Below are 144179 nucleotides of genomic sequence, written 5' to 3'. Positions count from 1 at the left end.
GGGCCCCAAGCATAGCAATGCAGCTATTAAGAAATACCAGACACCAGAAAAATGAAGAAGCCCCTGGCAGCAGCCCATTGAAACCTGTGATTTCTGTCCTTGCAGAGGGACTTAATTGTCCTGGCCCCTGTGATAAGTGTGCCACCCACATCTATAAGTGATCAGGGGAATGAGCGATGTCAGATTGAAACCCCTGGCTAGGAGTGCAGACACCCTGAGCTAACGGTTCACTGCATGACTGTAGGTCTGACCTAGATACCATTGGTGATGGCCAGAGGATTTTGTGGGCAGGAGTCCAGGTGACTAGACTTGAAGATGAGACGCTAGTGCTGAGACTCAGGACTGCTACCTGTGTGCCGCTGACAGAGTGAAAGGCACAAGATAGTGGCAGCAGAGGCATAGCAGCCTCTGACCTGGATGTGAGCCTGGGGTTAGTGGCCTTGAGAACCACCAAGGTGCACACGCGTTGGCTCTCCTTGAATGATCGATGCAGGGCGGAAGCAACACAACACCTGTAAAAGCTTGTCTGACAGGAAGGCAAGTTGCACTTAAAGCGGTGTGGCTTGCTCAAGCTCCCTTGCATCTCAGTAATATCGGGAGGATGGCAGGGCCCTCGCTGAGCACCAGCTGCACTGTACAAAAGATGACTGTGGGCCTGGGTAGGCCTTGATGGACACCTGGAGAGCACCTGTGGTCTGTGGCCGGGTTCTCGGGCCCCAAGCATAGCAATGCAGCTATTAAGAAATACCAGACACCAGAAAAATGAAGAAGCCCCTGGCAGCAGCCCATTGAAACCTGTGATTTCTGTCCTTGCAGAGGGACTTAATTGTCCTGGCCCCTGTGATAAGTGTGCCACCCACATCTATAAGTGATCATGGGAATGAGCGATGTCAGATTGAAACCCCTGGCTAGGAGTGCAGACACCCTGAGCTAACGGTTCACTGCATGACTGTAGGTCTGACCTAGATACCATTGGTGATGGCCAGAGGATTTTGTGGGCAGATACTGGCCTGTGCATCTCATTTAGCGGTGCAATAGGGGTTGCCGATTCCAGAAAATCATTGGGACTGATGAGATCATTTATGCGGGAGGATTTTGGCCACAGTTCTGTCCAGCAGATCCTGGTCATTTGAGTGCTTCTTCTGGAAGATGACACAACTTAAATATTGATCTGACTGGCCCTCCCACAGCACAACTGTTTGTGATGATCAAGCTCAATCCTATGGTAGGGATTGCCACTACACCCCAGCACTGGCATTGGCAAAGGAGATCACAAGCCAGCCAAGGTGGACTTCAAGGAGAAGCGGACAAAGCACATCTCAACTTCTGAATAAGTGAATGCCCAGTTAGCAGCCTCAGAGGAGATGGAGGATTTAGATGTAAAAAAAAACTCCAGCCTCATATGAAACAAATCCTCTCTTCCATAGACAGTAAACTTGATATGTTCACTGCAAGGGTGGATATAATCACTACCAGGCTTGACAAACAGGAAAAATGAATATCTACTGCAGAGACACTATTTTGACTCTCAATGATGATGCTGCCAACACCCATGAAAAGCTGCTAAATAAGGCCAAAGTGCAAAAATGTCACCAAAGCCAGGAATAAGCACCTGGAGGCTGCATTTAAACAAAACAATCTGCACTTGGTGGGCATACTTGAATCCACTAACACTGGCAATATGATGGGCTATGTGGAAGCACTGTTCAAATCTCTGTTTGGGCACACAATGTTTCCATGCTCTTTGCAGTGGAACAGGCGCAATACTCGCTGGGCCCTGACCTCTGCCGGGAGCTCGCAGTGCCCCATTATATTTTGATTACTGAACTTCAGAGACCATGATAAAGTGCTCTGTCTGACAAGGGATAAACATACCCTAACACACAAAGACACACCCATCTCTATTTTTCCAAACTTTACCTTCACTATGCAGAAATTGCAATGCAACTATCTACGTTTGAAATAAACATTGACAAGCCAGCATCCAATATGCAATGCTCTACCCTCCATGCCTTAAGAAAACTCCCCAAAATAAACCATATGCATTTCACACTTCAGGCTGCAGCTGCAAGTAGATTGTTGTGACAAAGAGTGGACACTCATACACAGACCCAAACACTCTAGGCCCGGACCTTCTTGCCACTGTCAGTCAACTAAACTATAATTCCCTGGTGCTTACTTACTGTGATTATCTTACTGGCAGGCGCTTCCAAGAGAAGCAGCAGGATTGTCAACGCTTTAGTCAACCTTGGGGTAAAACCCATTGGTATTAAGGAACAGTTAATTAAGTTCTTAATTGAATTAATGCCTTGTCAACCGAAATTGGGAGGAGAAATTGGGTGGGATGCACTAGCTGGTTGGGTGGGCTAGTGTGGATGGAAGGAGGGACAAGAGGCTCAGGTTAGAAATGACTACATGCAGATGCAGAATCCAGCACAAGCTCCCCAACGCAACACACATTACAATGCTATTCAAATCATTCCCGTACTTGAGGGTACACTATGTTGTGTATTGTCCCACACTGCAGCCTGGTACGACATGATAGAATGTCTGCATGAGTAAGGACCATAAAGCCTGAATATATTTCTTATCCTAGAATCATCAGGGCTTAAACAACCCATGAAAATGCAGAGAATTTCTTGCACACCTAGATAGGCAAAACATGACATAGCACTCCTCCAGGAGACATACCCTAAGGATACAACTGAGTCCTCCTTTGCTATCAAATGGAGTGCCTATAGAGCATTAGCAACTTGGTCATCATATGCTAGAAACATGGCCCTCCTGGTAAAGTGTGGCGTGGTATTTAAGCAGCTCCATGAGGTCAATGACCCACAGGGACAATGCAGCATTTTACAGGTCCTCATACATGGCAAATGTAGCACAATAATAAATACCGATAGCCCTAACACTGATGACCAAGAGTTCATCCAGCAGGTATGGCAAAAACATGCAGAGGCATTCATCACAAATAGTACTCTGGGGCGGGGACTTCAACCTGGCCTTTGATAGTGGCAAGGACTGCTCCAATGCAGAATTCCATGCTCACTGAGTGGCAGTAGTGGAGCTTAAAGATATAATGGAGACTGACGGATTGATTGATTTGTTGTGACAGAGGCACCTTTCACTACTGCAGGGTACACTTATCTATAGCATGCTTGACTTCTGGGCCAGGTCGGATTAAGAGCTTGTCATGTGAGACATATTTACATCACCAAAAGGGATTGAACACTGCCCACACGCATACACGGACCGCTCCGAGTTAAGTTATTGGTAGATATGTCAGCATCTAAGCACAACACCAACCACTGTGGTAGATTTTAAATCCTGAGTTGGTGTTCTCCAGAGCAAACAATGTTAAAATACACTGCCTAACTAGTATGGAGAACGTGATTTCTATGCCTTCTAATCCTCATTGTTTTATGTATCATTTCCTTTAGACTGATAACTACAGGTATGATTCATTATCTCTACATAAAGTGTGTGTGATGTGATGAGGGGCAGTGTTCGAGGGTGGTAGTGAGAAGTAGGGTGGTCCAAAAAAAGACTGATGCACTGGGCATGACCATCATAATAAAGTCTTGTAGGAATGAATGACTATCTTTTAGATTTAATGTTTTTGAGATCGTTAAACCATAAGACCACCCACAAACAACAGTTTAGTTCATGTGTGTTGTTAGAAGGATCATCAAGGTCAAGAGAGCTGACTGAAACCTTTTTGGGGTAAATGCAGGTCGCTAGATAAATCTTAAAGTGATTGTGTCGATCGGGTTAATACTAGGGGTCAGATGTATCAAACAGTTTTGCGATTGCAAACGGCCCAACGAAAGACAAATACATCTTCACAATTGTATATTTGGTCTTAATACTATCAATAACAATGTTATGAAAAGTGACAAAGGACATGCACCAAGTCATTGTTTCTAAGGGGACAGAAAGAAACAATAGATGACACTCAGATGGCAAGTATAACAGACAAAGAAATTGAGTCCACAGAAGAGAATTACAATGAGATATTCAAAACTAAGGCCCTCATTAGGACATTGGCAGTAAGTGCCGCTTACCGCCATGCTGACTGCTGCCAACATACTGCGACCGCTGCAGTATACTGCTATGTATAATATGACCCACACATAGAAATCTGCCACTATACAGACACACACACAGGTCCGCCATCCCAAAGGTCAGTGATAAACTGGCTGTCCCAAAACCCACACCGTTACGTCAACAGAAATACGCTCACAGCATCATGACCCAGGAATCACCGCGGCGGACATTCAACCGCGGTAAACCATTGGCGGTACAGACCGCCGCGCTCAAAATACACATACACACTAACAAAACAACACCACATTGGACAATTCAAACTACACACACCTGACATACATACACACACCACACCCACACACCCACCCACACCAATATAAAACTCACACTACCCACAACCCTTTATGACCCAAAGAATTTGACAACTGAAAGAGAGTCAAGCCAGGAGCACCCACTGAATCAGAGCCACAAAACACCATCACCCATACACCATCCACGCACCTCACAGTACACACCCCAACACATCACCCCACACACCCTCACACACACCACTCACACTACACCCATGGCACCACAAAGACACCTCAGGTTCTCAGAGGAGGAACTAAGGGTCATGGTGGAGGAAATCATCTCGGTAGATCCACAGCTATTCGGATCAGCAGACGTCCATTGCTAGGAAGATTGAGCTATGGTGGAGAGTTGTGGACATGGTCAACGCCGAGGGACAGCACCCCAGAACAAGGGATGACATCAGGAAGAGGTGGAACGACCTACGGGGGAAGGTGCGTTCCGTGTTGCAAGACACCAGATAGCTGTACAGAGGACTGGAGGTGGACCCCAACAACTAACAACATGGGAGTAGCAAGTCTGGCGATCATGCATCCTGAGGGCCTGGCAGGAGTAGCAGGAGGACTGGACTCAGGTAAGTAAAATCGTTAGTACTGCATGCCATCACAAACTCCTACCCCTACCCTCACCCCATCACTCCACCACCTCACATATACCCCACCATCACAACCCACCTACCCCAATACCAAGCCCTGCATGCTACACCAATGCATGGACTCCTATCACAGACCTGCATGGACACCCATCACCACAGCATGCACACTAGTGACGATCACTTAGCTAACCAAATCACAAATCACACAAGCCAAAACTGCCTTGCTAATAGCAACCATAGAGGGAAACATACCCATGCACAAGATGTCACACGCAGAAACAATAACACTGCATTTATATCCCCATAGGACCCCCACACAACGTCACTGGAGAGGAGGTGCCAGTAACATCCAGTTCCCCCCACCCCAGAAGAGGCCCACAGTGCTGACAGCAGCTCTACACGCCTGGATCAGGATGACCAACCTGGCCCATCAGGGACCTCTGGACAGTCGGTGACCCAGCCACATTCCCAAACCACCACAGAGACTCCCCCCTCAGGAAACACCACCACAGCACCCACCATGCGGGCCCATCCCTCTGTCCCCAGGACACGTCAATCAGCAGTGTGTCCACCACTACAGGGACCCCAGGCAACCCCACAAACACAGGACGATCAGGGACCTGGGGTCAGTGGCAGTAGACACATGGTTCAAGGACCAGAAGCACAGGACAACAGGGACGCTGGGAGGACTGCTGAGCGACAGGGGGAGGACAGGCCCAGGGAACCGACTCTCCACGAGGCACTCACCAACATCCTGGGAGTATACCACCATCCAGGAGACCATGGGCCAGATACTGACCAAGTTGCAGGAGACCCAACCGCTGCAGGAGGGACAGTACCTGGGGATCAGGGAGGACCTGAGAGACATCCACACCACCCTGGTCACCATTGCAGGGGTGCTGGCAAACATGGCCAACACCATGAGGGAGGCAGTGCCACACCAACGGGCCCTTGACACTAGCCACAGTGAAAGAACAGCCCTCCACCTCTGCCGACGCTAGTGGACAGGAGGCCCCGTCACAGGAACAACAGGCCACCAGCACCCCACCCCCCTGCAGAAGGAGAACCACCACGCAAAAGGTCCCTGCGATCCAGGCAGAAGCCAGAGAACATTGCCAAGACCCCCGCCAGGAAATAAGACTTCCCTGAATGTCACCCTTGTGTCCCACTCTGTCACCCTATCCACCTTGAACTGCCATTGCTCCACTTCCTATGCCCCTTTGGACAATGCATCTGTGATACCAATAGACTGGACTCTATCCTGGACATTTCTCCACCATCAACTCAGCCCATTGCAATACCCCCCACACTTAATATCACTGAAATAAACACCCTTGGAACTAATACAAGTATGGAGTCTGTCAATTTAAATATGTATTAGTTTAACAAGCTTTAAACATTGCAATTCAAATGTACAGTTATATTTACATAGGTATGACCTGTAGTGGGCAGCAGTAAACACACCAGGAGCCAGAGTGGGGCACAGATATCTGAAAATAGAGATGCCAAAGGGTACAGTAAGTGGCCATAGAAATAGGAAAATCAGGCTGCCATGTACAATGTCCAACACAAAACTGCAATGGAAGGTTAAGTTACAGTGTCTTACCTGTGTGTCACTGGAAGTACTGTTGAATTATAGTAGTTCTGTTGTCCACATCCTCTTCCTCTGCCTCCTCTTCATTACTGTCCACAGGCTTTACCGCTGCCACACAATCATCTCCAGGCCCATCCTCCTGCAGAAAAAGCACCTGGCGTCTCAAGGCCAGGTTGTGCAACATGCAATGATGATCTGGCACACCTTCTTGGGCGAGTAGTACAGGGATCCACCTGTCAGATGGAGGCACCGCAATCTGGCCTTCTGGAGGCCAAAGGTTCACTCAATGATCCTCCTTTTACGCACCTGTGCCTCATTGTAACATTCCTCTGCCCTTGTCCTGGGATTCCTCACTGGGGTCAGTAGCCATGAGAGGTTGGGGTAACCAGAGTCACCTGAAAATATTGAGGGATACCTGTCAGCCAGACACTCACCCTTAGGGACAACCCAACACCCATATACCTACATCAACTGGGTTGGGACCATGGGCTCATCTATTAGCCACACCCTGTGCCTCTGGAGTTGAGACATCGCATATGGGATGCTGCTATTCCTCAAGATAAAGGCATCATGCACAGAGCCAGGATACTTTGCATTGACATGGGAGATGTACTGGTCTGCCAAACACACCATCTGCACATTCAGAGAGTGAAAGCTCTTTCGATTTCTGAACACCTGTTCATTTCTCTGGGGTGGGACAAAGGCAATATGTGTACCATCAATAGCACCAATGATGCTGGGGATATGTCAGCCTTCACTGTGGTCAATCATCCCATGGGGGAATATGATGTAGCTGCGCATGTGTTTCATCAGGGCAGACAACATTCTGGTCAGCACGTTTGAGAACATAGGCTGTGACATCCCTGATGCTATGGCCACTGTCGCTTGGAAGGAACCACTTGCCAAGAAATGGAGCACTGACAGTACCTGCACTAGAGGGGGGATACCTGTGGGGTGGCGGATAGCTGAAATCAGGTCTGGCTCCAATTAGGCACACAGCTCTTGGATTGTGGCCCTATCAAGCATGTAGGTTAGGGTAATGTGCCTGTCCTCCATTGCCAACAGGTCCACCAGGGGTCTGTACACGGGGGTATGTCTCCATCTCCTATTCATCCTCATAGGTTGAACTCTAGAGTGAAAAAAGGTGATCAGAAGGTCATATTCAAACATGTACTCAGATTAATATGCTATGTTTGTTTTACAGAAACAGTATGAGTTGGATGGGCGCTTGAAGGCATCACAGCAGCCACAGAGGGGTGAGTACAGATTTAGATTCATGACTTTGCGCATGTTAAGGTATTACATGGGTGGGAGATGTGGGCTGTGGGTGCCCCTAGGCCAGGGCGAACATGGCAGGGTAGGTTCCATGATGGGCAAGCTCAGATGCACTCCAACCCCAATAATGTTAGTGGGCATCTACTACTGGGCGGGGTCCTGTGGGTTTCAGGTGTGCAGCTAATGGCGTTAGGCATTGTACCCCATGGGCTGGTGACTAGCATTGTAACTGGTAGTGCATGGCCTAGTGCATAGGGATGTTCCCTGTGTGTTGTGTACGCCAACTTTGGTGTTGTTGGTGGCACTCATCAAATGTATCCTCTGTCTCTCCCCCCCTTTTTGTTTTGCCAACCTGTCCTTGTGTGCATCAGCATTATCTGGCGGAGGAGAAGAGGCACCGGCGACTGAGGGAGCTGCATCCCACATGGGCCTGGAGGCCGAATCCACTGACGGTGAGGGCACCAGTGGAACGGAGGGTGATAGGAGCACCATGATGGAGACAGGAGGGGACAGTACCGACAGCATCTCCTCCTCCGATGGAAGCTCCCTGGCGGTGGTGGACACCTCTGTGCCCACCCCAACTACAGGTACAGCCGCCACCCCCGTACCAGCACCGCCCTCCCAGCAGCCCATCAGCGTGTTTCCCGTGCCTGCTCACCCAGGATGGTGGGCATCTCTTTCACCCCAGGCACCTCAGGCCCTGCCCCAGTTAGCCCTGCTGCCCTCAGTGAGGAGGCTATTGACCTCCTGAGATCCCTCTCTGTTGGGCAGTCAACCATACTGAATGGCATCCAGGGTCTAGCAGGGCATTTGCAATAAACAAATGCATACCTGGAAGGCATTCACTCTGGCGTGGCAGCCCAACAGAGAGCATTCCAGGCTCTGGCCAACTCACTGATGGCAGCCATTGTCCCTGTCTCCAGACTCCCCTCTCCAACTTCCTCTACCTTTTTAAATTACTGAATTACTACTTTTAAATTCAATTTAGAAGCCCTCCTGGCACAGACTTCTCTTCTTCGCACAACACATAAAGACATAAAGCAAAGCCTTGGCAAAACCTGACAGAATCCCAGAGTCTAATGAAGAAGACAGACTTATAAGGAGTAGACATACTTGCCATAACAGGGGTCTTAGTACCACAAAAGAAATATAGGGGCATATTTATGTGCCCCTTGCTCTGCCTTAGAGTCCATTTTTTAACGCTAAGGCAGCGATAAGTTGGCCTTTCCCCCAGGTCAGATTTACAAAGTGGTGCTATGCATGCATTGCACCACTTTGCAACCCATTGCACCACATCATGCCTAGACCGGGCATAATGTATGCAAGGAGGGCGTTCCCACGCAGGGAGGCCTGAAAAAATGGAGCAGTGAAATTACTGGATTTCACTGCACCATTTTTTCCACAATTTTGAATGCCTACTCAATGCAGGCATTAAAATGACACACCCATTAACATCAATCGGCCCCTCTGTGCTTTGCTGCACTAGTGTCAATATTTTTGATGCTAGTGCAGCAAAGCGCTGCAATACCGCCAAAAAGTCTATCGCTGTTGTGGTATCGTCCGCCATGGTGCGCCGTATTGTAAATATGGCACAACCATTTTGCGGTTAGGTGGGCCAAGGGTGACGCAAGAGAAGTGGCCCATCGGGGTCGATGCACTACTTTCTCATAAATATGCCCCACACATCCCTGGGTGAATGGAACAGTCATGAAACAAGCATGTGAAAAACGTGAAATCATTTTTTGGAGTATAAAACGTTATCTAAATGAGGACAAATAATAATTCAGAGTGCAGGGCAACAAACCAAACCAAATGAATTGATCAACCAATCAGAATCCAATGGAAAGACATCAGTGGTGAAGGAGAAAGTACTGACAAAAGCAACAGATAAAATACAACAAAACACAAGAAAACATCAATAGTATAAAAGAGATTACATTACCCCAAAATATAGTTGACTCAAACACCTTATCAATAGGCTCTCTAGATCCCATTAGTGAATTAGTCAAAGATAATCTAGACAACCACACCCCAAAGACCATGCAGTGAGAATGTGTTTGATTTTCTTTTTGAATATGTGGACCAAATTATCGGTTTGATTAGCAGCTCTAAGCAATTAAAATATGCAGTCCTAGACATGCTTGCTAATTGTGTACGGAGAGCTGATCCTCAGATTTGGACGGAAGTTAAGATGCCTCCTAAAGTCAGTGATTGGATCTTAAGCCCTGCTTACCTACACATATGATAGTCTTATTGCCTACATTTAGGGTGGTCTTAAATAGTTTATTTTAGCATTAGTAGCATATTCAGTTGCTTATGTCCTGTACATTGATTTAATAAAATATATGAATTATATTTAGAGACATACAGACTAACTAAAGTTGGTCAATTGAAAGGGCTAATTTTACAATAGGTTTCCTAACATATCAATTTAGGAATCCATTTTGATTCAAATATATCCTATCAACCACATTTCAAAACAATAGTTCCCAGCTCATTAGCTTTTTCTTGATAGATACTTAATTTCAGTGCTTCATTCGGTGGCAATTCTAAGTCTCCTCTACTGAATTTAATCCAGTTCTTTCATAGGTTTGACAGAATGAAACCATTTGGCCAAAACAGAGAGTAAATTACTGAAACAAATGTTTTCTGTGTAATAAAAAACCACAATACTGGTATTTCTTGAATTTAACCTTAAGTGTACAAACATGAGTGGTTAACAATATCACTTATCTGTTTTCTTTCTCGATAAGCTAGTGAATGCTAAAGATGACATTGTTTCTTTGTGAAATCGTAATGAGGAAATAGTCATGATTGAACATTATTTAAAATACTAAAGCCAGACTGTAATTCAACCAAGTCAGATGAGTCTTTCTTTCGGATATGAGCTCTAAAATAACACAATGTAGACAATTATTGGGAAAATCTTAATTCTAAGAATACTTTTGGCAACATGGGCTTGGAGCAAAGCTATTAATCCAAGTATTCACATCCTACCTTTAGAAGAATGTTCCTGTGATTGTGTTTCGGTCAATTACCTGTTCTAATGTGTGGTCATCCAAGGAGATTGGGCATTTGTCTCATCACATTATATTTGCAATCTGTGTTAGAAAGAAGTAGAACATATCATGTTGATGTAATCTTATTTTATTGTTACTCTGGACTTCAACTATCCTTTTCTGAATGATTTATAACATTTCATTTGGCATTAACTCTTACTCGATTGATCATCCTCTGAATGCTCTGTTGGTAATATCAAATGTATTATTTAAATGACTGTTTCAGTTATATTGTGATTATATATGAAGTATGTATAAATAATGCTCTTATCTTATTGCTATGGTGTTTTAGAAATGTTTTTGTTATACATATCTATACCTTTTTGAAACTACGTCAATAAAATTAGAATTGGCTTAACTACATTGTTCTTGCAAAAACCAAAGTCGACATTGCCTTCCTGTGCCCTTGTCAGCTTCACCAGAAGGGATCATGAAAAAATGGTAATAGTAAATAGTAATAATAACTCATAATTATTAAAAATTAAATGTACTGAAAGATGAATATTAATATGTACTACAAGGATTAATAGTTTAAATATTGTTCTTCATGTTTTAGCATTGGTTTTAAAAATGCCTAATGGTTTAGTAATTTTCCAGTGGCAATGTTTTAAAATTGTTATCTGTGCAAAATAATGTTTCTCTAAGCATCCTGTGTAGCTTCTACATTGTGGAAAAGTTATACAATTTACACAATTTGACTGTCTTCCTGGGATAAGATAATGTTTATCCAGAAACAATACTCTTCCATGTTCAAGTAAAACCTGGAACAATTATAGTCTACTGCAGAAACTGGTGACTGCAATGAGAGAAGATAAGCCAATCGTGAATGCAGAAAATGAAGAAATGATACTTCTGAAACGTGGAATAATTTCAATTGGTTCTGACCTAAACCACCCCATAGACTGACCAATAGAAGCTTAGTTAGTTGCTTTCTAGAGATTTAATATAGCGAAACTGATGTGATGTAAGTGCAGAGTTTGCTTTTCTCAGCTAGTGAATTGATGTGTTCCTGTTTTCTTAGCTCTTTGCTTATGATTCTGTCAATTCAGATGCATCAAGGCCAAACATTACTGAACTGTTCCCTATTATGTCACTGCCAATAAAGAAGACCAGAAGAAGCTCCACTGATGAAGACACTGCTGCTTGCTGATCCATTTAGGAGAGGTATAACCAAATGTGCATTTGTCTCTCTTACAGATTTTTATTTTTTCTCTTTTTAGAAACCCTACCGGTATTTTTGATTAGCACCATAGTAAGATGTTTTCCAAAATAATTTTTCTCTTCGTTTCTTTTGACATGAAGACCAAACATGCATATCAAATCAGAGTATTAGTTAAGGATGCCAAAATCTAAATTTGACAGTTTCATATACATTGATTGTAAACAATTCATCTGCAATAACTAAATGTATTCGGTTTCTATCAATCATCTGTCATTGTTGTAATTCTGCATGGTGGTTCTAGAATGCTTAATGATAAATATTCTGTCTAGGTTAAGATTCTTTCAAAAATTTGGTCAGCCTGTATTGTTTCTGTATTTTTATCTTTTGGTCTTGCATTTGATTATGTGATCTTAGCATTATTAATCTAAAGGGCAATAAATGTTTGAACTTATTAAACTGGTGTGGTGATTCATGGCCACACAGGTCATGAAGCGTATAAATTACTGACTCCAAATTGAATTTTATGTTTAATGATTTGAGATTGTTGATGTTGCTTGCTAGGATGTTATCACACTCCTATCTGAGTCCAAAGATTTCTGTCAACCTCTAAGCGTAATTGATGGTTACCCTATACGTGTCACCATAAAAATAAACTATCAAAAGAAACATAAGGCTGGACAAACCTTCCAAGGATTTAGCCAATATGGCTACATCATCCTTGCTTTTCTTAAGAAATCTAGCATGGTGTTTTTTTTCTTTGGGAGTGTGCATGGAGAGCTCAGTAGTTACCATGCATAGTAACTGCACTACAACTCATGAGTCACTTCCATGGAAATGTAGTCTGTAATCGCCTAGCACATGTAACTGATACGAGCTCTCTTCAGCTCCTTGCAAGCAAGTTTGCAAGGATTCTGAAAACTGACATAGTTTTTATGTAGGGTAATTTACTCCTGCCGCCATCATATCTGAGTCCATGACCAGAATAATACCATTGTCCTCAGACAAAAGATTTTTCCATCACTGCTGAGACAGCCATCATGTGAAACAAATCTACTTAACTCTGAAGTTTTCTTCAGCAATTTTCCAAACTTGGCATACCTACAAAGTGGTTAAAATCAGACAATGAATCTTCTTATTAGTGCTGAGGAGAAATGGGTATGTCCTTTCCAGGAGTCTGATAAATGTTTCAAAGACTGTGGATTAATTGAGTGGACCATGCACACAAAAGGAGTCTGCCTCACTGTCATCCATAAGTCCTCTTGGTCCTACACCTAAAGAAAGCAAGTGACTCTCAGCTTCATGGAGATCCTGACATGACACTCCCCACTTTCTGCAACTAAGAGCACCTTCCATCCCTTGTGCTGACCCCCCAGACAGAACAAGGACTTCATTAACTAATTCTCAAATTTCCTTACCTCCGCATCCATTCAACATGCCCAAATCACACTCTTGGATGTCGCCAACCTTCCATACGACACAAGGTCAAACAAACAAGAGGCACCCTCCTCATCTTCATTGACACACTCAGTTTGGTACAGCATGTCACCATACCAACATATGTCAAAGTCCATATTCTCAACACCACCAACAATCCAATGAAAACCACTCATAACCCTGGACTGAACCAAATGCTTCACTATAGCCATCTTCCTGCACAGCATCCTGCCAATGAAGAGATATCAATCCAAAATATAACAAACTTTCAGATCCTTCACAAAATTCTCCATTGACAACATAATGCTTGAACCCCTCTCAGGCCCTTCCAGCTCCATGTGTGATGCTAACACTCTCCTACATGACTTCACCATTTTTTGGGGGAAAACTATGAGAACATCCACATTCCAACTAAAACATGTAAGTGCAAGCCAAACCCTTCAGCACCTATCACTCTAAAATTGTCTCTGACAATAAATGCTCTATCTGCAGATAGGAAAGAAAATGGAAGAAAAATAGACCTCTTGATGACCTCATGGCCATGGAACCCTTCCAGGCAACAGACAGTTCACCACATCAGCTAAAGCAAAGTACTACACCATCACCATCAATTATGAAGAATGCTCTTCAGGACAATAAGTCACTGCAACAATGCCCTTCCTGACCCTCCTACAACTCCCTACACAAACAAGTGCAATGCCATCAATCTCTTCTTCAGTTAAAAAATACGGATCTGACAGCACATCAACAACACCAGCCTGCTCCTCTTTTTTCACACTCACCCCTTCTTTTAGAAAACTGCAATGGTCATCCTTCACAGATCCCATTGACATACTCAACTCCCATAAAGCCTATTCCTATGAAGTTGATGTCTCATCCTCATCCTTCATTGAAGGCTCTCTGGGGAAGCTATACACCATTGTCAATGCCGGATACCACTACTCCTAAAAAAACTAGACCATGATGACTTTTCCAACTACCAGCACTCACTCACCTACCCGTTCTCAATAAGCTCAAAAAGCAGTTGACACTCAACTTCAAGATCACATTGGTGCTAACCACTTCCTGGTCAAGTACCAGTCTGAATTCCAATCAGGCTACACTATGGAGGCCACTAATTTAACATTGTAGATGACACCCTCCTGACCAAAGATGAAGTTGACGCCTGCCTTCTGGAATTGCAGAACCTCTCAGCTGTCTTCGACACAGTTGACTATCCCACCTTCATCCAGACCCTGCTGCCTCACTTGCAAAGTCCCTCACTTGTTCTCCTGCCAAAACATCCATATCATCTGTGGGGTCCTGTATCCTTTTCATCCTCTACATGGAGCCCCTAGAATCTCTACTCATAGGATAATAGCATCAAAATTAACCAATATGCAGACAGTACACAGCTGTACTTAAAAGTCTTCTCTTCTTGAGTCGTCCAATGCCTCAAACACTGCCTGCACCTCATCCAGACCTGGGTGTCCAGGACCTTCCTGAAGCTCAACCCAACAGAGACAGAATTCCTGTTATTCACCAAGAACAATAAGCTAGAAATAGGACATACCTAGCTCAATTATATTAACCTTGATGGTTCTGAGCCCCAATTTTCACTGCATGCCAAGTCACTTGAGTCACCCTCGACACCAACCTTACACTCAAGTAACACATTGCCAAAAAATAAAGACAGCCTGATACCAGCTTTCTCTTCTAAAGTAAGGAAACCATTTCTTTCAGAAAGCGTATTCAGAAATACTATTCAGGCCCTCACACTCTTACATCTAAATGGTGATAATACCCTCCTCTGTGGCCTACCACACTTCATATTGACACCCCCTTAACAGTATCCTACATCCTGCAGCATGTTTCATCAAGTCTGAAGAAATATAACCACATTACCCTGATGATACTCTGTTTGTTCCTGTTGCCGGCCCTCACCCGCTACAAAACCAGTTGCAACATTTACAAATCCATCACAATCAGCACCCCGCTTATCTTGCAGACATGCTCATCAGCTCTGATGGCTCTTGGGACACCCACAGACAGGACACCATCAGACTAGAGACAAAGAAGTGTAAAAATCTTATAACATGGCAGCAGACCTTTTCCATCTTTGCACACAGGATCTGGAACAACATCGTTATATCCAGAAGGACCGCCCAATACCACTCCAATTTACCAATTTACAAAAGAGCAGAAATCACACCACTTAAAAAAACACTACAACAGAATGTACACTTCTGCTTCCAGGACCCAGCTACCTCTCCCATTAATTGTTGATTGTATGCTTGCATTTGACTCTGTACAGTGCTTGCTGCTTTTAGGCTAGTTGCATGTTATATAAATAGAAGATACATAAATACATGCGTATATACATACATACATGCACAATGTGTACGACAGCCCACATACATACAATAAATGAAATAGAATTATATGTTGCTTTTGCACAAGAGTTACCCAAAAATGCCCTTTACCGATGCCCTGTAGATGCGCCTTGGGATAATCCAAGAATATATATTTCTTACCAAGCGTAGGGCTGAATCAATGCCGTTGTTCACAGACTACCTTTAAGGAATTGATAGGTTGCATATAACTTGAAATTGTCTAGGTCCTCATTTGCGTTCCAAACTAGTGGCGAACATGCAAAATCACTAATGGGTCTTTTATGTGACAAATTATGAGTCACTCTGGACCATTTGCTGTGCGAGGGAAAGATATGTGCTGACCAGATGGCTCATTGCTTTAAATGCTCACTGCTGAAATATGTGGTGATCTGGGAGTGATGAGTTTATTCTTTAGCAAGGCCAACTAAGTCTTCCACTCCACTGACATGCTCAAAATGAGTATCAATGAGTATCCTTAAATTTGAAAATAACACAGCTACCAGAAAAGACCGATGTGTGGAATGAAGAGGTACCTGAAGAAACAAGTTGTTATATCTTATTTGGGAAAATATCATCACTTCGTTCTGAGGTCGTGCCTGTTGGGACCATAAGACAGGGACACAGGAAATTCCAGACACCTCTGGGTTGGAAGCCTCCAGAATCTTCTCCTTCTTCAAAGTGGGCACCAGTTATAAATATTAGACCCTCAGACTCAACATTTCAGTACTCCTCTGGACCTGTGGTAGACTCAGAAGGACTGCTGTGCTGCTCTGGAAGAAGGACTGGTACTTTGCAGCCCTGCTGCCTAAGTGAGAAGGACTGGACCTGCATCTTGAACTGAGGGCCAACAGAGTGACTCCAAGGGGCAGTTAGCTGGCCTCCTGTTCAGAGACTCAACAATCGAAAAAGCACCAACCACCTGGAACCCAGCCTCTGGACTCTGTGTGTCCCCCCCCACCCTTGGTGCCACTCCAGTCCTGGATTCTTAGCAGTGGGCCTGAAGATACCTTAACAGCTCAGCTGTGGTCCTGTGGGCAGAATCCACCCAGTCTGATGCATCTTTTTGCACCATAGAATAGCCACACTGCGACGCATTCCAACACCGAAACCTTGCAGTGCAGCCCACAGTCTCCTCTGAACCACCACTGCATGACACGTCCTCGACACAGGTCTCGCAGAGCAAGCCCCTAGCCATAGGAATCTGCATGGCAGCGGTGCAGCTTCTTTGGAATGGCCACTGTGAGATACATCCTCAACGCAGACCTTTTGCATCACAAGCCCTTTGTCAATGGCATTCTCAACAAAGGCAAAGGACTCTTCAATACAGCCTCATAGCGTCAAAGGAACCGCTGCTGCTCTATGCATCCTTGACGAGGGATCTCACAATGCTCTGCACACAAGGGTTTAAGGTACTTTGATCAGCATGCCTAACTAGGTCCCTGTATCCGGCCCATGCTCCATGACGGACGGTCTGACTTGTGACTTTGAACCGGTGTGGCGCAGTATATGAATTTTCACTAGAAGTTCACCTCTAGGAAACAGGTCATGCTTTTTGAGCAGGCAAATCTCCAGCCTGGTCCACTGACAAGACTTCCACCATGGTCTAAATCATACACTTTGTCCCTAAAATGCTGTGAAAACACTATAGCACAGACAAACAGAAGCCCCTCACTCCCAAAATGTAACTCTAAACATCTTCTGGTGATACACATTTACATGAAACTCTATGTTAAAAATACCATTCAAAGGGGCCCCTTCGGCCTCCTCACGTGGGAGATTGGAACCAACTGATCCCACAGCCAATTTCTAGGGATTTAACGATTTTATTGTGTACCCACTACCCTTTTGGCTGGCACACATCTTCATGAATTGTGCATCGGTCAGTGAACAAGAAGTACAGAGTATGTGACACCATAAGGCCCTTAAAACACAGCCTGATAGTACTTTTTCAAATAAAAACTCCTGCTGCCACATAAACTAGATTTCGTGTGAGAAGAACCATCATTAAATCCCACAATTAAAATTAAACTGACCGGAAACTGACTAATTAGTGTATACCACATGTATTTCCTGCTGCAATCAGGACATCTAGAAATGTTGAGGCAGATTTAGAGTTACCAGGCAAACTCTGGCAACCTACCTGATTTAGAGGTTGAGGGGAGGTGACAATCATGCTAAACTGCTGGCAGTATTCCTGCATCTTGTCACATCTCTTCATGCTGCAATAGGCCGCACATGATTAAAGTATGACAGGAAGAGAGTCAGGAGGTCAAGAGACAGCTGTCGGTCCTTCCAACAATCATCTGAGAGTAGGAGATATTCTTCTTGTCCCGAGCCTTCAACAAATCTTGACAATTCCCCCGACCTGCCTTTCATGGATGCTCATCAGATCAGAAAAAAACAGAGATACTCTGAGGGCTCCATAGACCCAAAAGCACCAATAAATGTCAGTATGGTGATAGCTCTACTTATACACGGATATTGGCTATCATCCCACCACGTCATATTCTGGAAGTGCAGCCAACAGCTAACGCCGTCCAAGTGCAAATAGTTTCAAAGATGCATTGCGTGAGTGTTGGTGTAATAGAAATGTTCATTTTGTTCTTAAACTTAGTATTACTGTGTTATTGGGCATACGTTAGAACATATTGTTGTATCGCAGTTTTAATTAAATAAGCTATATATATATTGTTCTATATAAATAAGTTTATCCTAATAGGAGTTTAATATTTACACCGATAGAAGTAGTATGTTCCACCTCCCCTTCCCCTTAGAATGGTAGAGTCCGACAGTTATTGGGCTGGAGTTGACAGTAGAACGTTGAGGAGCTAGAAGAGCAGCTGTGTGGAGAACTGTTGCTGAGGCAGTAGAGATGAAAGAATAAAGACTGAAGTAAAAGGAATTTGATTGAAGTGTCTTTATATCACTGGCGACGAGTTACGTGCGGAAGGGGGCACTTTCATCTCTACCCCTTTTGGATGACCCTTCAGCAACTTTAATTATCTTAAGGTACTGTTATTACTTTAAAGAATACTCTACGCTGAACATAAGCGTGCCATTTCTATACTTAGCGCTTCCTGTGCATTACTTTAACTTTCGGAACCAGGACACTTTGGGCGAGCGTGGTTCCAAGCCATCCTTCTGTACACTTCTAATCTTCTCTTGACTAGGGCGAGGCCAGAAGTTTTTAGTGGAAAATTGGGTTTACTAGCAGGATTTCAGCACAAAATCAAGTTGAAACCCCAATCAAAGCCTGCCGTACACAAAACCAGACCGATACCCCATTTACTGAAACAGGCGCTCAAGGAGGAACTTGACAGAATGCAATCTCAAGGCATAATTCAACCTATTGACAGCTCTGAATGGTTATCCCCCATTGTGATTGCTAGGAAAAGTAATTCAAAAGACATCAGGTTATGTATTGATTTAAGAGACCTGAATAGGAATATTTGGGTAGAAAGACACCCGCTTCCTATAATCCATGAGATTTTAAGTACCATGGGAGATGCAGTATGTTTCTCGGTGCTGGATCTTTCCAGTGCATATCATCAAGTAGAACTTCACCCAGATTCTAAGTGGCTTACGGCATTTACCACCCCTATGGGTTCCTTTATGTTCAATAGAATGCCGTTCGGGCTGGCGTCGGCTGCTGCAGTGTTTCAGAAAATCATGCAGCATATTTTAGGAGACACTCCTAAAACTTTGTGTTTCCAGGACGACATTTTAATTTATGGGGCGACAGTTGAGGAACACAACACAAACCTGAGGAGGGTTCTGAATATACTGAAAACAGCAGGCTTAACGTTAAAGAAGGAAAAATGCCAGATTGGTGTGAGTTCTGTAGATTATCTAGGGTATACAATATCGAGAGATGGTTTTAAACCTAAAACTTCCCTGGTAGAGGCAGTTAAAAAAGCAAAGGCGCCCAAAAATAAGGATGAACTTAAGTCATTTCTGGGTCTCACTGAATATATGGCCAAATATGTCAAAAACTTCTCAGAGACATCATATGATCTCAGAGAGTTACTTGAGAGTCACATACCTTATAAATGGAGGGAATGTCATGATTATGCATTTGAAAAGATTAAACAGGCCATTTTAACAGCACCATATCTTTGTAATTTTAATCATGAAAGGAAAACTATTCTCACCACAGATGCCAGTAAATTGGGTTTGGGGGCTACACTATCACAAGTCATTGATGGCAAAGAGAGGATTGTGGCTTTTGCATCAAGGGCTCTAAGCAAAGCTGAATCCAATTACTCAGTCATTGAAAGAGAGGCCCTGGCATGTTTCTGGTCTGTTAAACATTTTAAATTTTTTCTTTGGGGTACACAATTTACCATACGCACAGACCACAAACCTTTAGTTTATGTATTCTCCACTAAGGGATTTTACAACAGCACTCCAAGGATTGCGAGGTGGACCTTGGGCCTTGAAAGCTTCTGTTTCAAGGTTGAGTACCTCCCTGGCAATAGAAATTTGGCTGCGGATTTTCTGTCTAGAGTTCCGTTGGATGTAGTAGAAGACTTTGATACTCCAGAATATCCTATATTGGTAGTTTCTACATCTTCTATCAATGAAGATGAATGGAATTCAGCATGTCAAAAAGATGAATCTCTATCCTTGCTAAAACTGAGAGCCAAGGAAGGATGGCCTGAATCCAGGAAGGATCTGGATGAAGTTATTAAAAGCTACTGGGAGGTGATATACGAAATAAATGAAATAGGAAATTGTGTATTTAGAAATGATAAAATAATACCTCCTGCAAGTTTAAGACACAAAATCATTAGGCTGGCTCATGAGGGCCATCTGGGCAGAAGCCTAACAAAATCACGTATTAGGGAACGGTACTGGTTCCCTAATATGGACTCCATGACTGAAACAGAAGTCAAAGATTGCACCATATGTGCACGCAGTGATAAAACTAAATTGATTCGTAAAACCCCAATTTCTCCAGTGTCCATACCTGACAAGCCTTGGTCCAAACTGGCATTAGATATCATTGGGCCAATCAACATGACAGGAGTAGTCAAACGCTTTGCCTTAGTATTAATTGACTACCACTCTCATTGGATAAATGCAAAATTAGTTAACCAAATCACAACTGAATCGGTGATAAATTTCCTCAAGGATGTGTTTGCTGTTGAGGGCATACCAGCTACCCTTATTACTGATAATGGGGTTCAGTTGACTTCTTTAGCAATGAAAGACTTCCTTGCATCTCTCAGTATAAATCACCTCACTACAGCTTTGTATTGCCCAAGGGCAAATGGTCTGATTGAGAGAACCAATCGTATGATCAAGGAATGCATACAGTTAGCTAGTGTTAATCATTTGAGTGTGGAAAATGCTATCAGAGACATGTTATGGGCATACCATACAACTCCAAATTTAATCACTAAAGTTTCCCCGTTTTCTGCGCTAAAAGGCAGAAAACCAAGCACAAAATTCTTTCCCTCATGGTTAGGTGGAGGAGAGAAGAGTGAACCTGCAAACCCTCCTATCAAACTTAAATTATCTCTGCACCAAGATAAATACAGAAGAATGTATGATAAGAAACATGGTATGAAACAACAACAGTGGGTGGTAGGGGATAGAGTGTATGTTAAAAATCCATTGAAGGGAATGAGGTCAAATGTGAGAGACACCAAGTTTATGGGCCCATTCAATATTGCCAAAGTAAAAAGAAATGTAGTTGTATTGGAGAATGGACAGTGTTGGAGCATGGATAGGATCGTCAAACAGCCACCGGGTGTAGAAAAGACTGGAAGCAATCCTGAGGAAGCGGGAGGAAGTCAGGAAGTTCCACAGAATCGCAATGAAGGAGGTTATGAGAAAAGAACATATAGCCGACAAATTAAACCTCCTGTTTGGCATAAAGATTACGAGATTACTACTTGAGTATAATGAACTGTAATTAATGATAGCAGATGACTGTACTATTTCTAGTTTTGTTAGAAGGGAAGATGTGTTGTATCGCAGTTTTAATTAAATAAGCTATATATATATATTGTTCTATATAAATAAGTTTATCCTAATAGGAGTTTAATATTTACACCGATAGAAGTAGTATGTTCCACCTCCCCTTCCCCTTAGAATGGTAGAGTCCGACAGTTATTGGGCTGGAGTTGACAGTAGAACGTTGAGGAGCTAGAAGAGCAGCTGTGTGGAGAACTGTTGCTGAGGCAGTAGAGATGAAAGAATAAAGACTGAAGTAAAAGGAATTTGATTGAAGTGTCTTTATATCACATATATTTTTACATATTATCACGAACAGAATGAACGGTTGCTAATATCTCAGTGGGTTAGTGCAGGGGGCTGTTGCAGAGATCTCTGTGTAACCCTGTGAACAAAAATGAAAATTTGAATCCCAGTGGTAGATCAGAAATTTCATTTTTTAATTGATTTAACAGCCAAGTTAATTAATGCTAACATATGATCTTAGTGCCAAGAGACAGCTCAGTTATAGCTCTTTTCTCCAGCACTGTTCATTAGTAAAAGTGGTGATTATGAAAGTCTTTTATACTGATACAATACAATGTTAGGTAATTACTTGTGGAAAACATAACAGCGGACTAATGTTTATTTCTTTAGCGAAGCAGATGAGACTGTCCAGATGGTACAATGAAGAGATAATTTGTTTTAAACAACATTTGTTTAATAGACCACCAACTAAATGCATGTTTTTGTTGTTCATATTAATTAGTTTAATTCAATGAAATGGCTTACAGGAAAGCTTTCTGTAATAAGGCCATTTGTTCTTGTGGGTCAAAATCAAGGCATCCAGAGGACTTCTTACTCGTTATGGTTTTGAGAGTGTCAGGTCACAAGATGTGGGTTGTTCTTGAAGTATCTATGTAGTAATAATAAATCAGTGCGAGCCTTGCGAGGAAGCAACAGAGCACTGTATATTACATAGGAGGTTGGGAATTATTTCTCCAAGATGGGTACTAAAAACATCTGTACACGTTTTGAGCAGATTGCAGTAAATTTCATGTGTAACATACTGCCAGCATTCGATGCCGGTTAGTAGTACATAACCAAATCTAAAGGATCCCTGCTAATAACATCTTCAACTGTGACAAAATGGCACAGTAATTGTTTTTTGCTGATAATGGATTGCTGATTATTGCCACATTACATCAAAAACGACACATAGTAATTTAAAATCTTTCTAAATGAGGTGCGACTATGCTTCCCAGAACATACACCTGCCTTCTGTTAGCTTAACCAGAGAAATTGACACTCTCAGTTGGAGCAAATCCTCCCTGCTTGTACTACAGGCTTTGCAAAGACGCTCGTTGCTCTGCATTCAGATACTAAAGCAGGGTTCCCCAAAGATACATCCCTTTGTCTTGGTTAGAAACTGGGTCTCTAATTGGCAGAGGTATGCATCCTGTCCAAGTAGGGACCACAATCCTAATCAAGGTAAGTCAGTTACACACCATAACCTGTGCTCACCCTCAGGTAGCTTGGTACAGAGAAGGTAGGCTTCACATAGAAGGCAATGTGAAAAGTACGGTAACAAAGTGAAAACACCACAAAAAGACTCCACACAAAGTTAGAAAAATAGGCTATATTTGTATGGGTAAAAGAAGACCAAAATGACAAAAATCCAATAATTAGAAGACGAGATAGGAATTGTTAAAGATTATCTGCAAATATAGTGCTTAGAAACCTAAACTGCCCATCGGGGCTATCTGGCCATGCTAGACCGAGTCAAATATTAAAAGTCAAGCCGACCCCGATGTAGCACAAGTCGAATACAGGGACCAATCTTGTCCTGCTGCAAAGGCACCTTTGGATGAAGGATGTGTTGACGTTGAAGACCTGATGTGAGGAGCAAAGGAGGTGATACGCAGCGGATGCATTGGTTCCGATCCATGCTTTCGGGGATGCATCGTTTGTAAGTCCTATGGCAGTGAACGTAATGCATTGTCATTGAGCCTCGCAGCCAGTGATGAGAAGTTCTCAAGCACCGATGTGTCACCATTGAAGAAGATGCGTCAGTTATGACCAGTGCAACGCCAGCGATGAATGGATTTTGCTGGATCAGCACAGGGAAACTTCGAAGGACCCAGCAGTGGATTGGCACCACATGGCAGGGAGGACTTATAGTTGGCAGAGTTCAGGTGCTAATGTAGAGTTGCTGGAAGTCTTTGATGTCCCTGAGACTTCAGAACAGGAGGCCAGCAGACAAGCCATTGGAGTGATAAGTTCAAGTGGCATAGGTCCAGTCCTTCTCAACCAGGCAAAGAGGGCAGCAGACAGCAGGCAGGTCAGCACAGCAGAAATTCATCCAGAGCAGTAATACAGCAGAGTAGCAGTCCTTCAGCAGCACAGCAGTCCTTCTTCCTGGCAGAGTATCGACAGGTCCAGATATGTACTGATTTGGTAATTTCAGTTCTTATTCCCAGTTGTGTCTTTGAAGTGGGAGTGACTTCAAAGAGGGGTCTTTCCCGGTGTAAGTGTCAGTTCCTCCCTCCCATCCTTCCCAGGAAGACCCCTCAACATGCATATGGCCACTCAGCCACACCTCCCCTTCCTTTGTGTGAGGCTGTCTAGAGGGAATGCAGGAAACCAGCTGTCAGCCCAGCTCAGTTGTGGATTGGAGACAGGTTACAGGAACACAGGGTGGAGAGAAGTAAAATGCCAACTTTCTAAAATGGCATTTTCAAAATTGCAATAGCAAATCTGACTTTACATATGTATATCATTACAATTGCAGAGGTACTGAACATGACAGGCCTACTCCTTCTCAATCAGGAATTACACTTTATTAAATGTAATAAGAAATCCCTAATCTTAACCTATGCGAGGGGCAGGCCTCACAGTAGTGAAAAACAAATGTGGGCATTTTTCACTACCAGGACATGTAAAACTCAAAGGTATAAGTCCTGCCCTTTAATTACATAGCACCCTGTCCTATTGGCTGATAGGGGTGTCGTCTATGTAATAAAAGGGGAGTTTAAAACCTGGAGAGGGATTTTAAATGCTAAATCGACATGGCAGTCAAACTGCACACACAGGCTCTTCAGTGGCAGGCCTGATACATGTTTCAAGGGCTTCTTAAGTGGGTGGCACAATCAGTGCTGCAGGCCCACTAATAGAATTTGAGTTACAGGCCCTGGGCATGTATAGTGCACTTTACCAGGGACTTATAAGTAAGTTAAATATTCCACTTGTGGGTACACCAATTTTACCATGTTTTAGGGGAGTGGGCACATGCACTTTAGCATTGTCTAGCGGTGGCAAAGTGCCCAGCGTCCTAAGGCCAACAAAAACAGATCAGCAAAAATGAGGCAAAGCAGGCAAAAGGTTTGGGAGAATACTACCCAAAGGTTTACAGGTATAACAGCTTCATTTAAGATAAAAACACTTTCCCATTTTTAGAAACATAGGCCGGATACTGTCTGCATAAGAAAGGCAAGACCTAGGAGAAGATTCAATATCCCTGCTGCATAAGGAAATTACTGAATGTGGTCTATCTGAACTTGTTCATCTGAACCTTTACATCCATGATTAAATTTTAAGGAGAGTGGGTTATTGAGAGACTCAGCATAACATTTGTCACATGAGTGAGTCAGAAGCCACAGTTATTGCTTCCATGTCTCATGAAGCTATGTCAGTCTGGAGCAAAGCTGCATGGCGTGAGGCAAACAGGTGTCATCCTCCACACAGGCTCTGATCATTTAATCCAAGGACATGGTTGTGTGGGGGCACAGTTCTAAGGTGAGATGCAGCATCTTGAGGGCAGCATCCTTGTACTGATTCAGATAGCCTTTTTACACAGGGCAGCTCAGGGATATGACAAATGATGGTTCAGGAGTGCCCCTTTCACATTCCCTGTGTGCATGGGTCACATGGATATGATGCATTTCATTTGCATATACCTTTCTTACTTAGCATTCATCTTTGCATGTCCTCAGAGTTTCCAAAAGCTGCAATCAGCACTTTTATGATGCAGACTGCAGGATCCTAGGCCATTATTAGAGTTCCCTTGAGTCAGACAAGGGTGCTTGGTATTGCAGGCTGTAGTCCTTTAGTCAATTACTTGACGTCCCGGGAGTCAAATAAAAGTGTTTTCTGCAGCAACTCCCATTTTGGGAAATTGAAATTGCCCTGCACCTAGCATTGCTCAAAGCGAGGGGCAATTCAGATCAATACATATTAAAACAAAACCAATATGTATTTCTATCAATCTTGGGTGGGAGTAATGGTGAGGGGTAAGAGTCAAGTCAAGTGACTCTGCTTGAGACTCAACAATAGTCCTTTACACTGAGAATGCATAACTTTGCTGTGCCATTATGCGCTGCAAGAGTGTCATGTAAAGTGTAATCAACAAACATATATTGTATACTTTAATACTATTGCTGTCAAGTGATGCATCAAATTCATATTATTCAAGGTGCATTCACAAGTAGTAAGGTAACAATTATATATGCTTTACTAATGTATTTAATCAGTTGAAATACAACATGTCTGCATTCATATTCATGTATTAGGATTGTGGTAATGTAATTGAGAGATGTACAATCACTGTTATTCATAAATATGTTATATCTATGAAGAGAAATTCATGCATAACAGTTTATCTTGAATGTGCATTGAACCGTTTAAGTGAGCTCAAGTGAAGGCCTGGAATGTTGTTTTTCTATGTTTAACCTTCAACGTGGAGTTTTGCTCACATTGTATTATTCTTTATTTGCAGGTGCCTCTGTACGCGTCTAAAGTCATTGAAAGGCATGTTGTCTAATTAGAAAAAGGAAGACTCCCCTGTGTGCACAGGTTCTGGGAGACACCCAAGGTCATCTCAGTGCTTGTTTTGTGGTATGAAAAATCGATGGGAGTTGCAAATTCCATTTGATTATGGAAGATGGAAAACTACTGGTGTTCATGACGTGGATTCTCGAATATTCTACAAGGTCTAAATTGGTATCCAGACAGCAGATACCTTTTGCCCTTTGACTAGAGCAGATTCCCATTTGACTAGAGGAGATTAACCTAAGACTTAGAGGGGTAGAGACCTCTCTATTCTCAATTTGGTTGAGTGGCTTTATGCTACGCACACCTCTCTATAAGAACCTCTACTGAGGTTTCGGCTACATTGACACTTTCTGATTATTTAGAATTCCCTCTATATTTCCTGACAGGTAATTAGGATGTCCCCTGCAGCTCAGTTTAGATTGAATTAGTTTTGAAATGATAAAACAGGAAGACCGCAACTTGTATACTGACCATCAGATTCTGTTCAACATCTTTTGTATTGCTGCTACTGAGGTTCTTGTATGCCTTATGCTTGTACTATTTAGTCTGATTCAATGCTTTACTTCACTTTTGGTGATTTTTTACTTATACAGCATGTTTTTGATACTCATTTACATATTTTTGGCCTTACATTTGTAGTAAATCTTTGAACTTTAATTTCCAACTCCCAGATCTAATGTGTGACCAAATAGGTTACTCTGTAAATTCATTTGAAATGTTGATTTAACTCCCTTTATCCCTCGAGACATCGAAAAAGGTCAGTCAAGAGCAGAGAAATAGAAAAGAGGAGTGGAAGCTTTCTCAGATGGTAGCAGAGTGGTGATGGTTAGGGGAGCTGTAACCCTTTTTTCTAGATTAGTTAATCCTCAGAACCCAGCCCTAGTTTCATTTCCAGACTTTGGAGGATCTGCAGAATTTTGGAGAGTTGAGAGAGAGTCTTATCAGCCGTGGAGTAGTGAGTATCAATATAATCATGAATTGCAGTGGTTCAAGTTTGCAGTGTTTGTTAACTTTGGATGATGTTTTGCGGAGATGTTTTGAATGTTGTGTGAGGATGGTGTTAGGTAAAGAAGTTGATGTTATCAAGTCCAACATGACCCACGATCTGGGGAAAGTGTTAAAAGGTATAGAAGATACTATATTATAATTGTCTGCTAAGTTTGGTGGTGTTTCGCCTGAGACGTCGTCAACAGCACAACTGAGACAGTGATTTATCTTTGTGTGAACGTGAGGAGATTGATGTAGTGGATCTTAATGCGCAGGGTTAAACTATTCTAATCTGCATGATACCCCATAGGTTGAGGTTTCATTCGAAGTATTTGATACTCTTCTGTGACTGAGTTATGTCAATTCTTTAGTAAAACAGACAAAGGTTAGTGTATTGTTACATGTGAGTGATTTTGAGGAGTGTGCATGCATGTAGATTGTAAGGAAGGATGAGCCACTGCAAAGTGCAAGATTGTCTTCATGATGAAAGGCCGTGCCTTGCATACTGACCATCAGATTCTGTTCCTCATCTTTTGTATTGCTGCTACTGAGGTTCTTCTATGCCTTCTGCTTGTTCAATTTAATCCGATTTGATGCTTTCCTTTATCTTTGGAGTTTCTGTATTTATATAGCATGTTTTTGAGAATTATTTACATAAGTTTGGCTTTAAATTTGTAGTAAATCTATAAACTTTAATTTCGGACTCCAAGATTTAATGTGCGACCAAATAGGTTGCTCTGTTAATTCATTTGAAATATTGATTTAACTCCCTTTACCCCTTGAGACTCCTAAAAAGGTCAGTCACGAGAAGAGAAATAGGAAAGAGGAGAGAAAGCTTTGTCAACCCTCACTTACTGGTCCCGCTGAAAGAATGGTCCCACAGCACACTTTGTGGCTAAATGTTGATGGGTCTGATCAGCTTTACCGGTTCTAGATAAAGACTAGAGAAGCTCATGAACAGCACAGTGGACTTCAACATTGGTGGCTAATGAACCCCACCTCCCCCCATGAACATTCAGAGCTGCATAAACGCTGACCTCCTCTCTGACATATGCTGTAAAAACACTCTTTAGAGTGTTTCCTAAACAAGCCCGAGACTACCCTTTGCTCCTGCAGGCCCCTTTTGGGTGTGCATCGCTGATAAACTTGCCCAATACTTCCCTGAAGGGCATATGCTACTGAACACACAGGTCCTTCTAATGCGAAGACTAAGCAGCTGAGGGCATCTTGGACAAGCGGAACAAACTGCTGCCCCTGAGATTTGTGGTCCCTTGGGTTGTATAGTGGGTCAAATGCCAGACATGGCTTAAAGGTAATGGTGCAGGAAATGCCTGCATCAGACACTGCCTGCATTGGCTCTGATGCTCTCTGACACCCCGGGGTCTTAGCCAGTGCTGCTGAACGGGGTGAACAGCAGGGTTCAGGTGAACGCTAGCCACTGGAGCTGCTCTGCTGCCTACTGCTGATGCTCCTGGTCATCTTCACTGTGACCCTCTGCTGCAGCACCAGAAAGAACAAGGTATGAACAACACCAGCACTCATTCAAAACATCAGCGCACACACATCTAGGAGAGCGGTAACTAGGCAATGAAGCAGCAAAGGGCATGCAGTTTGAATGGCTACTGACTTCTTATCTGCAGACATATAATAAAAGAAATGCATGTTAAGGCATGCAACTAGATGATATTTGGATTGCGATGGGGCTGGCACCTCTTGGACCCCAACTTGGCTGCCTCTCTGCAAAATCTCAAAGTTATTACTAGACCCTGCCACACACACGTGAAAACACATCACCTGTTCGGGTTTTATGTCCACAGCAGTTTTTAATCTGATTCATGCATGTTAACTGAAAGGAGAAACATCAATGATTGATCATCATAATCTGAAAATTTAAATGGAGGAGTGTGGACATTCAACAGACTCACACAGTTATTTTTCCTGAGGTGAAGTCCCAGATAATCCACCTCTCCTCAGGGGAGTGGGTGTTGCCTTTAATGTGGAAGATTATCCTCAGAGAATATAAAACTTCCCCCCTGCACCTTCTGGCAGGGTTTGGAGTCAGACGGCCCTCCTCCCTAGTACCCAAGTGATATCTATTTTTCAGGAGTCGTCACAGGTACTGTTTCCTTCCTTCTTAGTTGGTGTCACGAAGATGGCAAGCTGGTACCACCACAGCCACTCAGTGACTCCTGACAATGCTGTTGGCACCATCAATAACGACCCCGCTGTCCAGTTGTAGCGCCTTATATAACCATGAAATCACCTCTCCTGTAGTCTATGTACAGCAGTGTATCCGCCACCACTTCTTTTGGGGGAAAGCTGCAGCTAATATTAGGAGTTCCTTTAAAGCAAACATATCTGTAGCTTCTTGTTTAGGAGTCTATTTGCAACAAAAGTGTAGAAAATAATACCCACCATGGTGAAAAAACATGCAGCTCCACTAAAACTTTGAAGCCTTGCTACTAAACCATTGCCTCCTGTCATGTAGACCCAAGAGCTAGCACTCTCCTAACTTGAAACCTACCTTGAAAAGGATGAAAAACCTCCCTGCCACGAATACCTACATGAAACGACGAGAAAAAAAAAGTCCCCTAAGGTTCCCTAATGATGAAAAGAAATCACAATTTGGAATTCAAAGTGCCCCTTCTGGCTTGGGTAGCAGTTGAATTTCTTGATACGGAAGACCTGTAACATAACCTGGTTGATCCAAACATTATTGCATTCCACTTAGCATAGACCTACTGAATTGCCCACAGCTGACCGTAGCATTCCTAATAAAAGCAATGCAAGCAGTGATAAGCAAGCCCCAGAAATCTTCCCTCCCGTCCACAGCTTATACCCTTAGGCCAGGATCCATCCATGGTTTTAAGCATTCTGTGACAGCCCCTGTGGCAACTGAAAGCTCATCCCATTATTGACTGAGTCTGGGCACTCTGTCATGCCAAGCTTCTCTACCAACCTATGACAGAGGACTTCTGGCCCTACACCTGATGGAGGGTCCGGATGTACCATTTGTATGGGCTAGAATGCCACTGTCCCATCTTCATGATCTGATGGATCAATCCTAAAAGAACTGGTACTATTTTGTCTGTGGCCCAATCTTCACCTCACCAGCTTGGCGTTCCAGATCTCACTGGACTGGTAAATTGCAAGAGGCTTTGTGAACTCGGAGACCTTTCACACTGCCCAGTAAATCTGCAGAAAATGCTACCACTGGGCACCAGGCACATCTACCACTATATTGCAAATTGACCCATTGTTCCCTACCTATCTGTTGTGTTTGATCCCTCAGAACTTTGAAACTCGATCTGCTCCCCTCCACCCAACCGTTCTTGAACTGCTCATTCCTCCTGGCCACCCCATGTCACTGACCCGTAAAGCCTCATAACAAGCCATTATGTATCCACAAGTAAAATGGTTCTGCTCCCCAAATGAACAAGAGATCTCTGATAACACCCACAACATACTTTCAAACATTTTAATAAAGATGCCTTCGTTCCTGTCCTTCACAGTACTTTTGCACATTTCCCATCCCACCATTATCTTTTTGGCTGTAAATCCCACTACGATTTTGGAGTTCTCTCTGGCCCTATCCAGTAATGTTAACTTGCCAGGCTAGTGCCTATCCATGACCTCGCTTTTCAACTCTTGAAACCCCAAATTACATATTCTTTCTGATGTAACCAATAACTGGTGCAGCTACACTCCTTATACCAGTCCCTAAACATCTCCACCACCAACTCATACTTGCCTAGTGTTTGTGGCATTATTGATTTGAGAGCCAAGCTGTTTCACATGGGCCTTGCTGTAACAGGGTCCTTATCCTCTTTTGCCTCTGGTATCAGCCCCCGAACCAGTCCATCTTTAAAATGAGAGAAATCATTAGCAATAGCGTTTTTTCATCCTTGCACAAACTTTACCCTGAAGTTAATAAAAAAGCGTAAACGGTTCAGTTTTAAAGTTCTGAGCAGGCACAGAATACTACCCAAACAGCCGTGTTGCTAGCTGTGCAACAGACCAGCTGTCTGAGCACAAAATGCCCAGATTTCCAAACCCACCGAAATGAGAAACAGTTTCAGGAAGATGATATTGCTAATGAAACAGCTTTCCACCCATCATTCCGGCCACCTACTGGTACACAACATCCTGCCCATAAGGCTCCAAAGCTAGTGTTCCCTGCTAGATCTGTGCCAAATTTCAACTTCCGGCTAGGCATTGCTTACCACTTCCACATGAAAACTCAATTGAAATCCTCCAAGGACTCTCTCCAAATGTTTTAGTCCCCCCCTGAATCCTTTGCTGAGTCTTTGACACTTCAAGGTTTTTTTCAGTCCTGATATGTTCTGCGCCTGGCATCTGCAGAATGTTGTTCCAAGTGGATAATTTTAACTGAAAAATGTATCTGCCCCACCAGAGTTTCCATTTGCTCAAAATCATCTTTTTTCACCTTCCTGCCTTTTTGAATTGCTCCACCTTGTTCCTGGGTAACCTGTACTCTCGCCTGGTCATATCTAGCTGTATGCCACTGAGTCATAAACTAATCGTACGGCCCTCAAATCTGCCACAAGACAATAGTTCACCCAGCCTCGCTGCCATGGTTTCAAAGAGGTCAACTGCCCTTTGGAAAGCCCTGATCCCTTCTTTGTCTACAAACAGGAAGTTATCCAGGTAGGGTATTATGCCTTTCAAGCCACGTTCTTTCCCACATCTCAATGACAGGAAAGAGCGATAATGCTCAAAAGCTGCACAGAAGATCACACATCCAATTGGCAGGCACTTATGAAAAGTATAATCTTTCCCTTCTGCAAAACAGAGGAAGTGACTTCGGGCTCGCTAAACTGCATGCCTGCCTTGCTGTCTGCATTGGCTACAGCCGGGAGCCTGTCCTGGTGTGGCTGCCACTGTGAAATCATGCAAGCTTAAATAAAATGATGGATCAATGACTTACCTTCTTCCGTATAAAAAATATGCTAGATCAAACGAAATTCTCTCTTTTCCTTTTTGGAAACCAAACCAAAAAGTTGTAGTGTTGGGGCCCTAGGCCCCCATGCTACTAAAAGGAGACGACACGGACACGGTTTCTTAGTGGGTGGAACTGGCCCTGGGCACGTGCGCCCGGCCCTTTTTATTGCAGGGTCACCTGACCAGTGACGCCTGTGTTGGGTGGGCGTGGGGTGTAGGTGGGAGGCCAGCCCTCAGCAGAGAGGCTGGCCAAACACTAGAATGTGTCCAGCAGGACACTACATTCCTCCAAAACTTTGAGGAACAAAAACAAAGTCCAACCTGCAAAAGAAAAACACAGTAACAAAAAAACACACCACCATCAGTCTCTCGGCCTCGAGAAGGCAGGCCGCAGGATTGCAGTGGGCAGATGCAGCTGGGAGCACACGGATCCTTCTGCACGAGTTCATGATTTAACCAGGCACAGCCGGGCACGAACACTGTGTGGAAGAAGTCCGGACTCTGACAGTCAGATGGTTGGTTAAGTGCCCCACTGATGCGCTGTGGTTCAGTCCTGTGGGCAATCGTGGTGAGGCTGGTGGTGTTTACAGTTCAAATTGTTCGAATAGGGCGTATCATTCGAATTGGGTGTGTCATTCGAATTGGGTGCATCACGAGCGTTGGTGGAGTCCACTGTGAATCTGCTTGCCGAGTCATCCTGGCTTCACAAAGGCCAATCCCTCGAAGACGGATGACATCTGTGATGGCGTGAAGTCCTCCTCTGAAGCCTTTGTACATCCTGACACTCTGATGGCAGAGCTGCTTCCAGACCACCTCTCGTTTGTGGACTCTTCACTATGGAACTTCCTTGAGGCCTTTTCAATGGGTTTGCCACGGGATTGGCATGGACTGTGCTGGGCTGCTTGTGGGCCATCTGCCGGCCGCTGCAGGCTCTCCGACAGGAGCCATGGTCAAATCATTCGTGCAACCACAAGGGTGGATGTTCCGTGGTCAGGGCGCTTGCCGACATGGATCAGGTGCATGCGGGCTCTCAGACGGTCTCAGGGCAATTGTCTATCACGTTGCCAGGAGGGTGTCTAATTGGTGTCATGTTAATTCGCTGAAGACAGTCTTGGTGTGCTGTGACCTGTTGGAGTCTCCATTGCACAGCCTTGCTTGTCTCCTTGACTTCATCGGCGGGGCAATGTCTAGTCCTCTCTCAAGCTTGGGAGGCCCCTTGTCTGGGTTGCCACGGGACTGCTTGTGGTCTGCGCTGGGGCTGCTTGTGTGACACATAGGGCAGCTGCGAGACCTCCTAGGAGCCACTGCCTAGTCACTCATGCAATTACAGGGGTAGATGGGTCTAGGTCACAACTTTGCTCTTGCCACCGAGAGCAGGATACAGGCAGGGTGAGCAGGTGGTCATTGGTTGACTGGTTCTTCAGAGCATTGAAGCAGAGGTGTAGGACTCCAGTCTGGTTGTTTAACTGCTCCCTTGATGGATACCGTGATGCACATGGCAATGATGATGTTTGCCATTTGGAGACCTGGACGACAAGTGACGTTGCTGGAGTAAGGGTGATTGGAGTAACCTCGTCATAGCGAGTGCAGTCCTTCTCTTGCTCAAGGGCAGATGCTAGCAGTGGTGCCATCTGCTTCAAGCAGCCAATGGCAGGTGGCTTGGATGGTCACCTTTGAAGTGTGGGGTAAGTACGCGGTTCGCGCATGGCGTCTTACATTTGGCACTCCCGCCGAGCCGTCTCCAGTGATGTCATCGCACCCCGGTGGCTGTCTTGTCTGTGGGTGCACTCTTCCTTTGTTGTGTGAGTCCTCCATCTCTCCACCCTGTTGATCTTCCGTTCTTGTTCTTCTGTGGTCGTCAGGTGTTGCAGTGTGACAGGTGATGTCACACAGTCTCCTTTCTTCCTTCTTCATAGCGTGGTGCTACGCCACGCTTTCTTCTTCTTTGTTGTGGCGTCTGGCCACTTGTCTTCCTTTCGTGTGGACCTTTTGAAGGTCCTATCCTGCTGAAGGACTAGGGGCTCTTCCACGTGTTGTAGTGGTGGCATCGTGCCACTCAGGGTGTGCGACTCTCCTCTTGCCTGCTGCGAGTTGCTTCTGACTCCGTCTTGAGGCAGTGTGGGGGAGGACACTCCTTGTTTAGTCTCAGGCACGTTGCAGGGCAGTGACGGCGGGTCACCTTCTTTTCCACTTCCTTTAAGGCACTGGGTCCTGCTTGAAGTCTTGGTGTGCTTTGCAGGGTCGGTCGCTTCTGATGACCTCCGGTGTGATGGGCCAACGGTGGCCATCTTGCGTTGCAGAAAGGCCGGCTGGCACGGCCTCTTGTCCCGTGCGTTACGTCACGCTCTCAGGTGCTCTCTCCAATTTTTTTTGCGGGCGCTTTTCCATGTCGTCACGTTCTCTGGTGCAGCTCTCTGCACGTGACATAGGGGGTCATTCTGACCTCGGCGGTAAAAGGCGCTTACCGCCGGTCTGAAGACCGCCATAACACCGCCGCGGCCGCGGTAAACCGCCACGGTCATTCTGACCCACAACTGGCAAACCGCCAAAAACCCGACATCCACAAAAGTCCGCCCCACCAAAGGTCAGCGCAAAAATGGCGATGACCAAACCTCTACCGTCATGGCAACAGAAATACACCCATACCATTCCGACCCACAAATCCACGCGGCGGTCTTTTAAACGCGGTATTCCATTGGCGGTACACACCGCCGCGGTCAAAATACACACACACATAGAAAACTCAGCCACATTGGTCAGTTTGAAATACACACACCTGATACACATACTAACACCACTCCCACACACCCAACACAATATAAAACACACACCCACATCACCCACAAGCCCCTACGACCCAAAATTATTGACGAAGGCTAGAGAGAGAGCACAGAATAGACAATCACACAACACAGAGGCACACAACACCATCACCCACACAGAATCCACGCACCAAACACCACACACCACCACACGCACCACACTCATCACCACAAACGCCACCCCACACCTCAACCACACCACCCCATGGCACCCCAAAGACACCCCAGGTTCAGTGATGCCAAACTCAGGGTCATGGTGGAGGAAATAGTCCGTGTAGAGCCCCAGCTCTTCAGGGAACAGGTGCAGCACACCACAATTGCCAGGAAGATGGAGCTATGGCAAAGGATAGTGGACAGGGTTAACGCGGTGGGACAGCATCCACGCAATCGGGAGGACATCAGGAAGAGATGGAACGACCTACGGGGGAAGGTGCGTTCCATGGTATCAAGGCACAACATTGCGGTGCAGAAGACTGGCGGCGGACCCCCACCTACTCCCCCCGAATTTACCGCATGGGAGGAGGAAGTCTTGCACATCCTGAGGGCCTCGCAGGAGTAGGCGGAGGAATGGACTATGGTAAGGCAAATCTTCACTACTGCTTCCCACCCCCACCCCACCTGCATGCCAAATCATACCCCCACCCTCACCCCCTCCCCATCACACCAACACCTAGCAAAAGGCTCACCATTCCAACCCACCCATCCCAACACCAAGCCCTGCATGCGACCACAAAGCATGGACACCCATCACCAAAGCATGCCCACTGCACACACACATCACCCCCACAAGCCACCCTCACAAAAGCCCCCACAAGGGAATGCCTGCACTTGGGTACACGGACACCCACCCATCACACGAAATGCCACACACAGAAGCAATAACCATACCTTTATACCCCTGCAGGACCCGAACGCCACCACACTGCCACGGAGGGTCCAGAGATGTCCATCCCACCCCCAGAAGAGGCCCCCAGCGATGACAGCAGCTCTGTCTCCCTGGAGCCAGATGACCAGCCCGGCCCATCGGGGACCTCTGGACAGTCGGTTCCCCACAGACAGCCGCAGGCTACACCAGACCCAACCCCCTCTGGGAACACCAGCACAGCTCCCACCCAGCGGGCACATGCCTCTGTCTCCAGGACACGTAAATCAGCGGTGTGTCCACCACTACAGGGCACCCAGGTTGACCCACCACCCCAACAACAACAGGGACCTGGGGGCAGTGGTAGTGGGCACACCGTCCAGGGGACAGAGGCCCAGGAACACAGGGGAACTGGGAGGGCTGCTGTGCGACAGGGGGGGGACAGGCCCGGGGAACCGACTCTCCAAGAGGCCCTCTCCTCCATCATGGGAGCATACCACTGCTCCCAGGAGACGATGGCGACGGTACTGGCCCGGTTCCAGGAGATCCAGGAACTGCAGGAGGAACGGTACATGGGGTTCAGGGAGGAACTGAGGAACATCGGTTCCGCAATGGGGACCATCGTCGTGGCCCTTACCCAGATCGTCACCACATTGCGGGACCATGTGGCACCCCAAAGGGCCCCTGTCACTAGCCCAGGCCAGGAACAGCCTACCACCTCCGCCGGCGCTAGTGGACAGGAGGCCCCCACACAACGACAGGCCACCAGAACCCCACCTCCTGCAGAAGAAGAACCAACCCGCAAGCGGAACCTGAGATCTCACAAGAAGAGAGAGTAGGATTGCAAGACCCCCGCCAGCCTAAGATACCCCCTGACGTCATCCCACTGTCCCACATTGTCACCCTGTCCAACCTTGAACTGCCCCTGCTCCATCCTTCCACAGGCATATGGACAATGCACCTGTGCAACTGAGAACTGGACTCTGCCATGGACATTACTCCACCCCCACCCATCACCGTTTCCCAATCATGTACCTATATGTAGCACTTAAAATAAATCACTTATTGCACTTAAAAAAACAGGAGTCTGATTGTATTCTTAACAAATGTATTACACATAACGGTGCAATAATGCCTAGTTACTTTGTGATGACAACATACCAATTTCAATAAGCTTTAGTCCATGGGCAAAGAAACCAGAAGTCAGGCAGTGGGTCATACAGCTCTGAAAAGGGAAGGGAAAGTCACAAATCAGTCAACAGGAACTGGGGGGAAACACAGACAGTGGAGACGCATGAGGCCTTAAGTAAATGTAAAATGGGGTGGCTGATTCTTACCTGTGTGCTACTGAAAATATTGTTGTATGACTGTATCCCTGTTGTCCGTGTCGTCCCCGTCGTCTTCCTCCTCTTCACTCTCCACAGGCTCCACAGCTGCTACAACACCACCATCTGGACCATCCTCCTGCAGAAAAGGCACCTGGCGTCGCAATGCAAGATTGTGAAGCATACAGCAGGCCACGATGATCTGGCACACCTTCTTTGGTGAGTACATGAGGGATCCCCCTGTCATATGCAGGCACCTAAACCTGGCCTTCAGGACCCCGAAGGTCCTTTCTATGATCCTCCTAGTTCGCCCATGGGCCTCATTGTACCGTTCCTCTGCCCTGGTCCGGGGATTCCTCACTGGGGTCAGTAGCCACGACAGGTTGGGGTAACCAGAGTCACCAATTAGCCACACACGGTGTCTCTGTAGCTGTTCCATCACATAAGGGATGCTGCTATTTCACATGACATACGCGTCATGCACTGACCCAGGGAACTTGGCATTTACATGGGAGATGTACTGGTCAGCCAAACAGACCACCTGGACATTCATCGAATGATAACTTTTTCTGTTTCTGTACACCTGCTCACTTTCTTTGGGGGGGACCAAAGCCACATGGGTCCCATCAATGGCACCAATGATGTTGGGGATATGTCCAAGGGCATAGAAATCACCCTTCACTGTAGCCAATTCGCCCACCTCAGGGAAAATAATGTAGCTCCGCATGTATTTCATCAGGGCAGACAACACTCTGGACAAAACCTTAGAAAACATAGGCTGAGACATCCCAGATGATATGGCCACTGTTGTCTGAAAAGACCCACTTGCCAAAAAATGGAGTACTGACAGAACCTGCACCAGAGGGGGAATCCCTGTGGGTTGGCGGATGGAGGACATCAGGTCTGGCTCCAGCTGGGCACATAGTTCATGTATAGTTGCTCTGTCAAGCCTGTATGTAAGTAGGATATGTCGTTCTTCCATTGTCGACAGGTCCACCAGCGGTCGGTACACGGGAGGATTCATCCTTCTCCTCGCAAGTCCCAGCGGACGGTGCCTAGAAAGGACAACATGGAGCACAGAGTCAAGCAACCCACAGGTTCGTTCACACAGCTTGCACAGTACACGAATCGTTATGCATTGAAAGGCTTGTATGAGTGGCAATGCAAGGCCTAGGCCTGTGTGACGCAGTAGAAATCATGCCATGTGGGCCCTTGAAATGGCGGCTGCCTGACCTGTGAAGTGTGACAGTGGGATGTGAGGTCACTGCGCTGGCGTGGCACACCGTGGCGGTAGGCGGTCGAAGACCGCGGCGCCAAGCAGCATTGGTTAACATTGACCCCTATGGGTCTCAGGAGCCAATGACGATGTGCACCGGCGGTCGCGGTACGCACCGCCGCGGGCGTGACCGCCATTTTCTATCTGATTAATCACTCGAGACCTGATCATCCACAGGAGAGGACCTATACTGCAAGTGCTGCTGTGACCTCGGTCTGGGAGATACAATGGCTGCTGCGACTGGGGAAAGGGCCCCTGCCTTCACTTCCGAAGAATTGGAGACACTTGTTGATGGGGTCCTCCCCCAGTATGCGCTACTCTACGGTCCTCCAGACCAACAGGTTAGTACACAGGGTGCACGTTGAATGGGCTATGCCTGTGTTGAGTGGGGTGTATGTAAGATGGTGGGGAGGGGAGCGAATGAGGAGTGCAACGCACGAAAGATGAGAGCATGTGCCACATGGCAAGGTTGGGGAGGGGGGGGGCACTCACATTGACCAGGCAGAAAACTGATGCAAATTCCTTTACCACCCTGTACATGTCATATAGGTCAGCGCCCATCAGAAGATCGACATTTGGCGTGCCATCGCCAAGGACGTCCGGGCCCTGGGGGTCCACAACAGACGGGGCACCCACTGCCGAAAGAGGTGGGAGGACATCCGCCGCGGGACCAGAAAGACCGCCGAATCTCTGCTGGGGATGGTCTCCCAACGTAGGAGGGGTGCCAGCCGCCAATTGACCCCCCTGATGTCCCGGATCCTGGCGGTGGCCTACCCCGATTTGGATGGGCGCGTGAGGACATCACAGCAGACACAAGGGGGTGAGTATCAGCACATTCTGCTATCTTTGCGCGCAGTGAAGGTGTCTGGGTGGGGGAGGAGGGCTGTGGCTATCTCCAGGCCAGGGCGCATTCTATAGGCTAGGCCCCTCCATTAGACACGGCCCTGTGCCCACGCCCCCCACCTCTGTAGGGTGCCAAGTACAGCTATCCATGGTCCGGCCTCACCCATGTGTGCATTTGTCGTCCATAGACCTGTAGGCCTAGTCACAATAACTGAGTAGTGTACCCCGATTACGCGGCCTACTTCAGGGGGCTTCTGCGTCTGTCCTCTCCGACAACGGTGTTGCCAATGCATGCACTCAACCTGTCTTAATTTCTCCCCCTCCCCCATTTTCTTTGTCTTCCTGTTCATGTGTGCATTAGCATCATCAGGCGGAGGAGAAGTGGCATCGGCGCACGAGGGAGCTGCATCTCACATGGCCCCGGAGGGCCATACAACAGACTCCGAGTACACCAGTGAGACGGAGGGCGAGTGGAGCTCCACAACGGGGACCCGTGGAGACGTCAGCGACACCGACACGTCCTCGGAAGGGAGCTCCCTAGCGGTGGCGGCAACATCCGTGCCCAACGCCACAACAAATACAGCCGCCACCCAGCGCACCAGCCCCGCCCTCCCAGCAGCCCCTCAGCCTTCGCTCCGTGCCCGCTCGGCCAGGAAGGCGGGCATCTCCTTCGCCCCAGGCACCTCAGGCCCTGCCCCAGTTACCCCTGCTGCCCTCAGTGAGGAGGTCATTGACCTCCTCACGACACTCATTGTTGGGCAGTCTACCCTTTTGAATGCCATCCAGGGTGTAGAAAGGGAGGTGCATCGGAGCAATGTATACCTGGAGGGCATTCATTCGGGTCAGGCTGCCCATCAGCGATCGTTCAACGCTCTGGCCTCAGCACTGACAGCAGCTATTGTCCCTGTCTCCAGCCTCCCTCTTCTGACTCCCTTCACCCAGTCCCAGTCTCCTGTTCCTCTGCCTATCCCATCCACACCATCAAACCAGCCTGCACACACCTCTACACCAAAGGGCAGCTCATCCAGACATAAGCACCACAGATCCCACAAGCATTCACCCAAGCAACATCCAGATGCAGACATGCCAACAGTCACTACCACCTCTGTGTCCCCCACCTCCTCATCTCCCTCCTCCCTCCCTGTGACGTCTCCACTCACACCTGCATGCACACCACCATCAGCCAGTACTACCATCACCAGCACACCCTCCATTACAGTCCGCACACGTGCAGTCACCACCCCCACTGCCATTTACACGTCCCCTGTGTCCTCTCCCAGTGTGTCTGTCACCCCCTCTCCCAAAGCACACAAATGCAGGCAGCCACCCACCCAACAGCCATCCACCTAACGACAGCCTCCGTCATAAGCACTTGCACCCAAAGACAGCACACTTGACTCTCCTACAACCACATCCTCTTCCTCCACTCCCATACCCACTACACCTACCCGTCCCTGTCCTTCCAAAGTCCTTCTCCTTTCCAACCTTGAGCTCGTTCCAATCACTGACCCACCCTCTCCATCTGGTAAGAGTAAAAAAAGCACCTCAGCCACCACCAGCCCTGCATCTACTGTGACCATAGTGCAGGGCTATTGGAGTCCACCAGATCCTAGGGCAGGAACATCGGCCAGCAGCAAGGGGACAGCCAGCCCACCCCCTGGGAAGAGGACAAAAAAGAAAAAGGGCCGGCGCGACAAGACTGAGACGGCTGCCACCAAGGACAGTAGCCTTGCCCCGTCACCTGCCACATCATCCTAGGGAGGCAAGGGCCACAGAGCTTCAGCGAAGGAGGGCAAGGGCAGCAGGGCAGAGAAGTCAGGCAGCAGGCGAGCTGCCCAGGAGGGCCCCACCAGCCCCATTCCGGTTGTGACGGACTCCATCACAGGAGGGCCCGGCGACCGCAAGTTCGGATGGGGAATGAGCGGGAAGTCTTGCCCAGGTCTGGCTCCCTAGACACACAGGACAAGCACCGCTGAACAGGGCCCTGCCGGGAGGAGCACCACTGAACAGGGCCCCGCCGGGAGGAGCACCGCTGAACAGGGCCCCGCCGGGAGGAGCACCGCTGAACAGGGCCCCACCGGGACAAGAACCGCTGAACATGGCCCCGCCGGGAGGAGCACCGCTGAACAGGGCCCCGCCGGGACAAGAACCGCTGAACAGGGCCCCGCCGGGAGGAGCACCGCTGAACAGGGCCCCGCCGGGACAAGAACCGCTGAACAGGGGCCCGCCGGGAGGAGCACCGCTGAACAGGGCCCCGCCGGGACGAGCACCGCTGAACAGGGCCCCGCCGGGACAAGAACCGCGGAACAGGGCCCCGCCGGGAGGAGCACCGCTGAACAGGGCCCCGCAGGGACAAGAACCGCGGAACAGGGGCCCGCCGGCACAAGAACCGCTGAACAGGGCCCCGCCGGGACAAGAACCGCTGAACAGGGCCCCCCCGTCTCAAGCACCGCTCCGCTGGGCCCTTCATCTCAAGCACCGCTCCGCTGGGCCCTTCCTGTCAAGCACCGCTCCTCTGGGCCCTTCCTGTCAAGCACCGCTCCGCTGGGCCCTTCATCTCAAGCACCGCTTCACTGGGCCCTTCCTGTCAAGCACCGCTCCGCTGGGCCCTTCCTATCAAGCACCGCTCCACTGGGCCCTTCATCTCAAGCACCGCTCCGCTGGGCCCTTCATCTCAAGCACTGCTCCGCTGGGCCCTTCATCTCAAGCACCGCTCCGCTGGGCCTGCCGTCTCAAGCACCGCTCCGCTGGGCCCTTCATCTCAAGCACCGCTCCGCTGGGCCCTTCCTGTCAAGCACCGCTCCGCTGGGCCCTTCCTGTCAAGCACCGCTCCGCTGGGCCCTTCCTGTCAAGCACCGCTCCGCTGGGCCCTTCCTGTCAAGCACCGCTCCGCTGGGCCCTTCATCTCAAGCACCGCTCCACTGGGCCCTTCATCTCATGCACCGCTCCGCTGGGCCCTTCATCTCAAGCACTGCTTCGCTGGGCCCTTCATCTCAAGCACCGCTCCGCTGGGCCCTTCCTGTCAAGCACCGCTCTGCTGGGCCCTTCATCTCAAGCACCGCTCCGCTGGGCCCTTCATCTCAAGCACCGCTCCGCTGGGCCCTTCATCTCAAGCACCGCTCCGCTGGGCCCTTCCTGTCAAGCACCGCTCCGCTGGGCCCTACATCTCAAGCACCGCTCCGCTGGGCCCTTCATCTCAAGCACTGCTCCGCTGGGCCCTTCATCTCAAGCACCGCTCCGCTGGGCCCGCCGTCTCAAGCACCGCTCCGCTGGGCCCTTCATCTCAAGCACCGCTCCGCTGGGCCCTTCCTGTCAAGCACCGCTCCGCTGGGCCCTTCCTGTCAAGCACCGCTCCGCTGGGCCCTTCCTGTCAAGCACCGCTCCGCTGGGCCCTTCATCTCAAGCACCGCTCCGCTGGGCCCTTCATCTCAAGCACCGCTCCGCTGGGCCCTTCCTGTCAAGCACCGCTCCGCTGGGCCCTTCATCTCAAGCACCGCTCCGCTGGGCCCTTCCTGTCAAGCACCGCTCCGCTGGGCCCTTCATCTCAAGCACCGCTCCGCGGGGCCCTTCCTGTCAAGCACCGCTCCGCTGGGCCCTTCCTGTCAAGCACCGCTCCGCTGGGCCCTTCATCTCAAGCACCGCTCCGCTGGGCCCTTCATCTCAAGCACCGCTCCGCTGGGCCCTTCCTGTCAAGCACCGCTCCGCTGGGCCCTTCATCTCAAGCACCGCTCCGCTGGGGCCTTCATCTCAAGCACCGCTGGCCCATTGACAGTGCCGGTTCTGTGTCGAGCAGGGCTTCAGGAAGCACTCTGGGCACCATGCCTCCTCCATTAACAGTGGAGTCGGTAATCCATCTGATGGACTGTGGCTTGGCACTTCCCAGGATGGTCCAGTGGGCAACCCACCCACTGTAGAGACTTGAGAGACTGTGGCTTTGCACTCCCCAGGATGGTACAGTGGGCAATCCACCCACTGTAGAGACTTGTGAGACTGTGGCTTTGCACTCCCCAGGATGGCACAGTGGGCAAGCCACCCACTGTAGAGACTTGTGAGACTGTGGCTTTGCACTCCCCAGGATGGGACAGTGGGCATGGAGGCCCCTCGTGGATCTGGCGTCGTGGACTCATGTGGCTGAGGTCCCCCTCCTTCCCTTCCCCCTGAGGTGCCTGTAGTTTTATCATCTGATGCCCCAGCAGTGTTCTCTCCAATGGTATCTGGTCTCCTGTGTGGGCTTTGCCCATGTGTTTGTGCACATTGGCCCACGGACTATGGAACTTTGATGGAATGTGCAGGACTTATTGCCTATGTATATATTGTTGACTATGTTCATTCCTTATTTTTGTATCTTTTATTTAGCATATTTCCCATACCTTCAATGGAGCTATTTATACATATATTTTATAGATCATTTAAATTGTGTCTTTGCATTATTCCGGGGGGTTTGGGTGGTGTCACTCTGACTTGTTGCTCGGCATTGGGGTGTAGGTATTTGTGGTGGGGGGGTGGTTGTATGGCGCATGTGTGTGCCCGTAAGCTTTCCTCCTCCCCCCTCGCCTGTGTCGTAGGTGCAGTACTCACCGTTGTCGTCTGCGCCGGCGTTCGTACTCCTGGTAGATGAGCAGGTAGACAATAGCTGGTAGGATGTGTAATTCGGGTTCCATGCTGTCCAGATTCCTCGTGGAGTGTGTATAGGTGAGCGTTTTCCCGTTCGTAGTCTGTTTCCGCCGTGTTTTTATCGCCCCGGAAAAGGTGGCGCATTAGTGAGTTGTGATAGGGTGGGCGGTACATTGTCTGCCGCCTGCCTGTTGGCGGTGACCGCCGCGCTGTTTGTCTGTCCCACCGTGGCGGTCGGAGTGTTACAGTAGCGGGCTGTGTTCGCGGTTCCCGCCAGGGTCAGAATTCCTTTTTTTTGAACGCCTGCCTGTTGGCGGGTTGGCCGCCGCTTTATCACCGACCGCTAGGGTTAGAATGACCCCCATAGTCTCTTTTCTTTTCTGGGCGTCCTTTGTTATTGCCTGGCATGTCCCTTTCTTGTCCTGCCGTGATGTCCATCACTGCTGAGACATGTGGCTTTCTTTCGGCGATGGCGGTGGAGGGCCGCCAGGGGCTGCGCTGTCCATGCGCGCACTCTTCGTGCCTTACGTGGCACTTATGTCCATTTCTCATGGGTGCAGCTTGGTTGGAGCAGCTGCAGTCTTCTCCTTCCCTGTGTAGCGTCGTCCGCGTCGCGTCCTTCTTCCTCGCCCTTTCCGTCTTCTGCGCCATTTCTGTCCAGGGGCGCACTCTTGGTTTGGAGCAGTTGCTTTCTGAAAGTGCTGCTGTAGACTTGCCTCGCCCCGGAAAAGGTGGCGCATTGGTGAGTTGTGATAGGGTGGGCGGTACATTGTCTGCCGCCTGCCTGTTGGCGGTGACCGCCGCGCTGTTTGTCTGTCCCACCGTGGCGGTCGGAGTGTTACAGTAGCGGGCTGTGTTCGCGGTTCCCGCCAGGGTCAGAATTCCTTTTTTTTTAACGCCTGCCTGTTGGCGGGTTGGCCGCCGCTTTATCACCGACCGCTAGGGTTAGAATGACCCCCATAGTCTCTTTTCTTTTCTGGGCGTCCTTTGTTATTGCCTGGCATGTCCCTTTCTTGTCCTGCCGTGATGTCCATCACTGCTGAGACATGTGGCTTTCTTTCGGCGATGGCGGTGGAGGGCCGCCAGGGGCTGCGCTGTCCATGCGCGCACTCTTCGTGCCTTACGTGGCACTTATGTCCATTTCTCATGGGTGCAGCTTGGTTGGAGCAGCTGCAGTCTTCTCCTTCCCTGTGTAGCGTCGTCCGCGTCGCGTCCTTCTTCCTCGCCCTTTCCGTCTTCTGCGCCATTTCTGTCCAGGGGCGCACTCTTGGTTTGGAGCAGTTGCTTTCTGAAAGTGCTGCTGTAGACTTGCCTCGCCCCGGAAAAGGTGGCGCATTGGTGAGTTGTGATAGGGTGGGCGGTACATTGTCTGCCGCCTGCCTGTTGGCGGTGACCGCCGCGCTGTTTGTCTGTCCCACCGTGGCGGTCGGAGTGTTACAGTAGCGGTCTGTGTCCGCGGTTCCCGCCAGGGTCAGAATTCCTTTTTTTTTAACGCCTGCCTGTTGGCGGGTTGGCCGCCGCTTTATCACCGACCGCTAGGGTTAGAATGACCCCCATAGTCTCTTTTCTTTTCTGGGCGTCCTTTGTTATTGCCTGGCATGTCCCTTTCTTGTCCTGCCGTGATGTCCATCACTGCTGAGACATGTGGCTTTCTTTCGGCGATGGCGGTGGAGGGCCGCCAGGGGCTGCGCTGTCCATGCGCGCACTCTTCGTGCCTTACGTGGCACTTATGTCCATTTCTCATGGGTGCAGCTTGGTTGGAGCAGCTGCAGTCTTCTCCTTCCCTGTGTAGCGTCGTCCGCGTCGCGTCCTTCTTCCTCGCCCTTTCCGTCTTCTGCGCCATTTCTGTCCAGGGGCGCACTCTTGGTTTGGAGCAGTTGCTTTCTGAAAGTGCTGCTGTAGACTTGCCTTCCTCCAATCTTGTTTTCCTTTTAACACAGGAATAGGGTGCAGTACCAACTTTGGCCACTGGATGCCAGTAGTGCACTTCTTTTTTCAACTTGAAATGCATTTTTTCCTCCTACCGGCCTCATTTGTTTTGTAACAGACGCCTGTGAAGCCATGCTGAGGAGCCATGCTTCGAGAAGAGTTCTTCAGGCTGGAGGAGGCATGTAGGTAACTTTTCTTTCTTTTGTACTTTTCTGTCTTCCTTTTTTTTTTTTTTACTTTTAAAGGCAAACAGAACCTCGTGGTGAGGGGGGCACTCTGGGCAGTTTACTTGTGTTTGGTGCGTGTCAGCACCTCTCCCCTTCTTTCCCCGCATTTCGCTGTGTTTTTGAAGGGGTGGGGGGCAAGGCCCTAGACATTTTTCACATTTTTTTTTTCATGTTGACCGGCAATGCTTCTGTCTGGTGCGCGGCTGAGGCAACATTCCTCACGCTGCGGGCCGCGTTGCTGGCATTTCTAGGGTGGGGGGCAGCCCTGGGCATATTTTTCTATTTTTTTTGTGGTGCATGCCAGCACCATTACGGATCCCACGTTGCGGCCGCAGCAGCCGTCCTTTGGACCGCATTCTTTTCTTGGGGGCGACCGGCCCCGGCCATGACTTGGCATTTTTCAGGTGCGTGCCAGCACCGAGCGCTTTGTTTTGCTTTGGTGCATGCCAGCACCATTTTCCTTTCTCGTGCGCGGCCCCAGCAGACTTCCCAACACGCTGGGGACGTGCTTCAGCAGACTTGTGGGGGGGGTCGGCTCTGGGCATTTTCACTTGGTGCGAAACAGCACCGTTATTTGTAAAAGGAAAAGGAAACGGCCCGGGGCATTTTCTATGTAATTGTTGTTGTGATGCGTGGCAGCACCATACTCTTCCTCACACGCAGCCGCAGCGGCATGGCACACGCTGCGGCCCGCATTATTTTCTTGGGGGCAGGGGCGGCCGGCCCCCACATTGCTTCGTGCCCCTCACTTCTTAAGACATTATGCGCGGCCCCAGCAGCCTTCCCACACGCTGCGGGCCGCGCTTTTCACCATGAACATTTTCAAAGGGGGGGCGGCCTTGGGCATTACCGCATGCTTCTTTTGGTGCGCAACAGCACCGTCCTGTTCACGGCGATCACAGCCGTCCTGGCAGTGCTGTGGTCGCCGCACTGCTTGGTGGGTGCTTTTTAGCACCGTCGCGCTTTTCTGTTTGCGGCCGCAGCCGTTTTCTCAGAGCTGCGGGCCGCGTTGGTTACTGTCAGAGGGGCTTTCTGCTCATACCCCCGGGCTCACCTCATGCTCGGTGTGGGGGGGATGGCGCTCACGTTCCCCTCCTTCCACGGGACATCATTCTGTTGGTACTTCATGCGGAGCTGCCTCGGGCACAGGCAGCTCTTCCCCCTTTGAGCAACATCAAAGTTGCTGCCCGTGCTCACGTGGAATCGTCGACCCTCGTCACCAATGTAGTGTTGGGGCCCTAGGCCCCATGCTACTAAAAGGAGACAACATGGACACGGTTTCTTAGTGGGTGGAACTGGCCCTAGGCACGTGCGCCCGGCCCTTTTTATTGCCAGGGTCACCTGACCGGTGACGCCTGTGTTGGGTGGGGTGTAGGTGGGAGGCCAGCCCTCAGCAGAGAGGCTGGCCAAACACTAGAACGTGTCCAGCAGGACACTACAAAAGTGACATTCTAAAGTTATGAAATGGCTCAACATAAAATGAGCCTGCCACCCTCCCCAATTCAAGTCCCTTATTAATTTTGTGTTTTCGTTTACCGGGCCTCTCCCTACATAAGTTGGCCACCTTCATAGCTAGAGAAGGCCCCTATGAAGGTACTATGAAGTCCTCTATTAAACAACTACCACAAATGTCACCCCATTTCTGTCCCTAAATTCCTGCAATGCCCTCTGCAACTCAAGAATGCAAACTGAGGCTGGAAGGCAGCACTGCTGTGCCTCCAGCACCTGCTACCATTCACTTTTTTAGATCTGGAGCCAGAGCACCCTTTTCTCCTCCATTGCTCCTTTTTTCTTCTTGCCCGTCACTTCTCCTGTGCTTGGCACTCGCTCCACCATGGAAACATTTGTTGAAGGGATGAGTTTTACCATACCTAATGCAGACGTGCCTAAACCCCCAACCCTGCCGCAGAAGGCACTGCCCAGATTACGCTTCAAGCAGACATCTTTTCTCCTGAACACGACTACATAATCGTCTTGTCTCTGAGAAACCCTCCTAACAGAAGCCATCCAGTCGAGGGGCTATTGGTAAAGGGCGAGCTTCCCATTCCAAGTATCCAACCAGAGGGCATTGCTTCTCTTGCTCAGCTTGCTATAGGATTATTTTGCTTATACTGCTGAAACCTTTCATCATGTATACCACTGATTTTACTTGCAGTTCCTTAATATCCTTCGCGTACACTTGGAATCTGAATGCCTGTTATTTCTTATTCTGGATGAGTATGCAGTTTATAATGGTAAAACCTGAGTTCCAAATTAGGAGAGTCGAGATGGAAACTTCTTCTCACAGTTGACAAAAATTCCAATAAACTACAATGCACACGTCTCCTCCCCTTATGGCAGCAGAGCAAACATATTAAAGGACAGTAGTCGCACTATTGTCTCACTTAAACCTGTGCCCCATGCATAATTTTATCCCTGTCCCGTCTCTCGAGCCCAAGCATGGTGGTCATCGCTGCGTCCAAAAGAATAAACTAAAATCCCAATATGGCTCCTTTCTTTTCATTACTTCCTTCTTGTTCCTTCACTCACTTGCCCATCACTTTCCTTGTACTATTGGCAATCTCCAAACATATCTTCAATGCTGCCTGTCCTGCCTCTGCTCCTTCCTCCACCTGCTTCAGATCCATTGCTGTCATTCCACCAACGTTTATGACCTCCTTCTGGGGGATTTTCTTGCCTACATCACTTTCTCTAACTCTCACACCTCTCTACTCTTTCTCCGTCCCCTTTCTGCTATATGTGATCTGCTACCCTAGCGCTCTCTGCTCACACACCTTGAGGAACTATACCCCGATTTGCTCCCCTTCCTCATCCGATTCATTATCCTCGACTAAATAAAAACCTCAAACACCACATCTTCCTCTCAGATTGCCCCTAGGCTCCTTCTTACATACCATACCCCTACACTCTGCAGTCCTCTAAGTGGCAAAGCTCTCATCCCTCCGCCATCTGCTCTGGTCGATACGGTTTCCCTTCCTCTCCTTCATCTGCTACTTCTTTATTCTGTGCCCCACACTTCCTTGCCTTCTTGTCTCCCCCGACTTGCATCCACCTTGAAATGCTGCTGCCAGCTTCTCCTTCCTCTGCAGTCCACAGCCCTCCTGCTAGTCCAGGCGTACTGCCCTCCCACCTCCCCTACTTCACTCCTGCTAAGGATCTGCCCATACTCCTCTACTAACAGTAATTGCGTGTCTGGCACCTCAGTGAGGTCCTTCTCTTCCACACACTCTTGCCCTTGCCCTTGTCCTTCTCCTCTGTGACTCTTGCCTCTTATCTGTCCTTCCCCATTTCGTTCAGCCTCACATTCTTTTTCTTATTGCTTTCCATCTGCTACTCAATCATAGCTTCTATCTTTGCCGCCTACATCTCCTCATCCACTACTAGTGGCTTCATCTCCACTCTTTTCTCTTTTCTAGCCATCCGCCAGCACTTCCTCTGTTCCCCTCCCCCATTTCCTGCCACAGCTCCTGATTGGTAACAGTCGGCGTTGTGTTGTCGGACGCTGGCGGCGAAGCACGCTTCATGGACCCCGTTCCCTCCCGGACAACCATCAGGTAAGGTGATCGACCGACAGGGGAGGAGGGGGGGGTGTTGAGTGTTGTGTGCGTGAATAGGTGGGTGTGTGTGTGTGTGTGTGTGAATGGAGGGGGTTGGGGAGTGTTGTGGGTGTTTGTGTGCAAGTGTCTGTGTGACTTCATGTAGGCGGGGGTGGGAGGAGTGTCATGGTCATGTGTGCATGTGTGTGTGAATGAGTGAGCGTGGATGTGTGCGTGTATGTATGTGTGGTGTGTGCGTGCATGGATGGAGGTTTGGGTACAGTACAGAGATGGGGGGCATCGTTGCTTGGGGGGTGGGGGGCTTCTGATGGGGTCAGGGGTGGGGGTTCCGAAATGGAGGGGGGTTGGGAAGTCCTGTAATGATTATGAGTATTCCTATCACCAGTATCCTTACTGCCAGGGATTACGTGGCGGGGCTGCCACCACGGAATACCTGGCAGTAAGGATACTCAAAATACCTCAGGCAGTGTTAGGTGGACCGCCGGGTCGAAGGTGGACAACCTTCGGCCAGGCGGTCCTACCCCTCTGGCGGTACAGGTGGTGAACTGGCTGCAATGCAGTCAGTTCACTACCCATGTCATAGTTTGGCGGTCCTGCACCGCAACGCTGTCGACGGTCTGGCCGCCACCACCGACGTGGCAGGACTGCCAGGGTCATAATGACACCCAAAGTGTACTGGCTTGTTTTGATTATATTAAAATATTTGTTCCCACCACACTTGAGAATTACAAAAAAGTGCTTCATTTGTGCTTCCCTAATTCAGATATATTCTGAAATATTTGCACAGTTCATTTACATAAATGTAAATGTAGTTGTGTTCTAGAAAACAACCCTTTCTATCCCAGTACCTAACAAGATTATCACATAAATACTCTCACTTTGAAGTCAGAGAAAGAAAAGTAAACACCAAGCCCCCTGGGAGACAGAGTCTGATATTTGACCTCTGTCTTTGAATGCACAGCAAATGAGATAAAATAAGAACAAAATGTAAAGGCTTGTTAGGCTTTTCAAGCCTTTCAAGTAAAAGGCAGGGGCCTCGGATGCGTCTCTGCAGGCCACAGGCTCGTTTACATTAATTGATTTGCCCAGTCACACAGAAAGAATTCTCCTGGCAATTTTTTGTTGCAAGAGCCTGGATATATCCTGGAAACAAGCCATATGATGGATACTCCCCCCAGCTACTAAAATACTGCATACAAGACACTAAAGCAGTTTGGGCCACTTCAGACATACCCCTCTACAATTGCAGACTGAGGGGTTTGGACTACTTACCTTAGTGTCTCCACTAGATTATTGTAGTCCTGATGATGACCCTTATTTAAGTGACTGCATGGGGTCGAAACATTGCTAATTGTGTACGATGGACTGGTGCTTGAGGAAATCTAACTATTAGGATTCCAACACTTTCTTTGCTGGGGGTGTTGTTTGTTTTTACTTATTTGCTGACACCAGACTTTTGTATATATTTGGATATTTTGTAACACTTGTGCATTTCTGTCTCACTTAATCACTTGCACTGCCCCACACCACTCTTAAGAACACCTATGTTTATATAATAATTCAATTTGTGATGGAAGTAATGTTTCATTCAAAGAGAATTGTTTTTTATATAAATACATTTCGTTTAATATGATCCTCTAGCAATTGGAGGTGTAGTCTGAATCATTGCAGTGGAAGTATAGGCTTAAACTTCCCTCTTCAAGACCATTACAGTAGAGTGTTTTTGTTTACCTTAACAGGCTACGTTACACAGGAGGGAGGAAGGCATGCTGGACAGCTTAAAACAAATAAAGCCAGCAAAAGGAAAGCCAGAAAATGTGGGTTGCAAACCACAAAGCCAGCGATAAGCAGTGTGTTGAATGCATTCTCAGAGAAGCTTTCAGAATGTTACAATAAGTCTTTTCGCACCCAGGCTTTGACCTAAAAAGGAAATGGAACCTCGACTGTGAGGCAGATGTTTTATATGTAGAACCAAAACGTGTGCTCTTTCTGGCTTTCAAGGCACATGGATGCAGTGCATACTGTTTTTTCAGGTGATCCCCACAATGTAGATTAGAGCAAGAATGAGCAACGAGCGGGATGTAAAGGGATACATAAAGCCCAACAAAATCTAATGGTCACAATAATGGGACATCATAATCTTTCATGAAATGCCATGGAATTGAAGGACAAATCCTGAAAATTAGATGAAAGCCAGTGACTGACCCAAAGCCCACTCACTCTGTGTACTTCATATATTGTATTTTTTAATTTGACATTACATGAGTTCTCCCAAACAGCGAAACACAATATATAACCTCTATGCGAGGAATGTTATGTGGCCTCCTTTTGAAGTAAACAATCTGAACAATTTGGTTCTGTAAACAGCGTATGACTCAGTGTTCCTTCCTTCACACAGCATAGATAACAATTGAAAATGATTATTTAAGCTAGTCACCAAGTAGTCACGAGATTGAAATGCTCTACCTGCCAAGACTTTGCAAAACGAATTCAGACCTACACTTAACAATGACATTTTACTTTATAGCCAGTAAAAATACATTTTGTTGCTGTGCGCACGTCTAGTTTAGCACACGAAACAGAGGAGCAACACACGAAGAGGCCAAATAGAAACTGCTGTGTGCATTACACTTTAAAGTACACTCAATCAATTTGAACAAATAAATAATGCGACGTGAGGGACAGAGGAAAGGAGAGTCCTGTCGGGATCACTTTCTCGGCCGAGCCTCCGCTCAACTCTAAGGACGCGCTTTTTCTAAATCTTTGTCCTGCAGCATCGATCGTCTCCACTTTTTCCACCACTCAGCTGGGCTGCGTCCTTCCCCAGCCTTCAAGTCCTCATTTGCTGCAGTTTGTGTTTCTGCTATGCTGTAGAGGAGCCTTCTGCATTCGCAGCCATCAATAGAGATATAAATAAAATATTTCTGGGACTGAATACTCAATGGTGTCCTTTATTATGAGAAATGCTGACCCATCACGTTTGTTGTTAGTTCAGTCTCTGTTCACCAGCAAATAATTATGTGGACTTAAAAATGCATTGCTTCTCGACTTGCCCATAACATATCCTTATCTCCGGAAACACCTTTGCCTTTCCTAATAGCAGCGAAATACACGACAGAATAATTTTGAAATGAGGGCAACTAAGCTTCATGGGCACTAAGCCTCTCATTTTTCTCCACTGATTGATGCATTTGGAAAATTTGTCAGTGTGCCTGTCTAACGCTAATTCCATGCAGCAAGATGGCTTCTCATATGTGCGTTTCAATGTGCTCTATTTAATGGTTCATATTTATGTTTCTGCATGTTGGACATATAATCATTTTGAAACGGGTAAAACCATCAAGTGTAAAACACTTTAAATAGGAATCATTAAAATATAAAATGAACTATTCAAGAGCTTTTCCAAGTTCCAAGATAATCAGGGGTCTGATTTAGACCTAGGTAGCAGGTACTCTGCCTCAAACATGACTGATACCCCATCCGCCTAAGTACACGTGCCGTATGCTATAATGCTCTTGTAATAAGGGAGACAGGATATCCGTAATGTGTATTTCAGAGTAACCCATCCACCAAACTCTAAATCGGTTCTAAATTTTGTTCTCCGCGTAGGTCTCATTCCGTGTACCCTAATATTTTGGTTGGTGATGCTGTTCCCAGTAACTAACAACACCACAGGATGCAGTATTTGGAACTTGTGATTTTACCCAGCCACTCTTACATCAGCAGGATAGAACGAGACGTGATATGCAGTATTGGAGATTGTACATCCACTCACTTCTTGTTTTCAAACATTTTTATTTGGATACATTTTGACAAATTTTTCCTGTTAAAATGTGTAGAGGCAAAATCACATTCTGTGGCAATTACTGTAAAACTTGATGTACAACTAGTTTACACCCAAATCAAGATTCAAATGACCCTGGATGCAACTGCCATATTGCCCTTTATCAACTGCTGTGTCCTTGTATCATGGACGTTTTTGCATATCAACAAAATGTACTGGCACTGTATCATTGTTCCTAACTTTGTTGGCAGGCAGTCCCCCCAGCTCTCAATTTTACTATGTCTGAACTTAGAATAACACATTACCTACTCAACCCTTTTTCTCATACTAATACTTACTACTATGAGGTTTCCAACCTCTAACCAGGCACCATATGACACAGCTAGAACCATTCGGAAGGTTCAAAGTAAAATCCCCCTGCTCCCTTTCCTCCAAGCCCCTCCCACCATGATAAAGAGGTCTGAGCCAAAAACACTTCCTGATTTCTTCATCTGCTCATCAGTACCACAATATGGACTTATGGAGACTGTAGAACCCTTTCTAGGTAAGCCTTGAGAGGTGGGCCTCTCCGAATATGGGATTCCAGGCCTCTCCTTTTTTACTCCTAGAAGGGCACAGTATCAGGCGCATAAGGGTTAATTTCTCCCTGCTGCTGACACTTCTATTCTCTATCTATTGAAAGGCATGGCCTTATGATAAGTTTGGGACCTGTAAGCATTTGTCCCTTATATTTTCTTTGTTGGCAGGGTTGATGGCAGCCTCAGACGGATTGCATTTTGCGACCTCAGCCTCTGCTGCCGAATGCCTTTCAGTTCGGCAGCCCTAATGCAGTCACATTTTCCAGCTGTTGCCTCCACCAATGTGGCCGCATAAAGGTCAGTACTACCGCTGTGCACACTTTGCTTTCACCTGATGCGGAGGGCTTACTGTTTGCATCTGGGGCCACAGATGCTGTCTCTGGAAGGCCTGTTTCCTCCCTGCAAGGCATCCTAGATCTGTTGTGTTCTGCTCCTATATGCACGTTTGCAGGTGTGCCTGGTTTCCCCCAGCAAGGTGATCGGGCATTACCCGTCTAGGGATCAAGGTGTTTCTTCCTTTCTCAGGTTCATACCTGCTTCCTGCATCGATACTGGGCTCTGGTAATAGACGTGTGTTATATCCATGCCTCTCTTAGAATGTTAGGAGCTTGGATTGTTGGGGATATTCCAGGAGAATGTTGGGGAGATTGAGGGCGGTTGTTGAGAGAGGTGGAGGTTGGGATGCTTTGCTCCCTTGTAACTTGTATGTTTCTCATTAGATAAAGAAACTTGGATTATAACCATGTTTCCTTGCATTCATTGCTTGCAACACTGGTGACGAGGGGCTCACCTACGCTACTGAGAGAAGCATCCTGACTTCGTTCTGTATTATCAACAAGGACGCACTTTACTCCTAGTGGAACCTGACGCTGTGAGTTTGCCTCTACACCTTAATTTTTTCTTTCGGTATCCAGCGTGACCGCATCCCATGTGGTTTCTGTCATCACGAGCGCCCTGTTCCTGGGCAACTACGCATGTCTACAGACAGCCTGTGCTTCTTTGTTTCAGCACGAGCATTCAATGTAGCCGCGTCATCGTCTCTTAGCAACGCTTCTGTGGCATTGGATATTAAAGGAGCGTTGGTAACTGCGTGCTTCCGTCCTCTGCTCCTAGCAACGTCATTGTTAATACTGATAATGCAGAAGGTAGCTGCTCCTGTAGTGTGGTTAGTTTTACGTATTCATTACGCTTTAGCTTCAGGCTTTAGGCCTTTGTGCACTTTGCCCTGAATATATTTTATTCATTTGCTGACAGCTTAGAGCCTCTGTGCACTTTGCTCTACATGCTTTTTATTAGGCTTCGTACTGTTATTTTTCAAATAGCCAGTTCTACGGTGTTGTTTTTTATTTCATATCAGACTGTTTTGCCTACTTCAGCACTGGAGTTCTCTATAACATATTTACTCTGTGCTTCAGTCAAGGATACAGTCTGGTACATTGCCGATAGACGTGGTAGGAGTTTAGACTTGGCATTCCTGCGTAGTAACATTTTGTGATCACGATGACATGCTAGTTATAAAATCACTTCCTTGTCCCAATACATGCAAGAGGGAGATTCCGACCAGGGAACCACAACTAGACGCTGACTGCCTCGTTGCAGATGCTGAACCAAGATCACAGGTCTTTGCTCAGGTATGAGGGCTGATGTCTCCACAGTGATTCTAATAGGCAAGCTAGAAGCTTAACATGCTGTGCTCTAAATAGAACAAGCAGAGGGAGAGTAGAAACTGTTAGACAATATGATAGCTTTGTTCTTATGTTTTACTCTCCTGGTGACTATTTCAATCCTACTGTGTTGTATCGTTCTGGTTATTGCGGCTCACGCCTTAATATCTAAAATACAGTCGTTTTATTAAAACATAATATAAAACTTATACCGTCTTTGTCATTTGTATATGAGATCATATTGGAAATAAGAGAGTTGGTTTGGATCTGAGTAACCACGACTTCCCTGAGAAGTTCCAAAGATGTCATGCGCTCGGCTGCCAAATCATTCCTTCCACATGGGAGAAATGAGGCACTGCTAGTTAGCCGGAGCAAAAACCGGATTTAGGGTGACAGAGTTCTTTACACGTGGGTCAGACTCAGTCCCCCACACCGTTATAGATCCTGCTACCTAGAAATCCAGTAGTCTCATTTAGAATAATGAGAGCCCACGCGACATGGCGCCGCCAACGTTTGGTCTGGCTCTAATGATTAGGTACGACTGACTCTCTTGGTCTCATATATATTTTGACTCCTCGGTTCCGTATACGGAGACGTCCGTGGGGCTGAGGGTTTCCGCCGCCACGGCATAGGTGCTTCCTGTTGCTTAGTGGTTGGTTGTTCAAGCTTGAACTTTGAAAGGAAACACCCCGATATTGGTGTGCCTTCTCTGACCTGAGGCTCTTTTTTTATAAAATGGCGAATCCTAATGTAGTGAATATAGCAATTAATATGCGTCATCCACTCACGGGACATCTGTTGGCACATGGACTGACAGTCCAGGGGGGTCCAGTCACTTTTGTGGTGGACGCCCATGCAGCCTATAGAACGGAACTTTTTTATTCTTGGGTCGGATTTCCAGCAGTGTATGGGGGAACAAATACTTTTCACGAATACACTGTTGCGAATGTCCCTGGACAATACAGGGCTTACGCTTATTTAGAAATACCTCTATCTTATCAAGAACACCATAATTGGCTTGATGGCGCCCTCCCACACTCAGTAGCACAAGTTAGGTTAGGTCCACTGAGTAATGATGGTCCTACCTGGCCTTTATTGGCTACATATACACCACATCCTGCGGTTGCTCAATTGGCAATGGTTGAAGTTCGTCGTTTATATACAGAATTAACGGCTACATATAGACGATTAGTTCAGTTTGTAATGCAGACACTAAATACGAATGCAGCGCGTGCTGCTCCAGCGCACCCACAGGCTGTGGATCCAGGTATTAATCCGCCCACTGTGCACTCAGTTATGGGTAAAGTACCGGCTAAACGAGAGGAGACTCCATTTTGGCTGGCGCAAAAAATGAATACGCTGGAAGCAGTATTTCCCCATACGGGACCTCAGGATAAACAGAATTTTGACGATGTGTTTGCCGTACAGGATGGTTCCTCCGGTGGACCTTTGTAATACCTGGGGCACGGTGTTTGCCGCGCTCTACACTATGGCACACGGTACACCGACATTAGCTAATTTACCGGACGTACTTAAACAGATTCAGGAAGAATATGGGGCTGCCCCTGCCTTGGATTTGGGCATGCAGTTGCTGGGCAATTTTGCCACAGTTTCTTCTATTATTTTGAGTAATCTCAAAGGAGAGGCAGTAGCACACTAGCAGTGCGAATGCGTCTTCGGGATGTTCCGCTGCTTAATCAGGAGCGGGAGCTTCCGAGAATAATAGCAGAAACATATTCTAGTATTGGTCATGATAGCCTAGGGGCTAGACCACAAAAACCCCAGTTACAGGGTAAAAATAATAAAGATAATGCTAAACAACAAGCACCTGAGGGTTCGAAAAAGCGCTGGGAAAAGAAACAGCAAACACCTAAGAAAGATGGTGAGCAGTCTCCGCAACCGGAGACCCCACAGAATAAGTATAATCTCAGGAATAGGGATACTTTGAAGACGCCTGATAGATATCAATATACTGATACACGCCAATCTCATTCCTTTCAGGACTCCTCGGAAAAGAGAAGTGAGAGAGGTGGGCGGTCAGAGCGGAGGACGGAGTACGTGAAACCGAGACAGGATTTACAACGCTCAGCGGAGGTTTCTATTAAACAAGAAGAGAAACCGCTGCAACAAAAACAGCAATTTAAAAAGAAGAAAGTGGCAGCAGTCTCAGTCAGACATGCCGCTCAAGAAGAGAGTTCTCTTGACGAACAAGACATGGGCGTTAGCACTGTTAGACAGCGCGGCAGAGGTCACAATAGTTCGCCGGAGTCTTCTAGAGCATCTGGAGGTGAAAGCAACTGATGACTTCATACAAGTCGAGATGGCGGATATGCGAGTCTCTGATCCTGATAGAGTATATGAAGTGACTCTGCGATTGGAAGGGGACATTGACCGTATTATAAACGCCATTTTTTGGGACCTTGTGGGAAAATCATATGATGTTCTGCTGGCCGAACAAGATTGGCCACCTGACTTTGTTCGCGACTGTCCAGTTGGGGAGGAGGTTATTACACCTTCCTTCTCACCACTTGTTCCGAGAGAACTAGCAGAGTCCTATAGTAAATCATGGGCTCTAGCACAGGCTCCCGCCTTGTATAGAAATAACGTGGGGTGGGACAGACAATCACCTTATCATGTAATTCCGATAAAGGGCGAACCTCAGCCACAACCGCAGTATCCTATCAAATTTGAAGCAAGGGCATCGGTTAGAAAAATTCTTACACGATTGGAGTATCAGGGTGTAATTGAGCCCTGTGTCTCGCCGATGAATAATCCCTTGTTTCCGGTTGCTAAACCGGACCATTCATATAGGATAGTGGTGGATTACCGACATTTGAATAGTCATACACGCACATATGCAATACAGAATTCACGCAGCGCTTATGAATAATATAGTGCGTAAAAAATACAAGACAACATTAGATATCTCTAATGGATTTTTCTGCCAGAATATAGAGCCCAAGAGTCGGGACTATACCTGTTTCAGTGCGTTTGGCTCTCAGATAAAATTTTGTCGTTTGCCTCAGGGGTATAAGAATAGCCCAGGACTGTTTTCGGCTCGTGTAACTGAAATGCTGCATGAGTTCGACCCTGAAGCATTATCATATGTTGATGACATACAGTATATCTGACAGATGATGAGATTCTGCAACATCTAAGGCGTGTATCGCGCATTGTTGTGGGGTTTGGTGATATTGGCTATAAGTTTAATTTTAAGAAATCAAAGATTGCCTTCCTCAGCGTCATTTTCCTGGGATATGAGTTGTCGAGTGAGGGCAAGAGCCTAGCGCCACATTTTTTGGAGAAATGTGCTTTATTGCAGCCTCCTAATACGGTTCGGAAGCTCCAGTCATTGTTGGGGTTTCTGAATTTTGGCAGAACTTACATTCCTGAATATGCGACGCGTATAAAACCCTTATACGAGTTGATTCGCCCGAATTTTTCGAGTAGTTTTTGGACAATTGAACATACACACATACTGCGAGAGTTACAGAGTGATCTCTTAGCAGTTAAACACTTACACACACGGGACAATAAGACACATTTAGTCATCAGGGTGATACCTGGGGCTGTTGGGTTTACTTATGTCACCTTTAATGAAGGGGAGACAGGCCCGATTGCATACAAGTCTCACTTGTATTCTGCTGCAGAGCAACGTTTTGCACAAACTGAGAAAATTCTCACTGCAGTACAGATGGCTGTTATTAAAGAAAGACCGCTGGCCCAGGGTCAACGCATTGTTGTCGTTTCCCCAGTTCCGGCTTTAGAGGCCGTTACAAAAGCGAGTGTTCCTAATTCGAAAGCTTTACACCCGCGATGGATACAATGGGCTACGTCTTTGACAGCCACTGATGTAGATTATGTATTTGACCCTAAACTGCAGACTCAAGAATTTCTTCAATACGAAATAGAATACCCTGTTCCTGCTGGTACGTTGCCTATTGACCAATATCAAGTGGTCATGTATACCGATGGCTCTGCGCAACCGGCGGTTGGTACTAAACAACAGTATTCTGCTGCATGTGCGGTGGTGAGCGGCACTATGGAGGGGGAAGTGTTCTGCCCCCAACATACTTATACTAAAACTTTGGGAGATTCCACGGCACAGCTGGCTGAGCTCAAAGCTCTATTGTTAGCGTTGGAGCACGCGGTTCCGGCACTTTTAACCTTGCTGGTCTGTGACTTCTACTACTGTGTGCAGTCTTTCAACGAATATTTACACTATTGGAAGATGAATGGGTTCAGAGATTCTAAAGGCAACACCATTAAACATAAAATGTTGTGGGGTAAGGTTGCGGATCTGAAGGAAACGCTTCCTAATGTCCATGTTGTACATACACTTGGACACCAGCACGTTGGAATACATGTTGCTGGGAATACTTTGGCTGATGAAGCCGCGAAATCGGCAGTGGCTGTCGCCACTGTGGCCGCAGTGACTCGTTCAAGTTCCAAACCAGACACAGAAATTTCGGCTGCCATAAAGGCTACGGCTGCTGGCACGCCCTTTCCTAAAGGATTTCCTTCAAAATATAGTTACTGCTTGAATGGTGCGCTGAATGCTACTGTTACAATTCCAGGCATTGGTGTACGTGAAATTCCCAATAAAATTGAGAGACCTCGATTAATTTCTGCAGCACATGAGGGGGTGGCTTCTGCACATGCTGGTGTGGCTGCCACAATTTCACTTTTACAGGCTCGTTACTGGTGGCCTGGTCTCTATAAAGAGACGAAGCAATATGTCCTTTGTTGTGACGTTTGTCAACAGATTAAAGCGTCGTCGGCTAGACGCCCGCAGCAGACGCCCCTTCTGATTTCAAATAAACCTTTACAGTGTGTGTACTTGGATCATTGTGGTCCGCTGACACCAGATAGTGCATACAAATATATATTGGTTGCTGTAGATTCGTGCTCCAGATTTGTACGGGTATGGCCACAACGCTCGGCTGACGCTCGCACTGTTATTAAAGATTTGCGCATCTTTGTCGATATATTTGCAGGTGCGGCTTTTCATTCGGACCAGGGCCCTGCTTTTGCCTCTAAGGCATTCAGGGACACCATGGCTTCGTTGGGGGTCCAACTCCAATTCTCGTCTCCATTTCATCCAGAGGGAAATTCTGTTGTGGAGCGTTTAAATAGTGATTTAAAGCAGTCCTTAACGGCCAGAGTTATAGGTACGGGTCGTGGTTGGCTAGCCCACCTATATGGAGTACAGAGAGCACTTTATAACTTGCCTAGAAGGTCACTGGGGGGTCGTACTTCATATGAGTGCCTGTTTGGAACACAAATGTATGTTCCTGATCTAGATGGTCCTGGTGTGGAGGCGGCAGATACGCCCTTTGACATAAATGATCGTGTCACTGTTTTGCAGGGTTTACAACAATTCCGTGAAGATAACTCTTCTGCCAGTGCTGCCTCCTCAGGAATTAAGGATGAGCCAGTAACACCTACTGGTTGGATACCCAGGATTGGGGATCTGGTGCGTGAAAAGGTCGCAGTTAAAAAAGAATTTGGTCCTTCTTATCGAGAACCTGTCCCTGTGTTAGGGGTGAGCGGCACGAGAACTGTGATTTTACCGCCGCTGCGAGGGGCCAAAGGAAATCGCTTTGTTTCCATTGATAATGTCAAGTTACAACATGTGGCCGATTCTGCACAGCAGACCAAGAGGGACACCCAGTAGTTCCGGAATCCCTCTCACTACTGGGGAGGAAGTCCAGCTGTAGGTGATTTTCACCGACACTGTTTCCTCTCCGAGCTTGGGGAGGGTGGATGATGATCTTGCGATTGTTCCACCGACGGCGATTAATATGGAATCTTGTGATCAAATTGCTGTACGTTCTACTGACGTTTCTGAACATGTGGTTTATAGCGTGCCACGGCGAGAGCCTCCATCTGCTTCTTTGTTCACAGTTGCACCTTTTGCTAGAACTGCTTCTGGCTGCTTCAACGACGCTGATAATGATGTGTCCGGCTCCTCGTCCTCGATGTCTTCTGTCCACGGTCCACGACGACTGCTGGGTTGGCTTAAACGCACATATTTTGTTTTTCCTTGGAACTATTTTTGGCTGTTTTTGGCCGTGATGACTATTTTATTATGGTTGGGATTTGTGGTTACTTTTTTTCTGATAATACATGGTCATTTTCTTCCTGATCGATCTGACATTGAGCACGTGGAGACTGTGTTAAAACTGCATTTTTCGTCTCATATGGTTCGAAGAGACTTGTCCACAGTGAACATTTCTGCTATACCAGTTCCGGATGGAATTGTGTGGGATAAAGTAATGTTTGATATATATGGTCCCACTGAATTGATTCAAATACTGTATGTCCTCAAATTATCGATGAATGATATTGTTATACCTGGCATTGTTTCTGATGATTGGGATGTGAAGACAGTAGATTCAATGCTAACGGATTTGCAATATTATACTGTCTATGACGATGATGATGCTTACCAGTTTAGAGATAATCATGGTGACATGTTTTGTTACAACTATTATGGACACCACTTTATTCATAAAGCTAGTAGCCCCAAGTCCATGTTTAATTATGTGCAATGGGAACATTGCTCGACTCCTCCACAAGGGAGTTCGAAAACGTATTATGATAAATTTGCATATTTTGCTGGGCATGATCCATGTAATGCTAAGTCCTACTATTTTAAAGTTACACTGTATTCTAATAAGCTAATGTTCTTGACCGATACTAAATTACTGTATTCCAATTTGTTTGTATCTAAACTTTCGGTCGAGGGATATGAATACTGGTTTAAAACTGTTGACTTGAAAAGTGTTTGGGGTACGAAAAATTGGCAAATGCAAGGCAGGGACACGTTATTTAGAGCATGTATTATCCCTGTGCAGATGATTTTCCTCAATGACACAGTACAACAGACTAGCTGTTTGGGCTTAGCGACGATTAAGGAGTTGACTTTGCCTAGCATACCTGTCCCTTCTAAATTAAAAAATTGGCAGCACTATGTGAATGCTACTTTCAGTGACTTTAGGCATTGGGTCCAGAATGGTACGCTTAACACTTCATCGTTACATCCAGGCGGGTGGTTATTATGGCCTGTAGACACTAATATGTGTCATCAACGTTTTGTCACCTCTTCAGGGGGGTTCAGGACTAGTAGGGCAGACCCTCGTTACGTTTCACCAGAACATGCTGATATTATAACTACATACAGTGTGGGGAAGCTTTGTCAGCAATGGTTGAAGTCATCCACGCTGGATGCAGTTAAGTCACATCTCACGTTACTGTCTAATGATACTGATTTACAAGATTTTTTGTCAGGTCCCAAAGTACCACGGAAGAAAAGGTTCTTATACGAGGTTTATAATGAGATTTGGAAGCTTTCACAACAAGAGGCTGCAGCCCGGTTGAGGCAGATTGATCAAGATAATCTGATGCAGACTTTGTCTGTTGTTGATAATGGCATGCATACCCTTTCTGACCGTGTTTACACGATTGACAGCATTGTTTCCTTTGCTATTGACATTATTAAATCGGACATGTCTTCTTTATATCATGGGCAGAGTCAGACGCGGTCCATCATGCAGCTGGATTGGACTCTTCAGACCTTGAAGGCGGGTCGCGTTCCATGGCAGCACGTTCGTGCCAGAGAGATCTTTATCTCTTTTAATTTGACTCGTCAACAACAACTGATGGCTAAAAAGGAAGCGACATATGTTATGTTAAATATTGAGAAATTAGAGAAACTGCCTTTCACAGTAGCTGAGATTCCGTCAGCTGAGTGGTTGATTCATGGGGTTATTAATTTGCCTATCTCTACTTTGCAATTTACTTCGTGTTTGAAGCACATTCCGGTGGGTAGATATGAACTATTGGGAGACAGTTACATACACGAGGTGTGGGACCTTCCCTTTCAGTACAGATGTGTTAATGGTTTGAAGGAGGTTTTTCTTAGCGGCAGCGAATGCGAAGCTTCTGTCAGCCATTCAATGGTTTGTAAACAGCTGTCCTTGCACGGGGCGTGTAACGCTTCGATTGCTAACTTAGCTTGTTATCTGAAGGGAGTTCCAGTCCCGGTTATTAAAAACACTTTCCAGGTGCTTTCTAATGGCAGTTACATTGTTCTTAACAGCGAACGCTGCTGTGGCATGCGTGCCAGAATAGTTTACATCGTCGTTGTCAACAAGGCCGTTACGTGCTGCGGGAATGTGTTGTTTCCCCCCACTCAATTTAGGGAGGTAGCGGACATCTGGCCTCATATTGCTACTTCCAAGGTTGATTTCGACAAGTTGAGTCGGCTAAAAGCGTTATTGTTTCAAAAGCATGTGGCCCTTACATCTGCTAGCGAGACCTACGCACTTCAGGTGGCAAGGTCATCGGCGGAGATACAGTCCCTTTTGAATACTAACTTTCCAAATCAGTTCGGTGAACTTGTGGGACGTATATTTAATGCATCCAGCACTGCTGGTATTGCACATTTTTTCAAAGTCGTTTTGGTCATACCTTCTCTTCCATATTCGGTTTGATACCTTCGGCTATACATTCTATTTTCGGAAGCATTTTGGGGGGGTTTCCCGATTACTTTGGCTTTATTGGCTGGAGTCTTGCTGTTGTTGCCATTTTTTCGCAATGGCTGTCCCGTCACGACGAGATCCTGTATTGCTGCTCCCGTCAGCGCAGCTGTGTCGTGAACGCATGATGCAGCATTTTGGAGCGACACTCCTGGGACATTTGGAGTGTGACTGGTCTCTGTCATTCAGACCGGTTTTGGATTGTGTGCAACCCGTGTTTCGATGCCTTTGGTGCTCGTTTGAACATGCACTGGCTCTCTGTCTCTCATTGCAGCGCCCTCCAATGGTCGATGCTGATCTGTTGATGTTCCCGATTAGGGCTCATTCCCAGACTTGTGCACTACGGATGCGCTTGCTTTGTGAGGCAGTTTATGAGATTCCCTTCCTGGAGGAAGATGGTATTGTCTCTTTCATAGGCCCTACACGGGGTGCCGCCCTGAATGGGTTTGGGGCTTTGGATCACACCTGCTCCATGGTACTTTGTGGCGTGGATCTTCCGATATTGACATATATCGAAGTGGAGGAACTCCTGCGTTCTATTGCTTCTGTCTGACGTTTGGATTTTTACGAAATTGACATTATATTGAATTTGGCTTTATGGTCACATGTTATCTAAATTTCTGACTTTGTTGTCTTCTCACCTTGTAGAAATAATTGTTTTAGGTATTGTTTATATTTGGGGCATCCTTTTATATTATTGGAACCACTTGCTACCGACAAGGGGAGGGTGTAGTGTGGTTAGTTTTACGTATTCATTACGCTTTAGCTTCAGGCTTTAGGCCTTTGTGCACTTTGCCCTGAATATATTTTATTCATTTGCTGACAGCTTAGAGCCTCTGTGCACTTTGCTCTACATGCTTTTTATTAGGCTTCGTACTGTTATTTTTCAAATAGCCAGTTCTACGGTGTTGTTTTTTATTTCATATCAGACTGTTTTGCCTACTTCAGCACTGGAGTTCTCTATAACATATTTACTCTGTGCTTCAGTCAAGGATACAGTCTGGTACATTGCCGATAGACGTGGTAGGAGTTTAGACTTGGCATTCCTGCGTAGGGACATTTTGTGATCACGATGACATGCTAGTTATAAAATCACTTCCATGTCCCAATACATGCAAGAGGGAGATTCCGACCAGGGAACCACAACTAGACGCTGACTGCCTCGTTGCAGATGCTGAACCAAGATCACAGGTCTTTGCTCAGGTATGAGGGCTGATGTCTCCACAGTGATTCTAATAGGCAAGCTAGAAGCTTAACATGCTGTGCTCTAAATAGAACAAACAGAGGGAGAGTAGAAACTGTTAGACAATATGATAGCTTTGTTCTTATGTTTTACTCTCCTGGTGACTATTTCAATCCTACTGTGTTGTATCATTCTGGTTATTGCGGCTCACGCCTTAATATCTAAAATACAGTCGTTTTATTAAAACATAATATAAAACTTATACTGTCATTGTTATTTGTATATGAGATCATATTGGAAATAAGAGAGTTGGTTTGGATCTGAGTAACCACGACTTCCCTGAGAAGTTCCAAAGATGTCATGCGCTCGGCTGCCAAATCATTCCTTCCACATGGGAGAAATGAGGCACTGCTAGTTAGCCGGAGCAAAAACTGGATTTAGGGTGACAGAGTTCTTTACACGTGGGTCAGACTCAGTCCCCCACACCGTTATAGATCCTGCTACCTAGAAATCCAGTAGTCTCATTTAGAATAATGAGAGCCCACGCGACACTCCTACTTTCTTTCTTTCCACCCCTGGGGAACCTCCCATCAGGTGGGGGAAATGGAAGAAAGTTTTTGAGAGGTATGCCAGAGTTTGTTAAACCTCATTAAGTACTGAAAGAAGAACTGCATTATTACTACACTGGGTACTGAAGGCCAAGAAGTTTTTGATCATCTCCCTGAAATCCCTGACAGTGAAGTAATTAATCTGAATGAGTATGAAATCTGAATTAGAAAATTAGATTTACATTATTTACCAAAAGTTAGCACCATATTAGAGAGATATTATTTTGGTAAAAGATTACAGATTGAAGGTGAAACTGTCGAGAATTACGTTACTGATTTGAGACATTTGGCCCCCTCATGCAAATTTGGTTCATCTTTAGATGAAAGAATTTGTGATCAAGGTTGCAGTATTGACAAGGTACGTGATGAGTTGTGGTTGTTGGATGATCCCCATCTTAATGAAGTAATTTCTCTTGCAAACAGGACTGAGCATTCTTTGAAATGTTTTGAAGTTATGAGAAAGCATGGTTCTAATGATGTTTCTGTGGTAAAAAATGGTTAGTTCAAACGTTATAGGGATATCAATAGAGATATCCCTCAGAACTCCATTAAAAAGAAAAGATACTACAGGTGTGGTAAAGAAGGCCATTTTGCTAATGATAAGGCGTGTCCAGCGATTAACAGTTCTTGTTTATTCTGCAAGAAGAAGGGCCATTTTTCTTCTGTGTGTAATTAACGAAAGTCAAGGCAAACGGTGAATTCCATTGATGATCACATGAATAAAAGTGAGGATGTTGGAGAATTTCAGTGTGGTCAGATAGTTTTACAAATATCTGACAATGGCTTTAAGGGCCATTTGGATTACATTATGGTGGAAGGAAAAAAAAGACTATGATGCTTTTTGATTCTGGTGCCAAAATCACTATAGTGTTGAATCAGTTTTATCAGCAACAACTCAAAGCGAGGATCCAGTTATTGAAACCAGATATCAGACCAGGTGCATATGGTGGAGAACCTATAGAGTTACATGGCTATTTTCTAGGTTTGATTGAGTATAGTAAACATCATACCTCTGGCAAGACCTATGTTTCAAAAAAGGGTGACAGTATAATTAGTTGGTGGCATCAAAAGGATTTGGGAGTCACGCTTGACCCTAACAGTTCTCCTCCTATAATTCTAAAGTAGCATCTATGTGTTGATGAGGTGGGGAATACCTTGGCAAGTTCTGATTTAGTGACATCTCTTCATCATGATTTTAGTGAAATCTTCAGTGTTAAAATTGGTTGTATGCAAGGGTATTCACACAGAATTAAGTTGGTTCCTGGCTCTATTCCTTTCTGCAGTAAAGTTCTCAGTGTCCCCTTTGCGGTGAGGAGTGATCTTCAGGCTGAGTTAGAGCAGTTGAAGGATCAAGGGGTGATTGAAGATGTGAAAGGAACAGAGTGGTTGGCTCCTATTGTAATTGCTAAGAAAGCTAATGGGAAAATTAGGTTGTGTGTGGATCTCCGCAAGCTCAACAAGTGCGTTGAGGTTGACAGGTATGCCCTTCCTAATATCTCTGAATTACTTTCCATGTCTCTGGAGCTAAGGTATTTTCTACAATCGATCTCACTTTGGCCTATCACCAAGTTAAATTGGATGAATCCTGTAGAAACTTTACAGCTTTCATTAACCCGTTTGGTACCTTTAGGTTTATACGGCTACCTTTTGGTTTGATTTCTGCTGCCTCAGTATTTCAAAGAATAACCGAACGTATTTTGAAAGGAATATGTGGGGTGTGTATTTATCAGGATGACATATTGGTTTATGGCAGAGATTCTAATGAACATGTGATGAGGCTCAGAGAGGTTCTAGGGAAAATTGTGGAATGTGGTTTGACCATTAAAGCTGAGAAATGCAAGTTTGGGGTCAGTACAATTGATTATTTTGGACACACCATTCCCTGTGAGGGTATGATGCCCAAGAAAGAACTAGTTGATACCATTCGATGTTTATCATCTACTACGTCTAAAAAATAACTAATGCGATTTTTAGGCATGGCTGAATATTACAGTAAGTTTGTCAGAAATTTTGCTAGTTCTTGTTTTAACATGAGGTGTTTATTAAAGAAAGGAGTGGAATTAGCATGGAACGAAGGATGTGAGAAGGAGTTTGTTGATTTGAAGGAAAAAATCTCAAAAGCTCCTACATTAAAAAACTTCAGTCCAAATTTACAATCTATTTTGACTTCAGATGCCAGTAGCAAGGGTTTGGGGGCTGTGTTACAACAAGGAGGTCTTGATCCCGAAAACACTATTGCATTCATATCCAGAAGTTCGAAGGGCGCTGAAAGTAAGTATTCTGTCATTGAGAGGGAGGCTCTTATTGTATTCTGGGCCATTAGGAAATTGAAGTTTTTGTGGGGAGGTTCATTTATTGTAAGATCTGATCACAAACCTTTATGTGAAGTTTTTTGTTCTAAAGGTATTGAAGCGGTATATGGTAGGATCACTAAATGGATTGTTGGGCTACAAGAGTATGACTTTGTTGTGGAATATGTTCCTGGTTTACACAATGTATCAGCTGATGTTTTGTCAAGGCTAGTTTAATCAGAATCTAAGACTCAGGAGGAAGAGTGTTTGGACGATGATTTGGAGTGTTTTGATCATATTTGTGAGGTTGATTTTGAAATAATTCCAGAGATGGATTGGCGTGAGGAGACTTTGGCTGACAGTGTGTTGGCAAAAGTCATCAAGTTGCTATGGGATGGTTGGAAGAATAAACATCAGGGTAGTAGTGACGGTAGGGGATATTGGAATGGAAGACATGAACTAGCGGTGGATCATGATCTGCTGCTGAGGGGTACAAGACTGGTCCCTCCCCCAAATGTGAGTATTCACTTGATAAATCCAGCTCAGAGCAGTCATATGGGCATTTCAAAGACTAAAGGGAGACTATGTTCCTCTTACTGGTGGCCGGGCATGGATACCTATACTGAGAGGGTGGTGAGAGATTGTATACAGTGTGCTATTAGTGAAAAAGCTATGAAACCCAAAGTACAACCCATGGTGATTAGGGATACTCCTACGAGGCTGTGGGAAGACATTGCTTTGGACATTTTAGGACCCATTTATGGTGGGAACATGGCAGAATATGTGATTGTAGATGTTGACATGTTTTCAAGATGGCCTGAAGTATGTTTTACTAAAAGCATCAAGACTTGTAAGGTGATAGAATTCATGAAAGACTTAATAATTAAAGAAGGCATACCCTCTACACTACTTACAGATAATGGTGTGCAGTTAGTTTCCAGAGAAATGAATGATTTTTTGAGAGGGTGTGGAATTAAACATAAGCTGTGTGCTTTGTACCATTCCGAAAGCAATGGTATGGTAGAACGGTTCAATTGTGTTATTAAGGAAACCATCTCTATTGCTAGGGGGAGTCATTTGGATTGGAAGGAGGAGGTATTGAAAAACGTATGTGTGTATAGACACACCCCACACTCATGTATAGGTCAAACACCTTTTGCTCTTTTTCGAGGCAGGCTTGGAAATACAGTTTTGGAGCCAAATTGGGTCAATGATCTCTTGGATGGTAGAGGTAGAGTGGTGGTGGATGACAGTTGGATGCATAAGGAGCATGTGAAGATGCTGAAGAGTAAATTTAATTTTGATAAAGCAAACTCTGTGAAGAAGACAGTGATTAAGGGTGGTGATTGGGTTTTAATTAAGAATCCGCTCCCAAAAAGGGATGGGAGGGAACTGTCTTTCCTGATGAAGGTTGTGATACTTTTCACCAATGCCATAAAAACAGATGATAATAGAATATGGAACCTAAATAGGATAGTCAAGTTTTGTGGTGATCCTAGTGTTTTGAATAAAGTTGGTATGCGTAAGGATGACTTTGGTGGTCTTATGAAGGACACAGATTTGAGAAGATCCAAGGAAAAAACTGATGATTCAACAAAGAGTTCAGCGAGTTCAGCGTTGAGAAGATCAAACAGAAGTGTCAAGTTCTCTTCACAGCTCAAGGACTATGAACTGATGTGAAGAATGTTTGTTTTTTGTTTATGGATATTTTTTTTTTTTTTTTTTGATGCATAACGGGAGGGGGATGTGTTATATCCATGCCTCTCTTAGAATGTTAGGAGTTTGGATTGTTGGGGGGATTTCAGGAGAATGTTGTGGAGATTGAGGACGGTTGTTGATAGAGATGGAGGGTGGGATGCTTTGCTCCCTTGTAACTTGTATGTTTCTCATTAAATGAAGAAACGTGGAATATAACCCTGTTTCCTGGCGTTCATTTGGATTCAACCGTGCATGCTTACAACAACAGGCTTTTTCCTTCAGGTTTAAAAGCTCCCTTTTCTCTCAACAGGCATAGCGGCTGTCTCTCTATTGCCTATTTGCTAGTAACATGTTGATATGACTCTCTCTACTGGTGGAATGGGGTCAGAATTTTTCACTGGTAATATTAAAAAAACAGCAGTGCTGTCAACTATAGTGTGTATTCGTTCTCCTAAAAATATAAGACAATTTTGGGAGCCCTTTTTTCTGGCACCTAGGTGGACAGCTAATCACCATGGGAGAGCCAAGAGGGGAAAAAAACGAAGTATGTCATCCTGATTAACAAATGATCACACCTAAAGTACTTGAGTGTATAGAAAACAAGACAATCTTGTTCTGTATGTATAAGGGAAATACTATGCTGGGTCACAAAAAGATATTTGCGAGGATGCCTTACCCATAACTTATTATGGCATGCTTCATCATCGTGACCACTCACACTAGAGTAGGGTGGTGACTGTTAGGAATTAGGTTTCTGGTTAGGAGAGGTATGCACTCTGCCCAAGCAAGAACCACAATCCTAGTAAGGGTAAGTCAGATACACACCAAAAATGTACCTGTGCTCACCCCCTGGTAGCTTGGCACAGACCAGTTAGGCTTAATTGAATAGGTACTGTTAAATTTTTGTGCACACAATTAAACAGTGAAAACACCACACAGAAGACACCACGCCTTGTTTGAAAAATAGAGCTTAATTTTATGAGTAAAACAAGATAAAAACAACAAAAATCCAATAAGGAGAAGATGAGATATGAATCTTTGAAGAATATCTGTAAATACAGTGCTTGGGGACATAAAGCAGCAACTGGGGCTATCTGGTCGCGCTTAGAGAGGTCAAATCCGAAAGTTCAGACTGACTGCGAAGGAGTGTGGGTCAGTTACAGGGACCAATCTTGTGCCACTGAAAAAGTACTTTTGGATGGAGGATGCATCAAAGACCCCATGTAAGGAGCAGAGGAGGCGATGCATCGTCATTGATCCGTTTGGATGCCTGCGATGTATTGGCTCCAATGTGCACAGTTGGAGATGCATCGTCAGTGAGCCCTTTGTGATGAAGGCGATGTGTTGTTGTCAAGCCGCCAGGCTGGCGATGTGAAGTTCTCGAGCAGCGATGCATCGGCATCAAACAAGATGCATCGGTTCTGACCTGCATAACAGTGGCGATGCAGGGATTTTGCCTGTTCAGGACAGGGAAACCCACTTCAAAGGGTTCAGGACTGGAGTGGCTTGGCAGGGTAGGACTCATAGATGGCAGAGTTCAGGTGCTGTTGTAGGGTTTCTGAAATTCTTTGATGTCCCTGAGACTTAAAAACAGGAGGCAAGCAGACAGGCCCTTGGGGTCACTCTGGGTTCAAGTGCTGTAGATCCAGTCTTTCTCACCCATACAGAGAGGGCAGCATGCAGGTCAACACAGCAGAAAAGCAGTTCTCCCAGAGCATCAGTCCAGCAGAGTAGCAGTTCTTCTGCAGCACAACAGTCCTTCTTCCCAGCAAAGTATCCACAGGTCCAGAAGTGTACTGAGATCCAGGACTTCTACCCAGTGGGCCTTGGAAGAGGGAATGACTTCAAAGAAGGGCCTTTGAAGTGCACAGAGGTCCTTTCATCCTGCCCTGGCTCCAGACTCACTACATAGGATTATGCAGCCCTTTGTGTTTAAGTAGAACACTGCCTACTCGAGTGTGTCAGCTCCACCCTGTCATTCTGACCAGGATGGGCCATCAGGATATTGATGGCCCACCAGTCACACCTAATCTGCCTTTGTGTATAGCTGTCTGGAGGGAATGCACTAAATCCAGCTGTCACCCTACCCAGACGTGTACTGGAGACAGTCTGTAGGCACACAGGGCTAAGAGCAGAAAAATGCAAACTTTATAAAAGTGACATTTTTAAACTTGTAACAATAAATAAGTTTGGGAATTCTTAGATATTATTCTTCAGGACAAATTTGCTTGGGAACATACAGTAAGTGTTTTGGGCTTTGATCCTCTTTATCACCAGTTTGATGGGATGGGCTTGGAGGAAATGGAAGAGTTTTTTTTTTTTTACTTCGAACCTTCCAATTGGTTCTACCTAGGTCATTTGTGCCTGGGTAGAGCTTAGACACCTCATAGTAGTGAGTATTGGTACAAGAAAAAAGGTATCCGGAGCAATGAAGATTACCAGTAGGTAATTGAACCATTACACCACCTTTGACTAATTGGTTCAAAAGTGGGTCTGTTGTAGCTAGTGGAACTGATCTGAAATGACTTGAAATGGGTAGCTCAGACAAGGTTCATATAGTTCTAGAGGTTGTAACTAATCTGCTAAGGGCATACATTCCAATGTTATAGTCACAAAGGTAACACTAAAGCTTCCATACATACCATATGGTGCAAATTAGCATTTTATTTTAAAAAATGACACATTTAGTTGAAAAGAGAGAAAATATAATTAAAGGACTCTGGATATCAATAAACGATCCAGAAGTGTTTAACATTTGAATATATTAATTATGAAATTACCAAGGATGTATTCTTTAAAGTAAAAGAAAAGGCAAATTATACTAGCAAAAATTAGAAAATGTTCGGGTTCATATGCAAAGATGAATTCATGAACGCAGGTGTTCAGGATTTCTAGATATTTTGTCTGGAGACATAGTGCAGTAGAAATACATTTCTGTCAAATGTTAGGGTTCTTAAAGGCTTTGTATGGTGGATTACAGAATGCCACATGGTACAAAAGCTTGGATCATACATTTTCTCATTATCATGCAACACTTCCATACCATCCAAAATGCAGTAGGGATGAGACTCCAGGTGACAGAGATAGGTATTTTTAAGAGAAACTGTTCTGAAAAATATCAATATGTTCAGATTTAACAGGAAACATTTAGATATGATAAGGTGAGCTCTAGCTGAAGGTACCAATGGAAAGCTCTACTATTTACAGAAAAAAGTAATTATATGTGCAAAATGTTATCTTGACAAGTGCAAATTGATGCATTATTGTCAGCTAAGCAATTAAACCTATGGGATAACATCAGAGGGTTATGATCTTATGAGAATGCTGTATGAACCGTGCAAGAAAAAAAGCTATAGATATTTAACCCGGAGTGAAAAATGTGTTAGCATTTACACCAAGAAGTTTCAGTTCTATTAAGGACACTGAGGCAAGAGTTATGCTTCTCTTCATATACTGAAAATTTTACAGCAGCCAATAAAAAACATTTGTAACATTAAACTATATTTCCCATGAGTCTACACACTATGTACCCACCAATCAAAGACTACCTGCCCCCTCAAATACTGCGAGTACCATCTTGACTACCGCTTTCTTTACAAACGACCAGTCCAAAAGGAAACTGCACAACCAAATAACCCAAAGCTTCTGCTGGGCCAGCTCCTTCACGTTCCTCTGGTAATAACTTGCTGAACAGGAACTTAACCAGGAACCACTGCATGAAGTCCCACTCCTTTGAAACTGTGATCATTCACACCCTCACTCGTTTCTGATCAGATCCTGTAACAAGAAAGCAAAGTTTAAGTAGTACCTACCATCCCCAACAATACAAAAAATGGGTGTGTGTACAGATGAACTCATGGATCAGAAACAATTCAATGTTTCTTTGTACACAAGACTCAGGTTGGTATAATCCTTGCTTCTGTGTCCTTAATACATTTTTTAATTCTTGGCGTGAATGCTAGCAAATATTTCATTCTATGTCAGAATTGGAGGCTCAGAGTATGCTAGTTCAAAGCTTATTTACCACTCTTGAGGCCACCTCCACAATGAATTTATAAAAAAACTGTTTAAAAGTTGGGTCTGATGACCAAGCAGCTGTTTTCCTGATATCCTTGATTGTAGAACCTAGCGTAAATGCCTTAGATGCTATGGCACCCCTGACTGAGTGAGCACCAAAAAATTGGGTATCAGTCCCATCCACAAACATCACATTCCTCAGCCACCGGGCTAAGGTGGCCACTGAAACTGGTGTAAAGGGTTTTTGCAGCAAAATCAACAATTGTCCATTAAGATCATTACTCAACAATCTGGTACAATCCTCATACACCTTTAAACATTTAATCACACATTTCTGATCATTGTAAGGAAAAGCTGGCGTTCAATACTTTTGGTAAACAATTCAGTTCTTTGAGTGATGGAAAACAAAGGTCCTTCTGGAGTAATACTCTACCTTCAAGATCCAAAGCTTTTACATTTGAGGTTCTCCTGCAGAAGGTTAGGCAGTGCAATATAGCTAATTTGGCTGACAACTGCTTCCTGGCTAACTGTTCGTTGGGAAGCCAAATCTCAAATAGACGCAGAACCACATTCTAATCCCAAAGGGACAAATATTTTGCCTCCTACCCTGAGCGCTTCAGGAGTTTACAACTCAGTTGGGTGCACCCCCACTGTGACATTACCAATCTGCACATGCTGAGGAATTACTCCAATTGCAGATTCAACCTCTACATGAACAGATCTATCTTTCAAGGATCTCATGTGTCCTGAATAAAACTGAATATCTGAGGGAGTAACTACCAATCGCTGGGATCGCTAGGTACCTGAATGTCCAGTCCACAATCACATTAGACTGCCACAGAATATATTCCACAGTCACAGAAATGTTGTTATTCAAGTAGAAGTGCCAGAAGTCCTTGGCTATCTCTGTCAGTAGTTGCAACCTGGTACCCCCCAATTTGTTTATGTAATGCACCGTAGATATGTTATCCATCTTCAGCAGAATGCAGCATGATATTTTCTAGGCGGAAATGTCTAGATTGAGAAAGACCCTGCCAGCAACTCCAAGCAATCTATGTGAAGGTCTAGTTCTCTCAGAGACCATCTGCCATCTGTAGAAACATTGCCACAATGCACACCACAAACATACCGACTGGCATCTGATTCTGTGAGCACCTCCGGTCGGGAACCAAAGATGGTCTTGCCATTCCATGGCTATATGTGCCCTAGCCACCATTCTCCGCCTTGGCTTAGTCTGACAATGGAACCTGATCTGTATAAGCTAAACCTCTTTTTAGATGCTGAATCTTGAACCTTTGCAATGTTTCCAGGCCCTGTAGTGTAACAGGCCCAGAAACACTGCTTGGATGGATGACGCAAGAAGCCCCACTAACCTTGCAACCACTTTCAAGGATACAGTCAGTATGAACAGCATAAACCTCAAATCTTTCTTTATGTCCCTGAGCTTGTGTTTGGGAAGTTAAAATTGAGATTTCTCCAAATCTACCAGAAAGCCGTGATATTCTATGGCTCAGGATGTGGAAAGTATTTGCTTTATCACAAACCACAGGTCCTGCATGAAATTTACTATCATCTAAAGGTGACACAGCAACATTTTGTGAGATTGCGCCATTATCAGCACATCATTATAAAATTGTATGTATTACCTTCTTCCTGAGATGTGAGATAACCGGTCTCATGATCGTGATAAAATACCAAGAAGATGAGGAAAGGCCAAAAGGCAGGACCAAATATTCATACCATATGTCTCTCCTCCTGAACTGGAGGACACATCTGAGAGGAGTGAAAATGGGAATAGTGAGACAGGCATCTTTGAGGTCCAAACGCTTCTTGCAAAGTTTCTCTCAGAAGGTGGATGCCTTCTATTTCGAAATGCCTGTAAATGACCTCATAATTGAGCTCCCTCAAGTTCAATTTGTGCCCCCATCCTTCTTTTGTACTAGGAAAATGTTGCTGCAGAAACCACTGGGATGAGGACTGCAACGGGCGATGGCTCGTTTCCAAAGCAGCACATCTATCTCTGAATCTAAAAAGGCTGCTTTTTGATCGGAAAAAGTCAGTTGAGACTGGAGTCTGGTCAATCATGGGGTTTGATAAAATTCTAGTTGGAAAACTTGGACTGCTGTTACACCCATGCATCTTGGATCAACAACCTCCAATTGTGAATGAAAAATATCACTCTGACTCCCAGGTGGCCCTGAGACAAGCCTTCAAGCCTTATCTGAAACAGAGGTGAACTGGCAATTGCTTCTAGAGGTGTCTCTGCTGAATCATCTTCACTGGTAGCGTGCTCTTGAAGGGAAGAAGGTCCCCCCGCTAGTTCAGTCATGCCTACCTCCACAACTATGGCCGTAGAATCCTCCCTGGGTGCCTTAGAATGGTGGACGGCTTGGTGAACGGCCCCAGCCTCACCCAGCCCAACCAAAAAGGTTGGCTTGAAAGACTTTTTTGAGGAACTATTGTGCCTTATCTATAAGTCTTTAAAGGGTTGGACATATTTCCCAACGTCTTTAACAGATTTAGGGGGTTATTACAACTTTGGAGGAGGTGTTAATCCGTCCCAAAAGTGACGGTAAAGTGACGGATTACCACCAGCCGTATTACGAGTTCCATAGGATATAATGGACTCGTAATATGGCTGGTGGTATATCCGTCACTTTACCGTCACTTTTGGGATGGATTAACACCTCCTCCAAAGTTGTAATAACCCCCTTAGTGCCAAACAACAAACCCTAAGCAAAGGGTCCAGCTTCAGTCACTGCAAGTTCAGTCAGTTTTAGGTCCATTCTCATGAGGAGTGACTTTCTCCTCTCTGTCAAGATTGCACAATTTGCAATCGCCCTCTGGGGCCAGCTGGCCAGAATGTCTGGGTGAATTGGAGTACCTCCCTCCTTTTGAGAATCTTTGCCAGGGGGCCTGAGAAGTCTATAACTTTATCTTGGCACGCCAGCCAAGCCCTGTCAATCCCCTTTTTAAGGTCCCTGAAATACTTCTTTAGGAATGTGAGCATGCTGGAATCAATGTCAGGTGTGTCCGCCACTTTGATCAGCAAATCCGGTCTGGGACACTCAACCCCCAATCTAGTGTGCACATCTATCAAAACTGCCTCTGCAACCTGGAATGGTGGTATTCCACCACTGCCTTGACCAGGGCTCAATCCGAAGACCTGGGATGAATGACATCTTTTGGATTGAAGGAGAAAGGATTTGTCTGGCCAGAAGATGGACAATCCTGCTGGTTAAGAGAAAAAAACTTCTTTCTTTTGCGTTCCACAATTGATCCATGATCAGAAGGGGTGGATGGATCTGAATCTGTACCTGAATCAGTCATACCAAGCATGGTTTTGGGTACTGATATGGCAACTGAAGTAGATGTGCAGTACTTGTGATCACTCAGAGAAAGCTGGGGCAGTTTGGACAGCACCTCCTCATGAGGTCAGACTCTGGACTTGGATTTTGCCTTGCAGGGCTCGCCAGGGTACTCTTTTGAGGGCTTGGAGCTGGAATGTTTACCATAACCCTGACGCTTGGTGAAAAGCTCCAACTGGGCCATGATTGATTTTAGCGCCACTGCCAGGGCCTTGTTTACTGACTGCTAAATGGAAGCATCTAGCCCATCAACCAAGTCGTCTACTAGGTGTCGGCCCTGATCATCTTGGGGATATGATTCATGCTCCTACTCAAAGGATTCCCAGTTAGCCATGCTGCTAATGATGAGGGAGTACCTGCATCAATCCAAGGGCCAATCAGGGTGGACCTGCCTTAAGTCAGTGCAGGGAGAAAAAAAAAAGTTTTGACCGGAAATTTCTCCTCAGGTGAACCTGTGTATAATATTTTTGCAGCCCCAGGCTGCTCAGGGGTCAAGGGCATCGAGAAGGAGCTGAACAGGTCCAGGAGCAGGCACGCCACTCTGAGTCCTTTTGCCACCCGGTCCGGCTTCGATTTATTGCTTTATTGCAGCCTTGAGTGAAGGAGTATTACCCCAACATTCAATTGTTGCTGTGTCGAGGGCATTAACTGAAGGGCTGGAAGTACCATAAAAAGAGAACTGCATGCATGATGCTCAAATGGGCTACACCCTCGCAATGCCCGATATGTACACACTCCCAGCTCCCTATCAAAGTTGGGCCTAATTGAGAGAAGGGCCAGACAAGCAAATGTATGATGAAACTGGGAGAAAACTCCAATGACCTCCATATAAAGTGGTGGGTGGAAATGTATAACAAAGGGAAGAAACCTAAGGAACTCCTCACGGGGCCCTAGGACCTCTCACATCTAATAAGTGGTGATGGTGCTGCTATAAGGACCACACAGGAACCAAGCTCTACAGAAGCACCTGAGCTTGCTAATCAGCACAACAGCTAAAAAGCAATATAAGAAATACAATAAACATCTGCAACACATAAACATGAAAGATAATATGAATGTGAAAAAGGTAATCTTTTGACATAGTTAGCCCCCAATGTTTTGCCTGGTATTTGATGCGGTTTCAAAGTTGTTAGTGCCCAGGGCCCCTGCTAACCAGGTTCCCGGGCCAGATCTCTTTCCCAAAACTGTTGTGATGCATTGACATAATTGGCAACACCATTAGCTACCACTATAGGCCCCTAGTAAATGGTACTTTGGTGCCCAGGGCTGGGGTACTAAGAGTAGACCCCTGAGGACAGCAGCACAGATTGTGCCACCCTCAGGGACCATGCATCCAAGTACAACCAGCACTGCCATTGCAGGCTGAGTGTTGTGGTGCAATTTTAAAATGCAAAGCCTGTGTGATCTGTCCACTACACACTGCATGCAATATAGGTAAGCCATCCCTCTGGCAGGCCTTCCAGCCCTAAAGCAGGGTACACTATAATGCATGCGTGGGCATATATGCAGGAGCAATATGCCCCTACTGTGTCCTTATCAAACTTGGTAAGTGAAAAGATCAGCCATTTCAAAAGCATGTGCTGGACACTGGTCAGTACAAGTTTCATAGTTACATGACGGCCACTCTAAACCCTTGGTTGTTTGTTATCAAACAACTTAGAACAGTGGTCTTCAAACTTTTTAATGCCGCGCCCCCCCCAATTGAAAAATAAAAATCATTGGGCCCCCCTTCAGAATGTTTCACAATTATTTTAGAAAGATGGCAATGTTTAAATAGGTCTACACCTATTTAAACATTGCAGTTAAGTATTGTTACCTTTTTAAAACTGCAATAACATGCTTTTGCTTAAACAAAAGGCATGTTATCTGTATAATATTTCTTTTGTCCAGAGTTTGGCGCCCCCCCTGGGATCACTTGAGGCCCCCCAAGGGGGGCCCGCCCCCCAGTTTGAAGACCTCTGACTTAGAACAATAAGTCCAAACTGGTACCAGTACTGGAATCATTGTAGAGGTGCCGCCTCCAAAAGCTAACTAATCCTGGCATGGTTGCAGGCCTGCCACAACCAGCATGCCACTACCAGAGAAAATTCTGGAACCCTGGGGTGAGAACCTGTGTTCAAAAAACAAAGACCTTCCTGGGCAGAGGTGTTACATCTCTTCCTTCAGGATTTGCACTGCCCTGCCAGCAAGCTTCAAAGGGCTTACCCACTTTGAAACTCGACCCCCAGCCCTGCTGCTAGCAGCAGATGGCTGCTCCTGTGGCAAACCCCCAAGTTTGGCTGGAGCAACGGAGGGAAAATGCACAAAGGACAGGAGGAGTGGCCACCCCCAGCTTGCACCTAAGGTGTTGCATGTAAGGGGACCTCTCCATTTCATTTTCCTCCATCTTGCATGGCAGGAAAATAGCCTATCAGGGATAAGAAAGTCACCGCTGCCCACATGAAGTGGTCACATAGCGGGTGTAGCCACCCTAATGTAGTTGACCCATTGGTCATTATTAGGGACTCCCCTTAATGCAGTATTTAGTGGGCACTTGCAGATCAGATTCCCAGGACACAAGAACGCCTGCAACAAAGAAGACCCAAGGCTCGAGAGCTGCTTTCTTGCTGCACAAAGAAAAAGGCACCAAGCCCTGTCTTCTGCACCCAGGACACGACAATTGCCACTAAGGGGTTCCATGGACATCAGACAGACTCTACAAAACCCCAGAGAACCGCTACCCTTCTGAAAATCACCAAAGATCTTTCTCCAGAGTGAAGGCATCACTACCTACAACAAAGAAGCCAATGACCAGTAAAGTCCAGTTCATTGACCGGCCACTGACCAACGAACAGGATACAGCAGCCAGACCAAATTCCACCCAACAGACCCAGAGGACAAATCTTGCAAATGTGCGATGTTTGGTGGCACTGCAACTTCCAGTGGCTGAACCGTGTAATAGCTTGGGGTACTGGTCACTCAACATCAACACCAAGAAGAAAAGTCCACTCTAGACTCTCAAAGGAGCAGACCCCAGTCAAGTGACTTCAGGACATGTAACAACCACCCCCCAGAGTGGTCCTGCTGACCTGCAATCCACCCTCAAATCGACCAGCCTCCTGCTTCCGAGGGCATCTTTGCACACAGCTCCTGGATCATCTATCTGCTCTGTCTTAGGCTCCTGGGCCCTGCACTGGAGAACCGGCTGTGCTCTAGGGGTTCCCCACCCCTTGCGACCGCTACACCTCAAGGGGACCCACTAGATTCACCTTGAAATCCTCCTGTGCATTGCCTTTCCAAGTGGTCCCCCGCAGTGGTCCTGCACTAGCTTCAAGGACTTTTCAGCAGCTGCTCCCGCTGAAACCGAGAGGCGCACAAACTTCCCTGTCTGGTCCACAGGACATCTAGAAGACCTCAACCTATAAGCAAAAGGAGACATTGGTAAACACATTGATTAATTTTATATGCATTTTTAAAGTGTTCTCACATGTATTCCTATGGTGTGTAACTATGCATCAAAAGACTGTTTTTGCTAAACTTTGAAAAAACATGACTTAAAAAGTACTTATCCGATTTTGATGATCTTGGTCTTAAATATTTTATTAAAATCTGAAGTATTTTGGTAAACTGGACTCAAGTTATCCTTTTGAGTTTATGTTCACATTTATTGATACAGCAAGTACAGCAAATGCTTAGCACTTCTCCAAGATTGGCCTGAGTGCTCGATGATGCTACCATAAAAAAAAAGTAGAAGGTGGTCTAGTTTTTACCTTTGTAAACCAAGGTGGGGTTGCTTGGACTCTGAACAGTGCACATCATTTTTGTACACTATATAAAGAGCCAGCCTCCTATAGTAAGACGGAAAAGCACTTATCTTGAACGTCAAGCAGCAAAGAAAGAGGCAGTCAAGATCATGCTCGCAGTAATTGAGAGGGCATGTTGTCCTTTATTGTTGGGGACATAGTGTGGATACTCATAGGAAATGTAGTCTGTTGTAAATGTTTTTAACTGGGTGGTGCAAAATTTGCAGTAAAGGAAGAGAAGCATAAGATGATCCTCCGGTCCTGACAAAGAATTCTTATACATTGCTATTGACCATTTCTGGGCCCCTCCAAGGTATGGAAAAGGTAGATCCTTTAACTTCTTGACACAACACTTTTCACTACCTCCTACCACAGTGGACCGTTTCATTGTCTTGGCATTTTCTGTGTGAAATAGGCTCAAAGCCTCTGAAATGTAGGTAAGCCAAACATATCATCAATTGTTTTTGATCAAATTCACTGTTTACATATTTGAAAACATTCTTTACGTTTGGCAGACACTGAAAACATTTCTGATATGGGTCAACTTTTACCAGTCCACATGCACCACAGCTGTGTCTTTTCTTGTATGTTGAACACTTAATACGGTCTTTATATAGACTCAAGATGGGATTATATGACTTTATAGATAGTGAACCTCAAACGGTTAAAAAATCTTTGTATCATCCACTGGAATCCAATTGTTTTTACAAGGGGAGCAACTCCCTTTTCATTTAGTGTCTGGCAACAGATCAGCCATAACAAGCCCTCCTGGGTTTGGTCGACTTAAAATACATTCTTTGACCTGATTTCTTTGTCAGATATTTTCCAGTTCCTTCATTTTGTCTGAAACATTGGACTGGAGGGGCCGCGGGAAGCAGGAGCAACGCTCTAGTCTTCCCAAGGGCCATTTCGGGAAGGAAGTGACGGCGCGGGACGAGGATTGGGTGTAAGCTATGTGGGGGTGGGTTTAAGGGGTGGGGATAAAAGGGGTTGGGGGTGGAGGGACCGGCCTCTTTCCGCGCTGCCCATCATGCTGTTAGTTTGGCCGGTCCCAGGGGAATTTCGCTTCTGCGTCGGGGATTTCAGGCAGTGTGGGCCTCGGGCAGGTTCGGGGGGCAATTTTTACTTCTTGGCAGCCTTTGTCGGTGCACGCGTCCCCTTCCAGCGCGGGCCCCACATATTTCAGGTGTGCGGCAACACGCTCCTTTGCGAGCGGCCGCTCCCCTTTCTTGGACCACGTGTTTTTCTCCGGCCGGGCCGCACTCGCCGCTCCGCGGCCGCTGCTCCAGGTGGCAGCGTTTTCAGCCACCAGCGGCTCGCTGGGGCCCCGCCAGCAGGCCTGTTTAGGCCATTAGTGCCCGCGATTGTGGCGGAACGGTTTGTGCTCGTTCCGACCGCGGGGGCTCCCCAAAAAAAAATATATATATATACAATAAATAAAAAATATTTACAAAAAATAAAAAAAATATAACCATAATATAAATAAACAGGGGGGGGAGAAAGGACATAGGGAGACAAAACGGTGTGTGGGGGCCATGGCCACCGGCCTGTAGGGCCTAATTAAGTGATCAAAGAGACAGACCAGTGCCCCCTGGGGCCCTAAAAATAAAATAAAAAAATGTTTATAATAAATATATAAACTTGGGTAGTTGGAACACATACCCAAAAAAACAAAACAAACAAAAAAAAAGTTAGCAACTTAACAGGACCCCCTCCTGTCAGGCACCTGGGCAAGGCCCTAGGGAGGTGTCAGGGTACGCAGGGCCCACGTAGTTTTCCCCAGTACACCTTTGGTGGCCCGCAGCAGGGTGGGTGCGGACAGGCAGAGTTAAAAAGAACCTCCGCCCCAGCACCATGGCAGCTAGCCATGACGCGGATGCGGTACAAGCCGTGCTTCGCATTCTTGGCGAGGCAGGACAGGCTGACCTCCTCAGGCCTGGGGTTCTGGAACAGGCCTGGGTGGGGATGGTACGGCCGACGGGTGCCGCGTCCAGCCGAGTAGCGGCGGTGGTAGCCGCATGCACATCCCCGGAGAGGGCCAAAAAGACCAAAAAAAGCAGTGGTCGAACGGGCGCGTGGCGCAAACTCCCCCACCAGCCAATTAGGAGACGGGGAGGGCCCTGCGGCCAAGCCAGGCCCCTCAGACGATGGTACAGCGCCAGTCCAGTAGGCAGGGGACATCGAGTTACCTCAGGACCAGGGTTTGGCGGTAGGGACCCCAAGTCAGGAACCGTTAGTTCAGGAACTCCCCACCCCATCATAGAAACCACGCCCATGGACATGTCTCTACCCAAGGGCGGGGCCAACAATAATACAAAAAAGAAAGGTAAGGGACCCAGACACACAGGCGGGCAGGGCAAGGGCAAGGGCAAGCCCAGTAAGGGGCAGCCCAAAGATGCCCGTGGGGTGGGCGGGGAGGCCGTGTCCCCCGGCCCCTGGACAGGCAGGCTAGACGCGGGCGACGCATGGGATCTAGAGGCCAGGATCAGGGAACAACGCCGCATAGTGGCAGAAACGGAGGACAGATGGGCCCAATTGTGCATGCAGCGGGACATGTCCATGCCATACGGCCGGCAGCTAAAGAGGCCAGCAGACAGTACAGGCAACATAGGAACCATGCCACAAGATGTCGGAAGGGGCAGCTGGGTATGGGTTCCGAGCGGTAAGGGACAGGAGGTTGGGGCGGATAGTGGTTTAGGCAGCGCGATGGGAACCAGTGGCGCATAAGGCCACACTGAGCGCGGAAGGTCAATGCCAATACAAGAGGTTGGCAGAAAGAAGGCGAAACCAACGGGTCGCAACACGGCCCCTGCACGTTGGTCGGAAGCGCTAGAGGGGTCTCCGACGGCCTTCTCTACTCTGCAGGATCGGGGACAACACAGAGATGGCGGACACCATGAGGGTCATGATGATATCGCTACTAACTACATGATGATGAGTGGGAGTGTTGAGAAACGGTTGGATGTGTGCGAGGACGATGTGCTGGAACTTGACTATGAAGAGGAGCTGGAGGAATGGGAAGAGGGGGAGATCAGGGAGACAGAGGTACACAACTTAAGGGGGAGGGGAAGAGAACGCAGGAGTGGCTCAACCCCTCTCTCCGCTTCTATTTCTCAGGAGCGGGACAACAGCAGTGGTCCACATGAAAGGAGACAAGACCAAGCACGGGCCGAGGGGCCCGGAAGGTTTCACGGCCTGTGGCTACACAAGGAAGAGATAAAGGGCAATGGTGGTCGGTTTGGGGGGATGGCACTAAAGGGGATGGCGCTCCGATTTGCAAGTCCGTCGGGGTAGGGGACGGTTCGATACTTGACCCATTACCAGCTAAAGATAAGCAGGGCGGGGAGAAAGGCACAGAGTTGCAAGGCAGAGCTTCAACCGAGGGCGAGGGCGGGGACAAGTCAACAGGAGAGAAGTCAGGGACAGAAGAGAAGGAAGGGGGAACGCACAAGAAGAGGCTACCCTATATGGGTCTGGCTATGCCATTGGGCTCACACGTAGCGGAGAAAACAAAGGCCAGAATATGGAGACATGAGTATGTAGACATTTTTAAACTCTTACATAGGGACATACAAGCCAAAGAAGGGTCTCAGGAAGAGGAGTGGGAGTTGGCCCATAGGCCAAGGGTGCCAATTAATATGGACAATTGGACATCAGCGTTTTTGATTTTTGCAAGCATTTAATGCAAAAAATATCCTGACAGGGCTATAGCACTATTTAAATACATGGACATTATTAGGAAAGCGCAAATGCATTTTGGGGGTTTTGCCTGGCTGAGTTACGACGAGGAGTTCAGAGCCCGAGTGAGCATTAATCCAGACAAGCCATGGGGGGATGTAGACCCAGAATTATGGATGCAGTGGATGGCGTCGTCACAATCCACGGCATTGACCCATACGGCCAGTGGTTTACCAGTGGTTTATAAGCTGTTTCAGGCATGTCCCGCCCGGGGGGGGCGGGCGTGGGACAGAAAACAACACCTAGCACGACGGGAGCTTGCTGGAATTTCAACAAGGGGTTCTGCTCCAGACATCCTTGTAAATTTAAACATGACTGCTCCAAGTGCGGGGCCGTCACCCGGTCACACAATGCTTTTCACTTTCCAGTACCCCCAAGCAATGGAGGGCTACAAAAGGCAGAGGGACCCAGGGCGCTTCTGCTCCAAAGGGGGCCTACGCCAGTTAGGTTAGACTTCATCTTACCATGGCTGCACAGATACCCGGATAGGGCAGCTGCGTTTAAGTTAGCAGAAGGTTTTCATGAGGGTTTCAGGGTCAGCTACCAAGGCCCACGGGGGAGGCGCTGGGCAGACAATTTGCGGTCTGCAAAGGAACTACCACAGGTGGTAAAGAAAAAGCTGGACAAGGAACTATCATTGGGCAGAATTGCGGGCCCATTTTATGAGTGGCCGAGCCAGAATTTGATGATCTCCCCATTGGGAGCCGTGCCGAAGAAGGCCCCGGGGGAATTCAGGTTGATTCATCACCTATCATGGCCAGAGGGCACATCTGTTAACGATTTCATTGCGGCAGAAGACACCAGAGTGGTGTATGCATCCATGGACGATGCTATTAAATTGGTCAGGGCGTGTGGCTGTGGGGCAGAACTGGCAAAATGCGATATACAATCAGCTTTCAGGCTATTGCCAATACACCCAGGAGATTTCGATTTGCTGGGGATGCAGTTTGAAGGAGCAATATATGTGGACAGGGTCCTGCCCATGGGTTGTGTGATTTCATGCGCCCTGTTCGAAGCGTTTAGCACCTTCATGCAGTGGGTCTTTGTCAAGAGCAGTGGGCATTATGCGGTGACCCATTACTTGGATGATTTCCTGTTTGTAGGAAAGATGGATTTGGGGGAGTGCTGTATGGCTCTGACAAGCTTTCAGGACATGGCACATCAGATGGGAGTGCCTTTGGCACCCGAAAAGACTGAAGGCCCCTCATCGGTTCTCACCTTTCTGGGTATTGAGTTAGACTCCAGTACAATGACGGCCAGATTACCAGCACAGAAAGTAACAGACATGCTGGTTTTCTTGGGCATAGTGAAGGAGGCACAAAAAATTGATTTGCGAACAGCTCAGAAGCTGTTGGGGTACCTAAATTTTGCTTGCAGGGCAGTCAGGGGGGGAGGACTTTTTGCAGGCGATTGGGGTTGTCCATGTCAGGCGCGGTGATACCACATCACAGGATAAGAGTTTCAATGAGAGGATGTTAGGGTATGGGAAACATTTCCAAAACAATTCAATGGGGTATCCATGTGGTTCTATGAGGAAGAGACAGTATGGCAGATGCAGATATTTTCAGATGCGGCAGGAGCACATGGTTTTGGGATTTTCTGGGATGGCAGATGGTGCGCAGAGGCGTGGCCTGCACTATGGTTGCAACAAGGGAGGAGTATTGCTTTTCTGGAATTTTTTCCCCTTCTGGTGACCATGGCAGTATGGGGACAGGAGTTAGCAAATAGGACAGTTTTATTCAGAATCGACAACATGGCTTTCGTGGAGCTGGTGACCAGACGGAAGGCGAGGGATTTGAGGGTTTTGCGCTTGTTGCGCCGATTTATGTTGCAGTGCTTATCTCTGAATGTTCTCTTTAAAGCTGTCCATATACCAGGAGTTTTCAATGAGATTGCGGATTCCCTGTCTCGTTCACAGTGGCAGCGTTTCCGCAACCTGGCGCCAGGAGCAGAACAGACCAAGACATCGGTCCCGGCAGACATTTGGAAGTGGGGGGCATGATGATTACAGGGCTGGTGGAGATGTCCTTAGCGGAATCCACTCTGTGAAGTTACCGGCTGGCCTGGTTGGAATTTCAGTATTTGGAGCGGTTTACAGAACATTTTGGGGGACAGGGCGACAAACAGCTAGAGCATCGGGCGTTGCGCTTCGTGCTGTGCATGATTCAGAAAGGTTTATCAGCAGCCACTATCGGGGGAAAATTGGCAGGTGTATCGTTTTATGGGAAGTTGTTTTTTGATCACGACCCGGCAAGAAACGATCTGTTGGGAAGGATGTTAAAAGGTTGGGGCAGAATTAGAGCAGTTGAGGGTAGAGCGGCCAGAGAAACCATTGATTTTGATTTGTTACTGGAGTTGTTACAAGTACTGCCGGTATGTTGCGCAGACGAATACGAGTTAGCACTTTTCCGCTTATGCATGGTGTGGATGTTTTTTGGAGCTTTTCGAGTGTCAGAGTTGTTGGGTGTTGGGGCAGCAGTTGGGATACGCTACCGGGATGTGTGTGTGCACGGCGATCGATTGGGGATCTGGCTTAGACGATCAAAAACAGACCAGCTAGGCAGGGGAAAGTGGGTATGGTTAGAAAAAGGGGGCAACGTGTTGGCCTGCCCAGTTACGGAATGGAGCAAGTTTCAATCCTCATGTATGTCGAACAGGGAAGCCGGGGTTTTTGTGCACAGATCAGGGTCCAAGCTCACCAGTTTTCAGCTTTTACGTGTATTGAGGATGGCGTTGGGACGTACGGGCCGCCGGGCCATGGATTTTTGGCACACATTCGTTTAGAATTGGGGCAGCTACGGCCGCAGCGCATTTGGGTTGGGACTGGGCAAAGATCAGGGCAATAGGCCGCTGGAAATCAAGGTGTTGTGAACGATACGTTAGACCCTGAGATGTGAGGAGTGACAGATGCCGGGTTTTTAGGCAGGGGGGGATTATATTTAAAAAACACATGTTACAGTTATTTTTTCCATTGCAGGAGAGGCGTTTGGTCCATCACAGGGCAAGATGGTAACATGGCTGGTTGGCCATTCATTTGTCCACTGGGCAGCGAAGTTCGCGGAAAAACAGATATATGGTCGGGCCCTCTGACTATCCTGCAGGTGGCACGAGGTGCGATGGTGGGGAAAGAGCGGCATGCGGTGGGGTAACCTGCTTCCTTCCATCACAGCTAACTTATTGAACTGGGGATGTCCGGATTTGTTAATCATCCATTTGGGAGAGAATGATCTGGTAAAATTATCAGGACTCACGCTACTGCAGCACATGCAGAGAGACTTGGAGATTATCAAGCAAAAACTGCATGGTACATGCTTGGTGTGGACAGAATTTATTCCCCGTAGGGTGTGGAGAGGGGCAGTAAAATATGGAGCCATGGAGCGGGCTCGAAGGAAACTTAACAGAGCGATGAGGGTTTTTTGCTGGACACAAGGGATAAAAATACTGAAACACGAGAACATTACAGAGCAGGAGATAGCATTATTCAGAGACAATGGTGTTCACCTGTCCACACTAGGAAATGCATATTATCTGACAGATCTGAGACTGCTGGTTGAGGAGTTGTGGGGGGAGAACTTGTGGATTACAAACAAGAAATGAGAAGTTCTGGTTGCAGTAGCGTGGCCTTGGGGGTGGGGGGTATCAAAACACCTAATGGGTTTGTGCTGGTTGGCAGTAGATGGGGGAGGGTGGTGAGTCAGATGTGGGCTGGGCCACCCTTCCAGGGAATAAACAAGCAGGTGAAGGCTCTGAGTGGGGGTGCGCACGAACAAAATGGGGCATGAAAGGAAAAGGGGAGTGCGTAGGGGAATGGAAACGAAATAAGGGTTTGGAGGGGAATGGATGAGCGAGGAGATGTTAAAGGGAGGGAGTTATTAAAGTTGCGGTTTACGTGTTAAATTTAAGGTTATGTTGCTTGTGCAATCCTGTCCTAATAAATGACCTTTTACACTAAAACAGCTGTCACTGAATTATTTCCAGATGAGGTCTGTCCATGCATGTTCGTTCACAAGCAGTGCTTAATTCGTGCTTGTTGTTTCCGGTGCTGGGCACCGGCACTTATTTTTGAGGGCCGGGGCTTGTTCTTCTGCCTCAAGCATTTGCTGCAAGCAAAAGACACATATGGGAAAGACGGAGGAAAGGAAAAACGAAAAAGTGTCACAAAGGGAGAATGTAGACAGCTGCTAGAGTGAGCTGAAGGGCAGGGAGTGGCTTGAAGTGGTTTGAAGAGGCCCGAGATGGCTTCAGGATTACGCTGCCTCAGTATTACGTGCTCACACATTTAACTGCAGCAGCTGCAGGTTTAAGAGAAGGGTTTTGAGCCCCAGCACATTTTTATTTACAAATTAAGCACTGTGCACAAGGCACTGTACTTCACTTAATTTTAAAACGTCAATAACTGGATCCAGGAAAATATGCGCCGAATAACAATTTTCATGTGTGCTAATCGGTTTTCACTGCACAGTGTCTCTGTAGCATCATTAATGTCAAGGTGCTAACATTTCTTCTTTTATCTGGGAATTTTTCACTAAGCCTGTGAACATTTGCGCACTTGAAGCGCATCTCTTTTCTTTCCTCACTCTTCTCTGTCTGCCATCGGTTCTGCACCTCACCTTCTTCTGAAGAGCATTCCTCACAGGCGCCCTTCTATGCTCTGAGGATGCTACTACACCAACCTTATTAACTCAGAGTGCAGGAACCCTTCACTGAATTATGTTTGTGTTAATAATGCATTCCGAAAGTGCTCCGTCTGCCCCAGGAGGGGATATTCAAAGGGGCCTGTGTCTTGTTTCGTAAGAGCTCTTCACAAAGAGATTTTTAACCCACGTAGATCAGTCAGTGAGAGCACACCATAAAAAAGCATTGGCAATGCCAATAGGTTTGGCTTATGAAAGTGACTTTTGTGTCTTTGATAGGTTTAGGCACTCAATAAGTCATCATACATGCACTCTGTAACTCATCTTTGTACTCAGGCATCCATTCACTGACTCTTTCTTGCATTCACCCTCTGACGCAACAGCAATAAACACACACAAGTTCAACAACATATGCATTACAGTAAAACCATACAAACATAAAATCGCTGGGAAGGGGAGCAGGGAGATTGGCCAGCAGTTTTTTCATATGCTGCGGTCTGCGAAGGATTTCTTGAGTAGTGGTCTGACTTTGGCATGTTTCCAGGTGTCAGGAAACATTGGGGTGGTGATGGAGGAGTTGAGCAGGAAGGTAAGTTTCTGGCCTATCTTTTGATTTTCTGAGATTGAAGATGTGGTGCAAGAAAGGGTCTGTGCAGGCTCCCAAGTGATGGATTTCGTGATGGAGGTGGTATCATGGGTGGAGAGGAGGCTTCAGGAGGTCAGTCTGTGGTTTGTGTCAGTTGTGGTGGTGGTGTATCTGTTGATGAAGTCCGTGGGTGTTGGTTGGGATGCGAAGTTTGGGTACATGGTTGCAATCTTGTGGAAGAAGTCGGTGAGGGTGTGATGTTTTCACTGACAGCCGGGTTGGAGAAATGCCTTTTGGCTTTTCACAATAAATATCCCAGTTTTTTTTTAATGCTATTCACAACAAATACACCAGGCCTAGTGTTTTTATCATGATATTTCAAAATAATCACATTAGATATATAGCCATGATCATTAGCTTGCCCCCAAAATCAACTCAGTACTGCTGTATTAGGTATAAGCTTTCCCACAAGCCAAAGTGCAATACATGTTTTCAGTGGAAACACACAAATTCTGCCCAATCAAATCCTGTAGTCAAGGGAACCAAGATGTGTGTAGACCCTAAAAACCTGTCTCAGAAGCACTGGGAAAGGTCTTTATTGTTGATCATAAAAGGTCAGGGGACATTTACACTGTCAAGGAAGTCCTAAGAATCTATATAGATTAATGTATCCCTAAACTTGTCTGCACTATGAAGTATAAAGTTAATGATGAAAAACGAACACGGTAAATTATCAAGTTATCTAAGACACTTTAGCATCATTATAATCAGTGGAATTCTGTTATCCCTCTATAAATGCAGTCTTATTTCTATAAAATCAGCAACTTCTGATGCAACAAGTCGCAGAATATAAATAAAAGACATCAAACTGAACTTTTATAAGTTATTGCAGTTTAGTTATGTTACAATGGCTGCTACCAGAGCTAGTAGCCAAGTTGTATGGCAGGTCAGGTCATGGAGCATAATTGAGACAGCGGTTCAAAGCAACAAACAAAACATTGCTTTTCTTTCTTCTGCTCTATTTTAATAGCTTATGGTGATAAACAAAGACAATCTGTTAATTATTTGCACTCCTTTGATAGAGAAAAGCTAGAATCTTTCTGCACGTTTCTACACATTCCAAGCTACTGCAGCTTTTATTTAAAACAAAAAAAAAATGGAATTGTATTGGACTATTTCTGATATCTGTTTGCAGCAAACATCTAACATGTTTGGACGGATTTAATTCTGCACTAGAGGTTTTATTTGTATTCTTTATGTTCACAATCAGACTCGCTCTTTCATATGGAAGAGCTATGCACCAAGGTTTTAAGTGGTTGGGGGAAAGGTGATGGTGTGACCAAGGGGCGGCTCCCCCATTAGGGTGGAGGAGTGTCTCCTCCCCGCCAGCAGCAGCAGCAGCAGCTGCAAATCTTTAAAAGAACAGGATATTAAACTTTGTTTATTGTCTTTCTCTTTTGAAGGGGTGGGGTCACGGGGTGACGAGCAGCGAGGGGGAGTGCTCAGCACTCGCCCTCAGAGTGCATGTATGTTTGGCTGGCCAAACATACATGCACAGTAGTCTGCCTCCAGCCCGGCAACAGTTTCCGGGCTGGAGAGAGCCTCCACAGGCTCCCAGTCTGCCTGGGAGCACCCTGGCTGGGTGCTCTCAGCCAATCCTGACGCTGCTTTGAGCAGCATCAGGATTGGCCGCAGGGCAGGCTGGGAGCCTGTGCCTGCAGCAAGACAGGAGAGGAGCAGCACGGGCGCAGCGAGGAACGAGGTAAGTGTTTTATTTTTTTTTATTTATTTTAATGTTTATTTCTCTGGCCCCCTCCTCCTCTCCTGCGTGTCGCCACGCTCCTTCCAAGCCACGCGAGCCGTTCCTGGTGTGACCATGTGATATATGGGGTAAAGAGCCCCTAGCGTACCTGATAAAGATTTTGCAAGTCACCTCTGAGTTGCATAATTTTGTAAAGGAGCCCGGCCTTTGGCTTTGATCCTCTATATGGTTATGGAACTCCTGAGTGACGTGCAATATCCTTATCCTGTACGCCAGAGGGTACTTTATCCTAATATAATGTGATGTGTATGTCAGAAAGTTCAAGCTCAGGCAGGAATACTACTGCTGGCTCATGCAGCTGGATAAATCATCACAGATAAGCTTTGGGGAAGCACTTTTTTCTGGGAAAGTACACAACTTCTGCCCCTAGCTGCCAACGTTTGGGCGGAGCCAAAGCCCCTCTCTTAAGTACTCCTGAAAGCTATATTTTCTTTTAGTTTGATCACATTACGTCTGGTGACATCTGTGCTGTCAAGCCAGACCTAACAAGACTATCCATTGTAGAAAAACCAGGAGCACATGATCTTAAGTTAGAACCTGTGGCTTAACAAAGGCCCCTGCAGTCCCCATGATGTGGGGGCGAGCTCCAGGGGGCACCCTCCGCACAGTACCTGGGCCTGAGAGCTCATGAAAAAGTCCAGAGTAGAGCCTCTCCATGTACTTAGCCGGGGGTCCCCTGAAGTTTTGTTACGCCACTGATAGAACACAGCTCTGCGGATCCTGGATGTCTATGTCCTTCATGGCAAGCTTACAGACGATCTTTGATAGAACACTAAACAGCGTTACCTCATCTGAGGCTTTTCAGAAAGTGTGAGTGTTTAGTGCTGTGAGAACGTTATCTTCTGGAAACGGAATCTCGGGCCTGGAATACATCGCCCTCTGATACGGAACAGTCATGTTCAGTGTCCTCAAAGGATGAAGACTACATGTATGGCATTATGGGAATCAGTAGTGCGCAAATTAAGATACATAAACAGAACCATGCTTGAAGAACAAATGTTGGGCTGCTTCGAACAACTTGCACAGGAATTATTTTAATAAACCTCTTAGCCAATTTAACTTTTTTTAAATACATGTTGCTCATTTGTCCATGGTGGACATATAGATATATTCTGAAACAAAAAGAATACTTGGAATTATAGCACATATAGTTAATAGTAGCAAGACACTAAGGTTATTCATTTCGCTTTGCTCCATTAGTGACATCATAATGCACAAAAACATGTACCTGCAAAAGCTGGTGGAAATGGAATGGCAAACTGTGTAAAACAGTGTAGCAAGTGATTTACTGCACATCACGTCCAATTTCTAACAGGTAACTGCTAATTATTTGGTTTTAGCTCCAGCTTAGCAGTGGCTCTGATTGACCCATCTAGCTGGGGAGGGGTGCGTTGTGGCGGGTGGGGGCGCGGTGTTGAGGGTTTGCTGGTTTGGACGAGACACGGATACAATTCCAGGCATCAGCTATAGCACATCATTTGCACACACTACTCCTGGACATGAAGTCATAACCTTCGCACACTATGAGCTGAATTATTTTTCTTTTTAGTCCGATATCAAACAGGCTGCACCTGCTCGACCGCAGATGGCAAGCAATCAAAGGACCACGTGTGCATGCGCAGGAGCACGGGCTTCAAACGCGTGGCACGGAGAGATTCTGGGAGCTCAGCCAGAGCACGTGCACTGCGTCCGAGCACTGCTCGCGCCACAAGGCGTATGGGTCGACGTTTCTCGATTGCGCACACCATTTGGCAATTTTCTCATATTCAATTTCACAAGCTTTGCACCCCCACAGAATGTTGTGAACCCCTGTTTTCTTCCCTCCATTTCTTTGTTAGTACTCCACTTTCCTCCATGCATTACAGTGTCTGGTGGCACTCCTTTTTCCTCCTTGCAATACGTTGGTAGCATTCGTTTTTCCTTCCTGCATTACTTTGGTGGCACACCCTTTTCCCCCCTTACATAACTTTGTCTGCTGGCGCCCCCTTTGCCACCCTGTATTACTTAGGTATCACTCCCTTTTCCTGCCTGCATTTATCTTGCATGGTGGCACTCAATTCCCCTTCCTGCATTACTTTATCTGGTGGCACTTCCCCTTTCCTCTCTGCATTACTTTGGTAGCATTTCCTTTTCCTCCATGCGTTATTTTGGTGGCACTCCCTTTCCTCCCTACATTACTTTATCTGGTGGCACTCCCTTATCCGCCCGAATTACTTTGAATGGCGGCACTCTCTTTTCCTCCCTGCATTACTTTGTCTCGTGGACGAGCCTTTTCCACCCTGCATTACTAAGGTAGCGTTCCCTTTTCCTCCCTGCATTACCTTGCACGGTGGAACTCCCTTTTCGTCCTTGCATTACTTGGGTGCCACTCCCATTTCCCTCCCTGGATTACTTTCTGTGGTGATCCTTAATTAGATGGAGGGGTGCGGTGACAGGGGAGGGAATGAAGGCCGTTTCAAAATCACATGCATATCTTTGATCGCAAAGCAACATTCCTGCACCAGCTGTAACATTTGCTCTACACTACACGTCTCTCTCCTGTTATCTTGTACTTCTTGTTTCTCAAACAGCACTGACCAGTTAAGGTTGGAGTCTTGTAGTTCATGAAATAGAGAGTATTGAATGATTCATTAATATGTACAATGTGAGTGAGGGTCGTTAGCCTTTAGTTACTTTCTGAACTTCAAGAGTGAAGTACACTGAGCTTGATATGCAGACAATTATCACAGACTTAAGAAGCCTGTGATAAAAGGCTTTGGCTTGATTAATAGTTTAGCAGAAATGTTTCTCCTTTAAAAAATGGGGTGGAAATCTCTGCCCGTATGCCCTATTTGTCAGTGCCCCATTTGGCTTCACTAAAGGAAAGCTTGCTCTAGCGGCCTTAAGGAGTGCTGGTCATTGGAATAAAGGCATCACACCTCCCACCCTATTTAGGGCTGACAATCCAATGTCCTTTTTTCTGTTGTCACCATCAGGGAAAACCTGGCAGTGACTAACAGAAATAAGAAGAAGTGAATTATGTAGAATAATACAGGACCTTCTGTGGCAATACCATTTCACAATTTTGTCATTTTTAGGTTCAACGCGCAAGCACTTGGCCTGTTGTTAGTATTGTGGGCTTTTAACCACACCCATCACTTTAACTCGTTCATGGGCTTGCCTTTTAGAACTCACTTGATGTCATTGGTAAATGCTTTACGTGTGTCCCGCCTTGAGGCTGTTCTTGTCACGCCTTGCAGACTGCCCCCTCTTACATGGATAATTGCACGATTGCCGATATACATCAGCGCGGGCGAACGTTTTTCTTTTGTCTCTCTCCTTCATGCTGCACGGCAGCCATGGAGCTCACAGTGCAAACAGGCACAACAGTGTGAACTTGTTGTATAAATCCTGTTTATTTAGAATATGTTGTACGATACAATGCACTTTTAACTTTCCTTCCACCCTTGTTAAAATAAGATAAGCCTCCTTAGTCTGTATATTTTTTTATGCTGTTGCGCCGCTTGTATAACACCCTGTGGGGCCTTGAGCGCATTACAGAGGTTCACAACATAAACAAAAGTGGCCTGACTGCATGGTGTTTATTTCGTCCTAGCTTAGTGGATTGAGCTTCATGTCTCTTCAGCTGACAAATTGCATAAAGTAACACAATATAACACAACAGTGCATAGCATAACATAACAAAGCACAGCAGAACATAACACAACATAGAATAACATGACACAACATTACATAACACAGCATAACATAACACAACATAGCATAACATAGCATAACATAACACAACATAGCATAACATAGCATAGCATAACATAGCATAGCATAGCACAACAACACAATATAACTCAACATAGTATAACATAACATGATAGAACACAACATAGCATGGCATAGCATAACACTACATAGCATAACAAAACAACAGATCATAGCATAACGTAACATAACATAGTATTGCATAACATAACAGTATAGCATAACATAGCATAACACAACATAGCATAAAACATAACATAACATAGCATAACGTAACACAACATAACAACATAGTATTACATAACACAACATAGCACAACATAGCATAACATAACACAATATCACTCAACATAGCAGAGCTTAACACATCATAGCACAAATATAGCACAATATAACACAACATAGCATACCACAGCATAACATAACACAATGTAACACAACATAGCATAAAACATAGCATAGCATAACATACCACAATGCAACACACAGCATAACACAACATAGCACCGCATATAACACAAATTAACACACTGTAGCATAACATAGCACAATAGAACAGCATAGCATAAAGTAACACAATATAACACAACATACCATAGCATAACACAACATAACATAACACAATGTAGCATAACACAATATGGCATAACATAACATACCACAATATAGCACAACATAGCATAACATAAAACATGATAACACAAATATAGTATAGCATAACATACTACAACATAGCATAGCAAAAAATACCTGATGTTCGTTGGTCGTTATCGATGATGACCAAGGGCATCACGTTGAGGAGGTTGACTGGGTACGGTGTGTCCAGCTGGGGCTGATCAGTCCGATGCAGGCTCGGAAGCTCTGCCACATGTCGGGCACAAGTGGTCTTCTGGGCTGGTTGGGAAAGAGTTGGCTATGAATTTGCGCAGCTCACACTTCTGCGCCTCTGCAAGCCTGCTCTGCTCATAGGCGGTAGCGCCTTTGCTGATACAGCTTCACCAGGCGGGATGGTCTTGCACTAGGATTTCCCAGGAGTCCGGGTCAATGCCAAAGCTCTTCAGGGAGACTTTCAGCGTGTCCTTAAAGCACTTTTTCTGCCCACTTTGTGTGTGTTTTCCTTCTGCCAGTTCACCATAGAACAGTCTCTTGTGGAGGTGTATGTCTGACATACGTACAAGGTTGCCTGCCCACCTGACTTGGTCTTCAGCAGGGTGTAGATACTTGGCAGACCAGCTCGAGGGAGGACATCTGTGTCTGGAACTTTGCCCTGCCAGGTAATTTTCAGCAGCCTTCTTAAGCAGCTCATGTGGAAGTGAGACAGCTTTTTAGCATGGTGCTCATACACAGTCCATATCTCACAGGCATACAGTAATGGGGGCAGTATGACTGCCTTATATATCTTCAGCTTTGTGAACAGTTTAAAGCCTCTCCTTTCCTACACTATCATCCAAATGCAGAGCTTGCCTTGGCGATGCGTGTGTCTACCTATCTATCTATCTATCTCAGCGCCAAAATTAAGTCTGGCTCTCCGGCTGACCCGTTGAAACCCGCCCAACTTAAGACTCTGGCACCGGTTTGCCGCTCCCCGGTACTGTCCTTGATCAACCTGTCTCTTTCTTCTGGAGTGGTTCCCGTTAGATGGAAGCAGGCAGTAGTTACGCCAATTCTGAAGAAGGCGACCCTTGACCCCCTTAAACCTGAAAGCTACCGCCCTATCTCCCTTCTTCCTTGGGCCACGAAAATAGCAGAGGCCCATGTGAATGCCACTCTTACAGACCACCTTGGTAGGTTTAACATTCTTGATCCTACCCAGAACGGGTTCCGCACGGGTCATAGTACGGAGACGGCCCTCCTCTCGATGGTCGAGCATCTGCGCTCCGTGATGGATTCCGGTCGGACGGCGGCACTGTTGTTATTAGATCTTAGTGCCGCCTTCGACACGGTCTCGCACGGAATTCTGATTCGGCGTCTTGAGGAGGTGGGCGTTTCTGGCTCCGCCTTGCACTGGTTTCGTTCCTTCCTTATGGATAGGTCATTCCAGGTGGCGATCCCGCCCGGTAAGTCGTCACTCTACCCGTTAGACCAGGGAGTCCCACAGGGGTCTTCACTGAGTCCCACCCTTTTCAATCTGTATGTGAGACCATTGGCTGCGGTCGTCAAGCGGTGGGGCCTAACCATGGTATCCTACGCAGATGATACGCAGCTGGCGGTCACACTGAGTGGGGACTCAGACCTGGAGGCTCCCAGGTTTTGTGATGGTCTGCGGGAAGTGGCTAACTGGATGAAATCCAACTGTCTCCAGTTAAACACCAAAAAGACGGAGATTATGGTGGTTGGTAAACAGGTGGTTTTGTGGGATGATAAATGGTGGCCTTCGGAGTTGGGTGTGACTCCCCTCCCAGCGGCAGAGATAAAAAACTTGGGGGTATGGTTTGATTCTTCTCTGAGTTTCATCTGTCATACCAAGAAGGTGGCGGCTTCTTGCTATGGCATCATCAGAGGACTTCGACCTATCCTCAAATTCTTTGATGCACCTACAAGACAGCTGGTGGTTCAAGCATCAGTGCTGTCTAGGTTGGACTATGCCAACTCCCTACTGGCGGGGATAAACCAGTCAGAATTTCGGCGGCTCCAGCGGGTTCAAAACGCTGCGGCCCGACTGGTGACTGGTCTCCCCAGGCGATGTTCGGTGTCCAATACTCTGCGCTCTCTCCACTGGCTCCCTGTGCAGCAGAGGATTAGATTTAAGGTTCTCTGTTTTGCATTTAAAATCTTAAAGGGTACTTCCCCGCAAATCATGGAGAAATTGCTGATTCCTTATGTTCCCTCTCGCACTCTTAGATCGTTAGGCCAGAACTTAGCAGTGGTTCCGCGCTTTAAGCTGAGCAGAATTGGGGGCCGCTCTTTTCGAGTCCTGGCAGCGAGTTGGTGGAATTCTCTTCCTCCACAAATCCGGGCCATTGATGAGCTCCTTCAGTTTAGGCGGGCTATTAAGACCTTTTTATTTGTCTAAGCTTATCTGTTGTGTTTTGTCTTCTTTTGCCCGCTTTTAGTGCTGTGTTGTGTTTACCTTCTCAAAGCGCCGGGACGCCCCTTTGCTGGGGCAGCTGTGCGCGGTACAAATAAAAATAACATAACATAACATACCTCATCGTCAATGTTCACAGATCTGGAGAGTGTGCTGCCGAGGTATGTAAACATGTCAACAGCCTTCAGGATTTCTCTTTCAGCGGTGATAGTTGGTTCTATATACGTCTTCTGAGGTGCGGGCTGATGCACAACCTCAGTATTCTTGGTACTGATTGTAAGGCCGAAATTTCTGCAAGCAGTGGAAAAACGGTTCATGATCTGCTGCATCTGGGCGTCTGTTTTCAGAGTTGAGTGCGCAGTCATCTGCGAATAGGAAATCGTGCACAGAGTCCCCTTCAACCTTAGTCTTGGCCTTTAGCCTCCGCAGGTTGAAGAGCCTGCCATCAGTCCTATATCTGTTCTTGATGCTCATTTCTTTGTCATTGCAGATGGCATCTGACAGCATGGCCGAAAAAATCATGCTGAACAGCGTGGGTGGTAGTACACAGCCTTGCTTGACTCAGTTGGTGACTGGGAAGGCATCAGGGGAGTCTTCCTTGTCTTGTGAAAGCATGCAATCGTGGAACTGGTGCACCATACTGATGAATTTGCCTGGGCAGCCAAACTTCTCCTGTGATCCGCCATAGCCCCTCATGACTGATGGTGTCAAAGGCTTTGGTCAGGTTCACGAACATTGTATAAAGGTCCCTGTTTTGTTCCTGGCACTTCCCCTGTAGTTGACGTGCTGGAAATATCATGTCCACTGTCCCTCAGCCCTCTCTGAAGCCGCACTGACTCTCGGGCAGGTGCCCATCTTCCATGTGTTGAGTGAGACCGTTGAGGAGGACTCTGTCAAGGATTTTGCCGGCAATGACCAGAAGAGAGATTCCTCTATGGTTGTCACAAGACTGCCCGTTTTCCTTTCTCTTGTAGAGATGGACGTCAGAGGCATCCTTGAGCTCCTAAGGCAAAACTTCCTGTTGCCACATGGTCTGAAAGAGCTTGGTGATCTTCTCTAACAAGACTGGTCCCCCTGCCCTGTAAATTTCTTCTGGGATGGAGTCAGAGACCAGTGCTTTACCATTGGAGAGAAGCTTAATTGCTTCCTTCAGCTCTGATTCCTTTGGAGGTTCTAGCAGGGAGGTATTGATGGCAACTTGCGGCTTGCAGTTAATGGCTTCTGCATTGATAGAGGAAGGCCTGTTCAGGACATTGTTGAAGTGCTCAGCCCATCTTTTCAGGATGACGTTCTTGTCAATGAGCAGGGTGGACCTGTTAGCGCTAAGCATTGGTTATGTTCCAGAGGACTGTGGCCTGTAGATAGTCTTCAGGGCATCATAAAAACACTTTGAGTTGTTGCTGTCAGCGTACTTTTGGACCTCATCTGCCTTTCTTCTGAGCTAGGAGTCTTGCATCACTCTGAGCTTAGCTTGCACTTTGTTTTTCATGGAGCTGTAGGCTGCCTTCTTGGAGGCAGATGTAGTGTCTTGCTGGAGGGATCTGAATGCTTCATGCTTCTGATCCAGCAGCTTCCGAATGTCTTTATCACTGTTGTCGAACCAGTCTTGGTGTTTGCGTGTGTTCTGGTCCAAGTGAGTGATAACGGTGTTGTAGACCACAACTCTAAAAGCTGCCCAGTCCTCTTCTTCACTGTTTGTGCCAAAGCTGAGTTGGTTAAACTCACTGTTGAGGTCTTCTCTAAGGTTCTGGTGCACAGAGTGCCATTCTAACTTGCTGACATTCAGTTGCCTATTAGTCCTTTTCCCCTGAGGGTGCGGCCTCGGCTGAATGTGCATGTCGAGTTTTGACTGTCCAGCAGTCCATGCCACACATGGCCTTAGTCACTATGCCTGTCCCTTAGCCTTACAATGACGTAATAAATGAGATGCAGTGCTCGCTGCGTGGCTGCACCCAGGATGTCTTGTTACGGTTGGGTATGCAGAAGTCTGTGTTTGTGATCAACAAGTCATGAGCTGCGCAGGACTTCAAAAGTAGATGATCATTGCTGTTGCTTTTGTCAATTTTATTCCTCCCAATGACTCCCTCCCATGTCTGGTAGTCTGCACCAACTCTGGCATTGAAGTCGCCTAAGATGACAAGCTTGTCCTCCTTAGGCACAGATGCTATGAGAGACTCCAAGTCTTCATAAAACTTGTCTTTGGTCTCCTCTGGGTGCGTCATGGTGGGGGCATATGCACTGATGAAGGTGGCGTGGCGCTTTCCCTTGAGAGGGAGCTGTGTAGACATGAGTCGATCATTGAATCTTTTTGGGAGGCTGGCTAATTTGCTGAACAGATTAGATCTGATGGCGAAACCCACTCCTGCTTCACGACGTTCATCACTGCTGCGGCCACTCCAGAAAAAGGTATAACCGGCTTTGACTTCTGTCAGCTGGCCTTCGTCTGCGAATCTGGTCTCGCTGAGGGCTGCGGTCTGGATGTTGTACATGCCGAGTTCTCTAGTGACAAGTGCTGTCCATCTATCAGGTCTGTCTGTTTTAGAGCTATCAATGAGCGTGCGCACAATCCATGTTCCAATGGTGAGCAGAGTCACCGATATTTTCTTCTTTGTGATGCGACCGCATTGTTGGGATTCCCGCCTGCCGCAGCCAGCAGGCCAGAGTAGGGCGAAGCAGGCTATGTTTAGGGCACCTTTTCTATCCCCTTCCTCAGACCATGGTGGTGAGCAGAGCAATCCTAAATAAAGCTGCTCAGACACCCAGGGGGTTGCCGAACTCCACTGCTACTTTGGCCCAGTAGAAAGCGACCCATTACCCTGGGGCATATGTGTGTGGGGTTGTGGCTACAGCTTCCAGTGTATCCGCACCTGCTGCTTCGTCACTCGCACATCGCCACAGGTTTTGACAGAGGGGATAGGGGGTGATGTCTTGACTTACGCATGAATTGGATTTTAGTGAGGGAGAGTTGCCCAGATCGTGAACTTCACTCTCTCGTCCCAGCCTATCTTGATCCAGTGGCAGGACATAGTCGAGACGACTGGACATGGGTCGGGATGCAGTGGATGGTCAGCAGTGTCCTAATGTGTCTCACTGTGCCCTATTTGTGCCCCTCAGCACTTTGTGAGTCCACCTTCCTGCCCATTAAACCAATCTTGTGATTTCCTCCACCAAGTCTGCCAGATTCAGTCTTTGCATGCATAGGTAGACAAGCCCTAACTCACCAAGTGTTTCAGACCGTCTGCTACCCTCACCTGGTTTTGCCAGCCAGTCGAAGCTGTTGCCCGGGGTGTGGCCACTGTTGCATGCACACAGCTATGAGGAGCCACAGGTGGGAGCTGATTGTCAGGTGAGGACCAAGGTGGATGAACAACTCCGAAGAGCACGTGTTCCCCCAATAGAAGTACTACCTCCCCCTAACACCCTACACATACCACAATATAACACAACATAGCACAGCATAGCACACCATAGCATATCATAACACAATGTAACACAACATAGCATAACACAATATAGCATAACATTAGATAACACAAAATAACACGCTGTAGCATAATATAACACAATAAAACAGCGTAGCATAACATAACACAATATAACACAATATAGCATAACATAATACCATAGCATAAGATAACACAACATAATAACACAACATAGCATTCCATAACATAGTATGACAACACAACATAACATAGCATAGCACAACACAACACATCATACCAACACCGCAAAGCATAGCATAAAACACAACATAACACAGCATAGCATAACATAATAGAACACAACATAGCAAAGCATAACACAACATAGCAACGCATAACACAACATAGCATAATATAACATAGCATGAAATTACACAACAAAGCATAACACAACATAAAACATAACATAACACAATATAACACAACATAGCATAACATAACACAACATAACATAACAAAATATAACACATCATAGCATAACACAACATACCACAACATAGCATAACATTACACGCCATAGCATAGCATAACAATATAACACAACATAGCATGCATTAAAATAACAAAATATAACACAACATAGTATAGCATAACACAACATTGCACAATAACACAACTTAGCATAACATAACTAAAATATAACACAACACAGCATAACGCACAGCACAACATAGCACAGCATAACATAACATTACATTACATAGCATAGCAGAACAACACAGCATAGCATAACATAACATAGCATAGCATAACATAGCACAACATAGGATAACACAACGCAGCATAACATAATGCGGCATAGCATAGCATAACATAACAGAGCATAAAACAACATTAAATAGCATAGCATAACATAACCCAACATAGCATAGCAGAACGTAACCCAACATAGCGGAGCATAACAACGCAACATAGCATAACACAACATAACACAACACAACACAGCATAGCATAACACAACATAGCATAACACAACATAGCATAACAACACAATACTCAAAGCATAACATAACACGGCATAGCATACCATAACACAACAAAGCATAACATAACAGTATATAGCATAGCATAATACAACATAAGACAGAATAGCCTATCATAGCATAACACAACATAAAACAACATAGCATATCATAACACATCAGAACATAGCATAAGACAACACAGCCTAGCAGAACACAACATAAGACAACATGGCATAGCATAACACAACATATAACACAGCATAGCATAACATAACACAACATAACCCACAGAATTCCACACCACATGCATCTACTCCATTCCAAACCAAAACACATGGGTAAAAAACATTGTCATTTACAACGCAAATAGCTCTATCTCTAGCAAATGCAAGACCGGTTGCATTGCAAATGCTTGTTTCTGTTTGTCACCATCAGGGAAAACCTGGCAGTGACTAACACACGAAATAAGAAAAAGTGAATAATGCAGCATAATACAGGGCCTTCTGTGGCAATGCTATTTCACTATTTTGCCAATTTAACACATATTGATACAGTCTGGGAAAAGTTTTACCTCATTACTGTTAGTTAACATCAAATATGGAAACCAGCAACTCAAGTGTGATCGGTTAAACTCTGAAAGGGATTTTTTCATTTAGCTCACCACATGATGCTTTTTGCAGTAAGTTTTGATGCATTTGAGCTAGAATCAACAATTTATGTTCATACCTGCAAATTATACAGCAGTGGTGCATCATGTGCCAAGTGTTGTAAATCCCTAATTGTGCACAAAAACAGAGGTTGCAGAATCATGATACAAGTGACATTGTTTATAAGAGATGTGGCAGGTGTTAATGAAGATGCAAGCCTAAATCATAATGGGGCAGATGGTACAGTTTTACTGTGATTTGGACGTTTTCTGATCACATCTTTGTGCTACTTGGCCCTGTGGACAACAGAATCTATAGCTTCAAGACTTGCTCTGCAGTGATAAATGGAATATCTTTTCCATATTTACATTTTAATGCACGTTTAACAAACCTCCTTCATGGTCTTCACAGACATACATGTACAATTAAGCTCAAGTAAGAACATTTTAAGTTACCTAACTCGCTGACTGCATCTCTAGTGAATGAAAACATTGATCGACTTAATCATTCAAATTGCATTTATTTTCTAGTGTTCCATTTTCTTAAATGCCACTGCTTGGTGATAACATGGGATGAACAGCTCTTTTCCATCCTATAGATAAATTCCACGTTTTGATTATTCAAATACCAAGGTGGGAAAACTCTAAAAGGGGTAACAACTGATGAACTGCCAAAACATTTTGCTTATCTGAATGAAGGAAAGTAATCAGATGTTCAACTTGTTAAGAAGTGTATAACTGGAGAATGCTTGTAAAATGCATGCAGGAGATTTATCTCAAAGTATAACCTAAGCCCTGATCCCTCAGACCAGAATTCCCCTATCTCAAACCATTCATCACATTCCTCCCAGCTAACTCTCAAAACACAGCCTTCTAGTCCTGGACTTCTAATGGGATACATACATATATACACACATACTTCATTTATTTACATGTCTTTCTTTGATACTTAATTAAAACTATTGAAACTTTATTGAAATCTGCACATTTCATATGTCATGGAAAATATTCACATAAAATAGAATAGAAGGAATACTTAGAGAAAACTATGAAGAGCTGTTTTTGGGAGTCTCCCAGTCTTCGCCTGTATGTATGTATGTGTGTGTGTGTGTATATATATACACACACACACACACACACAATATATATATATATATATATATATATATATATACACACACACACACACACACACACACACACACAGGTGAACACTGGATATATATATATATATTTGCTTGAAACAATGAAGATAAAGTTAATAAAATATGAAGATGAAATAAAGATTAAAAAACAACAAAAACTTCATAGAGACATAGGTGATCATGAAAGCGGAAGGATCTTAACATTTAGTAGGAAATATGATTACCTTTACAAACCAGGAGCAAATTACTCTATACCTGTGGGCCAGCCCTCAACTTCTGAAAGTGAGCTGGAAAGTACCAGAGAGATGGATTCTCTAAGTTCAACTGATAGTGAGATTTCCAATGTTGAAATTTCCAATAAGCCAGCTACGTTTTTAGACGAATATCGCCTGCTGCGTCGTGGCAGGCAAGTGATGTACAAACAAAAAGGAGAGGGACAGAGTTACAGAGGCAGATCAATGGGCCGAAGAGGAAGACGAGCCGGAGTAAAAAGAGGAGAGAAAGATCTAGAAACCTTAATAAGAAAAGATCCAAATTCGGAGCAAGTGGGAAAAACAACAAGAGGCTCCAATGCTCCAGCATAATGGATAACGAAACGGTGAATAAAACTATTATTAATTTATCAGATCTTCAGTTAACAGAGGAAGATAAAAAAACATTGGGGGTCATTCTGACCCTGGCGGTAATTACCGCCATGGCGGAGGTTGGCGGTAGCACCGCCAACAGGCTGGCGGTGCTCCGCCGGGCATTCTGACCGCAGCGGTACAGCCGCGGGCAGAAGCGGAAAGCCGGCGGTGTACCGCCGACTTTCCGCTGCCATGGGAATCCGCCATGGCGGCGCAGCTTGCTGCGCCGCCATGGGGATTCTGACACCCCATACCGCCATCCTGTTCCTGGCGGTTCGCCCGCCAGGAACAGGATGGCGGTATGGGGTGTCGTGGGGCCCCTGGGGTCCCCTGCAGTGCCCATGCCAATGGCATGGGCACTGCAGGGGCCCCCGTAAGAGGGCCCCACAAAGAATTTCAGTGTCTGCTTTGCAGACACTGAAATTCGCGACGGGTGCAACTGCACCCGTCGCACCTTCCCACTCCGCCGGCTCCATTCTGAGCCGGCTTCCTCGTGGGAAGGGTGTTTCCCACTGGGCTGGCGGGCGGACTTTCGGCGGTCGCCCGCCAGCCCAGTGGGAAAGCCAGAATGACCGCCGCGGTCTTTCGGCGGGAACCGCTTGGCGGGCGGCGACCGCCGACCGCCGCGGTCAGAATCACCCCCATTATGTCTAGGTCTTTCTTTCTGTCCTACTGTACGATTTAATTATGCTGAAACGCGTATTGATCTGTTTAAATTTATAAGGAAATTTAAACAAAAAAAGTGGTTTAAATTGAAAGGAAATATCGGTAATTACTTAGAATCTCCTATGACTTATGACAGTGATGAACATGTTTTATCTATTGGCGATGTCGACACTTTGGTAACCCTTCATGAATTAGAACAAGACCCACGGGTAGAGATTGATGGGAAAGATTTATACCAGACTTTAGATGATTTGGGCATTGTATATGATCTTGCAGCCCCGTCTGGTTTCAAGCCTAAGTCAACATTCTTTCCGAACATGAATCACAATAACATAGATACTTTTTATGATATGGCAGTCCAAAGTTTGACACATTTTCGACATCGAACATGGTTCAAGCCTAGAGGCAATAACAATATGACATACAGACAAAGCGAAACTATTAGATCATTAGCGGAGGATCATGATACTATTATCTGCCCTGCTGATAAGGGAGGGAATATAGTACTTTGGAAGAGACAAAAATATATTGATGAAGTTATGCGACAGCTGAGTAATACGCAATTCTATAGGATAGTAACTAAAGATGTATATACGAATAGTATTACGGGAATCTGGCATCACTTATCAGAATGGAAGGACAAGGGACTGCTTTTATGGGAAGAATATTGTTTCCTGAAAAAGGATTTTCCCAAGTTACTTATACTATATATTCTCCCGAAAATTCACAAAGATAGAGACAATCCTCCGGGGAGACCTATTGTTTCCTCATGTGGGAATGTATTGGAAAATGTGTCGAAATATGTGGACTTTTTTCTGAGAGAATTCGTTATGAGTTTACCCTCATATGTTCGTGATACTAAAGACTTCTTAGGTTAATTAGAAGGTATCAGTTGGGAAGATGACTTTTTGCTTATTTCATTAGATGTCAATTCTCTGTACACCATCATTGATCATGAGAAAGGCATACAAGCATGTAAACATTTTTTGCATACAAGGTCTTTAAGATACCTGGCACATACTGATATGATCATTGAGATGATAAAATATTGCCTGACTAACAATATCTTTTTATTCAATGGCAAGCTTTATAAACAAGTCCTTGGGACCGCTATGGGAACTTGCTTCGCTTCCAGTTTCGCCTGTTTGTTTCTGGGTTTATGGGAAGAAGAGATTTTTAAAGATAAAGAAAAATACCCAGAAATCAATCAGGCTTCATTATGGCTCAGGTATATTGATGACCTTTTTATAATTTGGAAAGGATCTGAGAATGAGGCTATACGGTTTATTGAGAAACTCAATGAGAATGATTGTAATATCAAGCTGACATATAACATCAGTCGTTCATCGATTGAATTTTTGGACACTAAAATTAAGTTCAAAGACAAGATGATCCATACTGAACTTTTTCGGAAAATTACTGCAGGAAATAGTTTATTGCATGCTACTAGCGGACATCCCGACAAACTTAAATGGAGTATCCCTTATGGTGAACTATTAAGGGCTAAAAGAATCAGTAATACTGATGAGGCTTTTGAATGTGAACAGAAAGACATGATTATGAGGTTCAAACAAAGGGGTTACCCGGATTGGGTAATCAAAAAGGCCACAGAAAAAATCCAGAAAGTAGAAAGAATCCATACTCTTTTCGATAATACAGTGAAGGTGCAAAATGAGAAGAATGAGGACATCAGACTGATCTTAACCTATAATGAGGAGACTACAGAAATTAAAAAGATTATCTCCATACATTGGAGTATTTTGAAGTGTGATCCTATTATTGGTAAAGAGATTCAGAAGTGGCCTTCGATTACTTATAGAAGAGGTCGTAATCTTCATGATAGGTTGAGATCGAACGATGTCACCTCTATTGCTCAACTAAAAGAACATAATTTACAGGGATTCTTTCAATGTGGTCATTGTAAAGCATGTCATAATAGCGTGGCTAGGAAGGAATACCCTACAAGTAAGCCAGGAATGAATAGACAAATCAAACAGTTTCTAACGTGCGGTACTCCATTTACTATTTATGTATTGGAATGTCTATGTCATCTTTGGTATGTTGGTAGTACCAAACATGCGGTGAAAAAACGTATTCTTGAACATATGCGTGCCATTACAACAAAGGATCCCCACTATCCTGTAGCTAGACATTTTCAGGACAATCACAATTCTGATATTACCTTGTTGTCCTACTTTGGTATTGAACATGTGCCATAACACCATAGAGGTGGCAACAGAGAGTTAACTCTACACAAAAAAGAATTCCGATACATTGTTGACTTGGAAACTAAGACACCGAGAGGTTTGAATATTGGGGAAGAGCTTAATACCCATTTATTTGATGACTAGTAAGATGAACTTGTTTTGATACTGCATTATATTTTATATAGTATTTTATTGTGATGAGTAGTGGTTCTCTAATTATCTCCTATTTTAATTTAGTTATTTTGATTATGTCTTTTCAGAACGGGGGGGTCCGGATGGATTCCTGATTCCTGAATTGCTTACTGTTTGCTCTTTCACGTGGTGATGGGTACTGGTTATATAGAGATAGTGATGAGTTTTTCCTTTATAATTGCGTAATGATTCAATATGAAGAAAATACATTTATATGTATTATAATATTGGTATTATTTAGCAATCGAGGGATCCTGTTTTGAAGAAGAAATTTTAAGATTGTATATTTATGTGATATGTGAATTTTACTGTCTCATGGATAAGGGAATGATATTTAGAAACTTTGATATTGGCTTCTACAACTTTGAAGAAAAATCAGCTTTTAGCAACATCTTTGTACTGTATGTATATATGAGTCGTTTATATATTTACATTTATATTCATACTGACATATATTTAGATTTTTACTAGTTATTGTAATATGAATGTCCCCCCTTTTCAATACATTTGACTAATTTATTAGCAATGAGATGGATATTTATACATGATCATATATATATATATTTATTTTGCACTTTCTATTTAATCTGTCCCCGAATCCCTCTGTGTATATTCATATTTATATTTATACTTATATTTATATTGATATATATGAAAAAAGAAAACAACTCAGTCCTGTTTCTGTGACCATGCTCGCTGGGTATTTAAAGCTGTGTGTATTGGTTAAGTTATACATGTGACCAAGGCTGTTTGTCAGCCGAAACGCGTTATGTATGGAATAAATTCCTTTTGCTCTTGATTTCCTGAGTGTGCGGTTTTTGTGGATGTTCTTTTGCTATATATATATATATATATATATATATATCTATATATATATATATATATCTATATATATCCCAGTGGTGGTTGTGACTGGGTAGTTCAAGTTAGGACAACGATTACGTGGGAAATATTTTTGATTTGCTAATAACTTTGGCACCGTTTGACGAATCTTCATGAAACTTTCTGGAAAGTTTCTGGGTGGTTCATCAAGTGGGGCCGAATAAAAGGTGGTAGTCCCAAAACTAATTTTCCCTATACATTTCACCATAGGAAAATTGGACACCGCTACAGACAAAATGGCTGAATGGAATAACAACAATTTGGCAGAAAGCTAGATCCTGGTCCAGAAAGCATGCTTTTTGTGATTTAGTGTAAATCTGTTAAGTAGTTTGTGAGAAATTAAGGTTTAAAATGCATGTATATATCACTCTGAGGAGAATCTGCAGATCTGATAGGTCTCTAGATGGGAGCAGACTGGCTGCCTCAACATCAAGAAAGATGTGGCAGCAACCATCTTAGTACTCGGATGCAGTCCCCTGCCCTACAAAAAAGTAAAAAATAAAAAACAGAGGAGGAGGACGGTGGGTGGGGCAAAAAATAATTTTAAAGAAAAAATGGCAGGCTCCCATCAATGTGGTGGCTGGGAAGCTACCAGGAGTCACGGGGGTTCTGGGGCTTCCCTGAATGTTTAGCTGCATCCCATTGTTTCTGTACATTACCAGCCACATGGCATACACTGTAAAAGACTGTGAGCAGAGGGGGTTTGGTTACAGGGCTTAGATGTAGGCCAGGCCCTGAGCTCGACTCCACTTCGCGCATGGCGATGGACATCTTACCATAGGTAAAAAAAAAAAAAGAAACAGAGATTCACTGAAAACAAAAAAGGTTAAAGTGATGTTAAAGTTAGGAATTGTAATATTATGTTACTTTACATGAAAAAAAAAACTAGAAATTCACTGAAAAAAATCAAAGATTCAAGGAAAATGTCAGCTAAACATACCATTTTAAACTAACAAAACCACTGAAATTCACAAGTTAAAGTTATCTCAAGTGACTATAAGAAGTGTCCTAAAGTAACTATTAGTCACACACTTGTCATACACTTTGTTGTTGTCAATGATGTTATGTAAGATGTTGCAGTGATGTTATCAATGATGTAATAGAACATGTCATAAGTAATGTAATATGTGAGGTAATTAGCAGTGGATGGTAAGGGGCTCTGCACTTCAGCTGAACAGCATTCAGCTGTTCTGGGATCATGGATTCAGTGACCCAGAACACTTACTGTATTTTTTTCAAATATTGCTGTGGGCAGCTGCTGAACCTCCTGAAGCCCCTCACAACATAAAAAAGGGTTTTGGTGCTCCTACCCCTTCTAGGAGAACCACCATGAGCAAAACATATTGTTGAAAAATACCCCAGGGCATTATGGGGAGCTCTTACAACGGAGCAGTGAATAATAAAAGAGCAGGTCCTGCTGTTCATTTATTATTCTTTTTTTCCCTTTTTGTTAATTTTTCAAACTGTGTGCCCTGGTGGCCAATGAGGCACCCACATCACCTAAATTCTTTGGGGGGGGAGGGGGGTGAGGAAGCCTCAAAGCCTCCTCCAGCTACCCACCAGATCCCATATCGGGTGTTGGCAGGAGCCACCATTTTTGTTTGTTAAACTTGGATGCCCTTGTGGTCACCTATCTTTAAATATTGGAGGCTGGAAGGAGAGCCCCAAGTCCCCTGTGGCCCCCTCCGCCTCCCCAGCCACCTCCAGTCTTTTTTTGTATAAAGGTGTCACAGTGCCTACCAGGAGTACCCGCAATTCAGGCTTTGTTGGAGGCTGCCGAGGGGGATCCCCAAGGCCCCTGCAGCCTGAATTGGCTCCTCAGCAAGCAACTATTGTGGTGCTGGTGGGAGCCATTAACAGTCCCCTTTGATCTCGCCCAGGCGAAAGCAACTGATTTCATTGCGTCCACCAGGATCGGAGCACAGTTGTATTTTCTGCCTTGGACAGTACAGGCAGTGTATGGAATTGGATCATCATGTCTGATTCAGGCTCAGGTGGGGGTTCAATGGCCCTGGGGCTTCCTAGAGGCTTGGGGAGGGGGGCTGTGCAACCCCCTAATAATATTAGCAGTCCAAGAGATGGGGTCCCTGGGGCACTGCTTAGATGAAGCCCTGGGGGGGACGATCGAGCCTCTGAGATGGGGGCCAGCCATCTTATCACCCTAATAATATTAATTGCCCCAGGGATGGGGTCTTCTGGCCCTTTTAGAGGCTCGGGGAAGGCGGGTGGCTATGCCCCCGCCCCCACGGGCCCTGGCCCATACAGAGGAGTTTATTTTTTAAAAGGCGGGAGACTGCCATTTGTTCTTAATTAGAGCCCCATGTCACCAGATCCGCCGCAGATCCACTATGCCATTAAAAAGAATACATTTTTTGGCTGCAGGGTGTTCCTTTCCTTCCCTCCAGAAGACCTAGAGGAACTGAGTGCCTCTAACATGCTATATAATATATATATAAATATATATATATATATATATATATATATATATATATATATATATATATATATATTTTTTTTTTTTTTTTTCAGGACAGAGGACTAAGGGCCAGATGTAGGTAAGTATAGTTTTGCGACTTGCAATTTGTGAGTCAAAGCGACTCGCAAATTGCAACTCGCAAAACCAAATGCAGAAAGGTGTCAGACACCTTCTGCGACTCACTATGGGGTCGCAAAGACCCACCTCATTAATATTAATGAGGTGGGTCGCAATTTGCGACCCCATAGCGAGTCTGGGCACTCACGGGGATGGTGGCCTGCTGGAGACAGCAGACCACCATGTCCGTGACTGCTTTTAAATAAAGCAGTTTTTTTTTTCAAAGTGTAGCCCGTTTTCCTTAAAGGAAAACGAGCTGCACTTAGAAAAAAAAAACGAAACCTTTTGTTTCGGATTTTTTCAGGGCAGGTAGTGGTCCCTTGGACCACTGCCTGCTCTGAAAAAATATTTTTATGTCCAGTCACAAAGGGGAAGGGGTCCCATGGGGACCCCTTCCCGTTTGCCAGTGGGTTACCATCCACTTCAAGTGGATGGTAACTGTGATTCGGTCACAAATGGAATTGCATAGCATCGCGAGTCGCAAATAGGAAGGGAACACCCCTTCCTATTTGCGAGTCGGAAATACATTTTGCGAGTCGGATCCGACTCGCAAAATGCATTTCTGCATTCCGGTGAGGCTTTTGCGACACGCAAACGGCGTTTTTCACCGTTTGCGAGTCGCAAACGTTTTGCTACATCTGGCCCTAAGTCCCTGAGTCCTAAAATGAACGCCATCACATCTTTGTTGATGTGGTGGCAGCCATTCAGATCTCATTTCTAGATCTGTCAGTTCAGATGATATTCTGAGGTGTGAAAATATATGTTTTTATAAACTTAATTTCTTTAAAATGTCTGAACAGAATTACACCAAATTATAAAAAACTTGTTTTTTGCCAAATTTAGTGTATTCCATTCAGCATTTTTGCGGTATCGCTGTTCAATTTTCTTATGGAAAAATGAATGGGAAAAATGCATTTTGGGCCCGTCCCTTTTTCTTGGCCCTGCTTGATAGATCACCCGGAATCTTTTCAGGAATTTTTCTGAGGTGGATGAGACTTTTTTGAAAGTTTCATGAAGATTTCTGCAAACAACACCAAGGTTTATAAGCAAATTAAAAAAATACTTTCCTATGAAAACCTGGTCCTAACTATAAATACCCGCGGTGAATGCCACACTCACAGAGAAATATATATATGTACATATACACACACACACACTACCACCGGGTGAAACCCCAGTAGGTAGTTGTAGTTAGGACCCAGTTTCAATTGAAAAAGTGTTTTTTGACTTGCCTCTATCTTTGGCACCGTTTGACGAATCTTCACAAACAGTTCCAAAAAAAAGAGTGTCAAGTTAGGTCTTGTTGAGCATGGAAAATTTCAGAATGATCTGTCAAGTGGGGGCGAAGAAAAAGGGGAGGTAAAGAAAAGTGTGTTTCCCATGTTAATTCCAATAGACTCTTTAGACATGCATGCAGCCCGGACCACTGGACAGAATTACACCAAATTCAGCAAAAATTTAGCTTTTTGTCCACAGATCCCCCTTTTTCTAATTTGGTGTAAATCTGTTCAGTAGTTCTTGAGAAATTAAAGGGAAAATAAATTTGTCAATCTAGGGCCGCGGATCCAGAGAGATCTACTGAGACCTGATTGACTGCCAACACTTCAAACTAGAAGTTGGGTGGTTATAGGGGAGTTGGTTGCAGGGCCTGGGCACAGGCCTGGCCTTGAGGCCAAACCCTGCTGCACAGAGCCAAACATTGTGCACAGCGAGGGGTTGGGTGCTTATAGGGGATTGGTCTCAGGGCCTGGCCATGAGCTGCTAATTACCATTATTCATAAAAAACTGCATGACGAGGGCACAAGTTATAGTTACCTTAGGGCATGAGTTATAGTTAGTTGAAATAACTCTAACTATAACAGGTGGATTTCTATGGTTTTGTACGTTTAAAATGTGAGCCTAACTATAATGTCCTTCTAACCTTTGTTTTATTTTAAGTGAATTTCTATGTTCTTTTCAATTCTAATTCTTAACTATAATGCCCATGTAAAATTTTTCTTTATATATATATATATATATATATATATATATATATATATATATATATATTAGACACACAGGTATCTGCCACTGTGCAGTTATTGAAACAAGAAAGGCTTTTTTTGTTTCTGCTGTTGTTTGATGAACCTGCACAAAACTTTAAAAATAATTCATACACCTCAGCTCCTTGATGCAAAGTTTTGCGCTGATCCCTCAAGCAGGGGCCATGTGTACCGTGATACCAGCACCGTATATCTTCTGTGGTAGAGCATATATAGATCTTCTTCACAACAGATGAGGTTTCGCTCATCATACGGCTGCACTGTAGAATGATAAGACCGCTGCCACCACAAACAGGAAAGACGATTATTAATTCATAATCGCTTATCGATTTATTCCAAATAAAGTGCAAGTGCAGTACAGCTTCCAAAACTGGAATGTCAATGCGTTTCGGCTGACGCCTTCAACTGGACACCATATATATATCCTGGAATAACATAACAGTATAGTAGATCGGCTCATTCCAGTTCTTGTGATAAAAGACCAGAGATTTAATCCAATAGAGGTGCTAAATCTTCTATTTGATTTATGACACAAGTATTTTTTATAGGCACCTCTCATCTAGGTTGGATCTTTGGGTTTAATAGCTAAAGTGGAAACTTTGGGTACTGGACCTTCCAATTCTTCAATAAGTTAAAGTGATAAATGTAAATATTGTATGCTTTCCAGGTAACCCAATTTGATAGTTAACTTCACTATTTATTTTTCAGTTCTTGTAAGGTCCTGGACATTTTATTTTCACTAGAAGGCAATAACAGCAAACCCCAGTCATTAGGTTAAAAAACTCTTAGCTTGACAGTCGAGTCATAATACCATTGTTCAGCTTTAGTCATATTATTTTAATTATCAGAGTAATTTTAGGTTAAATTATCTTTTAACTGACATATATATTTTAATAAAGGTTTTCCGGTGTCAGGTTGATTTTCCCACTGTCCTTGAGTCATACCTAGAAAGGTGCTGGAGTTCCTCCTAAGTAACAATTTAAAAAGGTGAGTACCTTGTGGAAGAGTAAACCTTACATTTTACACTAAAATCACACTAAATGTAGCATATGATCCCAATTATTTTCTCCTTCACCCACCATTTGTTTTAGTACAATATTTATTGTGGAGTTATACCACCCTTCTAATCCATCCACTCATAGAGGTGATAGACTGAGAGTTTTAATTTGTAGATTCCTTGTTGATTACATATTTGATGTATAAAGTTGAAAACAAAAGTAACTCTGCGGTCTGTTAGTATTTCAGTTGGGCAGGCGGTACAAGAAAAAACATCTATCATAGCATTGGCTGTCTCAGTAGTAGTATTTCACAGAGGTATTACTTCAGGGTTTTGTGTTGTAATCTATATTAAGAAAGTAATGACATTCCCAAGTAGAACAAACTAATGCACCTAAAATAGCATCCCTAGTCATTGCAAGAGCGCATCAATAATAGGTAGGTTTTGAAATAGGGCTAAGAAACATGACCCAGACTGTGGTGCAGTGTAAATGGGTTACTTCTGGTGGGTCTAGTGAAACCACAAGTCACTGTCTTCCTCATTCTCCTCCGTGTAGTCAGCATCTACCACTTTGTTGTAACCAGCAGAAGGACTTCTGCCTCTTTACATTGCACTTTTGTCCTTCTTTGTATTCTGGTGACCATTGTGTTGCTTGCCCCGCTTGCCATCCTTGTGGCCGTTGGTGTATTTGCTGCCCTACCTATCTTTGTGGTCATCACCATTCTTACCCCTCTTGGTCTCCCCTGAGGTTCTGGTCCTGTTATCCTGTGTTTTCCAGCCCTCCATCACTCTATTCCCCAGTTCATTTAGCCTTTTTTTGTCAGGTAGAAACACCATCTGCACCTCCTGCACCTGTATCGTGAAGCCTACGTACAGCAGTATCTCTGTGCCAGAATAAAGCAATGTGTGTAGGATGCAGCACAGCATGATGGTGCTTATGGTTCAAAATGCGGGCAATTAGTGCCCCAATTATTGGTGTAGATGTCTAGGAGCTGTGGGCACCCTCCATTATGAAGTCTGGAGAGAAGGTGTTGCATCCCAAGGTATCACTTAGCAGCTGTTCCTCAAAGTTTTCCATGTTGCCAATGTATAGACTCAGGGACACCCATGATACGGATATTGTTGCACCTGGAGGGTGCCTCTAAGGCCTCATTTTTTTCTTGAATGGCTGCAACCTTCTTTTCCATCTTTGCTAGAGCCATTTTCATGGTAGTGGCTTCATCCTCGTCTCCGACACACAGCTTTTCACCATGCCTTGGCTTGAGCCATTTTCATTGTATCTGGTTCATCCTCTGCCGCAACACAGGATTTCACTATGTCTAGACTGCTCATGTGTTTGTCCCACCTCTCAGACATCCGGCCCATTCTGTAAGTGAGGGCATCTATCTTACCATCAATAGTTTTCTGGCTTTGCATCAAGTCTTTTAGTAAAGATTGCAAGTCTTTGCTCTCTTGTCTTTGCTCTCTCCTGCTGCTTGTGTGGGACGTTTCACTTTTCCTGAGTTTCTTCAACTTTTCTCATGTGCATGGCCATCCTGTATTCAAACAAGAGCTTTTCCTGTGTTTTGTCTGATTTCCCCATGGCATGTATATTGCATAAGCCTGACCCACAGCCTACAGACTGTGTTCAGTCAAAATGCCGGCCATGGATCCTGCAAGGGGCCTCTCCATGCACTCTGTGACACTTTGGAGTGCTCAGAATACCCATTGGTTGAGCACACAGCAGTGGTCATTTCCCAGCAGTGTTTGATCACTAGATCATAGCAGCTCTCTGTTAGGCCTATGTTCTGGCCCAGTGAGGCAGTGTGTGGTACTGCACAATGTTTGGTGCCTTAGCCCTCTTAATATGGGTCAGGTTTTAAGTTGCTTGCCCTTGTGGGAAAACAGCCATCTACTCCGCTCAGAGGCCCTCAGTAGCATTTTGATTGCCCCCACTAGAGCTCACCTATTGTGGAGGGCAAACGCTGCCTGGTAGTTGCCACCATGTCCCATTTTGCCTTCAGCAAGGTAATCTCTCTCCCGCTGGGTGATGGTATTTTGAACATAGGGGCTCAGTGGAGCAAGCTCACCATACTTCCTTTCAATACAGGCTGCCCAGGTCCCTCATTGTGGCTGGTTGCAACTCTGAAGCACAAACATTGCAGCAGGAACCATTAGATAAAACATACTGCTATTATTATTAGGCCACCTTTGAGTGCAAAGTAATATTTTACCACATCTCCCAGGTTACTGAATTGAGCTTTTAAGGAGAAATGTATCTTCTCTCGAGGTGACAACATATGAAAGTCAGATCATTTTTTTTACAAAAGAGGAATCAAGCTAAATAGAAAGATCTATCTTCAGTAATCATAATCCATGCTACTGATCACATTAAAAAATAGTATTGCAGTAGGTAAAGATGTTCAAATAAATGTATTCAATGTATTTTGCCCATGCTCCTACATAAGAGGTTCACCAGTTTTATCATTCCCTCAACACTTGGGCTGATCGCAAATTCACAATGAAATGCACACAAAGGGTGCGAAAAGTGGTGTAACCCACAACTATGCAGACTTAGGAAAAATATTTGCCAGCTTTGTAAAAGGAGGAGCCTGAAGATTGAGAATGGGAGGTGGGGGGGTGAGAATTCAACAGATTCTTCAAAGGCATTCTGTAGTAGAAAGATAACAGGAGCATTATTTCTATCATACCCCCAAAAAAAACCCTCACACAAAATAAGTCACCTCATCTCCATGCTCCGCAACTGCAAATCTTACAATGAAGCACAAGCTGGAAATCTCAGATACCATTAAACACTACACACTCAAATACTTAATTCTTACAGAGACCTAGTACAATGACACTTCAAACATATCATGTTCTACTTCCTCCAAATTACTCCATCATCAGAGAGGACCAGGTAGGCAGAGTCATGTAAGGCATCGGAGCCATCTTTAAAGACTCACTGCAGTGCAGGGAGATAACCAATGGCTCTTCCACATTTCTTTTGAAACCTCACCCTGGATCTATGCTCTCAACATAATTCCTTTTTCAGAATAAGTGCAATCTACCATCCACCAGGCGATAACACAGCCTTTGCTGAGGAATGCAAGAACATCGTAAATGACCAAAAACACAACACAACAGAGAGATATTTCAGTGAGTGTTTAATTGTCACTGGGGCACCACAGAAGTTTCTGCAGTGAACTACTTCACTTATGCTCTCTCTTTTGATGATCTGATCCAACATAACTTAAAAGCAACACACAAAATGTTTCACACTAGACTGAATTCTTTCCAAAGAAGACCTGCTCTTAGTGAATGAACCTATACTGGTAGATTGGTCCATTCATTTCTTTATTCCCTTTACCTTAATACTCTTTAATACTGTCACAATGGGCCAAATGAAAAGAGCAATTACCTTCTTTTGAGACACTAGGAGAAGTACTTCGCAGCACTGCTCAGGATGTACTACCTCCCACTGGCCCCACAGTAGATGCCATTGACTTGACCTCCCACAGACCTGAATGTCTCTCTGATCTGCTTGATAATGTAGCTCCAGTCTAAAGCAAAATGAAACAACCTAAGCCATCAGCCCCACGGTTCTACAATGAATTATGGCCCTCATTTCAACCCTGGCGGTCGGTGTTAAAGCGGCAGTAATAACGCAAACAGGCCGGCGAAAAAAAAAATGAAATCATGACCATGGCTGAAACCGCCAACACAGACAGCCACTTTAACACTACGACCGCCACAGTGGTAGAAACAAACACCACGGCGGTAACCGCCAACAGACAGGTGGAAGACAATGTACCGCCCACCGTATCACAAGAGGCCTATCCGCTACCTTTTCGGGGTGGAACCAATGCAAACAAAAACACGGGAGAAACAGTACACAGAAGGGAAAACACTCACCTCTCCACACCCCACAAGAAACCAGGACGTCATGGAGCCCGAATTGCAGATACTGCTGATGCTGGTCTTCCTTCTCTTCTATCAGGAGCACCAAAGACGGCGGCGACTACCACAGTGAGTACTGCACCTACAACACAGGGGAAGGGCGAGGGAAAAGAGAGTGACACACACACGCAACACGCAAAACCCCCACCCACAACACCATACACACAAATACATGCAGCAACAGTACACATACATTCCCCCCACCCCCTGGAAGAACACAAGGACAAAAGAAAATGATTTCAACAAATGTAATCATGTGCAAACTTATTATCAAAGTTCAAATTCCAGTAAATACAATTATGTACACCAACTACACAAGTCTGGATAGTGCACCAAACATTGTCCATGGACCACTGGGCCCAAAATGCATGGGCGAAGCCCACACTAGATACCTGACTGGAAATGGAGAGAACACTGGAGGGGCATCAGATCGAAATGAAACAGGCACCTCAGGGGGAGGGGGAGGGGGAGGAGGTCACCTCAGCCAGATGAACGCACAACGCCACTGCTGCACGAGGGGGCTCCATGCCCACTGCTTTATCCTGGGGAGTGCAAAGCCACAGTCTCTCAAGTAGAAGTGATTCTCCACTGGTTCTAGAGGGGGCCTGGTGCCCAGAGTGCTTCATCCTGCCAAGGACTGAGGTAGTGGATGTATCTCTCCACTGGTTCTGGAGGGGGCCTGGTGCCCAGAGTGCTTCATCCTGCCAAGGACTGAGGTAGTGATGTGATTCTCCACTGGTTCTGGAGGGGGCCTGGTGCCCAGAGTGCTACATCCTGTCATGGACTGAGGTAGTGGATGTGATTCTCCACTGGTTCTGGGGGGGGCCTGGTGCCCAGACTGCTTTATCCTGCCAAGGACTGAGGTAGTGGATGTATCTCTCCACTAGTTCTGGAGGGGGCCTGGTGCCCAGAGTGCTCCACGTGCAGTGTGGCTGGTACAATTCACTCATCTGGGTGTGCGTGGCACGACATTGGCGAGGTACAGGTAGCATAATACGCCATGGAGGCAGCGACATACCCCACACTGCTGCGGCTTCGCATTCCACCTGCAGGTGCCAACAGTGATGACAGTAATGCTTCATGGAAGCTGCCCAGGGTCCTGGAACTCACCACCAGCCTCGGACGACTGACCACTGGGGATGGTAGGCATGTCAGCAGTGGTGCCACTGTCCGAGGACGTCACAGCATGGCAGTGCTTGCAGCGGTGTCTGTCGTGGCGGTAGTGGTGGCGGTGTCTGTGGTGGCGGTGTTGGCGGCAGGGTCTGTGGCAGCGGGGCTGGTGGCGGGGCTGGCGGCAGGGCATGTATCAGCACCTGCTGAGGGAGAAAGCAGGATGTCTCCTGCTGCCTCGGACGGCTGCCCACCGGGGTAGAGGCTGGGTACTGTTGCAGTGGCTGCAGACGTGCCGGAGGCAGGGCAGGTGGCGGTGCAGGTGGCGGTTTTTGCCACCGTACAGGTTGGTGTGGACGTGGACAGAAGGTGTGACACTGGTCCCTCAGTCTGTGCCACCATGCCCTCTCCTGACCTGCCCTTCTGTTTTTGGCCCTTCCCCACCTTTGATGGTGGCGCAGTTGTCTTGCCACTATCCCCTTTTGTTTTCGCTGACCCCTATGTGGCTGGTGGTTTCGGCTTCTCCCTCCGGGATGTGGGCACCTTTTTCACCTTGGCACGTGGCAGAATGTCCTTGCCCTTGCTACGTGGCACACTGGCAGCCCTGATGGTTGGCGCACTCCATGACCCCGCAGTTGCTGGCACTACTGTATCTGGAAATGTGGTGGCTGAGGTGCTGGGCTGGGACCTGGAAAGCCTGGCCCTAGGGGAAGGATGGGGGTGTGTAGGGAAGTGGTCAATGTTAGCCAGGAAAAGTTTTTTAGACACACTGGGACGGGTAGATGGAGGGGGTTTGGGAGTGGAGGAAGAGGTAGTGCTTGTAGGAGGTGTACGTCTGCTGAATTTGGGTGAAGGTGCATGGACTGGAGGCTGTTGTGAGGTGGATGGCTGTTGGGTCTCTGCTCCTGTCCCCCCTGTGGAGCTCCCCTCGCCCTCCGTCCCACTGGTGGCTTCAGACCCCGTAGCTTCACCCTCCAGGGCCAAGTGGGATGCAGCTCCCTCCTGTTCCGGTGCCAATGCTCCTCCGCCTGATGATGCTATTGCACACAAGAACAGGGAGACCACAAAAAGGGGGGGGAAAGACAGAAGAAAGACATGTTCTGTGCATGCAACACCACTACCGTTGGCAGACACAACAGACAGTGAGCAGCCCTCTGCACTACGCCATGCACTTATAGTTCCTAGATTTTTCACATGCCCATGGGGTACGAGGCCTAAGGCCAATTGCTGCACACCTGGAAGTCACAGGAGCCTGACTAGGTGTAGATGGCTCTTACCACTAGTGGGGTTGGGGTGCAACATAGCCTGCCTCACAAGGGATCTTGCCTACTAAGATCGCCCTGGCCTAGGGGAACCCACTGTCTACCTCCCCCGCCCAGACACCTCGTAATGTGAGCAGAGTCAGCCTAATGAGAGAATACTCACCCCCTTGTAGCGGCTGTGATGCCCTCAAGCGTCCATCCAACTCCAGATATGCCATCCCCAGGATCCGGAATATCAGGGGGGTCATGGTGTGACGGGCACCCCTCCCGCGTTGGGAGGCCATCCCCAGCTGGGTCTCCGCCGTCTTCTTGCTCCAGCGGCGCAGGTCATCCCATCTTTTACGGCAGTGGGTGCTCCGTCAGTGGTAGACCCCCAGGGTCCGGACGTCCTTGGCACGCCAAAAAGCCTTCTTCTGGTGGGCGCTGACCTAGAGGAATGGTACAGGGGGAAAGGACGTTGCTCACCCAGCCGGACCGTCATACTCATTGCCCACCAGTTCCCACCCATGCCATGACGCACATACACTCACCACCCGCACATGTAGGCCTCAGCCCCCTATGCATCTTCCAGCCACACCACTCAAAGCAGGCATTGCCCATTCAGCATGCTCACAGTGTACTCACCTGTTTGTCTGGAGGACCGTACAGTTGCGTGTAATGGGGGAGGACCCCATCCACTAGTTTCTCCAGCTCCTCTGAAGTGAAGGCAGGGGCCCTTTCCCCAGACACTGTAGCCATCCTCGCTTCCAGACACAGGTCACAGCAGCACTTGTAGTGTAGGTCCTCTCCTGGTGAAGGTCAGGTATCAAGTGAGTGAACAGACAGAAAATGGCGGTCACGTCCGCGGCGGTGCATACCGTCACTGCCGGCGTACATCGTCATTGGCTCCTCAGACCTATAGAGCCCAATGTTAACCAATGCTGAATTGCGCTGCGGTCTTCGACCGCCAACCGCGACGGTGTAAAACGCCAGCGCAGTTACCTCATATCCCCTTGTCCCACATTACAGGTCAGGCAGCCGCCAATTCAGGGGGCCACATGTCATTAATAATAACTGTGTCAACCCTATCTAGGCCTGGAATACACACAGTTATAGGCACATTGCGGATTAATACATTTCTGCAAATGACATTTTGTGATACCTCAGTTTTGGCTGACTCTCTGCTCGCTGTTCTCCTCCATAGGGCATGTTTGCTGGGGCAGGTGATGAGATGGCGGCATCCTCCGGTGTACAGACCCCTGGTTGACCTGTCGACAATGGAAGTGAGACACATCATAGTCACATACAGACTTGGTCGTGCAACAATCCAGGAACTGTGTGCCCAGTTGGAGCCAGACCTGATGTCAGCTATCCGCCATCCCACAGGGATACCCCTCTAGTGCAGGTCCTGTCAGTACTCCATTTCCTGGCAAGTGGTTCCTTTTAAAAAACAGTGGCGATTGCATCAGGGATGTCCCAGCCAATGTTTTCTAACGTGTTGTCCAGAGTGTTGTCTGCCCTGCTGAAACACATGCACAGCTACATCGTGTTCCCTCAGGTGGAGTATTTGCCCACAGTGAAAGGTGACTTCTTTGCCCTGGAACATATCCCAACATCATTGGTGCCATTGATGGGACACATGTGGCATTAGTACCCCCACACAGGAGTGAACAGTTGTACAGAAACCGGAAGAGCTACCATTCGATGAATGTGCAGATGGTGTGTTTGGCAGACCAGTACATCTCCCATGTGAATGCCAAGTTTCCTGGGTCAGTGCATGTCGCTTATATTTTGAGGAATAGCAGCGTCCCTTATATGATGGGGCAACTCCAGAGGCACTCTGTGGCTAATAGGTGAGGCCAAGGACCCAATACAGTGTGAAAAGGTGTCTGGGTATGGGGTTGTCCCGAAGGGTTAGTGTGTGTCTAACAGTTGTCCCTCGATATTTGCAGGTGACTCTGGTTACCCCCAACCTGTCATGGCTACTGACCCCAGTGAGGAATACCAGGACAAGGGCAACGAAACGCTACAATGAGGCACATGGGTGAACTAGGAGGGTGATCAAACGCACCTTCGGCCTCCTGAAGGCCAGATTCCGGTGCCTATATTTCACAGGTGGTTCCCTATACTACTCACCAAAGAAGGTGGGCCAGATCATCGTGGCCTGCTGTATGCTGCACAACCTGGCTTTGCGACGGCAGGTGCCTTTTCTGCAGGAGGATGGGCCAGCTGGTGGTCTTGTGGCAGCTGTGGAGCCTGTGGACAGTGAAGAAGAGGAGGCAGAAGAAGAGGATATCGACAACTGAAACAACATAATCATGCAATACTTCCAGTGAGACACAGGTAAAAAAATGTCACTGCCTCCCACATCTCATACTATTGTTGGAGCTAGCATAAGTCTGTCATTTTCACTCTGTGTATGGACCCTGACTTGTCACTTTGCCTTTCCATTTCACAGATGTGGGTCCCAATTTGTGCCTTCTGCTATATTTCCTCCTGGCCTACAGCTGTGTTACATCGGTATGTGCACAAGTAAATTGACATTGCTATATTCCATGGTTATTGCAATTACACATTTGTCAAAGCACAGACTGACTCCAGATTGTTTTGTGATTGAATTGTGTTTATTTCTGTGCTAATAAGTGGAGGGGGTTGTAAAATGGGCTGGGGGGATGGTGGAGGAATGTCCATGGCAGAGTCCAGTCTATTTGTTTCACAGGTGCATTGTCCAAAGGGGCATAGGAATTGGAGCAATGGCAGTTTAAGGATGGACAGGGTGACAAAGTGGGACAGAAGGGTGACATTCAGGGGGGTCTCATTTTCTGGCGGGGGTCTCTGCAATGTTCTCTGTCTTGTTCCTAGATCTCAGGGACCGTTTGCGGGGTGGTTCTCCATCTGCAGGGGGTGGGGTGCTGGTGTCGTGTTCCTGTGGCGGTGCCTCCTGTCCACTAGCGATGGCGGAGGTGGAGGGCTGTTCATCGTCCAGGTTAGTGTCAGGGGCCCCTTGTTGTGCCACTGTGTCCCACCTGGTGTTGACAAGGTCTTGCAGCACCCCTGCAGCGGTGACCAGGGTGTTGTTAATGGACTTCAAGTCCTCCCTGATCCCAAGGTAGTGTTCCTCCTGCAGCCACTGGGTCTCCTGGAACTTGGCCAGTACCGTTGCTATCGTCTCCTGGGAATGATGGTAAGCTCCCATGATGTTGGAGAGGGCCTCGTGGAGAGTGGGTTCCCTGGGCCTGTCCTCCCCCTGTCGCACAGCAGTCCTCCCAGCTTCCCTGTTGTCCTGTGCCTCTGTCACCTGAACCATGTGCCCACTGCCACTGCCCCCAGGTCCCTGATCGTCCTGTGCTAGTGGGGTTGCCTGGGTTCCCTGTAGTGGTGGACACACTGCTGATTGACGTGTCCTGGGGACAGAGGGATGGGCCAGCTGGGTGGGTGCTGTGCTGGTGTTTCCTGAGGGGGGAGGCTCTGTGGTGGCTTGTGACTGTGTCAGGGGAACCGACTGTCCCGAGGTCCCTGATGGGCCGGGCTGGTCATCTTGATCCAGTTGTGCAGAGCTGCTGTCATCACTGTGGGTCTCTTCTGTGGGGGGACTGGATATGTCTGGCACCTCCTGTCCGGTGACGTTGGGTAGGGGTCCTGTAGGGGTGTAAAAGCATGATTATTGCATCTGTGTGTGCCATTGTGTGCAATGGGTGAGTAACCGTCTACTCCAGTGCTTGCATTCTTGGCTTGGTCCTTGAATGATAGTTGGTTTGGGGTCTGTGTGGGTATCTGTACTGGACATGCTTTGGTGACTGGTCTCCCAAAACAAAACTCACTCATTGATCCTACAGTTAACAGCACATTTCGTCAACAGGGCCAAAACAATGACCGCACCACACCTATGCTGGTCTCTCTCTGCTGGTTGAGTATTAAACCCAAGGCTTTATACAACACTGTCGGCATCACCCATAATGCCCTACACACATCCACTCCTGGTTACCTGGTAGACAAACTCAAGCTTGGAGGAGGTTCTCGACCATCGAAAAAACGCAGAAGAATTGCTGCTAGAACCCTCGACCTTTAAAATAGAACGACTCCTGGCACAATCTTTCTCAGGTAGCGCAACCATAATTTGGAGCACACAACCTCCCAACCTATACACTACCACCTCACTGGTGACTTCAAAATGGAACTTTAAGCCCTCCTCTCCTCCTTCAACAATATCTTAGCTGCAAATGCAGCTAATGTTGTCTATTGAAAACATGTTCACTCACCTCTTGACACAGAACTACACTACCTCCGCTTCGTGCGGCGCTAACAATCTTTTCAGTGCTGAATATATTGTTTTTACAACTTGTTTTCTTTTCTGTAATGATTCACCATTTTATAATTTCAGACCTTCAGTAACTATATTTTGTAATTTTGTAATTGTTTAACCCTCTGTAGCTATCCATATAACAATATATATCTACTGTAAAGCTCTCTAGTACTTTTAGTTGATGTGCATGCTATATAAAATGCATATATTAATAAAAATAGCTACAAGGGAGGCAGGATGGAGGTTCCACTATTTCTTCAGCTAAGAGGGTAAAGTCGGTAATCTTCAGCCCACTTCGTGATGTGTTATGTTTTGACTTAATCAAATTACACAGGAATAATGGAAACTTTGCACACCCTCAAGGAGAAAAAACACACACCACAAATGGGTATTAAGCAATGATTTAGTTATGTGAGTGTTATTTACTGTGTGCCAGCTGAATGATCTCATCCCAGAAAGATACCCTAAATGTCTAATGATTTTAGAAATGCTTAATTTTGTACTCTAGAAATAATAATACTGTCATACAATTTCAAAGGACAGGTGGTTTTCTAAACTCTAACAAAGAAGGCGTTTGCTTTTCCCACAAATGGATTGAAGGTAGAAGCCTAAAAGAAAGCAGATCTTGACATAAAGAGAGGTCCTGTACTAAGAAAATTGCTCTGCTATTTTCTTACCCCAGTATTATGCACTTAAATATTTTCCACCATTTCAACTGAATTATTTTTATTTCGTTTTGTGTGTGACCTCGCTTGCACAGCACGAGCCAGTGTGGGGGGTTATGGTCTGCACAGTGATGGTTGCTGGAAAGTCAAATAGAACTCCCGCACCTTTCAAGATTCGCTTACTTGATTTTTAAGGGAAGACAATTTATTAAGATGATCGATCACAATGCTACAAATGACATTCCTTTGCAGTTTGTCCCCCTTCCTTCCAGTGCATTTTTTTATTGCCAGGACTAATGGCAGTTATTGTGTTACCTGCAGGACTCATACATTATTAGCTAACAAATAACCTGCAGATACCCGATAGGAACAGCACCCAGCAGTAACCAGCTTACCAAACGATCATTTCACTGCGACCTCTAGCACATTTATCATATCTAGGGAAATCTTCATTGAGTTGGCGTGACAGAGAGCACCGTTTACAATACTTGGCAGCTCAATATGTTGAAAAATGAATGTTCAATGTGTTGCATTTTCAAATGTTATTACACAAATTTTTTTACCGCGTAAAGAAATCATGTTTTTTGCTATGCTTCAAACATTTGATCCGGAACTCTCCCTACGTCTAATTTAGAAGTAGGGAACTACTGTTTTTTACCATCAAATGAATTTTCCAAGTTATAATTTAGGAACTAATACTAGTTATTGAGATTTACAATGTAAGGCTTTACACACACACAGATGATTTTTTAAGTGGCAGGTAGAGCAGTTTTACAAGGAAAATATTTTCAATTTAAAGCACAGCACGTTTGAGGCCTGAGCAGACTCTTACCACTGCAAAGGTAAAAGAATCTCCATTCCAGAGCAATCATTTTTTTTTTTTAAATGACCAGTTGGGGAAGAGAGATCACTGCAAAAAGATGGTGTCCTTATGGACTGTATGGAGTACATTTCTGGCTGAAAAAGACATATTGTGGGCTTACCTAGAAGCTACAGCCCACCCACTGCTACCATTGATTAGCTTTCATGTTACTCTCACATGCCTGCTTCTTATTTATGTCCCAGCTCGCCAATTTTGTTTGTCCCTCTCATGCAGTGTAGCTTCTTTATAATCAAAGCTTCTGCTGCTTGCTTTTCAAATTGGGTTGAGCACTATGCAGGAGTGCACGTGTTTTCCAGCTGACTCTCTTGTGTACTTTTCTCCCCCTGCACACTGTGATGCCATCTTGCTCACTGTCACCCCTGCGTTTCTTCCAGACTCCCCCCACCATGCTGACCTTGCTCTTGTTTCCCTCCCAAGTGATTTCTCACCTGTGTGCTACTTCTGGCCTACTACACGTTGCTCTCTTGCCTGTTGCTTCTTCACACCACCCACACCATCTGGGTTGCTTTTGTTCCCCTGCTCTCCATGTTGCTTGGTCCACCCCAGGCCTCTTTCTGTCATCCCCTGCTTCTCCTCCTCTGCCTCCACACTGAGTTACTTTCTTCCTCCTATGTTTATTTAGCTCACCTGCGTCCTCCCTCTCCTACACCGGTTGCTTTCCTTCCCGAACCATGCATTGCTTTACCCACCTTCTCCCTCCGTGTGGACACTCCACACCATCGGTGTCACTCCCTCCCAGCCAATGCTTAAAAAATGCTTTCACCCATTATTTTCTTTTCATTAAACAGGAAAAGAAAACAGATGCACCTTTTTGTAGATGAGTTCATACAAGCCTACAAAATGATGTGGCCAGCTGCATCATAGGCTTGTTTTTTTCTTTTCAAACCATGCTACACAGAACTGGCGGTGCTGCACAACAGGCTAAGCACCACTGACAAAACCAATATGTCTCAAAAGCAAGACCTATTGGCTTCGTCAATGCTTGTTATTTCAGCTTGCAGTACTTACATTTGTTTTACCTGAGGTCATATTTTTGATTCTTAGCTATTCTGTCTAAATACTTCATTAAGTGAACTCTTCAGATTGTTTGTGGATGTCTGCACTAAATATTAGGATTTGAAAAGCAAATATTATTTTGCATATAAATATCTTATTTGGAAAGCATGAATTCCTCCATACCCTTTAAAGATGGCTAAATTTGTTGGACAGGACATTGCTATTTTGAATCAGATGCTCTACATCTGTCATACTCTAAGAAGATACGTAGTTGCTTTTGTTGTCATAAAACAAAAAATGCTGAATACATTCAGTTTATTAAGAATGTTAAGGAAGTCCAAATACCAGCAATTTAAAGCTCAGGATAATGGATGAGGAGAAGGTTTCATATCCTTCTTCTAACTGGCCTACTCTGTAGTAGAGACTCTCGTTATAGTAACAAGACTGCTGTATTTGGATGGCAGCACCACCAAGCACGGGGCTGAGTCTGATCCTGAGCCGTGTGACAACTGTCGGGCTAACCCTCCCGGCCAACTAGCAGCACCTCACCAGTACCCAAAAGTAAAAGGTGATTTGTGGCAGCCCTTGGAATGACATCAGGATTTCTCAAAGAAACTGTGGATGAACAGATCATACCCCTTGCTCTCAGTCACATATGCCTCACACATACAAAGGGAAAACAGAAGCAGGACTAGGTTCAATAAGTTTTATTGAATCAACTGCATTCTATGTAAACAAGCATGTATTGCGATTATAAGGATGATAAAACATAATAAAAGCAAGGCAGTGACAAGGAAAGTGAAACATTGGAAAAGTTTCACCATACTGTCACAACAGTGGTTCTAGAATCCCTAGCTGCACTACTAAGATTCCATATCAGAGCATGGCAGTGTAAGCCCTAATCTGCCCATCAGGCCCCTCAGATGAAACCCATCCCCCATACCTGTGATTGTAGGCAAACAATAGGTTTGATGGTCTACTGAGAATCCTCCCACATGGCGGGAGAGAAGGCTTAAGGTTTCAGCAGAAACTGCAAAGGAGATGTGCAGTATGCAATGGAAACTGGTTGCAATCCCCTCTATCATGTAGGGGGCAGTGAGGTGTTCTCTGATAAAACATCTCGTGTTCTGAGGAAACTGTCCTGATAGGACAACATGTATATTTCAGTGTATGAGAGTTGGGGACATGATGAATGCTTTGTGCTGGCAATAACTCAGATCTTATCACGTTCATCCTTGAATGAAGCACAGATGAAAATGGTGTGCAGAGAAAAGAATAATATAGTTCTGTGCAAAAGCACAAGCTGGTAAAATAATAAAAACAACTTCATTAAAACAAAGCTTTTGCTCAAATAAAAATAACAATACAAATGCATGTCTTGGAGTGAAAGGGCACAAGCTGCAGGCCTAAGCTAAAATACCATGATTGTATAATAGCTAAAGTAACCTCATGACAACTCTAATTTTGAGTTCACATTGTTTTAAGCAAGTAAGGAAGGTTATGTCATTTCATTGGATGGGGCCAAAATTTGAATCTTGTGGGATGTGAAGTAAGGTAATTTATGAAGTCTGATATGGTATAGATACAGAAATTGTTGCACTGGGTTCTTCCCAGCAGTACGCCTGGATTTGTTTGCTTTTTTGAGCACTCAGTTTTGGACTTTTTCATTGTGGGTGAGCCTCACTACTAGTGTCTCATCCACGGTAAATGGACTGCGCTTTTACCACCAGTGTTCTCCTTTTAAGATAAGGTCACTGCGACACAGCCAGGTGAAGCGGCTCTTGGCTGATTACACTTGAACACGGATGCATACATGTGTGACAGACTACTGTCGTGCACAGCCCGGTAACAGCACACAGGTAGCTTGGTGCAATGGGGATTCTGCAGGGATAGGTATTCACCTGGGATAGGCCTCATGAGGGCAGTGTACATTTTTAGGGAAAGTAAATGTGCTATACTATTTTAACAATAGTGACACCCCATTATACACACATGGAGGAAACTGCCTTAGAGTGTTGTTTCCCTTCTCATTGGTCTACAGATACCAATGACATCTTGAATAAGAGTGCAACCGTTTGCGAGAAAACCAAATAGGTAGGCACTCACTTGGGATGATTATTTAAAAGGTTATGCTGACTCCTCTGTCCTCCTGTCAGTAAAACAGTGATACTGTGGTAGGAGTAGTAGTAGTAGTAATATAATATCAATGAGTTAGCGTTCTCTGTGTCTTTCTTTTTATGTGCTCGTACAATCCCAAGCAAACTCCCGGTGATGTATAATATGCATCTATGCATTGAAAAGGGAAACTGACTGAGTTAGTCCATCAAAGGAGACTGCGATTTGCAAAGCAAAGATTTTTTGGTGCAATGGATTAATATTTCCAAATGAAGTTTGAGAAATTTGGAATAGGGCTTAGGTAAGGTTTTGGAAATTAGGAATAGGTCAACTCATTAATATATGCAATCTGTTTTGGAAAAGGTCAATGTCAATATGTTACTGCGTTCCCTTTGCCTATCAAAATATTATCTAGGAGATTAACTGTACCCCTTATTTATTTTTGTAATCTTCTTTATTTCTTACATCAGCACTTAAGGACAAGAAGAGGGCATCAGAGGGTCAGACTGAGGAGGATGCCACCATCAGTGCCACGGCGGGAGGCAGTCCCACCGCCACCACCAGTGCTGTGGGTGACGGCTCTGCTGGCCCCAGTAAGTTCTCCTTAATATTATTTATTTATCTAAATTTTACCTCTCCCCATTAGAATAATTTTTTCACCTTTCTCTTATAATGTGATTTTGTTTTCCAAATCCTCTTTGCTCTATTTAATTTTTATTCTTGTTATCCCTCCATGCATTATCCTTTTTTTCTATATTTCTTGTTTCTATAGCTGACTTCCTCCTGTCTCTACTAATCTGTAACTGAAACTTTCTTTTGCTTAGTTATTAAGCTGTCCCTCTTCCCTAACGTTTATACCCTGTAGACTGCTACTCTAAGACTAAGACAATAGATTAGGTATCTACTGTTAAGAGTGCAGAGTTTGCAGACCCAAGCAATCTCTTCTACACTTGTTTATTGAGAAGGCTTTCTATTTCTTGCTCATGCTCAAATGACAAGAGACTGATCATGGTTATGGTGACCCTTCCTTCCAATGCTGTATTGTATTATTATTATTATTATTCAGTATCCCAGCAGTTTTGATAATAGTGCATCATGGTAGGAAAGTAGTATGAGGATGGTGCCATTACATTTGCCAACCAAAAACATATGCTCTTCACTGACCAATTTACTCTACACCTTCATTGCGCTTCAAATGACTCACAGTCAATCAATCATTCAATTTATACTTGTAAAGTACGGCTAATCACCTGTTAGGGTCTCAATGAGCTGGGGGGAAGCAGTAAGTGAAGGTCAGAGAAGATCAGGTGAAGAGCACAGTTTTGAAGTCCTTTCTGAATTGTGAAAGTGTGGGAGATCTTCTGAAGTTGATCGGGAGGGAGTTTCAGATCTTCTATGGGAGAAGGACCTTCCTTCTGCTGTGGCCTTCCGGATGCGTAGGACAGCTGCAAGTGCGAGGTCTGCAGAGCGGAGGAGCCTGGTGGGCATGTAGAAGTGGAGTCTTTGGTTGAGGTATTGTGGTCCGGAGTTGTAGAAGGCTTTTTATGTGTGCGTGGGAAGTTTGAAAGTAATTCTCCTGTCTATTGGGAGCCAGTGCAGGTCTCTCAGTAGGGTGGCTGTGTTTGGGGGTGTTGTTGAGACGGGCAGAGGCGCTCTTGGTGCATTGTAGTCTTTTTTGTACCTTGGTGGTGGTTCTGGCGTAGACTACATTGCTGTAGTCCAAGCAGCTGCTGACGAGGGCCTGGATGACTGTTCTTTTGGTTTTAGTAGGGATCCATTTGAAGATATTCCTAAGCATGCTCATGGTGTTGAAACAGGCGGAGGAGACTGCGCTGACCTGGTGGTTCATCGAGAGTGATGAGTCCAGGATGAATCCGAGGTTGTGGGTGTGGTCGGTGGGGGCCGGAGCCATTCTGAGGGCTGTGGGCCACCAGGAGACGTCCCACACTGAGGGGTTGTTGCCAAAGACAAAGACTTCTATTTTTTGGGAATTTAGCTTGAGGCAGCTCTTTCATCCATGCAGCGACTGCCTTAATTTTGTTGTGGAAATTGGCTTTGGTTGTGTGTGGGTCGTTGGTGAGGGAGATGATTAGCTGTGTGCCGTCAGCATATAAGACAATGTTGAGTGTGTGGTGTCTGGTGATGGTAGCTAGGGGGGCCATGGAGAGGTTAAAGAGAGTGGGGCTCAGAGAGGAGCCTTGCAGGACGCCTCAGATGATCTTGGTGGCCTCTGAGTAGAAGGGGGGGAGTTGGACTTTTTGGGTTCTTTTGGAGAGGAAGGAGGTGATCCATTCTAGATCCTTGTCTCAGATGCCGGCGTTGTGGAGACGAGTCCGTAGGGTGTGGTGGGAAATGGTGTCGAAGGCAGTGAACAGGAAAGGAGGATGAGAGCCGCGGTCTCACCCCTGTCTAGGAGGATGCAAGTGTCGTCTGTGGCAGCAAGGAGGACGGTCTCTGTGAAGTGGTTGCTCCAGAAGCCAGACTGAGTGGGGCCAAGGATGTTGTAGAGTTCCATGTGTCTGGGGAGTTGACTGTTGACAACCTTTTCGATGACCTTGGCTGGGAAGGGGAGCAGAGAGATGAGCCGGAAGTTCTTGAGGTCGTCTGGGTCTACGGTCAGTCAGCATCATATCTCTGCCTCTCCATTATGGTTGGCTTACCTACTGGCTTTTCCTACATTGTCAACCAACTGAATGCCCAAAGTGATATATTAGAGGGGAGAAAAGATACTGTGAACTGAACAGTAGTAATGTATTGCAGTTGTATTTTGTTAAAAAATAAAAAGGGGAGGTGTATCTTACATCTAAAATGTGTAATATTTTTCTATCCGCACAGACCACCACTGCTGGGTCCAGCACCAGTGCGTCAGATGACCCAGCAGTGTCTGAAGGGGAAATATTTGTGGTGGCAAGTCACAATGCTTGGTCATTGACTATTACTAGTATACCCACTGAATTTATGAATTGAGGCAAATCACACCCATCGTCATCAATGACCTCACTTCCCATGGCATTTCGTGACCTATTGGCCATCATGAACCCATCTGCAGCATGGTTCAATTTGGCACTAGAGTGCTGGCTGTGCAATGTGCGTCTGCTTCCGTTAATATCACATTTACAAAGCTTTCAATGGACTGCAAACCAAAACGAAAACAAGGTGTCTTTCCCCACCCTCCTTTTGCCCACTCAGTCACCTCCTGGTGCCACACTCCTTTATTCATTCCTAAGGTCTGTCCAGCCTACCCAAAACATTGAAAAATTACATTTTGGGCCTGTGTCACATGTTATTGGACAAGTGGTTCATATGGCTTCCATAATGGATTTATGTCTGTTTAAAGTTTTCTCTTTTGACATTCATCAGCTTTCAGTTTCAGCTACAGTGACTGACTAAGCCTAAGCTTAGCCACATCATCAGTGACCCGCCCTCTTATTCTATAGCAAAACCTCTACTGTACCTACCCGGCCTTTTCTCTGTACCTTACCCTGCTGCAGCAGAGTAAGTTAAGTTTTCTCCCTTACTGCCAAGCAAATGTGTTTGAATATAATAATTTGTCTTTGAGGGTGAGGCCGGGAAGTAAAGTGGGATTAAGTGCTTGTGATTTGCGTATGGGATACTCTGTGATGAACGCGCCTAGTAAAATTTATATATCCCATTTCTTTCTCTGTACTGCAGTGCATTATTTTTTCCACCGTCTACTTGTCGCAGACAAGATGTTTATTATCTGCATGTTATACATAACATGTGTGATATATTAATCATCTGCCTCTTTGGAGCCAGGGATGGAAAGGCATTGGGAGAAAAGCAGGGCCATTGGAATTCAAGATTTTTTCATCAAGAATTATTTGTATGTTACAGCTGCACCAGATGCAGACTGCAGAGAGTAGCAAATTTGTTCACAATGCGCTAGCCAGCATGATTTTAGTCATTTACCACAACAAGAATGGAAAACTAGTACTCCATAGTGGATGCCTTACTCATTAATCAGAGGTATTTTTCTTTTTTCCACACAAAGTGTCTGTGTGGTTTAATTATTTTTTTTAGGAAATCCTTTACAAGAAAAAAGATCATTTTTTAAAAATCTTATGCTGCCTCCTTTCAGCCAGTCTGTGCTTTATCTGAGGCATGTGTTGGTAAAATCATGTCCCTTTGACTTTCCTAATCACATCAAAAAGTCCATTGGCCCTAGGGGACCAGCAATGTACTTATACTGTACTGCTATATCATTTAAAAACAAGTGTTTGCACAGAGCATTCTTTACAATTTGCCTTTTCTATTTTGTTTCTTTCTTGATACAGCTACTTCTGCTGGTCCATCACCACCACCGACCCAGCACAAGATATCGGCCCAGACCTGGTGGCAGAGGCTGGAGGCCACCAGGGCCCACTACCTGCAGATGGTGAATGGGGAGGACCAGGCACATGACCCTGCTCTGGAGCAAGTTCCAGCAGCCAACCGCTTGTGCTTCCAGCCTCCAGGCCAAACCAGCCCTGCCGGCAGCTTAGAGCTGCATGTCCTTGACCCTGTACCACCTTTACTGCCCCCCTCTCAGACTGGCTACACCATCGCCGAGTGCTGGGTGAGCTGGTGCACTTGGGCCATAGGATGACATGCCTCAAGGCCCAGATCCAACACCTGAGTACCCTTATCAAGAATGCCCTCTACTAGCCCTCTTTTTAATTTTTGGTTTTGGGGGGAGAGAGTTTTGTTGTGGGTCAAGAGGGTGGGAATTTGGGAAGGGCATTTTTCTATTTGGGCATTTATATTAATTTTAGATGTTGGTTGGGATGGGGAGAGATGTGGGAGAGGAGTGGGCCAGTGGGTGGGGAAGGTGTTTTTTTTTTATATGTTAGTAAAGAGAAAACCTTTCTAATCTACTTTGTCTGAAGATTTGTTTTGTGTGTCTTTTACTTTAACTTTGCACTGATGCCTTTTCACACATCCTGTCTGTTTAAGCTTCTCCTCAAAGTGTATGCCAGTTACGAGGGTATGCTGCCATTCTCTATATTGACTGCAGAGACCTAGATAAACGACTATGCAGTTAAAATTATTTACCCACTAATTAAAGTAGTTCACTTCCCCCCATCGTTCTCTTACCTGAATAAACGAAATGATTGTTGGGGCTGCTCCCTCTTTCAATGTTCCAACACCTTACTGAAGGTTTTACCAGGTGCCTTCTTTATGGCAGTGTGCTAGCAGGGAAGGCATTACAACAAGCGAGGTCCCACTCCCACCTAGGAGATGTCCAGCTGTAGGATTTATCACAAAGATTATTCATCACAGGCACCTAAATTGAAATAAAAACCAAGAGTTAGTAGGTTATACATATACCTTTCTATTATAGCTTTAGAAGGACTGAGGACAGACTATTACCGCCATGACACATCAGAGAACACCACATAATATAACACAAATGGCAATAATAAATTATTCTGAGTAATGGTGTGCATGGAATTTAAAGAAAACCAAAGTTATGAAATCCCCAAGTCAGGAAAAATGTACTCTAAGTCTGTATTCTGTAGTTGGCAAGGTTAAGCATTTACTTATGCATAAACAAAGGCCTGAACGATGTTGCTGATGTTGAGGAATGATGTTCTTGCTTATAAGTGGTATGGTAAGTGGGGCTGGTATGGGCTATTGCTCAGGTAATAGAATATCCAGCAGTGAGTTGGTGTCACATTTAACCACATCTGCCCCCCCCAAGTGTGTGATCTATTTGGTGTAAATTAAGATACACCTCAAAAAAATCACACAGCCCCGGGGAAGAGGGATAGGGGTTTGATTTATAGACTTGAAAGGGGACTTGGGCAAAAGTGTGACAAAGACAAACACAACACAAGAACAATATTCATCAAGGTGATGTGCATCACATGATCATCAAGCTGCTGTGGAAGGAAATGAAGGACTTAGTATGACACAGTTCAGTTAAATGTAGTGCAAACAGTCCTGCTACAGAGCCCCGAGTTGTTAGGTATTTACATTTTCTGATCTGTATTCTAGGTTTGAAAAAATAAAATTATGGAGTAGTAAATTGAACCCACCCAGTTCTAAAAAGTATGATTGTTAAAAGAAACATGATACTGTATTGCCGAATTAGGAGGAACATCTGCATTCTTCTCAGGAATGTCTGTCACTCTTGGGTGCCAGTAGGTAAGCTTTCACCTTTTGTTTGTGCAGGATAGGAGAAGGCCTGCGAATTGTAAAACAGAAACTGTATTGTGGAGTCAAGGAGCAGGACAGAAGGAAGGTAAGCTTCATGAGGAGTCTACTAAGAAGACGCAGAGGTAGAGCAAAAAGAAGAGGACTTTTATGTTTGCCACCAGTGCAACACACACATGCAGCAGCATTTCCTAAATCAACTCACCTCTCTCCACTCTACATAGCCGAGTACTCAGCCTCAGAGTCATGATTTTCCTTTGAAGTCGATAACTTCCTTCTTCTAGCTATTGGGGTAGCCCAACCCTGAGTCTTTCCATCCTCCTCCTGATTCAGAGTAACTCCGTCCCAGTCCTGACTAAAGCAAGTTAGATCTGTAGTGCACTGCTGTTGAAGAAGAAGTAGAGAATCAGAATTGCAGTATTTTGTGTAGATGTGTGTTTGTTAAGTAAAATGACTGGTCTGGTGTCTGAAGAACTAGAAAAAATGGGTGGACTAAGTAAGTTTGTAAAGGCCAATCACCTTCAGGAAAATGATCACCCATCAAGCACCAAACATTGCAATTCATCAAAATGAATTTACTATTAATTGAACACCCTCCCTCACTATCTGACACCACATAATTCATCAATCATCACTCCAATCGCTTACTCATTGGTGCAATAGTTGTAGTTACCTCTTCCAATCCAAGTATGGGTAGGTACCCAACTGTAATTTGGTATTGCCACTCTTGTAAATCAATGATCTTCTGAGGCAGCCCTGCTAAGTGATGCAAAAAAAAATGGATAGGCATGCAAGAGAGGCAGGCATTGTCTCCAATGTCATGAAGGAATGATGGAGGCTTCTTCAGTGAACACTGGCCCAACTCCAATCCAGTCATAGATGTTACTAAAAAATGGCACAGCATCATAAATGAGACACAACCATAATGTTGCACTAGGCACTTTTATTTTTACAAAGAAAGAAGTTCAATGATATATAATTAAAAAGTTCTGTGGTGGCACTGCCATACTCAGTCAAGTTTGTCCTAAAACACAGGTGGTTTACCCAGAAGTTGGTCAGCTAACACACTTGGGGCCATATGTACAAACACATTTTCCCATTGACACAGAATGGGAAAAACCCTTTGGTACATCTGGCCCTTGATTCTGATCAATCCTTCTCCTATGCTGTTTCAGGAATGGTGTAATTGGGTGATATGAAATATTGGTTCATTTTGATCATGGTCAATCTCTCCACCATTTGCAGCAAGAGGCTGGTCCTTCTCACTGTAACAACTGCACCAGCTGCACTGAACACACACTCAGCAGGCATACTGTCTACAGGATAAGCCCGATACTTTATTGCCAGTCTGCTGAGCTCTCGCCATTGGCACATCTTCCCATAACAATACACCTCTGAAATGCTTATTGGTGCTGCCACTTGCTTGATCTTTCTTGCCTTTGCCTCTGCACTGGACTTAAGACCAGCCACTTGAAAATAAGCAAATGTAGAGTTTGGGTCTGATTCTTCTGTTGTTGTTGTTACCGGTATTTTTGTTGCTGGTGTTGTCTGCTGTGAGACAATACTGCCCTCTCTGGAAGTTGAAGGCTGCACCCCAGGACTACGAAGTGGGACTCTAGGGATCAGATGTAGGAAGCATTTTGCATGGTGCAAACTGCGAAAATCCCAGTTTGTGCCATGCAAAATGCTCATCGTGATGCTCATTCACATACCGACTCGCAAAATGTGAATGCGACTCGCAAATAGGAAGGGGTGTCCCCTTCCTATTTGCGACTCGCATCGCGATGCTAAATTGCTTTGTGACCACGAACGCGGTTGCAAAGCAATTCGCAGTTACCACCAGTGTCACACTGGTGGTAACCCATTCACAAAGGGGAAGGGGTCCCCATGGGACCCCTTCCCCTTTGTGAATGTTGCCAAAAATGTTTTTTCAGAGCAGGCAGTAGTCCAATGGACCACTGCCTACTCTGAAAAAATGAAACCAAATGGTTTCGTTATTTTTTTTGTATTGCAACTCATTTTCCTTTAAGGAAAACGGGCTGCAATACAAAAAAAAACTGCTTCATTTAAAAAGCAGTCACAGACATGGAGGTCTGCTGTCTTCAGCAGGCCACCATCCCTGTGAGAGCAGGGACTCGCTATGGGGACGCAAAATGCGACCCACCTCATTAATAATAATGAGGTGCGCCTTTGAGACCCCACAGCGATTCGCAGACTGTGTCTGAGACACCATTCTGCATCCGAATTTGCGATTCGGAAATTGCGAGTCGCACCGACTCGCAATTTCTGAATTGCAAATTCGGAACTTCCTACATCTGGCCCTATGTTCCAGCCTTTCTTCTTCCAGGTCTCTGGCCTGCTCAACAATCCAGTTCTTAGATATTGAAACATCCCCTCAAGAAAAAGGAATAAAAGTCGGCTGAATTTTTTTGTAGCGTAGATCAAGTAGTGTGGCACAGATGTACACTTTTGATAAGATGATGTCATTTTGCAGCCTTGAATTACAAGCCAAGCGACAGATTATGCTCTCAACCAAGGCATGGAAGCCTAGGTTTTTGTTCACAACTGTGCCTTTAAACCTTTTAGATACCTCCTTTAGCTGGCCCTGTAGCAGATGCAACAACAGGATAGCTTGGCCCATCATAGTGTCCTCCTTGTTAGCTTCCTGTGTAAAAACCTCAAATTGGAGAAGCATCTGTGTCAGGCATTTCACTAGTCCCCATTTGTCTGCATCCATGGTCATAGCTTTCCCAATTGCATCGCCTCCTCTTTGAATTACATAGTCACTCATCTATCTGTACCGCTCAAACAAACATTGCAACAGTTTGAGTTCCCATCTGTTGGCACCTCCTGGATCAGTGCTTTAACTGGTACTGTATTAGCACTCTACTCTGAATAATCTGCAACTGCTTCTGGGCTTTAAAAGAATGGCTGAAATGAATGTAGATTCTTCTGCAGGTGGTCAGTATGTTGCTGAGTATGTCTTCTTTTTTGAGAAACTCTTTCACAACCAGGTTGATGCAATGCACCAAACACAGGACCCTGAAATAGCCACTGCATGCCATGGCCTTGACAATGTACTGCCATTGTCAGTGACAACAAATCCAATTCTGAGACGTCTGGGTCGCAGCCATTCAGACACCTTTCTGTTAAATTTGTCCAAGATTTTTGCAGGTGTATGTGATTTCTCCATGGTGAACATGGATAATTTGCATGCTGCCGAACACTCTTAATACATTCTCCGGGTTCAAGACCTAGACATAGCTGTTGTCTTACCCCTGATAAAGAGATCTAGTGTGCAGTGATGCACATGTACTCAGCGAGAACCTGTCCGCATGTCTTTCGTCAGGTGGATGGCGTGAACAACACTTTGCTGCAAAGCTTGTCCAACCAATTGCAGCACATCGTGATGCAGCACTAGAACAGCAACTGTGGCAAAATAGGTCTGACGTGGAACCTTCCTTTTTGGGCAGATGGCTGCCACAAATTCTAAGAATCCCAGTCCCTCCATAAAAGAAAAAGAGTGGCGGTCCAGCGCAACCTAATTTCCAGCTTCCCATTGTGCAAATGTGCCATTGGGAGGTTGCTGTGGTAGGGCCCCCCTGCCAAAACATGCCCGTAATAGTAGTCTGGATTTTCTTCTTTTCTTGGGCCACTGACGGAGGTGACTTTCAAGATGTAGGTGGTAGGAGACACAATGTGCACTGTGGGGCAGTCACTGTATGCCGTGGTGTCTCCATTGTGAGGTCGCCTTGGCAGGTGATCCTGGTGCACTGCAGCAAACAAGGCTGCTTTGAATAAGGGTGTCACCCTCTTCTTCATCATCATGACCTCCCACCATGATTGGACTTTTAGCTGATGTTTCCTGGCTCTCCTCACCTTCACTACCACAACCATGTTAAGCAATTGTTTAAGGTACTCCTCCCACCGAATTGCATTGTGCTTTTTCATATGGGTTGTTTGGCCTCCAGTACCATAATGCGAACCAGGCTTACCTCCATGGCTACTTGCATGGCAAATGGAGCATATTGCAATGCTCTCCTCCTGCCTCCTAAGAGTATAAAAGTCCCAAACTGGGGAGAAGTACTTTCTTTGTTGGCCACTGCCAATGCCCGAAGAAGAACTGGAGGTATGTGGGTGTGTCGTTGATTGTCTCTCTGCAGTGTATACTTCTACTGAGGTAGTGGTTGGTGCAGGTCTCAGCTGAGGCCTTACAAATATAGGAGCTGGCAGTACTACCTGTGCCACATCCCTCAGTGCAGGTTGAATAGGAGGAGTAATGTCAGACTCCTCTGTGCCAGCTTCCACAATGACTAGTTTGTCATCATCATCCTCCTCATCATCATCCCTTCCCATAATTCGAAGGCTTTCAGGAACTTTCCATTTCCCCTTGCCTCTCCTGATGTCTCCAGAACTCTTCCAGGGTCCACTCCATGTCTTCATCAACATCATCAGAAGTGGTCCTTGGAGAAGATGGTGGAGTACCCTTTATTTTCCTTACTGGGGATCTAGGAGCCAATGATTCTAAAAGAGGAAGGTCTTGTTCAGCAGGAAGCTTGACCTCCTGTTCTGCTCCAACTTCAGGAAGATCTACTATTTCTGGCTGCGACTACTGTCCAATTTGCTCTGTTTCCTGAAATGATTGGGTATTACTTTGTGAACGGACAAATCTAATTCAACGTCACTGCTCATCAGTGTCCCTAGGTTTCAGTGGTTGCCTCACTGATGGACATGGTCTTGGGCTGAGGTTGGGGTAGTGCTGCTGATGTGGGAGTTCTGCTCCCAAGTTCTTCTCCATAGGTCGGAGCAGCAGGCACACGTCTCCCGAAGAAGGTAGTGCTTGACACACCACTGGTGGAAAGCTGCCTCTTCTCACTGACCATTTTCTTTGTAGCAACTTTCTTTAGCTCTTAGTTGGCAGTGGCACTAAGCTGCACAAATAGAAGAGATTTGATGACTGACGTCACTATAAAGGTCTTCTGTTTGGCAGTGTTGCGAGTGTCTCTTCTTCTCTTGTACACCTAAAAGCAAATAAGCAAGAAAAACATTTAATGAAACGTGTCATTGTTGTAGTTTGAATTAGTACTGACAAAGGCAATATTAGTGTGGTTGGTTTTCAGGTAATAATGAATAAACTATTTTAAAGTCAAACAACATCAGCATACCATAACATTTCATTTCCAATCAGTATAACACAACAGAGATACAGCTCTCTGCTTTATGTCCATCTGTTCTAAAGTAGACACCTATGTCAGTCAGGGAGGTGCATAGGCAAATGGAATAATCCTTAAAAAATGAAGGTTAGTGAGTGCCTATTGAGGGCAAGATGGTCCAGGTGTAAATGGAATAATCATAAAAAATTGAACAATGCCGATGTGTCTGCAGTGCACCTAAGGCAGGGTGGTCCAGGAGGAAATATAATTATACCTGAACAATGAATGCGATTGTGCAGCTGTGCAGCTATTGTGGATCAATGGATTGATGCACAATGCAGAAAAAAGCAAAATAAAATAAAAAATTAAAATAAAAAAAATAAAAATAAAAATAAAAAAATAAAATAAAAATGTAAAATAAAAATAACAAAAACATTTGAATACAAACATTTAAATTAAAAAAACAAATAATTGCTGATGTTTGTAGGGGCGTACAAAAAGAAGCCTATTTTAAGGCAAGATTGTGCAAATGAAATAATGCAGAACATCTATGTAATATAAGTACTGTTCATAATAATCATGTTTATAATATACATAAACTACAATGATCCTCAAACTTAATATTAAACTGATATCACATCCATCCATGCAAGCCTATCGTAAGAGCACACTGGCTGGATGCACAAAACGTCCGTCAGTCACATGGTCAAACAACAACAGTGAGCAAGGAGGTATAGGGGACAAAGAACACATGCAAGCCCATAGCAAAAGTACACTTACTGTATGCAGAAAATGGCCACCAGTCACACGGTCAAACAACAACAGTGAGCAAGGATGTATGGAGAACAAAGAACACATACAAGTCGATGGCAAAGGCACTCTGGCTGGATGCACAAAATGGCTGCCAGCCACGTGGCCAAATAACAACAGCAAGTAAGGAGGCATGGGTAATAAAGAATACATGCAAATCTATGACAAAGGCACACTGGCTAGATACACAAAATGACCACCCGCCACATAGTCAAACAGCAACAGCGAACAAGGAGGCATGGGAAATAAAGAACACATGAAAACATATGGCAAAAAGCCCTCCGGCTGGCTCCACAAAATTTCCACCATCCACATGGTCAAACACAGTGAGCAAGGAGGAATGGCAAACAAAGAACACATTAAATCTTGTGGACATAGACTACACAAAATGGTCCCTACCTCATGGCATGAATAACAGAGGGAAATGGTGGCAGTGACAAACACACTCCCACACACACTGGCCAGAAAAAGGAGACATGGCAGTTTACACTGAAGAAAACACTATTAATTCAGCAATGCAAAACACTAACATTAACTGAGCTTTAAAATTTTTACATCAACACACATCTTCCAGTGGCATCAAATATTACCCCATATGTAGACTTTTTTTCAGAAAAAAAAAACATTACAAACAAAAGCCAACATTTTTATATTATTGAAATGCCATGTTTAAAAACATATACCACAGAAATATTTATTTCATACACTGATGACTAGTACTGGCTGGATGGCCCATTGGAAGACTAAGCCACATAGTAAAATAAATGAATATTGCAAATGTAACATAAATGGAGAAAAGGTACTATACTGTGCAACATTTTCCCTTCACAAAAGGTGAAAAATGAATTGCAGAAAACATAACCAGGCCCCACTGAGACTCCAGGCCAACCACTACAATGAAATGTAAAAGTCAAATAAAAGTACAAAGAAATACTGGTACGTGCCAAACAACACCCTTATACAATAGTTTTTTAACTTACTTGTGTGATATCACAAAAAAAGTCCCTAAATCCAAAGGTTTATATCCAGACAGAAAAAGAGTGATAATCCAAGTGAAAAGTGACCAGGAGGTGGACAATGCACTGGCAGAAGCCTGCTGGACAGGAACGGGAACTTGGAGTCTCTGGTGCACGTCCTTCCTGTTGAAAAAAAAGTAAAAAAAAAAGAAAAAAGGTTTTTCGCACTTAAAAACAACTTGAACTGTCCGTTTGGAGAAGGAAAT

At 45.5% G+C, this 144179-nt stretch overlaps 1 long non-coding RNA gene across 3 annotated transcripts; it reads left to right on the top strand.

The window, feature by feature from the left end:
- The first annotated feature begins 46390 nt into the window (after positions 1–46390).
- On the top strand, positions 46391–135644 carry LOC138287840 (uncharacterized). Of its 3 annotated transcripts, none has more exons than XR_011202290.1 (4): positions 46391–46458; positions 49920–50057; positions 131309–131431; positions 135134–135644. It is a non-coding gene; the product is annotated as an uncharacterized lncRNA (long non-coding RNA). The 3 variants fall into 3 exon arrangements; XR_011202291.1 differs by having other exon boundaries at positions 46400–46462; XR_011202292.1 differs by lacking the exon at positions 46391–46458 and adding an exon at positions 46810–46907.
- The last annotated feature ends 8535 nt before the right edge of the window (positions 135645–144179 follow it).

The sequence above is a fragment of the Pleurodeles waltl genome, chromosome 4_1 (genome assembly GCF_031143425.1).
Source record: "Pleurodeles waltl isolate 20211129_DDA chromosome 4_1, aPleWal1.hap1.20221129, whole genome shotgun sequence".
In the NCBI taxonomy this organism is placed as follows: Eukaryota; Metazoa; Chordata; class Amphibia; order Caudata; family Salamandridae; genus Pleurodeles; species Pleurodeles waltl.
The sequence above is the reverse complement of the archived record's forward strand: the minus strand, read 5'-3'. Positions and strand labels throughout refer to the sequence as shown.